Genomic DNA, 105,487 nt, shown 5'->3' on the forward strand with positions numbered 1-105,487 from the left:
ACCAGACTTGGCTTATATTTGGCTGTCACTTTCTCTCTTCCAACCAAACCGAGCCCTTCTCTCCAACCGCACCCTCTCTTTCTCTCTCAAGCACGTGGGGAAGACTTCAAGGTCAAGGCTTTTTGGCGTGATTCGCGGACAGTCCGAGCACATCCCCGGACTCTTATCAAGATTCTCCATCATGTCCTCTCGGTATTTCGATGAATCCCTAACTCTTGTTCTTGGATTTCTTCATTGGAAAGAGTTAGGGTTAGTTGCTCCGATCTACTTTTGGGCCATGGATTCTTGTAACTACTTAGGGCATCCTGTTCCTAGTGATGAAGAGATGGTGTAGTTAAAATTTGGTTGGTGGATTTGAATCAAAACTCAAATTGTGGATGGATCAAATTTTAGGGCGACTGTTGTGTTCCTGCGCTGAACAGATGAGTCGCGGATGGTCCGCGTTCAGTAGGCGGACGGTCCGCGAGTGTCAAATTTTTTCAGCAAGATTCTGAATTGACTTATATGATTATGGATTGGATCTCTTACTTTTGTAATTATTCTTATGATCAATTCTTGATCTCAGGCCACCCCGGAAAATTTTCAAAGCATTCACATCAAAAATCAAGAAAGCTGGGACATCAAAGAGGCAAAGAGACGGTGATAATTCCGATGACACGGACTATGATCCTAATCCTAGTGAGATGGATGCAGCATCCTCTGTGGGTGGTGTTGGTGATGAATCTTCAGAGGAAGAATTTGAGGAGTTTGAAGATGATGTCACTGTTCTGATGGGGCTAGATCTTCCTAGCCGACAGTGGACTGCTGAGAGCTATGCCAATGCTAGAGCAGTGAATCAGTTCGACATGCCTTGTGACACCAACATCCTCTTCTTCAAAACTAAGGTACAACAAGATGCTTACTTCAGTCATCTAGTTAAGAAGACTGTGTTCAAACATCAGACCATTGACCTAGGCTATATGAGATCACATCAAGTCATCGCTGATCTAGTGGATAGATTTGAGGAAATAGGGTTAGCAAATTTTCTGCAACATAGATGTGATTGGAATGAAACAGTCATACGTCAGTTCTATACTACCCTAGAGATTGATATGGTAGAGGCAACATTTAAGTGGTCAACTTGGAAGAGAACATATTTTGCTACATTTGCTCAGTTTGCTGCAGCTAACCAGTTGGACTATGATTTCATCACTAGTGAGCAAAGCATGAATGTTGTCCTAGAAAATCCTTTAGATGAGAATGACTACCCCATGTACTATGAGCCTGCACATCTTGGTATTGCCAGAAGCTTTGGGGGAACTCAGGGTCTGAGGCATCATCCTGCAGTGATCAATGAAATTGCAAGAGTCACCTTCATGCCTAAGAGTGGAAACAAAGACAAAATTAGAGGGCTCTATTGGAATGTGATATCTCATATCATAAATGGGAATAGAATTGATGTCATTGCTCTCATTATGGATCAGCTTGCAGATTTAAGGCTTAATATGGAGATGAACTTATACTTTGCTCCATACATCATGTCCATCATCAAGGCAAAGACATCCTTTAGAGGCATTTGTGAGTGCAAGCACACTCCATTTAGGCCATTCAAGAATGACCATGCTTTTCTTATGAGGCCGTTGACTCCTTTCCCTGGAGATGCTGAAGCACAGGGGCATGATGGTGCTGACGATAGTGATGATGATGCTCACATTGGAGCAGCTGCAGCTCAGCATGCCATGCCACCACCACACCCTCCAGTACAGCAGCAGTGGGCTCCTCTAGCTGGCTACTTTAATCCTTACTTTGCATCCATGCAGGAGAGTCTATCCTCTCAGATTGCCGGGTTGACTAGTCAGATGCAGAGTCAGATGGACCTTAACTTCTAGAACATGCAGCAGCAGATGTTCCAGCCCATGATGGCTCAGATGTAGTGGGTTCAGGAGAGTTTACACTCAGATATTGCAGCTCTTGACTCCCGCTTTGAGGATTTGCCTTCGTCTGAGCAGTTTGAGCAGCTCGAGCATAGGCAGCAGCACCTAGAGCAGCGCTTTGATACCTTCAGCACAGCCTTCACCGGGTTTTCTGACCACTTCTACTCAGTGTTCCCGGCTCCAGTGCCGCCTCCAGAGTTCTACCCGCACCAGCCGTTCTACCCACCACCACCTCCTCCACCGCCGATGGATTGATCTTTCTGGCAATTGATGCCAAAGGGGGAGAAGGAGCTTTGGAGTGCTTTGATCTAGGGGGAGCTCATGGATTTCTCATGGAACTCATTCGCTTTTCGCTTCCGCTTGCCACTCATATTTTATTTGTGTTGAACTCTATCGCATGGACTTATGCTTTATATCTTCTTGCGTGGATTTGGCTTGCAATTTGTGATGAACTATGTTGATTTGTGCTACTCCTATTTACTTGTTCATCTTGTGGTTGTGAGGCTATGATAATCAAGCTAAAATTCATATCATATATATCTTGTATCTTGTATGCCTCGATTTCACTTATAGGGGAAACTCCGTCAAAATGTTCATATATAGATATGTGTGCTCTTGGTATTCATTCAAATTTATATGCACATATCAAGGGGGAGTTCTCTCTACTCATCGAACTTGGTGAATTTATTCATACAATATTCTGAAATTTTCAAGAAAAATGAGTAAGTTCTTCCAAAGTTCAAGTCCAAGTCCACCTTATGCTTAGTGTATAAAGTTGACTTGAACACTTTTATCACTCCAAAACTTAATGTTGTCATCAATTACCAAAAAGGGGGAGATTGAAAGCATCTAGGCCCCTAATTTGAGTTTTGGTAATTAATGACAACGGTTTGTGGATTAACAATTCCTTTTGAGAAAATGAGTATAGGTTGATCCACGGATGAATGAGTGTTATTTGTGAATGTGTGGATTTTTGGAGATGATGAACAAATCTCGGGCTCAAGGCAAAGGTATAAAATAGGGTCTTTTGAATTTTACCGGTCACAAGGTGTTTAGTGGATGAAAAGTGACCGGATTTATTGGATAGATAGCCGTACTATCAAGAGGGGTCATGTACTCGTGCTTGACGGGTTTCTAGTGCCATTTTGCTCAAAATGTCTAGATGCATGCATGAGGGCTAACAACGCTTTGTCGGGTTTTGAAAAAGAACAAGTTAGAGAGCTAACTGCTCAAGCGCGGACGGTCCGCTACCGTTATAGAAGGTCTGGTGGAAATCTTATGTGGCTGGCGGACGGTCCGGCTTACATGGGCGGACGGTCCGCCACTCTAACTATCTTCGTTCCAGTAAGGGTGTTCTCTGGTCAGACTTGTGGTCTGGTCCGCGGACGGTCCGCCGCTGGGGCGCGGACAGTCCGCAGGCTTTTTGATAAATTGAACCAGAAACATTGCTGCCTCTGTTTGTTCTTCTAGGATGAACTGCGGACGGTCCGCCAGGGCTGTAACGGCTAGTTCTGACACGCATTTATTGCACTCTGTCTCTCTAGCTTATAGCGGCAGATGGTCCGATTTTTGAAACCGGACAGTCCGCAATCTCGCAGAAAAGACTGTAACGGCTAGTTTTTGATGGGATGTCTATATATACCCAATGCCCAGCCATTGGGTCTCTCTCTTGGCCATTTGGACTGCATTCTTGACACTCTAGAGCTAAGACATCCCTCTCTCTCACACACTTGCTAAGGATTTGCATTTTTGAGAGTGAGAGTGCTTCCTAGTGCATTGCATCAAGAGTTTGAGCTTTGTAGTACTAGGAAATCTTCAAGCAAGGATCATTGGCTTGTTACTCTTGGGAGTTGCCGCTCCATAGACGGCTTGGAGATGATGATTTTGTGGAGCTTCTTGAAGGAGATTGTTGAGAAGCCCCGATTTCGGTTGTGAGAGGTTTTGTGCTCACCTTGCCGGAGTGGTGAAGAGCAACTCTAGTGAAATCGAGGTGTGGAGCGGTTCCTTGGTTCAAGCCGGCTCAAGATCAAGAAGTTCTTAATAGAGGAGCGGTTGATTCTTGGAATCCACCTCAACGTGGATTAGAGGTGACCGGCAAGTCATCGACACCACGGGATAAATTTGTGTGTCAAGCTTGGTTATCTCTCTTGCTCGCTTTAATTGTTGTTTTATTTTGAGTAATTTACTTTACTAGAGCTTGAATTGTATCTTGTCACCCTAGGTTGCAAACCTCTCTAGAGATAGTAGTAGCATGACATAGGGCTTTCTTTTGTTACTAATTAAATTTCTCTAGTGTTGTTGGTTTTAGTTTTAAACCGCCTATTCACCCCCCTCTAGTCGGTGTTCTTGATCCTACAGCAGCGCCCTCGCGGGCGCCACTCCTGCAGTCGTTGGCAGCCCCTCCCTCCCTCGGCAGTGCCCCTCTCCTGCCCTTCCCGCCTGGCCATGCCCTCCCTAGGCAGCAAGTGAGTTCTTGATTTTTATTGAGAATGTGAAATAGTGCTATTTTGAGAATGTGAAATAGTGAATTATTATTTCTTGAATAGGCATATGGCAAGTCGTGGCTTTGGTCGTGGTAGATTGGGTCGTGCAAGTCTCGGTCATGGTAGGGAACATCAGGATTTCCCTTTGCCTGAGGCTTGCCCTCCTAGCGTCACTTTCAACAGAGTCAACAGGACTAGACCGACCCGATGTTCTCAAGCAACCGTACCAGCTCAATGAATAGTAAGAACCATATTTTTTTATCTTATTAAGAATTTTTTATCCTTATTAATGTTACATTACCTCTAATGTAGCGGATCGATGTGTTTACATGGCTTGCCGAGGTAGTAAATGCCTACGTGGTACACCTACTCGGGTGGAAACCATGGAACACCAATAGTTCAAGAAACTAACAATCTCTTTCGAGATACCAGCAAGAAGAGATCTAGGTACCATGATTCCAATAGTTGCTAGTGGTAAAGAATCACATATTCAGATGACTTATGAAAGAAGTGTCATGGAAGCTTGCCTTTTAGAGAACTTGAGAGGCATGGTTATCCAATTCCAGACTTGTTATGGTTCAAAATTAGAGCGCTTCGATAAAATGAACATATTATTGTTAGTTTGTATGAGAGATTTGCACAGGAAAATCAAAATGACATGGTAATTGAGTCCTTGTTAATTTGATTGTGCGGAGGAGTTCATAATATTTGCCTTCCATCTCCGTTGTAGGATATATTTGGTAACACTTTCACGACGATGAGTTTGAAGATTATTTTATGTGAAGCCATGGACAAGTTGGGCTATCATTAGTACGAGTCTGGAGCACCCCGTACTAGGGAAGGCCTGTACCAAACTTCTATTGAAGTTCGATCTACCTCGTTTCATGCTGCGGAACCAATGTTCACCATCTATGCCAAAGCACTTCCTCGTAGATGTAAAGCAAAGGAAAATACACTTATTTGTGCTTTGTTTTTTATTGACAAAAGCCTGGGGTACAAGATTAGCGATGTTCACTATGTTAAGTACCTTTTACTTGCTAATAATATGCATTAGATGATGTAATGTATCCATGCAATTGAACATTTGCACCTGGGATGTAATATGTATTGACTTATCAAATATTTCAATCGCATGCATTTTAAATATTTAGATGTTTTCCTTTCCAAGTTCATATGGCGATGTAGTGTGATGTGCTAGTATATGACAGATTCTGAAAATTTAAATTGAAATCAGTGAATTATTTGGCGGTAAGAGTATTTTCAGGGGTGGGTTATGCCCTAACCCGCCTCTGGAAACCCATTTCCATACAGGCTATAAGCTCACCCGCCCTTGAAAAACCGATTTCCAGGGGCGGGTCATGACCTCACCCACCTCTGAAAATGGATTTACAGGGGCGGGTTAGGGCATCACCCATCCTTAAAGATCGGTTTTCAGGGGTCTCTGCAAACAGCTATTTTTAGCTGTGACAAATACAGACAGGTACCGCACCGTCCTTAGAAATTTATTTTTATCCACCCCTAAAAATGTTTTCTGTAGTAGTGTGCAGATCAGCTTATGATGATGATGAGCCGTCGCCGCCGACGTAGCCGCCTGCTGGTGTGGTGGCGGCGAAGTAGCTGGATCTGGAGGGGAAGAAGAAGGGCTGCTGCTGGCTGGGGATAGTAAGGCTTGCGGAAGGCACGGCACACCACCCAGCAGCCTGCCGCTGCGGCTTCCTCCTGGTGGTGTTGCTGCAGCAGGCGGTACTCGTGCTTGATCCAGTGGGTCTTCCTTTCCGTTGGGTGCGCGGCCCTTGTAGAAGATGAGCGTCTTCCTCATGCCGATGATGAGCCTGCTGGACCTGGACAGCACCGGCTTGTCCCTGCCGGTGGCCTTTCAGAAGCCGGCCGCGGTGGCGCGGTTGCTCCTCGTCCCGCTGGGGTACTTGCGGTCCTTGTAGCTGAGGAAGTACCACTCCGCCGCCTGCTCGTCGTCGTGCTGCTGCTGCTGCTTGCACCTCTCTGCTGATAGATTTGATTGCATTGATTGATAGAAGTGGAGATTAATTATATGTTCCGATCGATCCTTCATCTCTTTATAGTTATACACATATAAACTAGCTACGACATGCATCCCTTGCAGATCCCATGGCTCTATTCTGTAGAGATCAACCTCCTGGATGATGTGGAGGTCGTCGCCGTAGGTCTTGTGATGACAACGATGATGATGAGATTGTTAGAATAGATAGTAGCGCATGAGTTGTAATAAAAAATACACCGAGTCCTACTAGAGATAGAAGTCCTAAAGATAGAATAAGATTAATTATGATCTGTAACTAATTAGGATTCAGTGATCCCTGTATCGTGAAGCCTCTATATAATGAAGCAAGGGCGGCTGCTGTTGTCCAGGCAGGCACGCATACTCATCCATACATTTTACATGGTATCAGAGCTACCATATAGTGTCTCCACTAGTCGGTCGTTTGCTCCTTTAGAGCTTATCTTTACAGATGTCTGGAGTCCGACACTAGATTCCTTTAGTCGAAAAAATTATTATGTTAGCTTTATTGATGATTACAGCAAGTTTACCTAGATTTATTTGTTGCGTCATAAATCTGAGGTTTCTAAATATTTTCTTGAGTTCCAACAACTCGTTGAACGCCAACTTAATCGAAAAATTCTTACTGTGCAGTCTGACTGGGGAGGTGAATATGAAAAACTTAATTCCTTTTTTCGCTCAATCGGCATCTCTCATCAAGTTTCATGTCCTCATACCCATCAACAAAATGGAGCTGCCGAACGCAAGCATCGTCACATTGTTGAGATGGGCCTCGCCCTACTTGCTCATGCTTCCATGACTCTCAAATATTGGGATGAAGCTTTTCTTACCGCCACCTATCTCATTAATCGCACTCTCACCAAGCTTCTTGCCTATGAAACTCCACTACAGAAACTTCTTGGCGCCACACCTGACTACTCCAGCTTCCGTGTCTTCGGTTGCGCCTGTTGGCCTAACCTTCGTCCCTACACTCAGCACAAACTTGAACTCCGATCCACACGTTGTGTTTTTCTGGGCTATAGTAACATGCATAAGGGGTTCAAGTGCCTTGATGTATTTAAGGGCAGAGTCTATATTTCGAGGGATGTCATTTTTGATGAAACCGTTTTCCCATTTGCTTCCCTTCATCCTAGTGCCGGCACCCGTTATACCTCAGACATCCTTCTTCTTCCTTCCACAGATTCAGGGGATACTAATTTTACTAATTCGACTAATGATCCTGCTATATTTGCTTTGCCTGCTGACCTTGTTGTGCAGCCGCAGCTCCCAGGGACCAGTTCTGCTACAGGACCACGCCAGGAACAGAACCATGCCAATGGTCCATCGTGTCCATCAGAACAGCTTCCCTGCATGCCGACAATGCCTCTGATTGGCGCGGCTCCATCTGTTTGCATGCCGACAATGCCTCTGATTGGCGCGGCTCCATCTAGTAAGAGCTCTCCTAACAATTCTAATGCCAAGCCACACAAGTCTAAGCACTAGTACTTCACAAACAAGGGGAGCTCCTACACAATTCTAATGGGCAATAGTACAAAGCCAAACCTAAGCTCACTAGATGCTCAAGAACAAGGATACACAATACAAACTCAAGAGCTCAACTTGCTTAGCTACTCAATCTAAGCAAGAGCAACTAATTAAACTACACAAGTTAACTAGTTACACTATGATCTCTACTTCTAGCTACACAAGCAAGAAGATGATTAGCAAGCTACACAAACTAACTAAACACTAGAGAGCAACTACACAAGCACAAGATATATATGAATGTAAATACAAAGCTTGTGATTTGGAGAATGCAAACCACCGAGAAGAGTAGACAAGATTGACACGGTGATTTTTATCCCGAGGTTCACTTGGTTGCCACCAAGCTAATCCCCGTTGAGACAAGCTTCAAGGTTGCCGCCGATCCTCTTGCTAGTGGTGACTCTTAAGTCACACTCTCCCACGTGGAGTGCTCACACCGAGCTCTAGTACATGATCCGGACGAACCACTTGTTGCTCTTCACGTCTCGCTCAACTAGAGTTGCTCTTCGCGGCTCCCGCGGGGTGAGCACAATACCCCTCACAATCTCTTCTCCGGAGCACCACACAATCTTCTTGCGGGCTTCAACGGAGCCTCTTCCCACCAAGCCGTTTAGGAGGTGGCAACCTCCAAGAGTAACAAGCACACCGGCTTGCAACACAATCACCTAGTGCCACTCGATGCAATCTCTCAAAGCAATCGCACTAGAATCGCTCTCTCACTCAATCGGATGATCACTATCAAGTTAGAGTGAGTAGAGGGCTCTCAAGCACTCTCACACATGGACACCAAGTCCCCAAGGTGCTCAGCACCCTCAAATGGCCGGCCACACCCTCTATTTATAGAGGGAGGCCCCAAACTAGCCGTTACACTCAAATCCCATGAAAATAGAGATTTCGCGGACTGTCCGCCTCACAGAAACCGGACCGTCCGCCATTCAAAACCAACGGCTAGAACTGCAATTATTATGTGTCAGAGTCGACCGTTAGAGCCCCGGGAGGACTGTCCGCGCCCCTGGGGCGGACTGTCCGCGGTTCAAAACTTCGAACCAACCGATTTGCAAACGTCTCTAACTAAATCTAGAAGTGACCGGCAGACTGTCCGCTCCCCATGGGCGGACTGTCCGCAGATCAAAAAGTGAGCACACACAGAAACCGTAGTGTTTCTGTCCTAGAATTTTCAGTAGGAGGCGGACCGTCCGTCCCCAAGGACCGGACGGTCCGCAGTTTATTTTGGACACCCAAGATAGAACTACCAAGATTCTGCGCCCGTTTCAGCTTTTAAGGGCGGACCGTCCGCCCCCATGGACCGGACGGTCCGCAGTTCATTTTGGACCACCAACAGAGCCAAAAACGGCTCTGTTAGAGCTCATCTGGGATAACGGCGGACCATCCGCCCCTCATGGGCGGACCGTCCGCAGGTCTATTTCCAGCAGAAATGTACCTCGGTAAAACGGCCATAACTCTTAGCTCCGATGTCCAAATTAGTTGATCTTGGATTCTATGGAAAGCTAATTCAGAGGGCTACACAAGCCAACTGAATACTTGGTCCAAAACACAATGGATCAAAGCAGTATTCCACTCCAAGAGACAACTTAATTTCCGAAGAAAACCGAAAAACCTTTCTTGCTTCCCAAAGTTGATCAACATCAACTCCAACTCTTTCTCCTTTGCAAATGTGCTAACAGCACCACGTGAACAACACCATGTGCATGTGTGTTAGCATTTCACAATCATTTTAAAAGGATTTTCACTTGATCTCACCACGCCACTCGATCCTAGCAACATCGCAATGTTAGATCTCTCAAGTGGCACTAGATGACCGATATGCAAACAAGTTTGCCCCTCTTGATAGTGCGGCCATCTATCCTAAATCCGGTCATGCACTTCTCTACACAACTTTTGACCGGTGAAATGAAATGCCCTACAAGTCATACCTTTGCCTTGCGCATTTCATTTCATTTTCCCAAATGTTGATGCCACACAAGCACCAAATTCCATCAAGCCTTTTGATCATCTTCATAAGTCAACACTTGGCTTGATCTTCCTTGAATGATATGATCCACTCCATATCATCACATGACCTCTTTGGTCCATCGATCTTGACCTTGCTCGCTCTTCACTGTTGCCTCGGTCCATCGGCGCCAAATCTTGCCCAAGCTTCACCGCCTCGCGGTCCCTCGCTTCAAAGCCTTGACTTGCCCTTCTCCATTGCAACCGGTCCATCAAGCCAAGCCTTGTCTTGATCTTCTCCATTTTGGTCACATAACTCCATGTTATGTCTCATATGCAATGACCTCCTCGATCACACTATATGAGCATAGCATCAACCCTTAGCCATTTCTCCTCCATGGCACATGTTGCTCATACTATTGTCTTTGTGTGGACTAATCTCCTGTGTATCTCAACATAAACACTTATTAGTCCACCTAAGTTGTCACTCAATTGCCAAAACCAAACAAGGGCCTTTCAGCTATGCAAGCTGAGTATGATGCATTAATGCGCAACAAGACTTGGCATCTGGTTCCTCCTCAAGCAGGTCGTAACCTAATTGACTGTAAGTGGGTTTATAAAGTGAAATATAAAGCAGATGGTTCCCTTGATCATCACAAAGCTCGGCTTGTTGCTAAAGGATTCAAGCAGCGTCTTGGCATTGACTATGATGACACGTTCAGTCCAGTTGTTAAGCCTGCTACTATTCGGTTGATTCTATCTCTTGCAGTGTCTCACGGATGGGTACTTCGCCAATTAGATGTGCAGAATGCGTTCCTTCATGGCATTCTAGAGGAGGAAATATACATGAAGCAACCACCTGGGTTTATTGATCCTGTGTTTCCATCATATCATTGCAAGTTGGACAAGGCTTTATATGGATTGAAACAAGCGCCTCGTGCGTGGTACTCTCGATTAAATGATAAATTGCAGTCTCTTGGTTTTCTTCCGTCCAAGGCAGATATATCATTATTCTATTTTTGCAAGGGCTCGGTAACAATATTTCTTCTTGTCTATGTCGATGACATTAAAGTGGCAGGGTCTTCTCAGTATGCTGTTGATGCTCTGCTTCGTGCTCTCAAAGATGACTTTGCACTGAAAGATATGGGTTCTCTGCACTATTTCTTGGGCATCGAGGTCAATTATGGTTCTGCTGGTATAATTCTTACACAGACAAAGTACACTAATGATCTCTTGCATCGTGCGGCTATGGTTTCGTGTAAACCAGTTCCGACGCCATTATCTGCCAGCAGGAAACTCTCGGCACATGAAGGTCAGCCCTTGTCACCTGAAGATGCTACCAAGTACAGGAGTCTTGTTGGTGCTTTACAATACCTCACACTTACCCGTCCAGATATTGCTTTCTCAGTCAACAAGGTTTGTCAATACCTTCATTCACCAACAACTGATCATTGGACTGCAGTCAAGCGTATACTTCGATTTCTTAAGCACACCATAGGCGTTGGCCTTCACATTCGGCGGTCTCCTTCTATCATGGTCAGTGCCTTCTCTGACGTCGATTGGGCGGGGTGTACTGAGGACCGGAAATCTACAGGTGGTTTTGCGGTTTTTCTTGGTCCTAACTTGATCTCGTGGTGTGCTAAGAAACAGAAAACAGTCTCTTGATCCAGTATCGAGGCTGAATACAAAGCAATGGCAGATGCTACTGCTGAGATCATGTGGGTGCAATCGGTATTAGCCGAGTTGAATATTTCATCTCCAAAAAGTGCAAGGCTTTGGTGTGACAATACGGGGGCCAAGTATCTAGCATCGAACCCTATCTTTCACGGGCGGATGAAACATGTTGAAATAGATTATCACTTTGTTCGAGACCGAGTTGTTAAGAAGCTGCTTGATTTCAGATTTATATCAATGGAAGATCAATTAGCTGATGGTTTCACTAAGGCGCTACCTCAAAGAAGATTCTTACAATTTCAACACAATCTCAACTTGATCAAGTTGTGATTGAGGGGGGATGTTAGAATAGATAGTAGCGCATGAGTTGTAATAAAAAATACACCGAGTCCTACTAGAGATAGAAGTCCTAAAGATAGAATAAGATCAATTACGATCTGTAACTAATTAGGACTCAGTGATCCCTGTATCGTGAAGCCTCTATATAATGAAGCAAGGGCGGCTGCTGTTGTCCAGGCAGGCACGCATACTCATCCATACATTTTACAGAGATGCCTCCTGCTGCTGGTGCTGCATCACCTTCCTGGCAAGGTAGTAGCCGACGAGCTCTTCCCCGTGGGGTGGAACGTGAAGCCTGGGGGAACACTACATTCCTGATGATGCGCCTCCATATATCGTCGTCAGGTTATTGCTCGCCGCTACCTGCTATAAGGCACCTACTAGCAGCAAGCAGGAAAGAAAGCTAATTAAGGGACGGCGAATGAATGAAAGCCAAACAAAAAAAAGACAGACTTATTATTATTTGTGATGATCTGAGGATGAACTGAAGCTGCTAAGCCAGCGAGCGAGCGAGCATGTTTTCCTTAACTTTGAGTGCACGCGCGCACTTGATCGAGGACATGCACCTAGCTAGGTAGCTGCTAGATGAAACATTCTGGTGGCATAGGTATGTTCGCAGCTGGTAGTCGATCACAGTACGTATATATGAGATATAGATGAGGTACTACTATACTAGCTAGCTAGCTCACTCATCTCATGCAATGCATCCAATGAACTGCATGCAGGGGCTCGCTCGATCAGTGGTTACACAGCTAGACAACTGATTTCTTACCGGATGTAAAATGGTCTTAGTACCCGTTGTGGCGTCCGGTACCGCCCGGCGGTACTAAATGACCGCCAGTTTACGTACCGGTTGCAACACCCGGGAGGCCTGCATACGTGCATCGTCGCAAGTCACAGGTCACGCGTAAATACGCGTGTACAATCGTGAGGATTCAAACCCACGACCTTTGACCTCGCATGTTGCTTCCTTACCATCCCACGTATGCGTATGCATCATATGTGACTAGATGGAAGATGCATTTTTTTTGAAATAACCTGTAGAGGACCATTTAATGCCGGGCTAAGACACCGGCCGGTACTTAAATATCACCATTTAGTACCGGGCTAAAACATCAGCCGGTACTAAAATGCGACATTTAGTACCGACCAGTATCTTGGCCTGGTACTAAAATGATTTTGGAGACTTTTAAATTTGAACCCGGTACTGAAATAGCTCCGTAGCAAATTTAGTACCTAGCTAAATGTTAACTGGTATTAACCCAAAGGACGATAGCCCATTTTTCTACTTGTGTTATCAGTTTAATTCATTCATTTTGTGGTACTAGCTAATTAATATACGACCACGTGTACGGGATGAACGAACAAACAATTAGCTAGCTAGCTAGCTGTGTTGTACGGTGTACCACCCACCTCGGATCCGGCCGGAAGAGATCTTCCACCGTACTCGCTCCGTCATATAAATATTGTTTGTTTAGCATTTAAATTTTATCCCGTAAAAAGTATTCTTTTTCAGATTATAGTAAAATCCATCTAACTAAAATAATATCAAATACTAAGAAATAATTATATAGAGAAGGATATGGGATCAATCAAATGCTTATGTAGATATTACCTTTCACGTTCTAATGCATTTGCATTTATTGAAGATCTAGGGAACTAAATAAACAGAGTGATCTTCAATCACAATTGCTATAGTTAGTTAGGGGTAACATGTAATTTTCCACTACTAGAAATATATCTAAAATTTTCTAAACCAACAATATTTGTGGGATAGAGGGAGTATATAAGTAATTATATTTTTAACGCTAAGTACATGCTTAGACCAGTAGCTAGCTAGCAGCAGCTTATTAGAGTAGTAGCTACTAGTATGAATAATGAATAATAATTCACCCTAGCCTCGGTCTTGATAGCAACTCCAGCAACCCCTCGGCAGAAGTCTACGTAACCCCTTAACTATTGGGCTCGAACTACATCATCCCCTGAATAAAAAACCAAATATTTAACACCCTTAACTTTGCGAAACAACTCACTTAACGCCCTTTGCTGAGTGGTTTTGTACACGTGGCCTGCTGAGCTAGATAGAAACGCTGAGATGGACCATGTGACACGTCGGACCTGCTTGTAAGTGAGATGTTCTTCTCTGCTCCCTTCTTCTTCCTCTTCTTCTCCGATCCCCTCCCCTCCCGGTCTCCCACCGGTCCTCTTCCGCTGCCGCAGATACGCACCTCCGCCGGCTCCACCCCCCCCCCCCCCCCCCCCCCCACCGGTCCTCTTACCCGACCTGAACACGGAGGATGACCTCGACCCCGCCGCCGCTGGACCTGGAGCACGAGCCCGCTGGCGTGGGTGTAGGGCCCACTCCGTCGCTGGCGTGGGTGTAGGGCCCACTCCGTCGCTGCGGTGGCGGCCCTCTTCATGTAAAATATAATTTACCTTATCGTTTCTTTATCCTTACCACAATCACTAAATTGAAATGGATATGTGATGCGTGAACTTTTGTTTCTCTATAATTCAGGGGAAAGATTGCTATTTCAAAAGACATGATGGTGCAAGAGATGATCCTGTCCAGCTATAAGAATATTTGTGTTAAACCTGTATGGCCTGGTGATTAGATTACAAATTATCCAAAAAGGTACCTCCAGCTACCTCCTTTGATCTGACCACATCTACTGACATGCTGCTATGACCTAGCTACATGACGGAAGAGAACTATTTAGTAAGAGTGACTTTGTAACTATTATCCACCTTGCTCTTTTCATATAGCTCAAATGAGCCAATTAGTATAACCAAGATCTTGTCTTGGTCTCTTGGTTGATTTCATCTTGATCCAGTGAACATGTAACTTCTCATTGCTGGAATGAAGCTACCAATTTTGTCACAGGTTTATGAAAATAGTTTTGGTCAGAAAATAAAATCTGAAACTAAGCAGTCATAGGATCAACAATATAATTCAAAAAAGGCATTTCCTATCTTATGTTTTTGGACATTTTCTAATTTTTTTATGTTATTGAAAATGTCATGAAGTTTTACCTGGTCAGAGTATGCTATCCTTAGTTGTTGCAGAATATTCTCATTCCGCTACCACTGCAGTCCACGCATTATTGTCGATTATAACAGAAAGGAACAGGCATTTCTGTTATGTTAATAGGCAATAGTCTGATGCAACCCAATCAGTTCCCTGAACATGGTAAGAATTCTTCACTAGCCTACAGTGCTTGATGCAACTCAACAGCTAAAATTGTCAATCTCAACGCCTAAATAATTATTTATTTCTTCTAAGGTACAAATCTAAGGAAATAGCTCATGTGCTCAAGAAAAGGAAATAGCCATGTGAAGATATCTTATATAGCTACAATAATGTTGCTAATATTCTATAAATCATGATCTGACCACGTCCTTTTATCTTTCCCTTCTTTTTGGAAATAAATTTTGCAAGTCACATGGATGTGTCATCTATTATATTATTATTGTTTTTTAGGACAACAGGAAATCATTGGTGGTGTTTCTGCGCTTTATCAGTTTGGAGATGAAAACTTAGAAATAACTCTAAACTAAAAGATTAGTGCTATTTGTAGGCAATATGTTCACCTTAATGGTTGAAATCACTCACAAGACCGTAGGCTTAATGTTGAGCGATGTCTCAAGTATAGGTGGTACCCTTTACTTTGTTTTCTTGAGGCATTTCTAGGCAATATCTGCAAACTTTACATCAGGTTGATGGAGATGATTAGTGCTATTTCTAGGCAATATATATGTTTACTTGAGGTATCTATTTAGAGATGATTGTCCATCATCTAACAGAATATAAATATGATGGACATCATCTTTCTATTCTGTTAAAATACGTTTCAAATTAATATCCATACACACCACTAAAACTTCCGCAATACAACATCTTTTTTCTACAGGCTCCTACCAGCAGTGCATGCCAATAGAAAAATCATTTTAGATGATGTTGCACAAGTGGTCGGATTATCTGTTACAAGAAATGGCCATCCAGATTCGAGAAAATGATTATGCAGGCAAGATTGAGATAGCTGGCATCCCAAATAAAGACACATCAATGTCCGAACCTAGCCAGTTTTATGGTGACTTTATGCAAACAGCAGAACAAGCATTCCCTTGTCCAGCTCCATGACGACATCAATTTGTATGGATGGGAACCAAAGCCAGGCAGCCCTAAGCAAGTATTATGCTCATAAATTATATATATATATATGTTTTTGTCTACCTTTTTGCAATTTTGCTGTATATTAACCTCCAATGTAATATATGTACAGTTATCAATACACCATTCCTATTAATCCACCTGTCGGTGTTTCGAACCGCCGACTAGTAACTCTTGTGATTGCGCGTCTGGCCCGGATGGTGAGCAAGAAAAACATCAGGGTTATACTGGTTCGGGCTGAATGTCCCTACGTCCAGTTCGAGCCGCTTGTGCTTTTGCACTAGGTTTGCAGTAGGGGTTACAAAGAAGCGCGAGAGGGATAGAGCTCCTAAGTCTCTGGTGGGGTGTGCGTGTGCGAGTGTGAGTCCCAATGTTCCATCCCCCTGCGGGGGGTCTTCCTTTCCTTTTATAAATCAAAGGGAAGGGAGTTGTTAGAGAGAGAGAGAGAGATCGCGGGGATCGTGTTGCTTCTCCCCTTCGTGTGGGCCCCAATGTCCCTGTAGATGACGATGGAGGTGCTCCCATACCGTGCCCTGGTGCGACGTGCGCCGTCCGTCCCGACGGGACGGGCGGCGCGAGTCCGTCTTGCGGCAGGACGGGCGACGCGCGCCCTGCCGAGATGGGCGGCGCGAGTCCCCGACGCATTTTACGGCTTGACCCCCTAGCCCGACGGATGTCCGGGGCGTGCCGTAGTTGCCTGTCTTCTCCGGGGTCAAGTCTCTGGGATCCATGCGAATATGTCTCGGTTAGCTCGCAGGAAACTGACGAGCGCAAGTTCCTATTTGTCACCCAAGCCCGCGCCGATGATGGCTGTCTTGGATGAGTCGCCTTCGTGGAGCTGGATCGACTTGAGAGCCACATCGCCTGTCGACTTGACGCCTGATTGGCTCGCCTTCTTCGTCGGGATGTCCAGCTCAGCTTGAGGAAGTTGCTGTGCGGCCGCGAGTACTTCTCCGGAAGCATCTGGCACGCGGGAAGTCGATGCATACTGGATGGCCTCTTGGTTGCAATCATAGGACTTCTTCAAGTCACCTCGGAGCGTGAGCACGCCGATGCGTCCTGGCATCTTGAGAAGTAAGTAGACGTAATGCGGCACCGCCATGAACTTAGCGAGCGCCGGCCTCCCCAGTATAGCGTGGTAGGAAGATTCAAAGTTGGCCACGTCGAACTTGATGAACTCAGTTCGGTAATTCTCCCTCGTCCCGAAAGTGACTGGGAGAACGACCGTTCCAAGCGGGTGCGCGGCATTGCCAGGGACAATACCGTAGAAAAGAGCCTTGCTCGGAGCAAGCATGTTGGTCAGGTCCAGACCCATCTTCTTCAGCGTACTGGCGAAGATAAGATTAAGTCCGCTCCCGCCATCGATGAGAACCCGAGTGAGCTTAACTTCTGCGACCACGGGATCCAGCACTAGTGGAAACTTCCCAGGCTCGGAAAAGCTGGTCCACTGGTCAGTATGGGAAAATGATATGGGGACCTCCGACCATCGGAGTGGTCGTGGTACCGCCGGCCCGATGGATAGAATTTCCCGTAGCAGCAACTTCTGTTCTCGCTTGGAACAAAAATCTTCATCACCACCAAAGATAACATTGATGGTCTTGGAGGCATTCTGGAACTTGGCTGTCTCAGATTTATCTTCTTGGTCCTCGTCTTCGGGCTCTTTGCCCGTCGACTTGTTCTTCTTGCCGTTTCCAGGGGAGCCAAAGGTGCGCTTGAGCTGAAAGCAGTCGATCACTGCGTGTTTGGAGTTGACGCACCATGGGCACTTCTTCTGCAGGAGTTTTTCAAACTGCTCCTGCGTGGTCGACTTCTTGCCCCGCGGAGGACGTTCCACAGCCGCGATGAGATCGTCTGGCTTGCATTTTCGGGAAGAACCCGAAAAGTCCCGCTGGCCTTTGTCAGCTCTGTTGTCGTTGTTGCGCTTCTGGTTGAGGTCGGTGCGTCTTGGAAACCTCTCGCGCATCTTTTCTTCTTGTTCGGACCAGTCGTGCATCATGTCACGTAGTCCTGCAACCGTCTTCGGCCTGTTACGCCCAAAATCACGATATATACCTGGGTCCGTTAGGCTGTTGTAGAAGCAGTCGATGATGTCCTCCTCCGTGATGTTGGCGATGGTGGTCCGCACGTCGAAGAAACGGCGGGTGTAGGACCGGAGGAGTTCGTTACGCTCCTGCTTGAACTGGGCGAGGTCGTGTCGGGTTCCTGCACGGGTTATCGCCCCCTGGAAGTTGTCGATGAAAACCTTCTTGAGGCCCTTGTCAGATCCGGGGCCACCGGGTTGGGCACGTTATATAGTCTAAGAGATTAAACCCGTCTTATCTCTTATTCATTTTGCTTATCTCTTGTTTATCCCGCTTAAATAGGAGATAGAGTTAACCAACACGGAGAGGATCTACTCGAGATATGTTCTGGTGTGATCCCTCGACGGGAGTTGGTTAGCATCTTTGTAACTCTGACCTCTCGGATATATAAGGGAGGTCAGAGACCCCCCTCAAAACAGAAGATCATTAGGTCATTCTGCACCAAAAGGAATACGAAGCACCATACAGGACGTAGGGTGTTACGCTCTGTGCGGCCCGAACCTGTCTAAAAGCCTTGTGTTCCTTGCACCTTCGAGTTCCTGATCTCGGCGTCTCCTCACCCAAAACTTACCACCTTGGGTATATCCCTCGGTGGGCAGCCGGTTAAACACCGACAGCTGGCGCGCCAGGTAGGGGAGCGCGTCGAAGATCCGCCGGCGAACTCGATGGCATCTTTCTAGTTCACCAGGTGGTGGATTGCTACCTTCACGCATGTGCACCGACGAATCGATTCATCGAGTTCGAGATCGGATCCTTCAGCGAACGGCTACATCGATCTTGACTACTCGGCTCGACTTCACCTTGCGCTGCAGCGTCGAGGCACCGCGGCCGTCGACCTCGATGACCCGGCTCAACTTCGGCTTGTGCCGCAATGTCCGCGCGCGGCAGCAACGTGTTCGACTACTTCGACTTCGCGAGGACGATCGGCAGCTCGCCGACGACTACATCAACTACTCGTCTCGACTTGAAAACTAGTCGGAATCGACTCCAACTAGTCGAGCTTCATCAACAAACCGTCGCAGCTTCGTCAACGAGCTCCACGGCTTCGTCAATATTCGTCCACGAATCAAGCTAAGTGATTTATACCTTTTTCGACTTGTTCTTCACAGGATCGGCTACCTTTTCGGGTACGCCTCTCGATGGGCATGAAATCCTCGGGGGCTACGCCCTGATCGACTACTCCTGGGATGCTAGACCTACAGCCACAGCTTTGGTGCACCGAGTACTGGAAGCTCTGCCACAGACTTGATGCACCGAGTGCTGGCGGTTTTGCCACGGCCTTATGACACTGACTACGGAGGCTACGCCACAAGGTTGTGTTCTGAGTGCTGGAGGCTTCATGGTACTACGCCCTATGGAAGTATAGATCTTTGCGTGTTGCCACACATGCCCTCGCCGACTACTTATGCGTGTATGTCTCTCGATGGGTACAAAACCCTCCAGAGCTACACATCGCCGACTACTTTATGCGCACTGCGCATCCTCTTTGTCGCATGACGACTTCTTTGTCTTCTCTTAACGGTTGCTAAAGTACTCGGGTAGCACACGCCTTAATCCGTGAAACCTCGACTCTTCTGTAAGCCTATGCTCCTACACGTGCATGCGGCGGAGCTCCCTACGCTATGGTCTATGGCCATCAGGGATCAGGTGATTAAACGTAACAGGCTAACTGCCCGGGGAAATTACATGGCCTAGCAAGAGCAAGACGCGAAATTTTTACACCGAATAAATTTTAGTGTCTTCACATTATTACTGAGTACTACTCGGTATCTTCACATTATGCTACATAATGTGTGCATTGTCTTTTTTCAGATCAAGCTTCGGCAATAACCCTCCAGGAAACACGGCGTGCCATCACAGTTCTGCTAGTTCCCAGGCTTGGGGGCTGGGTGATGCGCACTACTCGACGTGGCTCCTTTGGCTCTCCTGACTCGTCAGCTCGGGGGCTGGACGCCGTAAAACTACTCGAAGATGACTCATATGCAGACTGAGAGTGCAGAAGAAACCTTAAGTCACCGCGCGGTTAAATAAACCAGCGGGAGGCTTAATTTCACTATGCAGAAGACGAAGAGTTTTTCTTGGGATTTCAGAGTAACACCCATACCACGATTTTTGGATCCTTATCTCCAATTTTGAGGGATTTGGATTCAAGGCTCGGGGGCTGCGGGATACGTGGCATCGACTACTTATTTTTCAAATCTTTTGAAGGATAAGTAGGATCACAGACAAATGGGACCCTCAGCCTGATTCTTCGATTCAACCTAAGCCTCGGGGGCTACTCCATATGGAGTGCGATTTTTAAATCGCACGCCATAACAGAAATTCGGGGCATGAGCACCTCATAGCTTCGATGCAGCCAAACAAGTATTCGAAGAAGGACTTCAAGACGAAGCTTCAGAAGAAGTTGAAGACTGCTTCGAAAGTACTCGATAAGCCTGCAGTATTCAGCTACGAAGAGCTCGGAGGCTTGTCAGACCCGGGGCCACCGGGCTAGGCACGTTATATAGTCTAAGAGATTAAGCCCGTCTTATCTCTTATTCATTTTGCTTATCTCTTGTTTATCCCGCTTAAATAGGAGATAGAGTTAACCAACACGGAGAGAATCTACTCGAGATATGTTCCGGTGTGATCCCTCGACGGGAGTTGGTTAGCATCTTTGTAACTCTGACCTCTCGGATATATAAGGGAGGTCAGGGACCCCCCTCAAAACAGAAGATCATTAGGTCATTCTGCACCAAAAGGAATACGAAGCACCATACAGGACGTAGGGTGTTACGCTCTGTGCGGCCCGAACCTATCTAAAAGCCTTGTGTTCCTTGCACCTTCGAGTTCCTGATCTCGACGTCTCCTCACCCAAAACTTACCACCTTGGGTATATCCCTCGGTGGGCAGCCGGTTAAACACCGACAGCCCTCCCAGGAGTCGATGGAGTCGTTGGGGAGGCTTTCCAGCCAGGTCAGCGGTGCAGGCTCCAAAGCCATCGGAAATTAGACGACTTTGGTAGTGTCGGAGCCACCGGCCACCTCAATGGCAGTGGAGTAACAACGGAGCCATTGTTGGGGGCCTGCTTACCGTCATACTTGGTGATGCCGATCGGCTTGAAACCCTCCGGGTACTTGTAGCTGTTGAATCTCGTAGTGAACGCAGGAAAACGATCGCTGCAGTCAGCATCGTCCCGCTCAGCTACCTCGCGTTCCCGTCGCCTCGAGTCGATGACGGACCAGACGTTGTGCCCGTCATTGATCTTCTGGCGAAGGTCCGGTTGTTGACGTGGGCGGTTGGGCTGCCTCAGGTTGTTCGCCGGAGGTGGCTGCCGCCTCCCTCCGGTGACCTGACTCCCACCCGCACCATCGTTGTTATTGCTGCGTTGGGGTCGCGGGCAATCGCCTGTTGGTCGGCTTGGGGCCTGGCTCCGGCTGTCTCCGACGCGCTCATCCCCGACGAGTGATGCCGGGGCCTGCTGGTCCAGCTGGATCCATGCCCGTTGGGCGTAGCGGAGTGCTTGTAGAACGTTGGGATCATTACTTCGCTCGAGTAGCGCTGTTACCCGAGCGATGTTGGCCACAGGAGTCCTGAAGCCTCGTTCATCTGCGGCGGCGAATTCAACGTCGAGTTCGCACTGTGCAGAACGTATGCGCTCGTTGGGCCGCCTTCTATGAACCGCATGAGCTCTGTTCCTGGCACGCCGCGTGTCGCGCTTGGCGTCGTTCTCGTCAACAGCATCGGCAGTGTCTTCGTCTTCTGATATCCTGTCAAGTGCGCCGATGGGGATGAGGGCATCATCGTCCCCCTCCTCCGCCATCAGCACCTGGCGGGTTGCGAGTTCTTCAGAGGAGGCTTCGACTAGTTGAGTCGAGCCCTCGGTGATGGTAGCCAACGCCCTGCCCTCCTGAAAAGGCAAAGGTTCAAGGTGGGCTACCAAGCGGTCTTCATGTCCGAGTAGATCGAACAGATCCATCCCCTTCCAATGAACGATTCGCCCTTCGGAGGTGGTGGTGATCATCAGCCCACAAGTGGCCAGGTGATCCTCAGCCCCCCGACATGCGGTGGCATCGGAACCCCTAGCCTGGAGCAGAGAGTCCAAGTCCTTCTCCAATGCGGAGAAAGGAACAGTAGTGACAGACTCTGCCTCGGTTTCCCTGGTAGAATCAAAAAACGGCAACTCGTCGAGATTATCGACAAAGTCATCGAGCCTTGCGGCGAGTGTTTTTAGCTTAATGATGTCATCGACGATGTGCCAACGGAATCCGGCTACGCCGTTGGCAACGCAGACCCATGAGCCAAAAACAAAAGTTGTGCCCTTAGGGAGCACGGGACTGGGGAACTTGAAAAGAGCCATCGAGTTCTCCAGCGAATCTCTGATGCGCCCCCCTACCTGGCGCGCCAGCTGTCGGGTTTTATCCGGTTGCCCACCGAGGGGTATACCCAAGGTGGTAGGTTTTGGGTTGGGATGCGCCGAGATCAGGAACTCGAAGGTGCAGACAACACAAGATTTAGACAGGTTCAGGCCGCAATATGCATAATGCCCTACGTCCTGTATGATGGTTTGTATTGCCTTGATGTTGATCTGGTGATCTTGGTTTTGAGGGGGTCCCTGCCTGCCCTTATATATCCAGGGGGACAGGGTTACATGAATCCTAGCCTGATACTAGCTTAGGAATCGTACTCAAGTACAACTCGAGTAGTTTCCTTCTATATCGACTAGTTTTACTCCGCATGCGGGTAGAATACAACATAAATAAGGTACAGGACACGTCCTATCCCCTAGCCCAATACGGACTCCTTGATGTACACAGCCCCGTGGCCCCGGGTCTGACACCTTACGCCAGAGGTATGTCCCCCGACGTGGTCCATCGCTTCGTGAGGTCCCCAGGGGCCCCACGGCCTATGGCGGACATGCTCGACCCCTTTCCCTTAGGGTTCGGCAAGGCGGACGCGGCCGACCCATCATCATTGGGGTCGGGTGAGGCAGATGCGCCCGATCCCTGACCCTTGGGGTCAGACGAGGTGGTTGTGTCCTCCTCTAGTGCTTCGTGTTAGGCTGTCGATGCCCCTTCTCCTCGTGGGCTGTTTCGTGGTCGTTTGAAGGCCCAGGTAGCCCAAGCCCAATACTCTGAGGGAGCTAATCCGTGATCAACCTCTTTAAGGAGCATTCTTCGGCTCCTGACGCCATCTCGTATGCAACTGCGAGTTCGGTCTCCTCGCGAGTCCGACCCCCGAGCCCCCGCGTGTTAGCGGGAGACCAGTCGAGCGGTCATCTTGTCTTATGTCCATCTCCCTTCAAGCATCCTTGTCGTTAGGACAGAAAGGCTGAGCCATGCCTATCAGTTGAAACGCGATGCTCGGTGAGTTGTTAATGGGTTAATCCGAGTAGGGCCCGGCTCCCATTCGAGGGGATCCGGCTTGAGTTAGCTGGTGACCGACTCCAAATTCATGACGGCCAATCCATATAGTTATCAGGTCCATTCGACCGGTCCCAACGGCTCGTTGCCTTTCTTTGAAGAAAAACCACGGATCATGTCCTAGTCAAGACTCAGACACGGGTCAGAATGCCCGTGACGCTTGCGCGCTCGGGTGCTGGCTGCTAGCAGGCCCATCTATCCTCGTCCCTTACCTCGGTGGTGCCCTGGGTGGTTGTGAACCGGTTCGTGGGCCAACCTTTGAACTCTAGAACTTTAATGAGACGTCGGGGTATTTTTAGCCCGTATCCCTTCTTGCCTTTGTGGGCCTTTGGCCCCTTTATTGCCGGGCGCGTTCTCCAAGGAGTCAGGCCCGGGTGCGGAGTGCGCACTCCCTCCAATAGGACAGGGTGAAACGACGCGGCGAATGCGGTCATTATGGCGGTCGTGGGGGTCGAGGCATTGGTTCGCCTTCCGCTTCCCCCACCTATAATTGGGGCTCTAGGCCCCTCCGCCGCCTCCACGCTCCTTCATCTTCTTGCCTTCTTCGTCTCCTCACGCCATCTCGACAAGCCGCCCCTCCCCTACGCCCCTTTTCCTACAAGAGCTCCTGACCCCAATCCGCCACCTAGCAAAGGCGTCATGGTACCACTTGGAGGTGAGCCGGTCATGCCTGGATGGCCTCATCAAGCGTGGGCTTCTTTGCCCGTGAAGTGCTGCGGAGGAGTGGCTCTTACCCGGCCGCGAGGAGCTACCGGCACCGCGTGACGGCTATGTCGTTTCCTTCGCGTACTTCCATGAGCGCAGATTCAGGATTAAAGATGGCAATGGGTAAATCCACATGGATATCAACTTTGTAAACCTGTAACCGCGTGCTAAAATCCATGCCCGCAACTGCGCCCGCAACCCGCCACTGTTGAGAAACGCGCCCGTACCCGCTGCCAGCAGATATCCGCATGCCTGCGGATACCCGTAACCGCGTGCAGCAGCAGGACGAAGAGCACCTAGGCTAGGCATGGGCGCGAGCGTCACGCGCGCGTCGGCCGTGTGGGGACCTGGTGCTGGCGATGCCGGCGCGGGGACCTTGGCGTGGCCAACGCGGCTATGCGGGGCCCTGGGCACAGGCGCCGCCGGCGCGGGGACCTTGGCGCAGCCGACGCGGCCGCGAGGAGGCAAGGGCACGGGCGGCGCGGAGGCTAGGGCAGCGGCTGGTGCGGGTGCTGCGGCGCATGGCCTGGGTGCGTAGTCGGCAGGCGAGGAGGGGGAGCGGCGGCCGGCGGGGGTGCGGGTGGGTGGTGCAACGCCGGCGCCGCACAGGGGCCCGAGGAGGAGGGCCGACCGGCGGAGAAGGGTGCTGGCGGCTGGGTACGGTGGCGGCTAGGATGGGGAGAGAAATGAGGTGAAACCCTAGAAACATTTTATATACATGGTATTCGGGGCCACATGTCAGCGGGTTCGCGGAGTTGCGGGTTCGGATATCATTTTATCAAACCCATTACAAGATATCTGTTGGGTTTAGAGTTGTACCTGCGCCCATGCCCGCGGGCACAATCTCAGACATGTATTCACGCCCACCGGGCTTGGTATCCGCGGGTACGCGGATATTTTGTACCCGTTGCCATCTTTATTCAGGATGCCCCCTCATCCCTTCTTCCGCGGGCTTCTCCACCACTACAAGATAGCGCTGCAGCACCTCAACCCCAACGGGATCCAGCAAATCGCGGCCTCATCGTGCTGTGCGAGGGATTCCTGGGGATCGAGCCTCATTTCAAGCTCTGGAGGTATTTCTTCGCCGTCTCCCTGGTCAACATAAGGGATGGATCGATGGCACCGATAGGATGCGCTGGGATCCATCTCTGCATGCCTTGGGCCTAGGAGTACATGGCCATCACCACCACGAAGTCCAACAAGGGGTGGCACTCGCGGTGGTTCTACGTCAAGAACATCGACGCTGCCCCTCTCCCACTCTTCACCGGCCTTATGATCGCGGAGGCTCCGTCGGAGTAGTCGTGGGGGGCGGAGGATAAGGAGAAGAAGAGGCTCGCCCCACTCCTGAGCGCCATCGGCGTCATCGGGGCCTACCACTCGAGGCAGGTGGCGCCGCTGATGGCACGTGCACTCCCGCTATTCGGGATGGCGGCGGGAGTGCAGCTGGAGGGCACGACACTTGCCCAAGGCAAGCTTCGGAATTCGGAGATCCAGCAACGCATCCGAGAGGCACTGGAGGAGACCGACACGACCTTCCTGGTCGAGGGTCACCTGCCGATGCGGCCCTACACTGGCTTCGTCAACCTGGTAAGTATCTCCCGACACCCTAGTTATGTCTTGCTCCATTCGTTGACTCTTACCTTTGATTTCACATGTCGGCGCATGCAGGGTCGTTTCAGCCCTTTTCGCAATTCCCACGTGCTGCTGAAGGAAGATGATGCCGCACGAGCGGCGAACCGGGCAGCCGATGAGGCGTAGTAGCAGAAAAAAGATGCGGAGAAAGCCAAGAAGGAAGCGCGGGAGCGGGCGAAGTTGCAGTACGGGGAGCGCCAGCAGGGGTCGGACGAGGAGGCGATGGAGGATGATGACAACGATGACGATGCTGACGAGGAGCAGGACGAGTGGGACAACATCCGCTAGGACGAGCTGGCGTGCGACGATGATGCAGGGACATCCCTTCAGCCATCGGCGTCACCTCCGGAACCCTCCGGCCTCACATCTACCATGACGCAGCAGGGGGAGGCCACGCGCACGGAGGTGTTGGAGTTGAAGCGTGACACCCGTCCGCGCAGGCGCCCTTCAGCTCCCTGACTTCCGCAATGCAGCAGGAGGAGATTGCGCGCGAGGCAACGAAGTTGGGTCGTGACGCCCCGCCGGAGGTTCCCGCGCAGGTGGAGGATCCCAAGTGGCAGCACGCTGAGGAGGCGGAGCTAGGGTCGGAGGCCCGATCAGGAAACACCCCCGTATGGTGGCGCCCCAGAAAGTCAATGGTCTCACTGCTCCTTCATGGCCGGCAATCCTCTGCCAATGGCGTACAAACCGCCCTCAGGCCTTTGCTCCAGCACCGGAGGCCAGGCAGGTACCCTGGTGGTGGCGCCGCAGAAGGTTCTCGCGCTGCGGTGAGCGCCTCCGAGCGTGGTCGGCGCTCCGTCGAGGGCGAGAGTGGGGGGCACCGAGGGAGATGTGGCGCCTGCGAACCTAGGGCCGTAGCCGGTGGCTGAGGATCTATCTTGGGAGGATGCGCCCATGGGAGGATGAAGTCACTGGCGTTGCTCGTCACGGATGGGTCGGGGGCGAGCGCGCCCGACTCACTCCCAGAGGTTGAGACGCAGGCGGTGTCGCCGCCCTGCGAGGCTGATGTGGCCCCCGCTGAACAGGCATATGATGAAGTGGCGCTGGTGGAGCTGTTGGCGTGTGAGGTTGCGGTGGTTACCTAGGAGGAGGCCTCGGCCGGTGGTGGTCAGATAGCCGGGGTTGTCTTCGCGGACGTGGTATCGGAGGAGGTGCCCTCTCCCTTAGAGCTGACAGGAGCGGCTGACACTAGCGTTGGCGGGAGAGCATCGTCGTCCTTGGCATAGACGGGCGGGGATCTGCTCGCGCGGGAAGGCACCCAGGAGGTGTGGGACCTAGCTGCGGCGATCCTCGCCCTTGGTGATGAGGTGGAGGACGCGGAGTGGCAGGGCGTCTTAGGAGCACGTTGCACGATGTCGCTATCCCGAGCTGCCAGGTATGACACATCAACGCCCTTGACCCTCGCCCCCTTTCCAGGCATTTCTGATGTTTTTTTCTTTTTTGCAGTTCATCATGAATCGCAGCCGGGACCGATGTGCCGAGGAGGCGTGGCGGTGCATGGAGCTGGTAGCGCAGCTTACTGCGGCCCGCTAGGAAGCGGTCGATGCTCGGGCAAAGGCGTCTGCAGATGCCGAGGCATTGGAGCGGCTAAGCGGGGAGCGGAGTCAGTTAGCCGGCACCGTGGAAGAGCTCCGCGGCGAGCTTGAGTCGGTCGACCAAGAGCGCGCCGCCTTCGTGCGCCTGTCTGAGGAGTGGGAGGAGCAGGTGCGGACCGCTCAAGGGAATCTTGCAAGTAAGATCCTTCTCCTGTTCCCCTCGGATAGCTAGTTTGTTGGTCGCGGCGTGTTTAATTAACCTTCTTTTTCTTCCTTGGTAGGCGTTCAGCAACAAGTGGTACTTCTTTAGCAAGAGTGCACCGAGGAAAAGAAGCAAAAGCTTCAAGCCGAGGCAACGACGGCGATCTAGATGTAGAAGTTGCTGCTGGGCGGGCAGAGATCGCACACCTGAATGGCAAAACGAGCAAGCTCCGAGACAAAGTGAATGAAAAGACTTCGCTTGCCTTAACCGTCCTTTCGAAGTTCCTGGCAGGCCTTTTGACGTTGTTGGCGTGTGTTTGAGTAGTGCTCGATGAAAAGCTTGGCGAGGAGGTGGTGGCGCGCCGACGCCTGGAGAAGAAGCTTAGCGAGGCGAACGCCACGCTCCACAAGGAGTCCAGTGAGCACAACACCCTGCGGACCGCCGTCGGGCTGGTCTTGAATGACTTCGAGGTGCCTTCAGAGCCGGGGACGAGTTCGCTAGCGGTCCAGGTGGCCAATGTCACGGATCGGGCGCGCGGGATGGCGAAGCGGGCCCTACACCTCGGCGTACAGCGGTCGTTCGCGATCGCACGTTCTCATTACAAGAATATCGACCTACAGGCGATGAGCCAAGGCTTCACGCCCGGCTACGACGACACCGAGCTGGTCCAGATTGAGGAAGAGGTGGCCCCCTCGCGGAGGTTCTGGATGCAAGCATGGAAGAAGATATCGTGCTTAAGTAGTTAGGTAGTTAGTTTAACTCTAGCTGTAGACTGAATTTTGCCCGACAAGGCCTTTGGCGAGAAAGTTTTAAAGATGTCTGACTGTTTCTAATCTTGGAGAAATGGGAAAAGAGGTGCGAATGAGAGGACTCTGATCACGCTAGTGAGCGAAGGCACCATAGCCGCTGGGCGTGGATTTCCCGAAATCCGACCAACTTTATTCAAAGCGCGCTCCTTCACCACCTGCATTTTCTTTTTTATCTCAATCGTAGGAACTGGCTGGGCGTAAGGGATTTTGAGCGGGCGTGACCCTCTGCAACCTCTCTAAGGCTATCTCCAGCGATATCCTCTAAATCTCATCCCCTATCCTTTTCCTCCACATCAACTTCATTCTCTATACCAAACTTAACTCCAACGACATCCTCTATTTCCATCTTCTATACCCCACAATCTCAATTTTTTTTCTTTTTTTCCAACCGCCCGCCCCCCCTCCTCCTCCTCCGCCCGCGCCCCTCCGCCGCCCGCCCCCCCCCCCTCCGCCCGCCCCTCTGCCTCCGCCCGCCCTCCTCCTCCTCAGCCCCCCCTCCTCCTCCTCCACCCGCCCCTCTGCCTCCGCCCGCCTCTCCTCCGCCCGCGCCCCTCCGCCGCCCGCCCCCCTCCTCCTCCGCCCGCCCCTCCTCCTCCTCCTCCTCCGCCCGCCCTCCTCCTTCGCCGCCCGCCCTCCTCCGCCGCTCCTCCTCCGCCCCTCCTCCGCCGCCCGCCCCTCCTCCTCCTCCGCCCGCCCCCCCCCTTCCTCCTCCGCCCACCCCCCCTCCTCCTCCTCCGCCCGCGCCCCTCCGCCGCCCGCCCCCCCTCCTCCTCCGCCCGCCCCTCCTCCTCCTCCTCCGCCCGCCCGCCCTCCTCCGCCGCCCGCCCTCCTCCGCCCCTCCTCCGCCGCTCCTCCGCGCCCGCCGCCGCCCCTCCGCGCCCCGCTGCCGCCGCTCCCGCGCCTCGCGCGCCCCACCGCGCCCTCCCGTGCCCCGCCTCCCGCGCCTCGCGCGCCCCACCGCGCCCTCCCGTGCCCTGCCTCCCGCGCCTCGCGCGCCCCACCGCGCCCTCCCGCGCCCCGTGCCCCGTGCCCCGCCTCCCGCGCCCCGTCGCCCCTCCGCCCCGCCTCCCGCGCCGGCCCTCCTCCGCCCGCCGCCCGCGCCCCTCCTCCCTCCTCCCGCCTCCCGCGCCGGCAGTTTCCTCCCGCGCGCGCGGAAGGGGCGACAGGGATGGAGGACGCCGGTCCCCCCCTTCCTCTGTGCGGGACGCGTCGGCCCTCCTCCATTTTCCCGCACGGGATAGCGGATACCGGTGGAGCTTTACGGGTGCTACAGTATCCGCTATTTTAGAGAAGCGATCCAGCTTTACGGGTGCTACAGTATCCGCTATTTTAGAGAAGCGATCCATGGATCGCTTCTCTAAAATAGCGGATACTGTAGCACCCGTAAAGCTCCACCGGTATCCGCTATCCCGTGCAGGAAAATGGCGGAGGGCCGGCGCGTCCCGCACAGAGGAAGGGGGGACCGGCGTCCTCCATCCCTGTCGCCCCTTCCGCGCGCGCGGGAGGAAACTGCCGGCGCGGGAGGCGGGAGGAGGGAGGAGGGCGCGGGCGGCGGGCGGAGGAGGGCCGGCGCGGGAGGCGGAGGAGGGCCGGCGCGGGAGGCGGGGCGGAGGGCGGCGGGGCGCGGGAGGCGGGGCACGGGGCACGGGGCGCGGGAGGCGGAGGAGGGCCGGCGCGGGAGGCGGGGCGGAGGGCGGAGGGGCGGCGGGGCGCAGGAGGCGGGGCACGGGGCACGGGGCGCGGGAGGGCGCGGTGGGGCGCGCGAGGCGCGGGAGGCGGGGCACGGGAGGGCGCGGTGGGGCGCGCGAGGCGCGGGAGCGGCGGCAGCGGGGCGCGGAGGTGCGGCGGCGGGCGCGGAGGAGCGGCGGAGGAGGGGCACGGGCGGCGGAGGAGGGCGGGCGGCGGAGGAGGAGGGGCGGCGGGCTCGGAGGAGGGGCGCGGGCGGCGGAGGAGGGGCGGGCGGGCGGAGGAGGAGGAGGAGGGGCGGGCGGCGGAGGGGCGCGGGCGGAGGAGGAGGAGGAGGGGCGGGCGGAGGCAGAGGGGCGGGCGGAGGAGGAGGAGGGGGGGCGGGCGGAGGAGGAGGAGGGGCGGGCGGAGGCAGAGGGGCGGGCGGAGGAGGAGGGGCGGAGGAGGGGCGGAGGAGGAGCGGCGGAGGAGGGCGGGCGGCGGAGGAGGAGGGGCGGGCGGAGGAGGAGGAGGAGGGGCGGGCGGAGGAGGAGGAGGAGGGGGGCGGGCGGCGGAGGAGGAGGGGGGGCGGGCGGAGGAGGAGGATGGGCGGGCGGTGGCAGAGGGGCGGAGGAGGAGGAGGAGGGGCGGGCGGAGGAGGAGGAGGAGGAGGAGGGGCGGGCGGCGGAGGGGCGCGGGCGGAGGAGGCGGAGGAGGGGCGGGCGGAGGCAGAGGGGCGGGCGGAGGAGGAGGAGGGGGCGGGCGGAGGCAGAGGGGCGGGCGGAGGAGGAGGGGGGCGGGCGGCGGAGGGGCGCGGGCGGAGGAGGAGGAGGAGGAGGGGCGTGCGGAGGCAGAGGGGCGGGCGGAGGAGGAGGAGCGGGCGGTTGGAAAAAAAGAAAAAAAAATTGAGATTGTAGGGTATAGAAGATGGAAATAGAGGATGTCGTTGGAGTTAAGTTTGGTATAGAGAATGAAGTTGATGTGGAGGAAAAGGATAGGGGATGAGATTTAGAGGATATCGCTGGAGATAGCCTAAGAAGTGCTGTTTGGGGGTGCCCCGACACCACCTATGTACCTTTTTATATTAGTTTTCATTACTTTGCACCTCGCATGCAAATACGCACAACCGGCTCTGCTCAACCACATTTGATCAATGCAAATTCATTTGTAGTGCCAAATAGAGTCACAAAATATTAGTAGTTCTCATCTCTTCTTTTCGGTACGTATATTAATATAACTATCAACTCCTAATATGTGTTAATATCACTGTCACCTCATAATATGTGACCATGTTTGATAGATTTCTGATATCACATGTAGATCTTTAGCTAATATCACTTAGTATGTGCATTTGTGTATGTTATGTACTACCCTTTCATGTAATGTGTATATATCTTTTTACCACATACTACTCTTCTTACTTATGCTCTACTTTTTGCACTCCGCATATATAAATAAATAAATATATATCCCTCTTCTTGTATTTCTATCTCTATGTACATTAATATATATGTACTATCTTTGCTTATATGCACTGCTATTCTCTCTACCTAAATTTTAAAAAAAATGCAAACAAAAATATATTGCCAAACGGAATCAAAAGAAAATTTTACTCGCTGTCTCTTTCTAGACCAACCAAGGAGAGTCATCTCGTCCCGATTATTTTATTTTATTTGAAGGAAGCCAGGCAGGCAGGAGGCAGCCACCAACCAAGCAAGAGCAAAGGACCCAAAATATCCATCCAGTCCGTCCAGGTCGTCAGGTCGGCCATGGCCATGGACCCCGCCGACCGCATCCTGGCTGATCCCCTCCTCCTCCCCCTCTCCCTCCCAGCGGCGGCCAAGCAGGTTCTCGCCGGCGTCACCGACTACCGCGGCCGACCCGTGACCCGCGGGACCTCGGGGGGATGGCGATCCGCGCTCTTCGTAGTGGGTATGTATGTTTGTTTGTTTGTTTGTTTGTTCATCGCATCCCCTTCCAGCAGCCATTCCAATCCAATCGACTCGACTCCAAGCAGCCGTGGAGATCGCCGGCAGCTTCGCCTACTTCGGCATCTCCGCCAACCTCATCACCTACCTGACGGGGCCCCTGGGCCAGTCCAACGCCTCCGCCGCCGCCGCCGTCAACGCCTGGTCGGGGACGGCAAGCCTCATGCCCCTGCTCGGCGCATTCCTCGCAGACGCATACCTGGGACGGTACAGATCAATCATCCTCGCATGCTCACTCTACGTCCTGGTACGCATGTATATGCTCAGACCAAAATTGCAATGCAATGCTATCATACCATCAGTTGCTTGCTTGCTTCTGATCGTTCGTTTTTATATTTGTTTAATAATTGATGAGTAATTGACTGAACTGAACTGCCATGCCTGCCTGCCTGCAGGGGTATGGCATGCTGACTCTGTCCTCCACGGTGCCTGCGCTGCGCCCCTCGCACTTGCGGCCCAGCAGCAGCCAACCACCTCAGCTGCAGCTGCAGGTGGCCTTCTTCTACGTCTCCCTCTACCTCATCGCCCTCGCCCAGGGCGCCGACAAGCCCTGCGGCCTCGCCTTCGCCGCCGACCAGTTCGACGCCAACCACCCCGTCGAGCGCGCCTCCCGGGCATCCCTCTTCAACTGGTGGTTCTTCTGCATGGCCATCGGCATCTCCGTCGCCGTCTCCGTGGTCGGATACATCCAGGACTACGTTGGATGGGGCGTCGGCTTCGGAGTCCCCTGCGCCATCGTGCTCGGCGCTTTCACCGTCTTCCTGCTGGGCACCCCCACCTACCGCCTCTACCAACACAACAGCAAGCCCCAGCAGCAGCAGCAAGACAAGGCCAAGGCCAAGGCGGCGGCCAGCAGCGCGCTCCGCCGGCTTCTCCCCATCTGGGCCACCAGCCTCGCCTACGGCGTCGTGTACGCGCAGATCATGACCCTCTTCAACAAGCAGGGCCGCACCCTGGACCGCCGCATCGGATTCGGAGCCAACTGGCAGCTCCCGCCCGCCGCGCTGCAGACGCTCGGCCCCGCCAGCATCCTGCTCTTCGTCCCCGTCTACGACCGCGCCATCGTGCCGGCGCTCCGCTGGGCCACCGGCAACCCCTCCGGCCTCACCATGCTGCAGCGCGTCGGCGCCGGCATGGCCACGTCCCTGGCCGCGGTGTCCGTCGCCGCGCTCGTGGAGGCGCGCCGCCTCGCCACGGCGCGGGAGCACGGCCTCGTGGACCAGCCGGGGGCCACCGTGCCCATGACCTGGGCATGGCTCGTGCCGCAGTACGCCATGATGGGGGTGGCCGACGTGCTCGCCGTCGTCGGACTGCAGGAGCTCTTCTACGACCAGATGCCCGACGGACTACGCAGCCTGGGGCTGGCGCTCTACCTCAGCGTCATGGGCATCGGGGGATTCATCAGCAGCCTGCTCATCTCCACCATCGACGGCATCACATCCAGGGGCGGCGGGGACAGCTGGTTCGACGACAACCTCAACCGCGCGCACCTCGACTACTTCTACTGGCTGCTCGCGGGGCTCAGCGCCCTGGAGCTCGCGCTCTACCTAGGATTCGCAAGATCCTACGTCTACAACCACGAACACCGGTCCTTCAACACCTAGCTACTATTAGCTGCTAGTGTCTGTCGTGTCGTGTCGTGTCCTGCAGCCCTGGAACCATTCATCGATCATCCATCAACTACTACACCGTCTCTGTGTATTACTACTGCTTACTAGTACTATTCGATGGTTCCAGGGCTGCAGGACAGCTCTGCACACGTACTCCCTCCGTCAAAAGTCAAAAAAACAAGTCATCCTGTCACGTGGAGTTAGCATGATCTGGTTGGAAAATGCTTGGATAGAATTACTAACAAATTATTCCATCCGGAGGGTCAGATCCACAGGTGTCATCTCATCCAGATCGCTCCATGAGAACAGAACACGTATACTCACAATACTTACAAGCCAAGATAATTAGAGAGGATATGCAAAATGTGACATCTTTGCTGAGAGGACGGTAAGAAAATACAACAATAATTTTATGCATATTTGCTCGTACACAATGAACATGGGCGTTAAATTAAACATATATATTTCGCGATTTTTTAGTTTTCGTTTTTGTTTTCCGAGAAACAATTTTAACTAAATATATATTAAGTTTTTTTTTAAAAATAAATATATGTTTAAATCTAGTTTTTTTAATAAATTTGTCGAGGACGGAGGGAGTAACAGTTTGGCGGCTACTCTTTGGCCAAAGACGGCCGGGACCGACGGATAGCCATCCTGCCCCAGTCCAGGTCGAGCGTCGACAGCCGACGACTCCCTTCCCTTCCCTTCCCGATCCCTCTCCCCGGTCTGCGTTGCTCCCTCGGCCCCTCCTCCCTCCCGCCCGCCCGCCCGCCCACCCGCCGCCGCCTCTGTTCCGCCCATCCACCGCACCTAGGCAGCCCCTCGTCACATGGAAGCCGACGTCCCCATTGCCACGGCTACCCCCAGGTTCGCATCACTCCCCAATTCCACTTCTTCCCCCCTCGCCACCGTCAGCTGCCTGGTCAAATTCTGTCAAAGATTCGGGCTTTCCTCGTCAATTTCGTGCTCTAAGACTGGTTGCGAATGTCTACCATGGTTCTGTCGTGGGTCATGATTGGATACTGCTTCCTAGTGCCAGTGCTCGGTGCTTGTCGAGATTAGATGCGCTGCGCATCTGGAGCCTCGGATTCGAGATGCCTCGCTAGCTTTTAAGTCGTGGCCGTATTTGTTTAGCTCAATCTCCCTCCCTATGTGAGTGTGACACTCCTTTAGTACTCAATCGAAACCATCCAGCTTTATCTTCCAGAGTCGGAGTGTCATCGTCTAGTATTGTGGTGCTTACGAGCAAGATTGCTGGGGTTCATGGCGTACCATGTCTCCCATACCACTTGCCTCTTTTCGTCAAAATTCAATTTCCCAGGGATGGCCATCTACTGGATTTGTTCTTGTCTTGTTTCATAACCATAGGCTGGGGATGGGGAAGCTTCTCTCGTGGACCCTGCTTTTTCGAAGATTGGCTATTGCATTGCCCATTGTGGAAAGTGAGATGTATAGGATACTATTTTTTTGTTCGTTCCACTATATTGGAAACATTGAATCTTTCCAGCTTCTGTGCAGTATTCCTTGTTTTGGTGTAATGTTAGGAATAAAGCTCCAAAAGAATCTCAACAATCACTGATGTGGGCGACTCCAGGTACCGAGCGGGTGTTAGCCGTTAGCTGCACCTGGAGACACTGACTTGGAGTTCTCGAAGTATTGAGCTACCTCTCTGTTTTATCGCTTCTGTGCTCGTAATTCATAAAAAAGAGCTGTCTTTTCCCCTAGGGCTTTGGAGATTGCCAAGATGAAGAGTAGATTTATCATTCTTTGTGTGATGGCCTGTCTAATGGCTCAGCTAGGAGCTGCCAATGTCGTGCTAATGGGGAATAATCTGACCTTGTCGTTTGACGACATCGAGGCAAGCTTTGGTAAGTCCCGCATGCCTTAATTAAAATCATTTAACTTTGCCAGATTACCAACTGCTAGCGTTGGATGCCACATTCCTTTTCATGACTTGCCTCTAGGCTCAATTTAGGTGTTATTTTTGGCCTTCTTTGTTATGCCTGCTGATTTATTATTGTGACTGTTTTATATCGGTTCTCTGAGTAATATGACGTGTTGGTCTCATTCTTGTCATTGTGTGTGCATTTTTTTCCCTCTTAGCCTTTCTCACTCCTTTTCACCTTGATTAAGTCTCTATTGTATCGTATTTCCCTGAAGGATTTAAAAATGCCATTTCAATTGGCTTGCAGCTCCAGGGGTGAAAGCATCAGGAGTTAATGGCATAGTTTATACTGCTGAACCTTTAAATGCCTGCGGCCCGTTGACAATCAAAGCAGTTGAGGGCCCCCCGTCTCCCTTCGCCTTGATTATAAGAGGTGGATGCACATTTGATGAGAAAGTAAAAAATGCACAGGATGCTGGATTCAAAGCTGCAATCGTATATGACAATGAAAATAGTGGGGTTCTGGTTTCAAGTAATTTACCTTCTCACCCACACTCGGTCCTTCTCCAGTTTCTTAATGCCATTTGTGTAGCTGCATAATGCTCTTTATTTATAGCCTTGCAAACACGAGTAGATGTCTTTGTTAGCACCTCTCTATGTTTACCTGCAGATAGATATGCACTAAGCTAGTAGAGGCAAGACTTATGCACAAGCAAATTCTCTCAGCTCTGCTCTCTAAAAACGAGTCGAACAATGATGTTTATGCTGATCATACTCAAATAAATGCAACAACAATTAGCTGCATAAATGGATGCAATTTCATTCCACTAATTTTGTATTGGCAATTGATCGTATATTACCTTCTCTATCTAACTAGAAATGTTACAGTGGCTGGAAGCTCAAGTGGTATTCATATATATGCTGTGTTCGTATCAAAGGCCTCTGGAGAGGTGTTGAAGAAGTTTTCAGGCCATGCTGATGTAGAGGTGTGGATACTACCTACATTCGAGAACTCAGCCTGGTCGATCATGGCAATCTCATTCATATCGCTACTTGCCATGTCTGCCGTATTAGCTACATGTTTCTTTGTGAGAAGGCATCGAATAAGGACGGACCACCCTAGAAATCCGGAAGCTCGAGAATTCCATGGAATGAGCAGTCAGTTAGTTAAGGCAATGCCAAGTCTTATTTTCACAAAAGTGCAAGAAGATAACTGCACATCATCAATGTGTGCCATTTGCTTGGAAGACTACAATGTTGGAGAGAAGCTTAGAGTGCTGCCTTGCCGTCACAGTATGTTTGTCTGACCTTTTAACACCCTGCTTCTTTTGTTATATTATGCTACCATAATAGCCTGACTGCTTGAGACTGCCACATCCAATAGATCTGGTATACTATACTTTTCAGTCTTCGGATTTGGGACCAAAAGAACACCCCCCCAAAAAAAACTTTTGCACCAAGATTTGTATGAGACCCAGCAAGAACCAGACAACCAAAGCGGAAAGTCAAATAAAATAAAAATAGGAGCAAAAATCATGTCGTGTAATAACCATCCCTGTAATCTGTATTGCCTAAATCATTGAAACACTCTACTTTTTTAATTGATTTGACTATCTATTGATAAATGTCAGGCACATCTTGGCCAAAAAAAGATTCAAATATAATAGCCACTACCTCTTAATACTTAAGCACACAGAATTTTGCCAATTTTATTGACAGAGAATACCACAAATCTAGTGTTACTGATAGTGTGTGTGTGTGTTTTGGGGGGTGTGGGTTCTACTGTTGGACAGAGTGAAGCATACCTTTGTATAAAATAAAAGCAGGTTTTGCAAGGAATGGGATGTCTAAAGTAGGGATAATAATAATTTTGTCTATTGCCTTGCAGAGTTCCATGCATCTTGTGTGGACTTGTGGTTGACTTCGTGGAGAACATTCTGTCCTGTATGCAAGCGAGATGCAAGCAGTGGAGTATCAGAACTTCCTGCCACAGAGACTACCCCATTACTTTCTTCTGCTGTTCGGTTACCTTCCCAGCCATCTTCATCCCGGTTGAGTGTGGGAGCATCCCCTCCGAGACCAATAAGCCGGCATCCTTCATCTCATTCGGTTTCTCGTGCTTACTCTGTTTCTAGTACCCCCCAGTCTCCCAACCCCTTCAGATCTTACACAAACTCTCCTGGCATCAGTACAAGCAGAAGCAACGCAGACCTTGCGAATATGTCATCTCCCCACCCTCGAATCTCATATTTGTCGTCGACACACTCCCTTGTTGGCAGCCACTTGTCTCCACCAATCAATATAAGTTATTCATCACCCCATGTATCCCGGTTTGGCCACGGATCACCCAGTGTAAATTTCTGTTCATCCTATATGTCCAATTCTGGATATGGATCTTCAAGCTACTACTATCTTGGAGCCTCCAGCCAGCATGGATCATACCTAAGACGATGCGGAGAATCAGGGCCAAGCCTGTCTACTATGGTCCCTCAATCACCACAGCAGTCCCAGTTGGGGCATGGTGAGTCCTCGGAGGCAAATGTGGCGACAGGCGCATCCTCAGCTCAGTCTTTGCGGCAATCCTACCTGAGACACTCTGGTGATTCAGATGCCAGTTTGTCTGACATGACGTCAGCTCAGTCGTTGCCGGGATGCTGAGGGACCCAGATGTGTAAAAAATTATGGCGCGATTTGTGCATACATTGAGGCATGTAACATAGGTGAGAGAAACATGCATAGAATATTTGTTGTTGTTTTTTTTTTGCTTTGGAGTAGCCAGTTTTCTTGTGCTTGTGTGCATATTACAGGTGACAGGAAGAATATTTATTTGTATGTAACCTGGTAGGGTGAAACAATTTGTTTGTTTGAATGTGTCTGTCACTTGTATTGACTGGAGGCTTTGGCAGGCTGGCAGTTTTTTTTATAAGGACAGGCGTGCAGTTGATGGCCAATTGCCAATGCATGAAAAAAGAAGGCTGGGTCATCGATGATCATGTTATTGAGCACGCCTGTTTTGGGATTTTGGGCTTTTGGCAAAAGGGAGCCTGCTTTAGCTACTCAAGCTTGGCTATACATTTTTGGTTTTTGGAGGAAAAGAAAAGTAACGAGTAGTAGGATAGATAGGGTATAGGGCAAAGAAAGCCCGGAGGCTATATATCGCCTATGCTATAAATTTTGGAGCCATCGTCTGAAGAAGCGGTTGAGCTATTTTGTAACTGTATTTGGCCCATAACGTTGCATGCAGCCTTAATCTCCCTTTTGTGCAGCGTGCAAATTCTCTTTTCTCATACGGCTAACAGACTATTTTCTAAGCGAGTGCATCTGCATGCGAATTGCTTGACCAGCGGTATGTACGAAGACACATGCATGCAGGAAGCTGTCATTATCTTCTCTTTATTTAATTATTTATTCATTTCCTTTCTATTTTATTTTTGTTTTTATTTCTAATACTCCAGTAGATATTTTTTAATGAGGCACATGCATGCAATCTTCTCTTTATTTTTCATTCCTATATTCATTTTATTTTTATTTCTAGTGCTCCGGTAAATATTTCTTCACTAGTATATAATATTTCTTTCTTTTCTTCTTGTTTATTTTTATTTTATTTTTTATTTTCTTTCTTCTATAGACTAAGTGTGTGAGTGTTTTAGAGGTTCTAATGTTTGATGTATTTTTCTTTTTTGATTTTTCCCTTGTTCCTTATCTAATATTTTTCCTTTATTCTTTATTTTTTTTATTTCACTCTTTTTATCTATTCTTTTGCTACCTATCTTCTTTTATATTTTTTAATTTATATTCTTCTCTTACTCCTCATTATTGTATTTATTTATTTACTTTTTTCTATAGACTATATCTGTTCTGTGTCCATAACTGTGTCCATAACGTAATAGTTCGAGGTGTATAATTTATTTCTTCATTTTGCAGATAAACTGTTCAGCCATATTAACTTATTTGTTCGCGTTATTCATTTTCACTATTTATCCTATACAATCAAATGTTCGTAATATTTAACATTTTGTTTGTGGTACATTATTATTTGTTTGTTATGTTTGATTTTTTGTTTGAAAAATAATGTTTTATCCGTGTTGTTAAAATATTTATTCCCAGTATCCAAAATTAATTACTTAGTATTAAAGAAAATATTTTTAAAAAATATCGTGCAAGCATAAGCAAGTGCGGTCTTATTTTGAAGATCTTGTCATAAGAAAGATAATGGTGCAATCTAAATTTAATCTGGATGCTCGTTTTAGTATTTATAGCTTTTTTTAGTTTTAAGTCTGCATGCATATGGGTGAGGTCATCATTATTGTTTTCTTTTGCATGCATGCATGCATGCATACAATCTCTCTCCTCTGGCAACATAAATGCACACACCCACATAAATAATGTACGCACATGTACATGTGAAAACAATCAAATCTAATTACGGCCTAAATATTATCCGCAATGGACATTCCCACGGAAAATATAATTCCATCCGCTTCACGGAACCATCACCTCAAGCGATATATAACTGCATCCGAAAGAAAAGCTTGCAGCCATGCTAGTTGTTCCTCCGTTGCATTGCAGGTTGCAGGAGAGGAAAAGGCGAAAAGCTGGTTAGTGATGAAGCGGGCTCTCATCCTTCGTCCATCATCCTCTTGCTGCTTTTTCCAACCTTTCCCTGCGCGCCGACCACCAGACAAGGCCTCGATTCACTGCAAGTTCAAACCATAGTGCATGTTTTCTCTGCTGTCAGCACAAAACGAACGAACTTGATCATCAGATTATTGTTGTTATCAGTATTTTAAAAGAAAGACTTTCTTATAAAAAAAAATAAGTGCCGCAGAAGATCAGCTACCTACCTTATCAGACTTTTATATTATTTGGTGCATCATGGCATATCAATGCTTCAGTGTCCGTCTGTCATTAAACTACCACCAGTGTAATTTCCATTTCCCCTCAGACAGAGCAGAGACAGGCTCTTTTCAGACTTGCATTCAGAGGCCTGGCCGGCCGCGTGGCCTGACGGATGGATCTCATGTCACCTGCTTTCCCGCTACTGCACCCTGCATCACCAAGTTGCCAGGACTGTACATACTCGCTGACTGACCGGACTGACTCTGAATGGCTGCCATGCTCACAAGATCGATCGGGATCGGGCGTAGTAAATGAATGAATTTGCATCTACCTCATAATAGTAAGTATACTTTGCCTAAAAAAACGTAAGTAGATTTACTTGTATGATGGTGATACGTATATACCGTACAATTTCCTCAGAGTTGTAGCATGCATGCGATGTGTCGTCTAATTATACCGTGGAGCCACCATACCATCACATAAGAAGCGATTTTTTTTTAAAAAAAAGAGAAAACAAAACAACAAGAAGAAGAGTTGTTGGCCCCCTGAGCTGGCAATAATGATCTGGTTACACACATCAATCATAAGCCTTAAACTACCATACGCATACGCCCATAATCACACTTCTTTTATTTTTCTTAAGAAAACAAAGTTAGATGCCACCGTTTGTTTTTTTTTAAAAACAGCGCCATGAGACAACTCAAAGATCCCTTCTATCTTCTTATGTGCTATCTCTGCTTTTATTTGAGTGAGGTAAACTATCTGTTCTTATCGTGTGAACCATAGTTATGAGCCATGGAAATCATACAGTGCTCCTTAAAACCTTAGAATGTAGTCTAGCGTTAAAAATTGATGCTACTTCTTTGGTCCAATAACGGAACTTGTCCCTACCGCCTTGAGGATCTCGATGTATACTTGTATTGTATCAATACTGTGCTGATTTGGAGTCTACAAACTTCACCACATTTCTATGTTAAAGGTAAGCAATATTCAGCTGCAGAGCAATGACATGATGAGCAAGAGGTAGAGGAAAGGCGTAGCTAGGAATGTTTCTATTTTTTTAAAAAAAGGTGATAAAGAAACAACCAGGACTAATGACATGATCGTGGAAAAATACTTATTTTCTGACATTGAAAGGATTACTACGATAAAAACGAATTAAAAGATCATAAAGTGAAATTAGATTTTACCTCATTGAAATTAGATTTTACCTCATTCTCATTTATTTTGAAGAGTATAATACGCTCGTGTACCACTAAAATGTTACACCCGGTCAATACTCATGTAGTGTAGGGGTAAACTTCACGGGTCAACAACTACCAACTCAAAAAATAGTGGCAGGGTACGGGGCCTATCGTACCTGTGGTTGGTTTGGACCCTCTCCTACCGGGGTACTTGGTTGCTAACTCAGTGGGTCATAGTCGATCCAGCTTACGATACATCTTAAAAGTTTGGCGATTTTCTTGGCTGGTTTGGTTTTATCAGTGCAATGTCGTGGGGGCGGTTTTTCCCCGTCGGTCGAGTTTTTTCTTTCAAAGCATCACATTTGTATGGAATAATAATAATAATAGTAATAATATATAATGGTAATTATAATGATTATGGAACGTGGCATAGAAAAGGTTGCCGTAAATGAAAATGGCTGTTATCTCAATTTTTGCATAAAACTCCTAGGGCCTTGTTGAAGAAGCAGGACAGGATTGCAAAAATGCTACTGAATGTATGTATCAACGAAAAATTGAATTGAATATATAGCCATAATAAAACCCTCTGCTTCTCATTTCACTACTACTCTAGTTTGGATTTGGATTCCGACTTTCTGAGCTCCGCCGATTCCTTCTTCCGCCTCCTCCCCCTCCGTCTCCTCCCCAGCCGCCGCCGCCGCCGCCGCATCGCCCACCCCCACTCCGCCCCGCCCCCGGTGATCTTCGATGGCGGCGCCGGCGCTATGGCAGCCGCAGGAGCAGGGGCTCCGCGAGATCTGCACCCTCCTCGAGGCGCACATCTCCCCAAACTCCGACCAAGCCCGCATCTGGCAGCAGCTCCAGCACTACAGCCAGTTCCCCGACTTCAACAACTACCTCGTCTTCCTCCTCGCCCGCGGAGAGGTGCGCCCTTCCTTCCCGCGCCCCCCGCCCCCCCACCCCCCCCCCCGCGTCCCCTGTCACCTTCTCCCCAGTCGCTCGCTAGCTTCTTCTGATCGCTGTGGTGTAAGCAAAGCCTAGGTTTTTCTCCGATGCTACTGAGAGTTCGAGCTTGTTGCTTGACTCTATAAATTTCAGGGTCGCGCCTGGAGTTTAGCGCTTGGATCGCATGTGCCTAGTTCTAATACAGAATTGATATTGATATCCCGATGTTTCAGTACCGGATGTTAGGTCGCTATTTGTGCACGCACAAAGGTGGGGAAGAGAGAGAGAGAGAGAGAGAAAGAGAGAGAGAGAGAGAGAGAGAGAAAGAGAGTTGGCAATCAAGTTAAAGGTTCAGTGTCCATACGAGGCTGCCTACTAACGTCGCAGTTTATTTTCCTTTGTGGCAATTTGAGCTGTCGTGTAGTGTTGTCAGAGAATCAAGTAGGGCTTAAACGATGCAAATATGCCCTGGTATTTGCCTGGGAGGTAATAAAAAGTAGAGCTGAGAGCTTGTTTCCACGTCAATCTGGTAACTAACAAGCCCAATATGCCTTTTATCTTTTATATCTGTACTGCTTGCTACGATAACAACTTCTCAAATTCACACACACAAAAATGGTATGGATAGTTTAGTAGAATAAAGGCGTCTAGTACCAAAAACTAACAGCCAGAAACACTTGAACAGTCATGAGTGCACATAAAAAAATTGCTCAGATGGCTATTTATTCTGAGTTTTTGATGTTTTATAGTTTCGAGCGGTTCTTGAGTTCTACTATTTGTTAATTTTTACTGGTGATGCTCCCATTATGTCTGAAATAACTGCATAGAGGTGGGTGACAGCTTGCTCCCACTATCTAAAACATTTTCCTTGGCGCTCTGGTTAGGGATAAGATCATAGGAATATAGTTTTATGCCTTCAGGGGTTGGATGAAGTGGACGTGTTATGCAATTGGCCACAATAGAAACCATATGGTAGTGGCAATATGATCTATCTTTGAAACAGTGATGGAAAACACATCCAAGGTGATTGATACTTACTTTCCGTTTCTGGCTACGATTTGTGCTTTGCAATCGCTGAAATCTAATTCAATGTTTGACGGCAAATATAAGAAATAGTGATAAACATTGAATTGTGTCACTGGATCATGGTGTCCATTTGATCATGGATTCAATGTGGGAGGGATGTTGTGTGCTTCACTTGTGTTCTCCACCCCCCCCCCCCCCCCCCCCCCCCCCCGGCTTATTTGTCTTCAGAAACCTTTTCTTTCTTTGTGCTGGAACATGGACATAGCCATGCAAAAGTAGTTCATAAATTGTCAAACTTAGTTATGGAGTAAAATTTTCTCATGATATGACTATGATGGTAGGTCAAGCTTGTGTTTTCTTTGGCATAGTTGACATCTGGTTAAACTGTTTGTACCAGGGGAAATCCATTGAAGTTAGACAGGCTGCTGGTCTTCTACTGAAAAATAATCTGCGAGCGACTTTCAGTTCCATGCCACTTCCATCCCAGCAGTATATTAAATCTGAGTTGTTACCATGTATCGGGGCAACCAATAGGGCAATTAGATCCACAGTTGGAACAGTGATCAGCGTACTTTTCCAAATTGTTCGAGTTGCTGGGTGGGTTGAGTTGTTTCAGGCCCTGCACAAGTGTTTGGACAGTAATGACTTGGATCATATGGAAGGTGCTATGGATGCTATATACAAGGTAATTTGCACTCCTGTCATACTAGAGGTTTGATGCAGTAAAGAAGCATGCTGTAGTGGATCTTACAGTTTGTATGCTCAGAATCTTGCTTTCTGATGACAGATCTGTGAGGATGTACCCGAAGAGCTTGACATTGATGTTCCTGGTTTGCCTGAACGGCCGATCAATGTATTCATGCCAAGGATACTGCAGGTCAATACTCAACATCCAGAAAAAACCAAATACTTACACAATTTTTCACTTCTGCTCTGTAAATGTCTTTGTACACCAGTTGCCAATGATTCAGCTAAGCATGCATCTGGGGACTGTGGTGGCTTACAAATGCTTGAACAGTCTGGTTTAAAATGTTTATGTGGTTTCATGCTGACACATACAGTTTTTTGTTTCTTTTCAGTTTTTTCAATCACCACATGCAAGTCTTAGAAAACTAGCATTGGGCTGCATCAACCAGTACATTGTGGTGATGCCATCGGTAGGTGTCCTGCCCCATCTTCACCTTATCTTTCTCAATTCTCTTGACTGAATGTTTGGAACTTTGGATTCACACAGGCACTCTACATGTCCATGGATCAGTATGTTCAGGGATTATTCAACCTTGCAAAGGACCCTTCAGCAGATGTCCGGAAACTGGTATTCACCACAGACAATTACTTATCATTATGCCAGCTTACTTGTGAGAGAATTGAGCACATTATGGCGCGTCCCTGTTTTGCTAGAGAGTTAGATTGAAATGCATACAAAATGTTATTATTGCATAATTGAAGTAGGATTTGTTTTCTAGGCTCTTAGCTGATTTGTCCGCAAGATTCATGATTGTCCAGTTGCACATCTCATCATGAACCCTCCCTGTTTCTTTTGGGTAGGTTTGTTCAGCCTGGGTTCAGCTCATTGAAGTGCGGCCATCAATTCTGGAGGTACATTAAGTGTCTGCTGCCTATTAGATTTATTTTCTTCTTTCACCTAATAAATCTTAGCCCATGAAGTGTTATACTGGATCTGACATTGGATATGAAACTGCAGCCACATCAAAAAAATGTTACTGAATTGATCCTACAAGCCAATAAAGATTCAGATGATGAGGTTGCTCTGGAGGCTTGTGAATTCTGGTACGTTTTCTGTGACTGAGTATACTTATGGCTGCAAAAAGAATGCACCTAGGATTCGGCATTGACTATCTGAATCTGAGTTGTATTACTGTGATGGTCTTGCCACTTATCACAATTTAATCTATTGTTATTTCTAACTCTTGAAGTTCACTAATTTTTCTGCTCATTTTGTTAGTGACATGTTCAAATTCAAAACTAAGTCTGAGTAACTAATTTTTGTGGTTAAGAATTAGAAGCCTTTTGATATTTCCTAAATTCTCTACTAATGTTCTAACTGTTAAACCTTTCAGGTCTGCATACTGTGATGTCAGCATGCCTCCTGAAGGTTTACGGGAATTCTTGCCACGATTAATCCCGGTATATGTCTTTCTCATAGTTCAGATTAGTGCAGCTGTACCTTGGAGCTGGATATAATTTCTTACACTTAACATGTTTTCCCCTAGACATTGTTGTCGAACATGGTTTATGCTGATGATGATGAGTCACTTGCTGATGCTGAGGTGTGGTAATTTTTTAACATCTTTCATGTTTGATCAGAGTGGGTCATCAGTGACAATTGCTTATTCTGATAAATACCATATATATTTCCTTTTCAGGAAGATGAATCCTTTCCAGATAGGGACCAGGTTTGTTATAATCTTTCTGAGCAATTTTTCGTAACTGATAATGGCCTAAACCTACTTCCTGCATTTGAAAGTGCTTGCTTCCTGATTCCTAGTTTTTTAAAGACAAGGTAGAAGCCGAGGGGATATGGATGGCTCCATTTGTGGCCATTCATCATAGTGGTTAGACCTGTTCCAGCAGAAATGAGTGATCCAATTCGAGCTTTAGCTCATTTCACGAGTGGCAATGAGATCTATTTTTTGGGTGGGAGGTGGAGTGGTGCATTGGCATTGCACTGACCATTCTCCTGCATTTTACCTAATAGGAAAGCTCAATCTTGCAGTCGTGTACTGCTGAGTTTGTCAGTAGTTGCAAAGTTCTTCATCCTGCATATAGCATACTGGGGATTTGTCAGTAGTTGGAAAATTTTGGAAGTCAATTATCTATAGCATTATAAAGAATAATGCTAGCCTCTTGTAATATGCCAGTGCTGAAAATATGGGTTGACTGAGTTGAGCCTTTAATCTTTCGACATTTATGTGCTTTATGTTCCTGCTGTAATGAGATGTAGACAATGTGTAACAGGATTTGAAGCCCCGCTTCCATGCCTCTCGATTGCATGGATCAGAAACTGGAGAAGATGATGTGAGTTTAGAATTTTCTCTTGTGAAGCCATTTGATTTTGATGGCTATTGCCATCCTTGACCACCTCATTGATTCAAATTTTGAAAAAAAAGTACTGGTGATTTGAACAGGACGATGATGATGCTGTAAATGTCTGGAACTTAAGGAAGTGTAGTGCTGCTGGATTGGATGTCCTCTCTAACGTGTTTGGCGACAGCATCCTTCCAACTTTAATGCCTTTGATTGAGGTAACTTGGACTCCATGTAGTTTAGTAATGGTGATTTTGTTAAAACAACTACTCAAATGGCCTGAACACCTTTTGCATGGCTTGTGGAAAAGCATGGGGTTTATGATTTCATTTTTAACCCTACTGTTCAGACTTTGTCTTTACTTGAATAGCAATGTGAAAACCCTCCATTGCCACTGAAAATTTAGTTAACTAGCATGGCAGGAATGCCCCAAAAGCCACTCCTGAAAGTTTTCTGCTGATAGAAATGCAAATTTTTGGTTAAATCCACACCAATTTCTGTAATTTGCAGCAAAATTTGGCTCGAACAGATGATGATTCTTGGAAAGAAAGGGAAACCGCTGTTTTATCTCTTGGTGCTATAGCAGAAGGGTGCATTGCTGGTTTATATCCCTACCTTCCTCAGGTAATTTTAATTAGTAATGGATAATTGTGGCTATGTTCATATGTGCTACAAGATTATTAGCCAAATCCTTTTTTTCTTTTATGCTACAAATGAGTAAATATCTCATTGTGGTAGCTAACTGTATGTTAAATCCTCTTGTATAATCATGCCATTTCTTATATTTTGTTTCATAAGGCAGTTATATAGACTAAATGCTTGAATATGCTATGAGCCCTTGAGAACATAGCTGTAGAATTACTACAATATGCGGCAATTTTAAAATTCTTGCAGGAGCATGTTATAGTTGCAATCTTAGTGTTCAAAGGATAAATCTGAACTCAAAATATCCATTAGTATTTTTTCTTGTCTTGCTTGCTATATATGTTGTACATTGTATAAGATGTCTTGATTAAAATGCAGATTGTTGCCTTCCTGATCCCACTTCTTGATGATAAATTTCCTCTTATACGGAGTATTACATGTTGGACCCTTTCTCGGTACAGCAAATTCATTGTTCAGGTAACAGGGCACTTTCCTCCCTGATGTTATTCTTATTCCTGCCATCCTAGGGTTTCACCAGAAGCTCATTCTGTTCAAATCATGTTTTAGGAATGCGGAGTTGGCATTTATGCATCATCTTTCAGAAAGGGTCATTTTTGCATTTTAATTTATGCACTTTTGGTTTTATTGAACTGCTCTTTTCTCTGACGCAGAGCCTTGATCATCCAAATGGACGTGAACAATTCGATAAGATTCTCATGGGATTGCTCAGAAGGATATTGGATACTAACAAAAGAGTCCAAGAAGCTGCTTGTTCGGCATTTGCAACTCTTGAAGAGGTTATTCGCATATATTAGAATGCTTTCTATTTTCAGGAAGTTGCATAAAAATTAATATTGTGCTTGCAAGTAACTTTGCAGCACCTCATGTGTACATATTGGTTTTCTGTTTTCAGGAAGCTGCAGAAGAATTAGTGCCACACTTGGAAGTGATTTTGCAGCACCTCATGTGTGCCTATGGAAAATACCAGGTTATTCAAAATTTAAATAATCTTATTATGTGAATGCACTGGATGTTACTGTTCAATCACTGCTATGACTGCTCTCATATTCTCATTTCTAGCTTTATGTGTTACTTCTGAGCAGAGACGAAATCTCCGGATACTCTATGATGCCCTTGGTACTCTTGCTGATGCAGTTGGAGCAGAACTAAATCAGGTGTTCTTCTCTAGTTTCTTATATCATCAAGAATTAATTCGGTTCTTTCACACTTCTTACCGCAATGTTCCCTTGTGAAGATACTAATTCTTCTAAGATGCTATGCAGGCGAAATATCTAGATATATTTATGCCGCCTTTAATCACAAAGTGGCAGCAACTCCAAAATTCTGACAAAGATCTATTTCCGCTCCTTGAATGCTTTACATCTATTGCACAGGTACTGTTATTTTAATATGTGCAAATCATCTATGTAATGGTGTTATAATTTTCTTTCTGACTATCTTGGTTATCAAGTTAGCACTTAAACAAATCATCCTGATGAAAATTTGATAGTCTTTCTAGCGTTCTTGAAGATTTAATTCGAACATAACAATTTGGAATAGGAGCTGCTTTTAGTTGCCTATCTTGGTGCCAAACTAGAAGAATGTGAATAATTAGAGCACTACCTGGTGCCTGCAGTGTTGGATTTCTTCCTGTGCTGTTCCTAAGATGCTCATATATAATATTGAGACTTCAGTTCCTTATACTTAATCTTTTCAGGCATTAGGACCAGGGTTTGCTCAGTTTGCAGAACCAGTGTTTCAAAGGTGCATCAATCTTATCCAATCCCAACAGTTGGCAAAGGTCTGTCCAATCTTTTCTTCTGGGAGATCCTATTTAACATATTTGAGTCATGCTCTGTGATTTGTTCATCTCAACCCAAGTGTTCAACTTTGCGAAGTTTATTGTCCCATTTATTTGTTTGTTGCAAGACCAGAACAATAATGGTTTCTTTTTCCTTTTCATTTCAACCACAGTTTTACTGTACAACCATACTCACCAAATGATCTACTTGCTGTGAATATCAAATTTCTATGTAAACTAGACCATGTAGTAGCTAGCTAGAAGGTTGGTTAACACTGACCGCTCAATTTACCTCTTTGGGTCCTCCTACCAGGGGGTAGTTGCAGTGGTCACCAACCCAAGGTTGTGGTTGGCCCAGATTTTGGTGCGGACTATAGGGTGAGGCCTGGTTTTGGGGTTCTCCAGGCTGGTGTCTGTGTCTTGTCTGCCTATAGAGACCTGTGGGGGCGGTCTTTGTCCCACCGACCGATTTTTTTTATATCATGTTAAAGAAATTATCTTGTCCCACCGACCTTTTTTTTATATCATGTTAAAGAAATTATCTAATCATGCAAAACAGTGCTCTACCTGTTTCACAGAATTGTGAAACCAATTATAATGTGTCATGGTTTGTGGAAGGAATTAAATGTGCACTTAGTAGTTACGTGTCCTATATACTGTGTTGATATATTTTGGTAACTCATAAGCACAGAAATTGTTTTCCCTATTGTAACGTGCTGTCTGAGTACCCTGGATCTACGTCACCTGAAAGGACAATCAATATGATAAGCTACAAGATCTGATTACATATATAAGCTCATCAAAATTTCTGTTTCTTTATGGATCTTCTTTCTGTGTGCAGATTGATCCTACGGCAGCTGGCGCATTGTATGATAGAGAATTCATTGTCTGCTCATTGGACCTACTGTCAGGACTTGCAGAAGGTCTTGGTGCTGGTATTGAAAGTCTTGTAAGTTCTTCTCTTTGGATATGATCTCTTGTTTTCTTCCAACTACACATTTTAGACACAAACACACCACTTTCATGGCCACATGCTTGCGTTCTAGCACATGGCTATACTATATTAGAGGCCTAGCCATGGAATCGACCGCATGTGCATGTGCTATTCTGACCTGGGACCTGGGTCTGGAGGAATGTTGAGCTCTTAAACCTAAGTGGCCTGGATCCTAAAAAACTGAGTTTACGCTCATTTCTCTCAATGGGAGGAAGGTGCACTCAGCACTGAAGCTCACTAGGGCCAGCGTATTGTCTGCACACAGTACTGCTCAGGTATAGTGCCGCATGTTCCTGCTGACACCTGGCCCAGGGTGGCTATGTTACATTAGAGATTAGGTCAGTTTCGATTGAGTTGTTTTTTATTTTCTTAATTTAAGAGATAAATTTCTTAAAGGTTAAGGCACCCCGTCTATGTAAGGATGGGCCATGGGCTTGTATATGTTCTCATTAAGCAAGAAATGGATAAGTTTCTAGAATGTCCTTGGCCTTGTGGCGCAGCGGACTGGCACGGTCGTGCTACTTGGATCATGGACAGATAAAGTGTGCCCATGACACTATCGCATTTTTTAAGGATAATTGTTCTGATTATTGCTTGTCCTCTGTGTGCTGATTAGATACTTAAGAGTTAGTACAAAATCAGCAGCAATTTGATATACATGTCATCTTTATTTTGTTGTAGGTTGCACAGAGCAATTTGAGAGATCTACTTTTGCAATGCTGCATGGATGAGGCAGCAGATGTTCGACAAAGTGCTCTTGCCCTTCTTGGAGATCTTTCTAGGGTTGACTGCAAATCACCATAGCTCATATATCCAGATAATTTTTCACCTTATTAAATATTGAACCCTCTCTGTTGTACTAGGTTTGCCCAATACATTTGCATCCACGCCTTCAAGAATTCCTTACTGTTGCAGCAAAGCAACTGGTAAGCATATCCTGGTGTCTATTTGTTGTTGTTATCATTATCTTGATGCCGCACACACAACGTTGCTGCAGAGCCCTCAATCCGTGAAGGATGCTGTATCAGTCGCTAACAATGCTTGCTGGGCTATTGGAGAATTAGCAATCAAGGTTTGTGCGTACTTTTATACCTTTTGGCTTAACCCAGCTGCACCAAATTCTTTTCCAAAACACAAAATACTTTTTTTTTTGTTTTACTGCTGCTAAAGTTCAAACCGTTTGGCATGGGTTTCCTCTTGGTACATGTCTCTTATAAGTTGATGTGCACTGGCTCACCACAGAGGTCATTTCCTTGTGTGCTCATTTCATTGGTATTTGTGAAATTTCGTACACATATGTGACTGATTTTTTGTTTCCAGATTGGCAAAGAAATCGAACCTGTGGTGATCAGTGTTGTTTCTTGCTTGGTTCCCATTCTAAAGTCCCCAGAGGTAAATGATTTTAAGGCCCCTTATGTCATATTTTCGTGTTAGAATTCAGCTAAATGGCTAGATTTTCCCACCTTCACATTGACAGGGTTTGAACAAGTCACTTATTGAAAATAGCGCAATCACTCTTGGGAGGCTTAGCTGGGTCTGTCCAGACATCATGGCCCCTCATATGGACCATTTCATGCAAGCGTGGTGCAGTGCATTGTGCATGTAAGTACCCGTTTTCTGGAGTTTCTGTGTTACAACCAAAGAGTTAAGAAGGAAGGATGTGATGATGTGGTTTTCAAGTGTCTAGCTATGCTTTTTGTTGCATGATGTATGAAACTTGTTTCTTTGGTCTAATCCAGGATCAGAGACGATTTTGAGAAAGAGGACGCATTTCATGGCCTGTGTGCAATGGTACATCCACGCCTCCTGATTGTTGTTGCGTTCTTCCTATCTGGGTGATCTTCTGAAATACTCTTTGGTTTCCCATACCAGGTGGCAGCAAACCCTTCGGGAGCTGTGGGTTCACTAGCTTACATCTGCCAGGCCTGTGCAAGTTGGACTGTGAGTTGAGATTCTTATTAGATCCCTTTTTTTTCCACCTGTAGCCCTGTTGGATTCAACGTGTGCTGATTTGATGTGTGTGCAGGAGATAAAAAGTGAAGGTCTCCACAGCGAGGTGTGCCAGATTCTGAATGGCTACAAGCAGGTAAAGCTGGCCTCTTTGCCATCCTCCGCAGTCGCAAGTATGCGACGATGAGATAAATAAACTGACAGTGGGAATTGGTTTTGGTGTAGCTGCTTGGGAACAGTGGGTGGGAGCAGTGCATGGCCACCCTAGAACCAGCAGTTGTGCAGAGATTAGCTCGGTACGGAGTATAAGAGATGGCGGCAATTGAGTTCTTGTGATTTATTCACCGCATTCCAGCATTATCCCAGCATTATTGCGGAGATAAAGGAGTGGGAAGAGCCATGAGACTGGTTTGGGCAAGCCTGTCTGTCTGTGGGGTCGTCGAGTGTGTGAGAGGATGCATTTTACATGTATTGGCATCTTGTGCGTGATTGGTTAGTTGGTTGGGACTCCATTGTACACTGGTTATTAGTCTACTAGTTGGTGCACAGCGCAGCATTTCCAGAGAGGAGCGAGCGAGATGGACGGAAATAGTAGTGGTAAAAGAATATTTACCTACCACGACAGGATGCTGAGATTTGTATTGGTTGGTTGGTCGAGTCAGTGACTTGGTTTTGTTTTGTCATTCCACTGGCAAAAGCGTGTAATTGTCTTATTCTTCCTTTTTGGTCGGTGTAGTATTGTGTTTTTGGTCTTGTTGACAGGAAGGATTGTATAATCCATTCATTTGCTCCATAATAAATGATTCATCAGGTCTCTTTATCTCCTGCAACTGTTTATATTTCTTTTTACCATGATACGCTGGCCTTGTTTTCGTATCATCATGAATCAAATCGTGCTAAGAAAACATGCATTATGTTGCGTGATCTAGTTAGCATATATTTAAGGGTAAATTATATTCGTGGTTTCTAAATTGTACTAGTGGTTTGTTTTGACTTTTTAAGAGTAATTACCATATATTTAGATATATGTTATAGTTTTATCATATATTAGAGAAAGTAAAATTGACTCATAATTTGAAATATGAGGGAGGAGGTTGCCTTGTGGATATGATAATAATTATTACCCCTCTATTCTCTGTTCTAAATTATATGTAATTTTTATTTTGTAGACATATAATTTTAATTATGAATCTAGACATACAGTATATCTATGTATAGTAAAAAATTATATATTTAGAAAATTCAAAATCCTCAGGAGCATATATAAAAATGGAAATTAGTAGTTTCTAGGGGTTTACATTAAGTATAATAGTTGGACACGGAGAAACAGGCGGAGTTGGGCACGGAAAGGGGTTGGCCTTGGGCCTGTTCCTGACCCCCTTTATTTTGGTATTTTTTTTAGGCGGGTGTGTGTGTGTGGGGGGGGGGGGGGAGTGTTTTAGGAGGCAAAGGTGAAGTTTGCTCGCGCATCGACCACCCGAGCTAGAGTTTCATACACTCAGAGAACAGTGCGGCGACGATTCCAATCAATCGGTGATGGTCGACGTGGTTGAATCGAATCGATCGGCTGCTGCGGGAGAGAAGAGGGAGGCGGAAACCAAGGTGGCAGAGGTGGACTTTGAAGAAGAAGAGGGGGCGACTCCTTGTAAGCCGCCCAAGCAAGCAGTTTTAGGGAGACCTGAATCAGTCTATATTCCCACTACTTCGGTAACTTCGAAGACACGAGTGAGTAGTTTTTATTCTCCCCGATCCGATCCATGGAAGGGACCTGTATCTGATTTGGTACCTCGATCTATATCCATCTATCCTGGCACTGTTTCTTCAGCTTAGCAACAAATATGAATGTTTGGCTGCATCTCTTGCCTCCTTTGAATTTGGCATTGATGAGATATGTTTCAAGTTTGTGAAGAGGTTCCAGTCGTAACCATTATATGTGCTATGTGCTAGGATCAGAACTTGATAGATCAAAAGTGATAATTGAGATACCATTTTTAATTATTGTCCCTGCTGAGCTCCTTCTTAACTCAGTAGAGTATAAATTTACTTGCATCTTAACTTAATTTCAAATCTACTTGCAGCAAAGATCCCTAACATGCGTTTCACGTACAAGAAGCCTGATTTGTATCAGTCTTCTACGCCAACCACTACACTGCAGATATTTTCAATCAAAGTTGCAAGGATAAGGGGGAATTTACAGTGGCCGCTCCATGTGTTTGGCAAGGTTGCTGTACGCGATGTAGTTGATCACAATCGCAATATGATCTTAACCAAGAGGTTTGTATCATTTCTTACCAGTCATTCACTGCCTTGATTGTTGCTTCTTGCTTTGCTCCCTGACGAAGAAATCATAGTTTCCACCAACTTCCCTGTCTGCCCTAAGTGTTGTCATTACTCATTACCAAGCCAGCATGCTTAGAGTTCATCACCATGCTACCGTTCCTCTGCACTAAACTATCTTACTTGATCCTTTAATTCCGCCAGGAACCAGCTTTTGATATGAAGAGGAAAGCAAGTTATACATCGTGATCAGTTTTTAGTTCTTCTTTAGAATTTACACACTGTGCTTCAACTATACCAATTTGCGAAACCCTAAGATTTGGTCAAATGTCTGGGTTTGATAATAAGAGAAGCAAATAACTATTTACTAATCAAGCCGGCACTCTTATTAGATTGAACTAATTACTTTCTCGACACATTTGGAGTTCCATAACATATGGAGCACATTCATGTTGTGTTACCTAATAGGGAGGCCTCTAGCTAGGAAGTTTTCCTTCAAACTTGTACATGCTCTCTGGCTTACTCCCCTCCCTCCAATCTGTTGGAAACGAATATGATATGTCTGAGTTAAAATTTAATTGTGGCTGACATATATTCTGAGTTCTCTTGAAAATGTTTCAACCTTGTTCACTAGGCAAAAAAAACCCCTCATGAATGGGTACATGCATGATTTATGCACAGATGTGCTGTTTTTTGTTTGTCAATAATGCATCATCGTCAAACTAATAAATTTATGGCGTCTTTTCTGTTGTGCACTTCGTGTGTGTTTGCAATATTGATTTTGTAATGTTGTGTATTGTTTGTTATGCTGGTAACCTCATGATTCAAGTTTACTTAGGGTGTGTTCGTTTTCTAGGGTCTAAAGTTTAGAGGGTCACATCAAAGAGAATCTTGTCATTTAGAAGTATTAAATAAAGTCTAATTATAAAACTAATTGCAGAAGCCCAGTGCTAATTCGCGAGACGAATCTAATGAGGTATATTAGTCCATGATTAGCGGATGATTACTGTAGCATCACTGTGGCAAATTATGGATTAATTAGGCTCATTAAATTTGTCTCGTGAATTAGCACCCATCTGTGCAAAAAGTTTTATAATTAGACTTTATTTAATACTTCTAAATGACAAGATTCTCTTTGATGTGATGGGTCTAAAATTTAGAGGGCAGGAAACGAACACGCCCGTCCGTTCGTTTCCAGCCTCTAAAGTCCAAAACCTCTAAACTTTAGAGGCTGGGATCCGAACGGCCCTCTAAAACCGCTCTGATAGGACATTTAGAGGTCCAGAAATTTTATAGGCCACGACCCCTCTAACAGCCTCTAATCCCCGCCGCCGCGCCTGTCGCCCGCGGCCCCTCCCCGCCGCCGCCCCTTCCCGCCGCGGCGCCTCCCCCGCCGCCGCCCCTGCTCCTCCCCCCCCCCCCCCCGACGCGGCCCCTCCCCCGCCGCGGCGCCTCCCCCGCCACCGCCGCCCGCGAGCTCCTCCCTCCCCCCGCCGCCGCCGCCCGCGAGCTCCTCCCCCGCCTGCGCCCGCGGCCCCTCCCCCGCCGCCCCGCAGCCGCCCCTGCTCCCCCCCCCCCCCGCCGCGGCGCCTCCCCCGCCGCCGCCGCCCGCGTGCTCCTCCCCCGCACCGCCGCCGCCGCCGCCCCCTCTCTCCCCCCACGCCCCCGCGCCGCCGCCCCTGCTCCTCCCCCGCGCGCCGCCGCCCCGCCCCCTGCTCCTCCCCACAAGCCGCGCCGCCGCCCCTGCTCCCGCCCGCGTGCTCCTCCCCCCGCGTGCGCGCGTTAGGCGCTCCGGCCGTGCCGTGGTTTTAGAGGCCGTAACGAACACCCCTCTAATATACCTCTAAAATGTTTATACCTCTAATTTATGAATGTATATTTTAGACCCCTCTGATGCGAAACGAACACACCCTAGTATGTATTTGATGGTGCTGCATATAGGTTCCGTATTTGAAGCTGACAGGTCCTACGCGTGCTGTTGTATTGGTGGATCCTGTGACCTTTGAGGTTGATCGGCATTACCCAAGCTGAGGATGAGTGTTTGAGCTTTCTAGCAGTACGTCACATCAACTTTACATCACTTCAGTCAGAACTCATTAAAAATGATTACGCAAGCAAGCTTAGTACGTTGGGCTTTGAAATTGGCCATATCGTTCATTCGGTGGAGGCAACTATATTCGTGCGAGTCAAGACGGGGTCATGGCCAGATGGTTTCCGTGCCCAATTTGCTGCCTGCACAGCCAGCATAGGTGAGGCAGAAGTCATCCTAGTTGATTCTGGGGATGATAGAGTCCATGTTGCTCGTGATGGCAGTATCAGGCTTTCGCGATGTGTCACGTCGGTCGAGATTAATGGAAAGTTGGAGGTTTGTGTGAAGGCAGGCCGAGGTGAAGAAATTGTCGTGGGCAAGAAGAAGGTATTCAAGCTTAAGAAGGATGGTGCAAGCCATGGCATTCTTGGTGTTGGCTTCTGCACATTGGATATTACTGTTGCTTGGTCAATTGTTTGAGTAAACATGTGAAGTTGCTAATGTATATATTACCCCCTCCGTTACAAAATTATAGGTTGTTTTCGCCTTTTAAAATACATAGTTTTTACTATGTATCTAGACATAGCGTATATCTAGATGTATCTCAAAATCGCCAAAACGTTGTATAATTTGGAATGGAGGTAGTACTTCTACTTTATCGTTTAGATTTATTTTACTTTTTATCATGTATATATTGCCATGCTGAATTTACACACACATATAACCTTGTGTTGCCAGCAGCTGAATAATGTGTTATCTCCTGTCTGGCAATATGAACTCTGTTCACTTTTTATTTTTTTTGTTAAAAGAAAAGTCTGTTTCAGAGGATGGTTCTTTTTCATCTGAGGATGAACCGAGCGCTTGCTTAGCAGATTTGAGAATGGGCTATGGAAGAAATGAATTGCGTGGTGACGATTAGCAGGGCCTCGCTAGGGGTCACTCCGGACGCCAGAGCTCTCGCGAGTCAAGCTGCCAGAGAAATATATCGTTTGACCGATATATCAAGGCATGGATAATGACACTACGGCAGTGACAGGCCAGCGACGCCTATCATTCGGTCGAGAACCAACCAACGCTCCGGATTGCTGCTGGCCCACCTCTGCTTCTTCTTTCCCCTCCCCGGACTCTCCTTCCTCCTCCATCCACTGCATTCAACCCAAGTCCCGCTCCGAGTTCCAAGCACAAGCTGCAAAGGCGACTCTATCACCATAGCTACCTCATGGCGCTTGCCATGCCGCTGATCACCTCCCCTGAGCTATTACTCCTGCGGTGGCAACAAGACAAGACGGCCACTACTTGCCGGCCACCAAGCTCGGCGGCGTCCTCGACGCCCACACGAACAGGCCATGAGTTATGCACCCAACCATCTCACCCAGCAGCGTGCTCTTGGCCATGGGCAGATTGATTGACATCAGAAGCTCCAAGGAACTTGGCCATGGTCAGTACTGGAACAATCGAACAACACACCTGCTGTTTTTATCTGCCGTGATTTACTTTTGGAGTTTTGGTGCTGTGGATAGATGAGGAAGCCTGGAGCCAAATCGCCGTGGCATAGAGGAGGAAGAAGAGTCTTGAGAGGGCAAGGAAGAAGGGGTAGGCCAGCAATCAATCTGGAGCATTGGTTCATTCTTGGACGGCAGATGTTGGTGCTACCACTTAAGTTGCAGTAGCAATCTATTAATCTACTTGGTGTATCCAATCATGCATATATACTCCCTGAACAAACGTTTACCAGCCACAGCCTCCTCCAAACTACTGTAGAAGATAGTAGAGGTCTGCAGATAAGCGAGTAACAATGCCTGCTAGGGTTAGTCTAACTCTAGCTAGCTGCTCCCTCCATTCTAAATTATAGTTCGTTTTGGTAAATCTAGATATATAATTTTAGCTGTACATCTAGATAAACATTATATCTTAATACGTAGCAAAAGATTTGCCAAAACGACGTACCATTTGGAAAGAAGGGAGTATATAATGAGAGGTATGTAATACGTGCCCTCCCTCTGATTTCCTAACAACCAAGATAAGCAAGTTGTGCTGCCCAAATCGTACGTGCACAGGCAAAATTAAGTTCACATGGCCTGAATCGAGCTCACGGTTGCAACACCAAGTTCCCCCAAATCTGCATGCTAGCCCTAAGATGGAGCCCCCTTTCCACGAAGATCGATCATGCTAGTTCCATGATCGCAATCAAGTTCACACAGGAGAAAGGAGAATCGTGCGGGAGAAAGGAAGAGGACGAACAGTGCTCTTTTACACGGAGACGTTGCATCACATTTTGACGGCATCTGTGCTGCGAGCTTACGACCGCTAAAGTTGCAGTCGTTACTACGACTGCACCTGATCCCGGTCCCGGAGCCCCAATAAATAAATCAACCTAAACCAGGCCGAGGCTAGGCCTGTCTGGTTCCCTGGGGGCCGGCCTTTTTAGCCTTTGCAACTTGACCCGAGCGGCCTATCTGGTTCTTCCCTAGGGCCTCTGCCTTTTTAGCCTATGCAACTCGACCCGAGCGGGTTCTTTCTGCAAAATTGGCATGCATTGAAATATGTGGACGCAAGAAAAACGAGGGATATTTAATTTGCTCCAACTTAGTCCTCCAACTTTGCTCCAAGGGTCAAGTTGGTCCCTCAACTTTTAGATTGACTAATCCAGTCCCACAACTTTTATTTTTAGGTTAAATTTGTCCTTATGCTGATGTGGCTCTCCCTACTAATATGAGACCGATGTGAAAAATAATTTTTACCCTTAGCTCTTTCTCCTACTCAATTTCCACTGTTGTATCGTTGTAATTAATCAATAATAGGGCACAACAGATCCACTGTCTCCTGGTTTGTTGTCTCTCATAAGTGCCCTTCATATTTAATTTAGGGGGTGTTTGGTTCTCTGGGGCTTCTTTTAAGCTCTATCACATCAAATGTTTCAATGCCAAATAGAAAGACTAAATATAAGCTAATTATAAAACTAACTGTATAAGCCTAGAGCTTATTCATGAGACGAATCTATTCAGTCTAATTAATTCATGATTAGCACATGTTTACTGTAGCATCACATGATCTAATCACGAACTAATTAAGTTTATTAGATTCGTCTCGCGAATAAGCGTAGGGGTTATGGAATTTATTTTATCATTAATCTATATTTAATACTTCTAATTAGCATCAAATATTCGATGTGACGGGCCAGAGGAACCAAATATCCCTTAATCTAGATCACATAAGAACAGCATAACATTTGATCAACTTTCCGCACCACTGCTCAACATGCAAATTGTGAAGAAGAGGAAATAATCAAGGGTAAAAAGGATTTTTTGCATTAGTCTCACGGTATTATGGAGCATCAAATTAGTATAAGGATGAACTTGATCAAAATAAAAATTGAGGGACTAAATTAGTCTTTTTAAAAGTTAAGGGATGAATTTAACCTTAGTTAAGGAACCAGGACAAGTTAAGTTAAGGAACCAAAACGTGTATTTTACCTTAAAAATGCTAGTTTTAGAATTATTCATACATTTTTACCATTGGAGATAGAGTACTTCTTACGTGCCAATTTTACATACGTGGCATGACAACTTGAATGTCCAGCGTGTCCGGATGATATGAAATGACCCTTTTGCCCCCCAACCAGTCTACTAGTCCCTGCTACCTCCATTTCCTATGACAGCTGGGGTCCACCCGTCATCCCTAACCTCCCTCCATCCCAACTCCATCTCTCATCCGAGCTCTCATCCATCCCTCGAGCACCACCGCGTCCCCACGCGGGCCCCTGCTCTGGCAGAGCCGCACCCAAGCTGAGCAGCCGGGCAGAGAGAGAGGGAACGCCATGCTTCCCTCATCCCCTCCTCCTCGATCCCCTGCTTTGCCCCAATGCCACTCCTCCAGTTATGGCGAGGTGAGGGGTGGACATGCATGGCGAGGTGGAGGCTGCCCACGACCAGGCTGCTCCCGACGAGCTGAGGGGCGACTATGGCGAGGTGGAGGCTGCCCACGACCACGAGCACGGCCACAGGAAGCGGCGGGTGCTGCGAATCTGGGGGCGGCAGCGGTGAGCAACGTCCTGGTGGTCCGAGTCTCTCGCACACGCCGCACGATCCACATGCATAGCCGCTAACTGTTGCATGTCGTGACTCCACGATCCGCATGAGACGCGCGACCCTATGCTGATGGCTGATGGCTGATGCAGCTAACAACCTGAAGACTAACTCCACTAACAGATGCATGCGGCCTACGCGTTAGCCAAACTAACAGACTAAGGGTATGTTTGATGTTGGGGTTTTAGAAAACTATAGTCTTATAATTTAGAAAAAAGAGGTTTGGAGTGAAGTTTCTTAAACTCCGGCGATTTTGACAATACTACCATTTTTAAAACCACAATCCAAACGCCCACTTTTATAAACCAAAATATTTTGTAAAACTGTAGTATTTATTTGACTACTTTGTATCCAAACAGGATCTACTTCTCTGACCACAACGTGAACTTAACACGCTTCCGGCCACAAGCTAATGCAAACACGTCTAATACATGACGTGATTAGAACAAATCTATCCTATATGCAAGACTCAAAACTAATTCAAGTCATGATTATTTCCAACAGACGACGCCCAAGACCACCGCCACCTCATCAACGGCGTCCGCCACGTGCTCCGCAACGTCCCCTGCCGCGCTCGCCCCGGCGAGCTGCTCGCCATCGTCGGCCCCAGCGGCGCCGGCAAGTCCACCCTTCTCGAGATCCTCGCCGGCCGCCTCTCCCCCTCCCCGCCAGCGGCGACCTCCGCCGCGTCTCCGGCTACTTCACCGCTGCGAAGCCCTCCTCGACGACCTCACCCTGCGCCGCGTCGCCGCCACAAGGATCAAGGACCTCTCCGGCGGAGAGCGGAGGCGCGTCTCCATCGGCGTAGAGGGCGTCCACGACCCTGCGGTGCTCATCCTCGACGAGCCCACCTCAGGCCTCGACAGCGCCTCCGCGCTCCAGATCGTCGGCGCGCTCCGCGCCATGGCCGAGACGCGAGGCCGCACCGTGCTGCTCAGCATCCACCAGCCGGGCGCGCGCATCGTCAAGATGTTCGACTCCGTCCTCCTCCTGGCCGCCGGCTCCGTCCTCCACCACGGCACCGTCGATCAGCTACGCTCCCTGCTCGCCGACGCGGGCCTCCGCCTGCCCCCGCACGTCGACGCCGTCGAGTTCTCCATCGACTCGGTCGACGCGCTCCGCGCTCACCACCGCCTCATCAGCGCCGACGGTCTGCAGCAGGCGCCGCCTCCCCAGCCCGCGCCGGCGTCCTCCCGGTGCACGCTGCAGCAGCTGTTCCAGCTGCACAGCAAGCAGGTGGCCGACGAGGACACTCCCACCATGGCTGTCCCCACGGCCACGGGCGGCAGCAGCCGGTACGCCAATTCGCGGGCGCGCGAGGTGGCGGTGCTGACGCAGCGCTTCTTCAAGAACGTGGCGCGGACGCGGCAGCTCTTCGCGTGCCGCACCGCACCATGTGCATGCTGGTGGCTGGGCTAGCGCTGGGCTCCATCTTCTACGACCTCGGCGAGGACAAGGTGGCGGAGCGCGTGGGCCTCTTCGCCTTCCTGCTCACCTTCCTGCTGTCGTCCACGACGGAGGCGCTGCCCATCTTCCTGCAGGAGCGCGAGATCCTGGCGAAGGATACGTCGTCTGGGGCGTACCGCGTGTCGTCGTACGCGGTGGCGAACGTGGTGGTGTTCCTGCCCTTCCAGCTGGCGCTGGCCGTGGTGTTCGCGGCGCCGGTGTACTGGCTGGCGGGGCTGCGGCGCACGGCGGCGGCGTTCGGCTACTTCCTGCTGGTGGTGTGGCTGATCCTGTACACGGCGAACTCGGTGGTGGTGTGCTTCGCGGCGGCGGCGCCGGACTTCGTGGTGGGGAACGCGGCGATCCAGGGGGTGATGGGGTCCTTCTTCCTCTTCTCGGGCTACTTCATCGCAAGGTCGGCGATGCCGGTGATGTCGCAGCGCTTCTTCAAGAACGCAGCAGCTCTTCGCTTGCTGGACGGTGTGCACGCTGGTGGCGGTGCTGGCGCTGGGCTTCATCTTCTTCGACCTTGGTCGGCGAGGACGTGTTGGAGCGCGTGAGGTGCAGCCTCGCGCTAGCACCGCTGGCTCGGCGTCGTCGACGGCGCAGTCTGTGAGTAGCACTCCTCAAGAAAGCTAAACAGCTATGCTCAATGTAATAACACCGACAAATTGAAAAGTTTTCTCCATAATCTTTCTTGAATGCAAGTTCTTACAAAAAAAACAAAAAAAAAACAGGAGAGGTTAAGAAGCAGAAGCAGACGTCTCTACTCAGAATTAAACTAAAACACAAATAGATGCACATTCATCCTCCTCTGCCTCTTCCCCTTCCTCCTCCTCTGCCTCCTCCCCTTCCTCCTCCTGCTGCTTGCTGCAGTCCCGGTCCCCTTCCTCCTGGTGCTGCTGCTTGCTCCAGTGCCGGCCCCCTTCCTCCACCTCTGCCTCCTCCCCTTCCTCCTCCTGCTGCTCCTTGCTCCAGTCCCGGTCCCCTTCCTCCTCTGCCTCCTCCCCTTCCTCCTCCTCGCCCCATTCCTCCTGGTGCAGCTGGCTCTACAAATTAGGTTCAGTCAAGTTGGTCCTTGCACCTCGCTCCTTAGAGCGCCTCTCCAAATGATCTGGTTTGATGATTTCATACACGTCAAGCTTGCACAACAGAAGCTCCCCAGCTGGCCCAATCAAATCATCCAGGGTCATGGTTGGGAAGTCGTGGGCCAAGAACTCGGGCTTCTGTGGTAGGGCACTGTCCAGTGTCATCGTTCTCCGCTTCCTCATCCTCAGCACGTGCTCGGACAATTTCCCCCATGAGTGGAGCAGAATCCATAGCCTACTAGGAAGAGGGGTTACGTAGTCGGGCCCCTGAAGGGCGGCGTGGTCAGCATTGTAAAGGGATCTCAATCTTAGGGCCTCACAGAAAATTAAGATAATGCTGCTGACCGCCAGCTCCAGCTCGTGTTTCAAAGCCTCAGTCAGTCCTCTCACCTCTCTTGTTGTCACGTTGTTTTCGGTTGTCTGGTGGATATAGACTGGATCTTCAAATCCTGCCAACGTGTAGAAGATGTCCTCCATAGCATCGGGACCTGGGAGATTACTGAATTTGACACAGGTAAGTCAGTCTACTACAATAAAGAACGCTGCGGGCAAAGATCAAGTTGTCTTACCTTATGCTCGGGTGAGCTGATCCAATTCCCATCTTAACCGCATTCATGAAGCTTGGAACCTGTTTGACTATATCGTTAAATATGAAGCAGTTACCCCAATCCTCTTGTAGGGACCCGTCAGGCAACACAGTCACCACTGCGCGACGAAAGCCGGCGAAGTACAGATCAGTATCACGGAAGAAAAGCAACACCTTGCGCGTGATATTGCAATATGCAGCACGATGCCGTGATGGCTGATGCAGGATGAACCGGTCGCAGGAATAGTGAACGGGTTTGCAAGGGGGAGAACTGGTATAAGCCGATCACCGAGCAGCACCGGGGCCATGGCCCTGGCACGACGAAGCCGCGCCTCCTGGGAGGTGGCCAAATCAGCAGCAGCGTTGCTGACATTGAAATCTAGCCTAGGGACGTCCTGCACAATGAGACACCATGTGTAGAAAAATTAGCAGCATTTAGAAGACAATGATCAGCTTTTTTTTTTTTGGCTGAGTCTCATAATGAGCAGCAGCGTGTCTGCCTTAATGCAAACAAAACAAGTTCCGCAACCGAGGGTCTGCCTTGGTGCAAACATCTTATGACACTGCCGCCATCTTGGTACAAATAAGTTTGTGGCTGCTTACCTCCAAGCGGGTCCGCCTTGGTGCAAACAAGTTAAGCAACTGAGGGTACGGTAGTGCTAGCCTCCATGCCACAGCAGCAAGCAGCGCCTCGCACCTGTACCAAAATTAGATGACATATTAGCAAGCTTTTTTAGAATCATTTCATAATCATGAATGTAGGACTGTTGATAGCAATAAAATGCAGCTAGCAGCCTAGGAAAGATGATGATGAATGAAACCCAGCCCACATCGTCGATCGATGATGAATGCAAACATGCCCTGAAAGCAGAAAGCTGCACAATGGTTGGGTTCATTTCACCAATCAAACCAAATGTCAAAGTAGCGGCAGCACCAAAAATCGGCAATATTTCCAATGAAGAAGATGCAAGCACACAGCCCTCGCTGGGGTTGTCTTTTAAAGGAAAGGGTGATCCTTTACCATTTGTTATCCCAGAGAAGACTGCTATTCAAATTCCCCCCATTCCCCAGCGCCAGCAATCCGCTACATCAGATCGTACATCATCACTTGCCAATGTTGTACAGCGATCATACCCCCATTTTGGTGATTCCAAATCCTAGCTACTCCAAGCCAAAGAGGAATTAAGTTCAAATTTCAGAACTGGTGGCTGAGCGAAAAAGACTTTCATGAAGTGGCAATCCAAGCATGGACAGAAGCTGATGGTAAGCCATTTCATCAACGCACTAAGGATTTAACTACCTCTCTCAAAAAATGGGTGAAAAAGAAAAAACCCTTGAACCAGCAACTTAGTGAAATAGAACATCAGCTCTCTTTTGTGCAGCAATCCCCTCCCCACATCATAGATCATACAAAAGAAGAAATTTTAATTCGGGAGCACAATGTTCTATATTGGATTTACAGTTTTGCCAGTTTAGCTATATGTTCTTGCATTTTTTTCAAACTGTGATCTTGTTTTCTAACCAGTTTATAACAAAATAAAAATCACAGTCATTGTAAGTCACTAAGATTTAGTTTTGTTTAAGCATTCACCTTGGTTCTGTAGTGGGATCACTGATCCTTTTGTATGATAAGAGTTGTAGGAGAGTGATATTCTGTATGTTTCTGTTTTTCGTAAGAAAAACATTGACTAAGTGCATGTTCCCTGTACTGATAAAAGTTTTCCAAGTATTCTTTTTCTTTTCATTTTTTTTCAAAAGGAAGGCTGGGCTGCCGGCGTGAGAGGGGGGCGCAAGGAGCCACTCGAGCTCAACCCCTCTATAAGTATTCCAAGTATTATAATCTAAATTCTGCACTCCTCTTGAATGCATGGATATAGGTGGGCAGCTGGGCATATATATAGTGGATGGACATATGCTACAAGTGGTGAAGGTTCAACTAAAAAATTAGACACTGTTATTAGATCAAGTAGGATATGCATGATCTGGTCAATCGTAGTTGCAAATTGTTGAAAGATCCTTGCCATTTACTGGATGTTTAAACATATCCTTACCATTCAACTGACAAAAACACCTTTTTTATGGCAGCAACCATGAGGGATGACCTAACTAGAGTTTAGTACCTTATCCCTGGGATTGTTCTACCAAAAATAGAAGGTTGCACTGCGTTGTACATTATTTGGACTATGTAACAAAGTTTTGGAATGAAATATTTCATTAATCTTATTTACCAGGAGCTAGCCATGCTAAGTCTATTGGGAAAGTAAGGCAACTTATCAAATTTCAGGAAAACGTGTACTTTTACAAGTTGAGTTATAACAATTGCCTGGCTGGCTACCTCCAAGACGGCGCGACAGGTTTTCTAGTCTGTACTCTGTCTGTGATCTAAATAGAAATTTTAACGTTTGAAAAAAAATAGTGCATCATCACACTACCGGGCCGGCCGGTGCGTGCAGTAGGAGGAATGGATGGGCCATGGGCCGTTACCTGACGCGACGAGATCCGACGCAGTAGGAGGAGCTTCGGGCGCCGGGGCGACATTCTTGCACAGCTGCGGCCAAAGGCGACTCCTTTGCGGCCGGGAGAGGGGACGTCGGATCTGCAGAGGAACAAGGTGCATTTGAAAACCGTGATGACGCAGATAAGCAGTACAGCAGAAACGACTCCTGGAGAGGGAGAGGTACCTAGGAAGAATCTGCGATAGAGACTGAGCCCCGGGGCGGAGACTTCACGGCAGCCGGACCTGGGTGAGCTCCTCCTCCTCCTCCATCTGCGCAAAGAGTAGACGTTGCTCATGAAACCCGCGCAAGATGAGGTAAAGACTTCATTTTTTGTACCTGCGGCCAGTCGGGTGATCACCGGCGGACAGAATTTGATGGCGCGCGGTGTAGACAAGGATGGGACCTCCGGAAGTTGGAGCAACGTAGCTGCTCCGGTGGTGCCTGGAAGGGGAAAGAATCCCTGTCTCCTCTCCGGCTGCGAATGATGGACAAGCAAGAGGGTTTTGAAGTGGCTTTTTGCTAAAAGAAGGGGAGAGGGGATGCGTCCTTCGGGTTCAGAGGGTTTTGGACTTTTGTCTTGTTGTTGGAGAGAAAAAGTAGGAAGCGGAGAACGTGGCTCGGATGTACTACGGAAGTGAGATGCTGGGGAGGTTGGTGGCCTTGGCGGCCACGCCCCAGGGGTGGCCGTTTTGCTCCGGAGGAGTGGGGAGAGCCGGAGAGGGGATGACAGAGAAGGGAGGGGGTGAAAGGGTGCCAACGGAACCTTTAAATTAACTCTGAATATCAATGATCCTTGGAGCTCGGGTTCTTAATAATGGTGCAAGGTTCTGATGGGAAAGGAAGCTTTACAGATTATTGGACCATTTGACTGGGGTGTGTTTGTTTCTTGGGCCTAAAGTTTAGAGGGGTCACATCAAAAAGAATCTTGTCATTTAGAAGTATTAAATAAAGTCTAATTACAAAACTAATTGCAGAACCCCAGGGCTAATTCGCGAGACGAATCTAATGAGGTATATTAGTCCATGATTAGCGGATGATTACCGTAGCATCATTGTAGCAAATTATGGACTAATTAGGCTCATTAAATTTGTCTCGCGAATTAGCACCCATCTGTGCAAAAAAATTTGTAATTAGACTTTATTTAATACTTATAAATGAAAAGATTCTCTTTGATGTGATGGGTCTAAAATTTAGAGGGTAGGAAACGAACACACCCTGGTACATATGAGCATATGACTTCCTTTTAACTGCCATTTACGGAGGCCATTGATGTCAATTCTCAAATTTAGAGATGCGAACACTGCCGTTTTAGAATGTCCTTGTCATTGTTGTTAAACTGTGTAAGCTAGGAATAGTGTCCATTCCTTCTCATTGGTTTTTCACCTTGAACACAAGATCAACATTCCAGATTTAGTGGATGGTTAGAGGGACCATGACAAGCACAACATATCAATTTGTGGTATTTTAATTTCAACTAAAGAACATGGAAACTACAGTTTAAGGGCTTGATATGTCATTGTTCAAGGTATAGTTGGAATTGGTTGGATTGTAAATTTTAGATTTGATTGCTTACTGTTGCTTAGGTGAAAATTGTCATGGGAAGTTGTAGATTGATTTTAGTACAGAGGCAAATGCTGGTTAGCTATGATATGTATCAACAATGTTCATTATTCAGAAATACAATTCTAGCTAACTTTCCGTGTGTTCCTTTGTTTGTCTCTGTGCTGAATGTTCAAATCCTCTTTAAGATAGTTTGAGAAAAAATTTCTATTTGACACTGGCGAAGTTGAGAATTTCATTTTTGATGCTGAAAATTTTCCTATTTGACACTTCAACTTTCACTCACTATTTGATACTTCCGTCCACTTTGTCAGTTAACTCATATGAACAGTAACGTGTGGACTCTCTCCTCTCTTTTTTAAGACTAAAACGACTATAAAATCACTTCAGAAAATCATGAAATTATTTATAGGGATATAACAAATGGAGAGAAACTCATTTTGCATAAAAACACATGTGTAGCATTTAAGGTCTTAAAATTAAACTTCACCAAAATAGGCTAGGGTACAAAAAAGAATTATGAAAAAATATCTAATATTCCTATAGTGGGATAAAAGAATTTATGAAATTACTTTACATTTTTTTAGGGAATCAGCAGGGAGCCCCCTACCTATTTTTTATATATAACATAAAAAAGGCGGAAATGTACAAATAAATTACAAAAAAGTTTTGAACTTCTTTAACAAAAACAAATTTAAAGTTGTTTAAAAAAATTGAGATAGATAGCTTCAAGATTTTCTAAGTAATTTATAACTATTGGCTTCTGCACATTGGATAATACTGGTCAACTGTTTCGGTGAACAGGTGAAGTCGCTAATGTATGCATCTGTTGTTAAAAGGAGAAAAGTCTATTTCAGTTTCAGAGGATGGTTCTTTCATGTGAGGATGAACCCTCCGAGGGCGCTCGCTCGCTTGCTTAGCTGATGTGACATTTGAGAGAATGGGAGAGAAGGGGCGATAGAACGTGCTCCTCTGGGGCCCCACCGGTCAGAGAGAGGGAGGAGGGTGTCAGCCAAAGAAGCAGGCAGATAAAAGCCTGCCTGCCTTATCCCTCTCCACCTCCCTCTCCCCCTCCCCCTTCCTCCCCTCCCGGCGATTGAGAAAGGAGCTAGTAGAATGCTGCTGAGCTCCCCCTTGGTGTCCCCGGCGCTGCGGGTCTCACCGCAGCTGCAGCAGCCGGGGAATGGCTGTCGCCTCCGGATCGAGGCGGCGAAGCAGCTGACGGGGCGGGTGGTGACGACCAAGGCGGACAAGACGGTGGGCGTGGAGGTGGTGCGCCTGGCGCCGCACCCCAAGTACAAGCGCCGGGAGCGCATCAAGAAGAAGTACCAGGCGCACGACCCCGACAACCAGTTCAAGGTCGGCGACGTCGTCGAGCTCCGCAGCTCCCGCCCCATCTCCAAGACCAAGCACTTCATCGCCGTCCCGCTACCGCCCCGCGACACCCGCCGCAAGTCGCAGCTCCTCCCGCCGCTCCAGGCGCAGCAGGCCGACGGCGACGACGACCAGCAGCAGCCGCAACCGCCCTCCACGGGCCTTTAATGTACCCATTCCATTCCCTGTATGTTTATTTCCTCCTGTGATGCCCTGCCTGCGGAACCAACCACCCTAGAAGTTGTGTAATTTGGCTGCGGAACTTATTGTTATTATTATTGCATATGCATATGTTTGCGTACGCCTTCCCGTTTCCTTTAATCTCGCCACCACCATCATCGTACAGTGCTTGTGTTTGATCGATTTTTATTCCTCTTACAGCGGCAGCATAACGTCAAAGAAACTTGTTTATTTATTTTTGTTCTTGTTCTGTCAGTCAGTCAACAAGATGATTGGCTACCGTGATGCCTCATAAACATTTTAGAGAGATGGTAGATGCAACAGAAGAAAATTGATCCATGCATCTCAAAGCTCAATCATCCCTTGTGGTGTATGTGATTCCAACACAGCAAGCAATTTTCCCACCGGAACCTGACTTTCTATTTTGAATCTGGATCAATTCCATCTTACACAAGTATAGTAGCACACAGTAAAGCCTGAATCTAGCTGCTGCTGCTGCTGAATCACCACCACCCACACGGCGGCCTGTTCCTGTGCCACCTGAAGCACCATCACTCCAGTAGTCCTGTTCCTGGTACAGAGTGGAGACAGGCAGGTCAACTCTCTTCCGGAATAAATAATTAAAAGGTAGAATTGATGCTAATTGCTAAGCCAAGCCAAAGCCAGGTACAGATATTCCTATTTGAGCACGCAGGCCAAACATCCAAGGTCGCAAGGTGCAGTCTTAGCAAATTACAAAGAACGTTAAAACTTCGTGATTTCAGGTCCATTCTGAACAATCATCCTGTAGCAGCAAGGATTGCAGCATCAATTTATCAACTTAACGCCCATGACTATGAACTGCCTACAAGTGCAATGCCATTCAGGACTCTTGTGGCCTCAAACTAATAAATATCAAACAATAGACTCCCACACCACAATACTCACAAGAGAAGGCAGGGGAAGAGGGGATACGATAAAACCTTGAGTAACATATGTAGTGGTGAGGGGGCTTACTTTATATCATCCCATCAGTCCCTGGATCATGATGGAATTGCGTCAGTGTTTACTTTCTCTGTAGTTAACCCATTTAAATTGCCGTGCACAGAGTCCAATCTGGCAGGTTGGCCCATGCTGTACCCACTTTCGCGTGCCTCCAACAGCTTGGATGGTTTGCTGCATGCTACCATCGATATCCCTCGAATCAACAGATCTACCGTGTTCCGGCGGTACCCTTGTGATGTCTACCATGTTTGAGAATCAGAGTGGCCACATCCAATCACCATATCTCAGGACAGGGCTTCCGCTTTACCATCTTCTATGCAATTCAATCCAAAATCTTTGATGTGTGTGGCTCATTTGATCCATTTCCCAACAGTCTGATGAAAACTTACTGAGAAAAAGGATCTGTAGTTAGCTTGTTATCTTACATTATACAATAAAATTACTGGTATTTAGATCAATGTTAAGAATGCTTGGACAAAATAAAGTTGAGAACATCATAAATAAAACCTCTACAGATTTGAGCTGGTGAGTTTCTATTATCATGCTGTCAATCTGGCATTTGACAGGCTAGTGTGTCAATTGGTTTGAGCTTCATCACTTTGAACTTTGTAATAATGATGTGTTACCTTAAGATGGTACATATACCATTTCAAAAAATGTTTGACTTGTTCCTTGGTTAATGAGTGGCCGTCAGATGGCTCCCAGGAGACATTGAATTATATAACTTTATTATTTTTACAAAAAAGGAAAAGAAAAGGCGAACAGCTTAGCTATGGTCATATTGTTGAATGATGTTTTGATAACCTAGGTCACATGTAACAAACGAACTGATTTAAGGTATAGCCCTGATGCAGAGTAAAAGGGTTTCATATAATTGAGGTGGTACATACATATGTAGTGCAAAGCCATTCATTAGATGTTGTCATGCTTAGAGCTGGGAAGATTCTAAGAATATTATGGAGGTAGCGCTTGATGTGATCTAACAGCCATTATGACTCAAGTCCACACAAAACCAGTGCTTAAAAGTTAAACCCAAGGAAATAAGTAGCAAGGAAAAAGAGTTTGATTGCAATCCACACATACTACCAAAGCTTAAGAGAAAAGAAAACACCGCAGACAAACTCCTACAAGTACCAAAAGTGCCAACTATGTTGCAACACAATATTGTCAAAGATTTGCAAATACCTTGACAGAGATGCTGGTATACACCATTAAGCTGAGCTGTGATCTGGAAAGGTACAATTGGCCAACACAAAGCGGCCAGTATCTATGGAGCGCATGTGCCCAGATATTTAGTACGTAAGAATATCACACTTCCCCAACAGCTAACTGCAGAACATAATACAGGAATAAGTTATCCTTACAATATACAAATCTTTAGCTAAACTTGAGGAGATACAAGAACAGAAGGTGTCCAGCTTAAAAAGTAGTAAGATTTGACCCATAGATAGGTAAAACTACAGATGGGCTTTATGCGTGTCCAAACCTCACAGACATTACCAGTAAAGAAGTACAACTGAAAGGGCAAAGCTCACAAATGTATACAGATAAACCGGACCATAATATCTGATACGAAACATTTGCCCTTTCTTTTAAGTGAGATAAAAAAACATAAAGTCTCATAGAGTTGATGGATCAAACCTTAGTAGACTGAAACCATGCTGCTGAACCACAATCATGTTTCAGTGTTCTGAATGGATCACCCACTGAAACCTCAGCTTTAAACTCTTTCCCGGACAAGTCAATGTCATGGAGTTCAAAATGCTCTCTTGATTTCCCATTAGGCAATCCATAATCTTCATGTAAATCCTTTTCCTCACCTGTGTAGTTTCAAAATATTGAGTACTATAGACACACAAACAAATGGAAGGAGTAAATGATACAAAATTGTCCAAATTCATAAACCAGAAGGAACAAATGTGGCTGGAAAGCAGGCAGATAATCGACCTGGTTTTGTAGTCATAATAAATCCATCCAATCTCTTTGTTAGTAAGGATGTTCCAGGAAACAACATTAAATTTACATTATGGAGCTGTTTCCTTTCAGCATCTTCAATAGGTTTGAAGCCAAATCCTGACACCCATGTGCTAACCAACTCTGGGATGGCAGAAAGGACCAACATCTTAACATTAAATGATCTCAGCATCTGCATTAGAGGAAAGGGAGGAAATCACATGGTTATATGTAGACAAAAGTTATTACCAATAACATAAAAAATAAATTGACTCGGTAAGAAACTTCTCGACTTTACTATAATATGTATCATGGTACACGGTCATGAAAATATCTTGTATCATTATCATTACAGTTGTACAATTTTGTCTGTTTTCCTATTCCACTGTACCTTTTCAATGATGTTCATTAGTATACGGCACATCCCTTGGCGTCGATAGTCTACAGAAGTAGCAACGAAAGGAAGCTCAGCAGCTTTAGTTCCATGAACTCTGCATGAGAAAGAAATAAAGACTACTTTAGTATATTCTCAACGAAAAAGGAAGAAACAAACTGCCATTCTATATTACTGCTGTTTATGGTTATTCCCCATCATATTACTTTCATAAGCTGAAAATAAGCAATTTATAAGTTATAAAAGACTATCAAACTGATAAAGCCACAAAAACAGTTAATGACATTCAAGTGGGTAAAGATAACAAGCATAAATCCAGTAAAAGAATACTTCAGATTGAAAAGTATGTCCAATGTCTAACAAAGACCTGATTACAAACTGATAAAAAAAGACATTAGTTATAGCATGTGTGCTTGGTGCCTGACACGTATTTGAAACAGACTAATTCTCTCCTTGATACAAAGATGTGCAGCTCTCCTGTGTATGCAAGAAAAAAGAAGTCCTGATTAACAAAAAAAAAATACCTGATAGAAGCCACACATAAAATTTCATCACCTTTCTCCAGGATTACCGTATAGAATCCTTGATAATCCACACGAGCAAAGTTTGATCTGATAAGAAGGGTTAAATACTTCAATGTCAGTGCCCTTCGAAATTGCTCAGTAAAATCATCTACAGAGATTCAGATTTTCTCTGTAATATCGAAAATCAACCCCATATCAATTTATGTACATTTGAGAAGAAAAATCCTATTAACTAGCTAAGCATTCAGCTGATTAACTGAAAACCCCAAATATTATCTTACGTACTTTAGCATGCCAACAATTTTGTCAGTTCAATGTTCCAGTAAAACATGAAGAGATCAATCCCCATAGTATCAGCATTCATGCTAACTATATATGTACACATCGTTAAGGCATGATGTCCTACTTCATACTTCTGCATATCGCTCAAGAAAGGGAACCTATAAACTGGAAAAGAAAATGTAATGAAATGTTGGGTGAAATAAAACTACAAGGATAAGGAAACTTACCCCTTGTTGTATAAGACATGAGGTATCATGTCCACGCCAGTTCTAGGATCCACCATACGAATGAAACATTCCTCCAATAGAGTAAGAGCCACTGCCAATTTCGTATTACATTCTGCCAAATAGGCAATCCTCTGAACAGAATGAAGCTTCTGCCCATCACTGTTGCATCTCAATATGGACCATGAAAGCTCATTGTCAAGAATATTATCTGTTCCGACATGACTGCGTAATCCTATGAATATCTGTTAACAGCAAGGACAAAAAAAACACATTAATAGGAAAGAGAATGAAGAGTATGAAGCAAAAATATTTGGACCAGGACCCAGAGTATGTTACGTGTGCAAACAGTGGTGGTAAATAATATGAATACGTATAGTGTTCCACGGGGTGCTGATTACTTCTATACAAGATCGACATAAAAATTGACATCCGACTTTGAGGATTGGGAAAATAAGCGATCCAAGAGGCTAACAAAAATTTAATCTGGGTCGGTTTGATTCTTGTGAATCAGACAACAATGCACGAGTGCCGGTCAGTCCTTGGTGCTAATACAACATCCTAAGCATGCAAACATGAACGCGATATTATCACGCAAATAATAATAACGTCATATCAGTAACAAGTATATGGACCAAGCCAATGCAATCCAAACCGCAAGTTTTATAGAAATATGATCAAGGCTTGGGCATGGCGTGATCGCATGACAATCGCGGCAATGCGTCAAGCATGTGGAGTGCAGGTGACGCCGTCCCTGGCAGATAGGGTGTGTTGCCGTATAGGCATCCAATGCCTATTGCCAAGTGGGCTACATGAGCCAGACAAGCAGCAGGGCTAAAGCCCAAATACAACACATAACAAAACACATGAATACATTATGTCCATGACAGAAAAAAAAAAGAGGGTCACAGAACTATATTGACTAAAGCATCTCACAATTTTTTAACATCATCTCGACAAAGAAAGTCGAATAAACATTACCTCTTTACAATATTTTCCACAAAACCATGTGTCAGATATTTGACCCTCAAAAGGTACCTTCTCTTGTTCAATGCAAGTGTCATGGTCTGCCAATGAAAACAAAAGTATGTCAAATTGAAGTTACCAATAAGCATTGGAAGAATTTATCTGCAATGCGCAATGAAGAGCTGAAGATTGACTAAGTAAGTTAAATAAGGTATGAAATCACTCGATGGCTTTTCTTCTTGGGCGGTTGGGCCTTGTGAGGGGTTTCCGCTTTAGCTCAGAGCAGCTAGAAGCTTAGTTACAATTCAATAGAGCGCAACTACAAGGTCTCTTATTTGAAGCATAAGCTCTTTTATAATGAGAGATTGGAGCCTCTCTGAAGCAGCCTCTTTGAGAGCTGAAACATAAACTTCTGGAAGGATCTAGGTATTTACCAACTGGGGCCTAATTTAGTCAACGCCATCTAATGAAAATTGTTTCATAAACACAATAATGATTATTGATGTTAGGCAGCAAATTTAAACATAAAAACTATCCAACCAACTCTCAGCTACTGCAGCATTAAGCACTATATAAGGCAATAGCACTGCAGAGGAAATGATGTTAATGACAAGACAAAAGTGAGGGTGATGAAGTTTTACATGCATCTCCACATTGTAAACATTTGAAAATAGCCGAGAATGTCGAAACCTCCTTCTCAGTAACTGGCCTCCCACAAATCTGGCAGGTGCAATTGTGGCAGTACCAACTACCTTCTGGAAGCTCCTGCATTTGTAAAGGAAGAAGCAAAAATAAGGAGTCATCACATACAGATTTTCTGGAACAACATATTGCAACATTAAGGGACACCTAAATGAAATATATCTTTAATCAATGTACACATAATGGCACCATGGGAAGCTAAATACCTTAGAAGACAAGCAAGCTTGATGATATGTTGATGGGCAATTGTCACAGCAAAGTAATTCACCACCATCTCCACAGAAACCACATGTATCATCATTTTCATCTATTGCCTCAACTTTTCTACCACATGCATTGTTTCTCCTGCTCATAAATTCAGCAGACCAAGCCTCAACCTGGCACAAAGTGTATGACTTGCCAGACTCTAGAAAGAGGCCTAACGAGGACTTTGGGTTGCTACAACCAGCATGAGCCATGAAGTCTGATACAGATAAGGTTTTTTTGCAACAATTGCAAACAATGCCTTCCCAGGTAACCAGACCATCCTTTACAACTTTATTCCTCTTAGGATCCCGGTACTGTATCACATCCTTTACAGTCAGAAAGCCAGTGGCAATCAACCAGCAGATGACAGTTTTCCTGGCCAAACATACTCTCTTCCCACCCAATAGGTTTGAGCCAGCCTTTCCAGTTTTAAAAAGTAGTTTGTTACATTTCTTGTGGCTCTTAAGCTTCTTGAACTTCTTTGCACCTGCAAAGCCTGCAGCAAATTTATGGCAGGAGACAAGATCCTTGTTTTTCACAATAGCTGCGATCAAAAGGTCCTCATCGTTGATCCTCAATTCACGAGGTCTTTTCTTCATGTACTTCTCCCAAATTTTAGGTTTCATTCTAGCAGTGGCTGTCTTGCTGGTTTGTGAGTCACGAGTTGGATCAGTTTTCAGAACAGTAGCACTGCATTCATGGGATAATTGGACAGGAACAGTATTGCCTGTTGGACCATCCTGTGGATCCTCAGAAAATTGTCCAGGGGGTGAGATTATCTTTTCATGGTCCTTGTCATCAGGGCAGGATGCTGTGGCATCTGACTGTGACTCCCTTACAGTAGAGTGGGTATCTGAGAATGTATTGCAATCACTAAGTTCCTCAGTCCTTACACTCTGCATCGTGTTCAGTTGCTTGCTCTCTGAAGACAGGAACATGTCACAATTATTGCTTTGGTCATCTTTATCTAGCTTTTCTGATTTAGACTCAGCTTTCATATGAAGTGTGTCAACGCCTGAACACATACCATGTTCCACAGAGGCACTGATGATTACTACACCGGGCATGCCCATGGTTGCTACATTACTCCCATGGTCAAACACATTTTCCATAGTAGGTTGCATTACGCTTTGAGAACACAACCCATCCAGTCCAGCTGCGTCAGTATCAAACATCCTTTTAGATTTCTTCTTTGCCTTGTTTACAGAGCTATTAACAGCCTTTGCTTGAGCACAGGTTTGCCTTCCATCATCACCTGTGTAAATGTGATGTTTTGTTTGGTCACTTGCATCGTAATTCAGACTCCCGTTGCAGCAGAGCTTTGGATTCATATCCCTATTGTTGCTGTCTTCCACGTCATGACAGCTCTGTAAAGACTGGTGCCCGTTGTAGCTCTCAGTTGCAAGTGTGCTGCAATCAGAGTCTGTGATCAGTGGAGTAGACTGAATCATTCGGCTTGCCAACAAATCACTGGCTTTGTGCATGGTCTTACTTCCTGATGACATATCTGTGCTGCCATCAAGTACAAAGGTTGAACTGTTGACAGCTCTAAGAGTTTTGTGTTGCTGCAGAGCAGTGATTTTCCTACTGATGAAGACAACAGCTACAAAAGGGTCCAAAATCTGCCAGCGCTGAAGAAGCGTGAGTGCATTTTGCTGTTTTGCAAGCATCCTATCAACATAGGCCATTGCATCCGTGAGGTCCTTCCAAAATGCATCAACATCCGACCACTCCTTTGGATACCTTCCCCTTTCTGAATCTGCGGAAGCTTCATATAACTTGTTGCCACAAAACTTCCAAGCCTGAGTTAGCGAGGTATGAACCGCTTCCCTGTTTGGAGCTGTGAAATAGGATGCCATCTTAGCCCTGTCATTCCTTTTCCGTGGCTTAATGGTCCACCCAGCATCCTTGAAAAGGCGATGCGCGTGTGCTTCCAGCTGATCAGGAATATCCCTGCCGAAAGACTTCTTGGAAACAGCAGCTGCGGAGCCAGAGTGTCCGCTGCTGCATCCACGAGCATCAATTTCATCCAGGGAACTAATATTCGCATCAGGCGTTCCGTTCCGGCAAATGGCCTCAAGTTCAGCGAACTGAGCAGGGCTGAACCAAAATTGGGACTGCTGAGGTAGTGTTGGAGTACCATGAGCTTCTTCTCTATAGAATGGATGTTGTTGTGCTCCCCCTCTGTCAGATAATTCCTTTATACCTGTACATAGGGGATAGGTAGTGTCATCCACCTGCCCTTGATCGTAGGTGAAGCACGCGTCGGTAGGGTATTGCTGCTGACCCTGGAGCCACTGATGCAAGAAGGGATCAGAAAGAAGAGTAGTGGCACTTTGGAACTCGGAAATCTCAGCTAGTGCTTCCATGTAGGAAGGCATGGGGTCATCAACCGCGCTAGTGCTGCTGCTGCCAGCCAAACCGACGAGTGCATTGCACGTTCCTGCTGCAGGTCCAACATCTTGAGGTGTCCCTTGCGCGTGCACATCCAAAATGTTGGTGGCAGCATCTGCACCGAAGAAGTGGTGCTGGTCATCGTAGAGCCCGGCCAGATGAGTTGCGCACTTAGCTGCCCCGGGCTGCCAGTGAGCCGTGAAACCCTGCATTAAGGCGGCATCCAAGTCGTCCCCATGTGGCTGGGCGTGGTCCTGAAGCTGGAGATTTGGGTGAGGGTGAGGCATTTGGAGCTGTGGATCATGAGGAGGGTGGTGGGTGTGGATGAATCCAAGGTCCGTCTCGGCGGGCAGATGGATGGTGGTGGCAGCCCCGCAGAAGACCTCCTTGAAGACCTGAAGCTCCATGAGGGATCTGTCGAAGGCGCCAGGGTCCTCCATTCCCATGATGTCCTCGCCGAAGATGAAGCGCATGGCGTCGTCCTCCTTGAATCCCAGCATGTCGTCGGCGCTGCCTCCCCCGGCTGCCATGGCACTAGGTCGGGAGCCTGCAAATTGAAATGAAATGCGTGAGGAGTCCGGGAGGGGGAGCAGCGTTGGGAGGGAGGAATGTGAGATCCAGGGGCAAGTGGTGGTGGAAGTACCTGAGATTCGGGTTGGATCGAGGTGGCGGCAGCTGAATTCCGCGCGGGATCGAGAGAATTGGGGAATCGAGATCCGAGGCGGCTGCCTGCTGGGCGGGGCGGGGCGGGGCGGGCCGTGCGAGCTCTCTAGGGTTCGGGAGGCACCCGGCCGGCGAGGAGAAGGGACCGGAGGGCGGGGTGCTTGGGCTGAGCGCGGAGGAGGGGAAGCAACGGCGGCAGTGGAGTGGAGTGGCCAGCCGCGAGCTCTCCTCTGCTCCCTCGGCCTCTCTCTCTCTCTCTCTCTGGGGTGGGGGTAGGGGGCGTAGGGCGGGGGAGACGACGAATGGAAGGGAAGGGAAGGGAAGGGAATTGCCCCCGTGACGAGTCTTCGATCTGGCCTGCTGGCTGTTTGAACATTTTGGCTCCAAAATCTAAAAGAATTTTGGATTCTTCTCTTTGCGCAAGTACTAGTACTTGTAGCGCTAGCAGGATCGGATGGCTGGCCCTCTTCTTTCTTGGACCTTTGGTTCCCCACTTTGTACCATCTGGTCGTCCACTTGATTGATGAGCCAGAAAAGAAGAAAGCGGTGGCGAAGGAGAAGATTGGATCTGCGCATCTTTCTTCTTTATATTAAGATAGAAATTTAGATTGCATGAGCTTAGCATCTCTCTTGATGTGTGCTAGCAGTTGCTGGATCATAAACTAAACGAGATTATGGCTACGGCAGCCCAAGTGTGGGCTGGTCGTGTTAGATTGGGCCCGTTGCTACTGTAGTCGTCGGGCGGATTTTAGTTTAGTGGGCCGGGATAAGGAGATATCTGTCGTCCCGACAACTGGTGCCAAGTCCAAAAGAAGGATTTTTTTTTTATCAAAAGAGAAGAAGCAAAAAATACAAACAAATGTTAGTACTCGTAGTGCTCATAGGTACTGTGATAGACGGAGATCGTTTAGCTAAGGTGTTGCACCCTCTTGCTTGTCAGGGTGCGTTTGGCATAGGTATTGTGATCGGAAGATGAAGAGAAGAGAGATGGTTTGTTTCTTCCTCCTCCACCGGCCATGCCGGCCTTACTACTGGTCCAAGAGTACTGCACGACGGCAGGCCCACTGGCCCACTCCACTCCAGCAAGACAGATCGATGCTGCTGCTACTGACAACTGACTGGAGGAGCCCTGTATCAGCCTACCAGGTAGTACCATACATTCTTTTTTTCTTGAAACACCAGGTAGTACATTCAGCTAAACATGGAGCTGAGTTTTGCCTGCCATCTTCATTTAGCTAGCTAAACATTGTCGGTCAACGAGCTTCTGAAAAGAAAGACTAGGGAGTACTAATATAATTAACAATAATTCGTAAGTGAGCAGCAGGTAGGGGTAGCAGACATCATTCTTTTTCAAAAATTAAGGACGTCCACATCGTGGATTAAATGGTGATAGTTGACAGCCCAGCTAGCATATTGATCAGCCGCGCTCCGCTCTGTACATCGCTAGCTAGCCTGCCTTTCAATTCGTTATGTTGTTGTTGTTGTTGTACCACATGGATGCATGGTTTCACTAGCGAGAGGCTAATCAGAGCTAATTAATGGGCTCTAACCAGCAATTGGCTACCGATCATCTTTGTAATACATGCTAGAGCATACGTAATTATTGGGATGAGATATCGATGGATTGGGAATTATTATCAGCAGTATGTATGCTAGTAGGAGAGGAGTAGGATGATGAGGCGGCTGGTGGGTGGGTACTAGCTAGTAGCATGATTATTGTGGCTGGTACATATGGTAGCTAGTATCAAATTAAATTAGTTTTTGTTTTAAGATAGATGAATGGAACCATGCGTGCGTGCAGCCATGCACTACTTTGCCCTGCCTCAATAATTCCGCATGGACTGAACTGGGAAAACATGATTGCATTGGATTGGATTGCATGGGGCTCCTTCCTGATCCCTAGCGGTCTAGCCACCTACCCCCTCCGTCTAATTCTAATTCTAGTTATTTTCAGGCAGATTAGCGGTGGCATGAAAAAACTCAAATACCCTCATTTATTTGCCGCATACGGTTAGTTTTAGCATACAAATCACGTCTGAGCACTTAATTAGGCAGGTTGTTGAGATCCAATCTCTAGAATTGCACTCTTTGTCGGATGCAGGATTGCACATTTTCAATCTCTAGTAGCCTTTTATTTGACCGAGAAGGTAGTAGATACCTTTTTCTCTTATTTTTCTTAAAAAAAGGGAAAAAGAAAAGGCTGCATGTCCTTGGTGGGAAAAATATTTGAGACATTCTCTTCTTTATTAAAGACCATAATAATAGAGAAATGCGGGGCAGAAGTATAAATAGTAAGTAGTATGGTATTGAAGGTGGCGCCGACGGAGCAGCTGCAGTGCCTCGTGCCTGTGGTATAGCTAGCTCGCACCAGCAACAGCAAGGATAGGATCGATCGGACGGAGCACCGACCGACTGGTGGGCCCTCCTCTTCCTCTCCTTTTATATTGATTTGTTTATTTCCACCCGCCACACCGCCCAGACCAACCAACCAACTTCAATTGAAATTCCGTGCCAGCGAAGGAAGGATCGGAACAGCAACTCCTCCTCCGGCCTGCTAGAGTCGTGCGTGCAGTGGACTCCGATCCATCTTCCCTTCCTCGCCTCCCACCCGCAAACGCCGCCGATCCTGCTCCACCATGACGCCGTCGCCGTAGCCTCCTCTAACCGCCCGCCCCTCGCTCCACCCACCGCCCGCACCAATTAACAGACAGCTCGCTCAAGAAGATAGATAATGATGAAGCTCGCCGTCGAGATCTCCGACGCCGCCGACCTCGCCCCCAAGGACGGCGCCGCCTCCTGCAACCCCTACGTCGAGGTCGACTTCGACGACCAGCGCCAGCGCACCGCCACCAAGCCCGCCGACCGCAACCCCTACTGGAACCAGACCCTCGTCTTCGACGTCCGCGACCCCGCCAGGTTCCACTCCCTCGCCATCGATGTCTCCGTACTCCACGACCGCCGCCTCCAAGACCACAACGCCCTCCGACCGCACACCTTCCTCGGCCGCGTCCGCATAAACGCCGCCTCCGTAGCCTCGCAATCCCCGCAGGAGGCAGTCCTCCAGAGGTACCCGCTCGAGAAGCGGGGGCTCTTCTCGCGCGTCTCAGGAGACATCGCGCTCAGGATCTACCTCCTCAATCCCAACAATGACGCTGCTGCTGCTGCTGCTGCTGCTTCCATGGACGGCGCACCCAACCACCACCACCACCAGCAGCAGCAGCAGCAGGAGCCCGTCATCGACCCCGAAAGGATCGTCAGGTCCGCCGCCTTCGCACCACCACATGAACAGCAGCAGCAGCCTGCGCCAGATCATCAAGCCCAGCACGGACGGAAGAGCCACGACCTCGACGACCCGGAGCCGCGACCGCGCATCTTCCGCTCCGTGCCTGCAGCAGCAGGAGGAGGCGATGACCAACACCACCAGCAGCAGCCGCGCCGCGCCACGCTCCACGCCGTCGCCGCGCCGCCCCCGCCGCCCGGCCAGACGGTCGTCATGCCGCGCCCCGCCGCCCCGGCCGCCGCCGCCCCCCCGCCCGGCGCCGCCTACGGCCTGGTCGAGACCAAGCCGCCGCTGCCGGCCAAGATGGGCCCGCGCGCCGCCGCCGCCGCCGCCGCCAAGATCGCCTCCACCTACGACATGGTGGAGCCCATGTCGTACCTGTACGTGAGCGTCATCAAGGCGCGCGACCTCCCGACCATGGACGTGACCGGCGCGCTCGACCCCTTCGTGGAGGTCAAGCTCGGCAACTTCAAGGGCGTGACCAAGCACCTGGAGAAGAACCCCAACCCGGTGTGGCGGCAGACCTTCGCCTTCTCCAGCGAGCACCTGCAGTCCAACCAGCTGGAGGTGGTGGTGAAGGACAAGGACATGATCAAGGACGACTTCGTGGGCCGCGTGCTCTTCGACATGACCGACATCCCGGCGCGCTTGCCGCCCGACAGCCCGCTGGCGCCCCAGTGGTACCGGCTCGCCGACCGGTCCGGCGAGAAGCTGCGGCACGGGGAGATCATGCTGGCCGTGTGGAAGGGCACGCAGGCGGACGAGGCGTTCCCGGAGGCATGGCACTCGGACGCGCACTCGCTGCCCCTGGAGGGCCTGGCCAGCACGCGCTCCAAGGTGTACTACTCGCCCAAGCTGGCCTACCTCAAGGTGGTGGCGATCGCGGCGCAGGACGTGGTCCCCGCGGAGAAGGGGCGGGCGCTGGCGCCGACCATCGCCAAGATCCAGCTGGGCGGGCAGGTCCGGCGGACGCGGCCGGGGCAGCCGCAGGGGTCGGCGAACCCGGTGTGGAACGAGGAGTTCATGTTCGTGGCGGGGGAGCCGTTCGACGAGCCGCTGGTGGTGACGGTGGAGGAGCGGGTGGCGGCGGGGCGGGACGAGGCGGTGGGGCGCGTGATCGTGCCGGTGGCGGCGCCGTACGTGCCCCGGAACGACCTGGCCAAGTCGGTGGACTCCAAGTGGTTCAACCTGTCGCGGGCGCTGACGGCGGACGAGGCGGCCGCGGGGAAGGCCGGCAAGGATCGGCACTTCTCGAGCAAGATCCACCTGCGGCTGAGCCTGGAGACGGCGTACCACGTGCTGGACGAGTCGACGCACTACGCGAGCGACCTGCAGCCGTCGGCCAAGAAGCTGCGCAAGGGCTCCATCGGCATCCTGGAGCTGGGCATCCTGAGCGCGCGCAACCTGGTGCCCAGCAAGGCCAAGGAGGGCCGGCTGGCGGACCCCTACTGCGTGGCCAAGTACGGCGCCAAGTGGGTGCGCACGCGCACGGCGCTCAACACGCTGGCGCCGCGGTGGAACGAGCAGTACACCTGGGAGGTGTTCGACCCGTGCACGGTGCTCACGGTGGCCGTCTTCGACAACAACGGCCTGCTGCCTGGTGGTGAGGGGAATAAGGCCGCCGACCAGCGGGTCGGCAAGGTGCGCGTGCGGCTGTCGACGCTGGAGATCGACCGCGTCTACACCCACTTCTACCCGCTCATGGCGCTCTCCCCGTCGGGGCTGAAGAAGACCGGCGAGCTCCACCTGGCGGTGCGCTTCACCTGCACGGCGTGGGCCAACATGCTGGGCATGTACGGGCGGCCGCTGCTGCCCAAGATGCACTACACCCACCCCATCTCCGTGCTGCAGCTGGACTACCTGCGGTTCCAGGCGATGCAGATGGTGGCGGCGCGGCTGGGGCGCGCGGAGCCGCCGCTGCGGCGCGAGGTGGTGGAGTACATGCTGGACGTGGACTCCCACATGTTCAGCCTGCGGCGGAGCAAGGCCAACTTCTACCGCGTGACCTCGCTCTTCTCCGGCGCGGTGGCGGTGGCCAAGTGGATGGACGGCATCTGCAAGTGGAAGAACCCGCTGACGACGGTGCTGGTGCACGTGCTGTTCCTCATCCTGGTGTGCTACCCGGAGCTGATCCTGCCCACCGTGTTCCTCTACCTGTTCATGATCGGCGTGTGGAACTACCGGCGGCGGCCGCGGAAGCCGCCGCACATGGACACGGTGCTGTCGCACGCGGAGCTGGCGCACCCGGACGAGCTGGACGAGGAGTTCGACAGCTTCCCGACGAGCAAGCCGGGGGACGTGGTGCGGATGCGCTACGACCGGCTGCGCAGCGTGGCGGGGCGCGTGCAGACGGTGGTGGGGGACCTGGCGACGCAGGGGGAGCGGGCGCAGTCGCTGCTGAGCTGGCGGGACCCGAGGGCGACGGCCATCTTCATCATGCTCTCGCTGCTGGCGGCGGTGGTGCTGTACGTGACGCCGTTCCAGGTGGTGGCCGTCGTGGCGGGGCTCTACCTGCTGCGCCACCCGCGATTCCGGAGCAAGCAGCCGTCGGTGCCATTCAACTTCTACAAGAGGCTGCCGGCAAAGACAGACATGCTGCTGTAACCACCATTCCGTTCAGGCATTATATTCAGACATTCAGTATGTAGTAAAATAAAATAAAATAAAATAACCACGATCAGAGCAGACAGCACAAGACTGCAGCAAAGCAACAAGTACACAGCAGCAGGAAGCCCTTTAAAATAATTTATGGTGTCCGTCCTTTGCATTCTTAAAATAGTTGTGTCAGATCATGGAAGCTTCGACACTAGCAGCAGATGAAAGCAATCATGGAAGAGACGAGAAGACAAGAGCATGCCACGAGCTAGCAGAGCACTAGGGGCCGTGCCTGACTGGTAGGTAGGTTGTTGATGCGTACCTTCTTCTTTTCCCTCTCTCCGATTCCGATCCTATCTATGATACGGTGTCCCTCCCAATGATGCATGATGCATGATGGGATGATGAGAGATCCATGGAAGAATAAAGTTTCCTTTTTCTTTTGGGCAGACATGGAAGAATAAAGTTGTGCACGCACGGAACGAAGGTGCACTCACTGCTGACTGTATATTCTTCTATTCCTTGTTTCTTAGTCTTTTGGCCCATCCGTCTTTGGGTGGTGCTGGGTGTGGTATGTGCCATGTGATGTGTGCAACATACTGACTACTGACTACTAACTACTACTGCTACTCTAAAGCTGCCTGGCCTGGCCCTGCTGGTGCTTCTTTCTTTCTTTCCCTATCTAGCGTACGTATATTCCTGGAATAAGTAGCTTCCTTTATGGAGTATACTAGCTAGTATGTATGTTGGGATCGGGATCGGGATTGGGATTGGGATGCGATGCCGTAGTCTTTTCTTTTCGGGTGGCTGCCGGATGCGATTCGATCTCAATTGAAAGAAGAGGGTGAGATTTAAGGCCTGTTTGGTATCCTGCCTAAGGTGCCACAGTTTGCCTAACTTTTCTGCCTAAGGTTAGTTCTTCAATTTGGACGACTAAGGTTAGGCAAGTTGTGGCGCCTTAGGCAGGATACCAAACAGGCCTTTAAAGACCAACGCCGAAGTTAAGGTGAAAAAAAATCAGCCTGAAAAAATAGAGGATGTGATTTGAGGCTGCTCTTAGCAAAGCATGCATGCGGCCGGACCGCGGAGATGGATCGATCGAGCGCTCACCATCGTCAGCTGATTGGATTGTCGAAAGAAATGACAGACAGGCCAACCAAGCAACGATAGATGGATACACCTATTATATGATGAACATGAGCTAGATGCATGCCTTGTCACTGATCGGTGGTCGGTTTGTCACGATGGATGATCATGATGCATCATGTCATGTCGTCTATGCACTGCACGACATGCCTCTGCTGTCTGCTACCTCCCTCGCTCGCTCCCATCCACAGACGACGGACAGAGACGTGGCAACAAACGACAGCAAGGAAAAGGAGGGATCGGAGGAGGGGGCGGGCCTAACATAGACGACACCCATCGACACACACACACAACACAATTAGTTAGATCCATGCATCAGCCCAGTAGCTAGCAGCTTGCTAGTGTTACTCTGCGGCCGGCCCACTGGTTGGTTGCATGCTGTGGCTGGACTGCACTGGACTGGACTTCCAAGCAAGCAAGCCCAACAGTAGTCTTGTCTTAATCAGCCCACAATTTGTTGATCTACCGTACTCACTATTCAAAAAATAAAAAAAATAAATTATCATAAAAATTATAGTACAAATTAACAAGAAGATAAAATGATCATATTTGCTCCTATTTATTACCCATATTTAGCACTAATTGATTTTTGCATGCACATGCACTTTCTAAATAGTGTAAGATGATTTGTTTTTTGGATAAATTTTGAATCTAGAATGATTTATTTTTTTAAGGACGGAGGGAGTATATTATATTTTTTTGCGTAATCTTGTATGCATGCATTATTGATTGGTTGCTGTATAGTTTCGTCTTGGATGATCGAGTAGCTAGCTAGAGAACAAATTTCGAGGCCACGTCCACAATCGATAAGAATAGAATAGCCGCTAGCTGCTAGCTTAGTTTGGTGGCAAATAATTACATGCATCGATGTACTATCTCATCACAATACCTGATCGACCTACACATATATGTATCGTATTGTCTATTATCTGTCATCCTACAAATTAATATATATATATAATATGCCGTAGCTACGAAAATCATATAAATATATTGATTAGTATATATATATATTATACACCATATGTATTTATAATAACATAGTACATAGTACGTATCGAGCGCGGATTTCAGTCTTTTTTCTATTTTACTAGCTAAGCACTAATTTCAAATGGTTTCAGACTCTTAACTCAACATACGGTCACCCAGATTTGGTTGACGGACTAAGAAATTATTATTTAATTTAGTAATAGTATATATATTTTATTATATATTTTGTCCTGTTGTTCTTCTTCACACACGGCAGGCATGCAGACGACTCAATCGACGTGTCTAGCTAAGCTAGATGGAGAGAAGACACGATGGATGATTAATTGGTACGTCGCTTTCTTGGACTTCATGCCTCTCGATCCATCCATCCACCGCCAACGAGTCGACGAGCGATATACATAGTAAGAGTTTACACTTTTCAACTACCGTAAAAGTTTGATTTTCAACTTTAAATTATAAAATCGGATAAGAGAGACCATCCAACTGTCGAAATCGGATAATAGTTGTCAATTATTCGGATTCAATTTTTTTATATTCATAGTATTTGGTTGTTTGTAGTTATGCCTATTATTTTTTGAATAAATAATATTTAAATAGAGCAATCATAGATAGGTTATATTTTTAGAAAAATTTTGGTACTAGTTTCGTATTTTTCTAATTTAAGATGAATTAGTTTTGATTTTTTAGATCTAATTATATTTTTTATTTTTTTAAAAAATATAAAACCACCTTTGAAACCACCCTAAAGGCCTCTCTTATCTGGTTATAATTATGTGATTTTATAGTTAAAGGTTGAAAATTAGATTTTTACAATATTTAAGGATATAAACCAGATTTTTCCACGTATAATAATCATTCTTGGCCACTTAATAATGATGCTACTATATGCATCATTGTGAAAAGTTAACTACTAGCTAGCACACCTGAATTCAATGAATGAAGGGGATGGATAGCTAGCTAGCTAGCTAGGCATCCATCTATCATTATGTTCTAAACAAAAGTAAAAAAAATGATCTCTCGTATACATCAATTTCGTTGCCCGCACCGCAGTTAATTACAGGAAAGGTATTAGCTAATGATGGTTGATGTGTTCGTTCGTGATTGTTGTTGTTCCAGGTGGCGCCTGCTGCAGCATGCTAGTCTCTGTATAGACTAGCTCATCCGTCCATTATATATATTATTAGTAGATACCTCGACCACAACAATATATAATAATGCAAAAATGAAGATAGTAATAATAATTAATTATGATCATCATTATCTTCTGGCCTGGCCTGCAGGTATTCTGCTGGTACGGTGTCGTGTATGTCGCCATGCATGTGGTGTTGCCACCTCAGCCAAGGCAATAATTCATCGATCGATCGATCCCGGCCCCTTGACCTTGAGCTGCCTCGATCTGCTGCATGCCCTGATCCGGTATGATCCACGTGGCCTTTTGCTTATCGCTAGCTAGCTGAATATACACGCAATATATATTGGATTATATAAATATATATATGTGATATGATTATTATTCCGGGAATGGAATGGATGGTGGAAAAAGCAATCAAGAAATGAATTAATCATCAAATAAATTCTTGGCAGAGAGCCGCTCATCAGCTCTCCAGTCTCCTAATAACCTCTCCTCTCCTCTCCTCTTGCAAGAGATCAGATCACAAGTCCTCCCAGCCAGGGCCAGGCCAGCAGATAGGAGTAGTGGGCTCCACCTCCGATCCTATTTCATTTCATTTCATCCACCTCCGCCTCCTTCCTTCTGCTGCCTGCTTTGTTAGCTTTCATTCGATCCTCCTCTAGACTCATCTCCATCATCAGCCTGCTTCGTTCTTTCTAACCTTGGTTTTGCATGCATGCATCGGGATTTCTAGCTTCTTCATGCGCGAGTTTCTTCTGGCTTTCGGTCCTTGGATGCAGCAACATCATATGTATCGCCATCATCACAGTTGTTGATCGAGCTCCATTATATTATTTGCCATGATCCTGCTGCACGCAAGGTATTCGATCTGCTGTCTGCTCATTATCCGATACCATCGTACAGCACAGTTCTCTTAATTAAGCCATGCATTATTGCATCCACTTACTACATACAGGGACGACGCCCTCCTTGGTGCTAATCGTCCAAACCATCTGCTGCTGCATTCTCATCCATCTCGGGATGACACCCTGCTTATTACCAGTGGTGAATCTGAATTATCGGATGACGCCAGCATCTGGATACCGCCTGAGGCAGCCGACGACAAGGAACATGATGGGGCGACGACGACGACTCACCACCATCATGCTGCGTCGGATACTACGTCTGACGACACTACAGCAGAAGAAGACGAGGATGAGGATTCTGATGACGACGATTCTGATGATGATGGTGGTGGCAGTTTCAGCTGGTGCCAGCAGCAGCATCCCACCAGCAGCAGCTACAGGGAGGAGCGGCAGAAAGCCATGCTCAGAGCCATGAACGGCCAGCTGAAGATGCTCGCCGCTCGCTTTCTAGAGTCGGCTGGCATCCCTGCTGCTTTCCACCAATTGCAAGCAGGCGCAGACGACGCCTGCTGCTGGCTTGACATCGTCACCTCCCTGTCCTGGGAAGCCGCCCTTCTTATCAGGCCTGATGCCACTGCCGGCAACGAGATGGACCCTTCCTCTTACGTCAAGGTGAAGTGCCTAGCATCTGGTACGCGGCGCCAATGGTACGGTTGGTTAAACACATCCATCCCACCATTCCCACACTAGCTAGTGCTAATCAGTTCAGTGCATGCTAATACTGACCATGATGATGATGATAAGTAACAGTCGTCTGTTCTTCCCCTGCATTATATTCATCCAGTGAGGTCATCAGGGGCTTAGTCTTCAAGAAGAATGCCGCCCATAAGCACATGCCCACCAGGTGTCACAATCCCAGGCTGCTGCTTCTTAGAGGAGTCCTCGGTGATTCGGATGTTGGCTTCTCATCATTCAGTTCCATAGAGCAGGTCGGAACCTATTGCCATTTGGGTTATATGCTACCTTACACATCCGTGCGTGGACATATTATATATACAGAGAGATATATTACTATCGATCGATTCGTCGATCCCTTTAATTAACATACTATCTACCTTCTTTCTCTGATTAATTAATCATTATCAGGAAAAAGACCATCTGGAGAAGTCTGTCTGTAAAATGATGCAGATTTGCAGGCCAAATGTTGTCATGGTCGAGAAAACAGTTTCACGCGACATACAGGAGCTTCTCCTCGAGGAAGGCGTCACTCTGGTGCTTGATATGAAGCTCAACCGGCTGCAAAGGATCGCTCGCTGTTCTGGCTCTCCCATACTCTCCTTCTCAGAGGTTCTAAGCAAGCCAAAGTTGAAGCAGTGCGACTACTTCCATATCGAAAAAGTTACCGAGGAGCACAACCATACCGTTGAAACTGGAAAGAGGCAATCTAAAACATTAATGTACCTGGAAGGCTTTCGCAAGCCATTGGGATGCACAGTAAGTACTTTATACCTCATTCTCATTGCCTCCGATTGACACTGCACTCTGGTGTTGTATTCTACTAAGGCTCACCTTACCTTTCTTTATCTCCTTATGAATGACGATCACAACAGAACCTCTGCTTCGACAGCAGGCAGCAATATGTATTTGCTTTGATTTGCTTGTTTTCCTTTTAGAAGCACTTCCATGCATGATTCCGGCCTAGCTTATATTAATTGATACATATTAATTGATGAACCTCCATGCTACAATGAAATTGATATTAAGTGTTAAAAGGATGATCTAGAGATGTTCTTCCCTTCTTTGGGCAGACAACATCAAATTTTAATTTGGCGCACAGATAGAAAGGTACCACTTCTAAGTTCTATTCATGTTCAACTGTATATGCATACCACTTTCTGTGCAGTGATATATCATCATTAGATTAACAGCTTACTGCTAAGAATGATCTGTATGGCATTCTTAGACGATGATGAATCGATTATCTACAAATGGGGCGATGATTCATTTCCTCTTTTTTATTTTTTTGAAAGAAACAGTTATTCCTTTTGTCTGCACTCTGCAGATATTGCTACGGGGAGCGAATAGTGAGGAACTGAAGAAAGTCAAGCAAGTCATGCAGTACACAGTGTTTGCAGCGTACCACCTTGTTCTTGAGACATCCTTCTTCGAAGATCAGAGGGTAATATTGAATAATAAAAATGCTTCCAAAGAAGAAACTTCTATCAGTAGTAACTCGGAATCATCAGTAATACGTCACGGAATCCCTGCTCCCTCTATTGGCTCTCACCCTGTCGGTCCTAAAGATAATGATGCTTCAGCAAGTAAACTGTATCCCTTAACTTCTAGTGAATCAGTAGAAGAACCCACTAAAGGGAAGACAGTTGCCGTTTCTTCAACAAAAATCGAAGATCTAAATTCACTTGAGAAGGGATTCCCTAATGAGCTCCCCGAGGGTCCAGCCATCTATTATGATTCTAATCAGGCACTTCCTTCTGAAAGACTAGTATCGTCAGTCCCAGGATCGCCAAGAAGATCCATTGATATATTACGTTATCAGAATATTTATTTACCAGTCACTTCTTCTCAAGAGGCAACTGATCATCAGAAAGAAGACATGCTTCAAGACATGGCAAGTAATGGTGTACATATTAGCCCGAATGTCAGCGTACAAGTTGGTTCTGGTGAGAATGTGGATCACTTGAGCAATCCCCAGAATCAAGCATCCACTGAAAGCAATCAACAAATGGCATTGGATGATCTTTCGGTTAGTGAGCAGCCATCAACTCCATTGGAAAATGGGGAACAACAAAGCACCAGCTACGTTAGCGGAGACAAGACCTCAGATATAGACGAAGTGGATGATGTCTTGGAGTCGCAGAGCATACTTATTTTGTTGTCCAGCCAATGTATCACGAAGCAAGTTATCTGCGAGCAGAGCCATCTATCCCGTATAAAGTACTATGGAGATTTTGATGTCTCCTTAGGACGATATTTGCAAGACATTTTGCAGAATCAGGTAACACTAACACCATTATCATTCAAGTTATGTTTACTGGTCTACTTCTGGGCTTCTGGCAGCTGCATAGATTCGATACCTACAAGCAAACAACTTCTTCGTTCCATTCTTTTCGCCAACACGATTGGTAGAATATGCGCATGATCAATGATTTGTGTATTTTTAGCAGAATCTCAGCTGTTCCTCATGTGGAGAACCTCCAGAGGCTCACATGTACTCGTACACTCACCGCAATGGGAATCTGACTGTTCTTGTGAAGCGTTTGCCTAAATACTGTTTACCTGGTGAATCAGAAGGAAAAATTTGGATGTGGACTAGATGTCTAAGATGTGAGCATGAAAGTGGGATCTCTAGATCATCACGAAGGGTGCTAATGTCAGCTGAAGCACACTATCTTTCGTTTGGGAAGTTCCTTGAACTCAGTTTTTCCAGCCATTCCACTGCTAGAAGGTTATCAATATGTGGACATTCGCTGAATAAGGATTGCCTGCGCTTTTTTGGGTAAGCTCAAGAACCTTATGACATCAATTGCAGATGATTTCAGAAGCTACCTTTTCTTCCTCCGTATATTGTACTGAGGTTCCCCCCCTCGTTTGGGATCTGTTAACTTCAGGTTGGGCTCCAAAGTTGCAATGTTCCAGTATTCATCAGTCGAAATTTACACTGCCTCCAAACCACAGCCTACTCTTGAGTTTCACAACCCCAATGCTCATGAATGGTACGGGCAAGAGGTAAGAAATGTATGTATCATTCTCACTTGTTCGTTTTGTCCCATGCTTATTTTGCGAACAAGTCTTACTAGAGCCTAATACCTCCGTTGCATTCTTTAAGGTTCTTGCTAGAGGAGTCATGCTTTTCTCTGAAGTCACAGGGTTACTACAGAACCTGAAGGATCAGTTTTCTGAGGTGGTAATCTATTGTGGCTCCTTGCTTCCTATTGAAGAGTTCTCCCAACTTGAAGATATGTTGATTAAAGAGAAGTCCGAGTTCATGGTAAACTTTCCTATCCTTTTTTTTTCTGGTAGCCCTTACATCAGTTGCTCTGGATTTCTGGTAATCGGCATTTTGCTGTTTGTCTTTATCATGGTGCAGTGTACTCTAGCACAGGCAGTTGATCGAAGTGGGGCACCAAGCTCTGTGCATGAGATCCTTAGTGTAAATTGGCTCTACCAGGATCTTCTGCTTGAACTATATGTGTGGGATCGCCGGCTGCATCAACTTGTAGAGTGCATATCTGCTGAAAGAGAAAGAATGGGAATTAGCGTCAAGGGAACTTCTGAATTTACAGGTGACCAGACTGCAGTAGTTGCTGAAGCAGATGGTGTTACTGAATGTGCAAGCAACAAAGTGTCCTTCGAGAATGGATGTATCGAGACAGACAAGTTCAGTGAATCAGGGACTGGCACAACCTTGCTTGATGAAAATGCATGGGATAAGCATTATGAAGAGCAACTTTGCACAAAAGTGCCTAGTCCAAAGCAAGAGCCCTTGAGGATTCCGCAGCAGTCCGGACTTCCCCCATGGGATGACAGGGAAAAATGGGTTTGGAACCCATTGCATGAGTCCAGATTGGCTTACAGGCAGGAACTTGAGGTTGGATGTCTGGAAAGGTTCGAACTTGTTAACCACTATTGTCCATCTCATCTATCCCCCTTGCACAGACATAATCAATCTGGTGAGGAGGTGGGTTCTCCACGGTTCACAGTAGGTCCATGTGGCAGCGTCTTGTGTGTATCAGAGGATGAGATATCCAGCATAATATCCCGTGCTCTTGCCATATCTGAGGAACGTCGTTACTTACTGGATGCTATCACTGAGAGTGCACCAGCAGACAGCAGGGTTGGAGAGCTTACTAAAACAATGGAGAAGTCTTACAGCTCAGTATCTGAAAGTTCCTCTGCTTCTTCGTCCTGGTCATCGACCTGGTCGTCTTCCGGATCTTCAGATTCTGAGGCAAGCATTTCATCTGATGACCTCTCCAGCTACGATAGCTCGCTTCTATCATCCTCTCAACATCCGGAAATATCTGTCAACGGGAGAGTAGCTCTCAAAGGGAAATATTCAGTAATCTGTGTACACTCTAACCAGTTCTACAATCTTCGAAAGAAATGCTGTCCATCGGAGCTTGCGTACATTACATCCTTGAGCCGTTGCAAGAAGTGGGATGCTCAAGGCGGGAAAAGCAAGGCTTTCTTTGCAAAAACAGTGGATGACAGGTTCATCATAAAGCAAATAAAGAGGACAGAGTTTGAGTCCTTCATAAAATTTGCCCCTGATTACTTCAAGCATGTTTACCATTCTCTGGACACTGGGAGCCAAACTTGTCTTGCTAAAATCCTAGGAATCTACCAGGCATGAGAACTTCACATGGTTATTTCAGGATTTCCTTTTTTTTTTTACCGTATCTGTGGTTGTCTTGCTACGTTTAAACAGTGAGTATCCTGTCTTGTTTCAGGTCAAGCAAATAAGACATGGCAAGGAGATTAAGATGGACCTGATGGTGATGGAAAATATCCTGTTTGGGCACAATGTGTCCCGGACATATGACCTGAAAGGCGCCGTCTTTTCGCGACATGTCTCTGACTCGAATGACCATGACACTGTGTACTTGGATCAAAATTTTGTGGATGACATGCGCATTTCTCCAATCTACATTGGAGGAAGAACAAAGCATCTCTTGCAACGGGCGATCTGGAATGATACAGCTTTTCTCACTGTATGTAATGACTTTGATTTGAACCACAATGTCTGCTATATATAGGTAGTAGTAAACATGTGCTGACAGAAGAGTTGCGGTTGCAGTCGATCAATGTTATGGACTACTCTCTACTGGTGGGAGTGGACAAGCAGAAGCATGAGCTCGTGTTTGGCATCATCGACTACCTGAGGCAGTATACATGGGACAAGCAGCTGGAGACATGGGTGAAAACGTCTCTGGTGGTGCCCAAGAACGAATCGCCAACGGTGATTTCCCCCAGGGAGTACAAGAAGAGGTTCAGGAAATTCATGAGCAGGTATTTCCTGACAGTTCCAGATGACTGGAGCACGGAGAATCGCCCGGTGTCCTGCAAATCCTGTGCTCACGCCGGCAGCGCCAACTTGCCGGGAGTGGTCGACGAGAAACCTCCTCAGCATCCAAATCCAATCGTGGCGTGTGCGTAGTTCTCTTTGGCTCCCAGGGTTTTTGATGAGAGACTTCTTTTTTCTGGCTTATTGTTACACATTCAGCTGCCAAGTTGTCCAAAGTATGCAGCTTTATTCAAGGCAAATTGTTGGAGCCACAATGTGCCGAGGTCCACAACCACAATACATGTAATTTCCCAGTTAAAACATGATTTATATCAATCCCACATGACTGACCTCACAGTGCATATCTATCTGTAAGCCATGCTAACGACGTTACCGGACCTGGCAATGGGCAATGTCAGCTTTGGAAAATGCTGCAGGATCTAGCATTCTAACAGGCAGCCATGCTACTGAGAACACAGCAAATCGAGCAGAGCCTCAAGACAACGAGCAGGGAACAGCTTTCGACCAAAGCAGATGACAAATTCTAGGCCACAGCAAATCAGCCTTCCTAATAACGAATTCAGGTTTTGATACTGGAGACTAATATACCACAGCAAATGAGACGAGAAAATGATGCTATAAGAAGTGCCCAATTACACGAGTCTCTGACCAGCCGCCCACCCATATATACTCTTGTGAGCCCTAACTTATGCAACCTTGAGCCCAGCAACTTTGCTATAACCATTGTCAGTCTTCTATGGGCATACAATCTTTCTGTAATGTACCTCTTCCGCTGCAGAATCGCCAACTTGCTAAACCTTTTCTTGCTTGTCATCCACAAGGGGAAGCATCTCCATCTGATTTCTCGGCAAGTTCCCTGGGGCCGCAGCCTGCTGTTGAGATATTAGATGCCTCACGTAGCCATAGAAAGTGCAGCCAACCAGAGTGATTCCACATCCAATTGCATTCATTGCAGAGATCGGGTTCCGGAAGATCAACCATGACACTAATACTGCCACCGCGACCTACAAAAGCATGCTCCTTCAGCGAGCGGATGGAGCAGGGAGAACAACATAGGGCAGAATATAGTCGTGTCTTACTTTAAGGTTTCCAGCAACATTGAAAGTCACTGCTGTAGTTGAATGGATCACGTAGAAGATGGAGAAGTTAAGGCAAAACGCAAGCACCCCTGAACCTAGGATGATGATCAGCGCAGGAACAATTGAATCATGTGTGTAGAACCAGTTGATCACGCCACCTCCTTCCAGCAACATTGCTGGTAGAGCCAGTATCATGGTGGCAAAGGGTGCCATATAGTACACTGTGTTAATGCTGCAGAAAACATAACAAACCATCTTAGCACTTTTAATTTCCATTCAGTAGGGCAAAAAGGGATTCTCTTGAAAAATCAACAAAGATAAGATGGTTTCGACACCATGCTAGGCAGATCACACCGATTGCTAAATAAGCAACAGACAAGTGTGTACCTGTCAAATTTGTATCCATGAAGTAGGGACTCTGCCAAGATGGTTTTTGTAGATGTAGCCAGGCAGCCAACCATGGCAGCGCAGAAACCAAAAATGTTGAAGCTGAGCTCTGTTACCGAAGTTAGGAGTATTCCCCCAACTATAGGGACCAGGGAAGCCCATATGCGCCATTCAAAATGCTTACTCCAAACTAGCCACTGCAGAATAACTGCATGACATGAAACAGGCCTATGAGAAGATGATACCATAGTCCAACGCACAATAACAAGCAGAAAATGGAACAGAGAATGAGGGCAGGAAACGGCACATAATGAAGGTACCTGTGGTTGCAGGTGTGAAAGATTTGATCGTCTGCATGAAGGAGACTGGAATGTAGCGCAGGCTCACATTTCCCAGCACAATGTTTATGCAGAAAACAAATGACATTGGAAATATCCTTTTCCAGCGGTCCTTCGGTTCAACTTCAATCAGTGGTTTGGCCTTAAGCACATGGATCGCAACATATGCGCCAATTGAAGAGCATATGAAGTGGACGCAGGACACAGTGAGAGGAAACTTGAAATCCAGTTTCTGCAGGAAAAAAAGCACCTTGTGTTACCAAGGACCCAGATTTTCACCAGAGTGTGCTCCTAGCACGCAAACATACCAAAAATTGCTGAATGCAGATCAGCAGCGAGTTTCAGTCAGAGCAAAGAGATAAAACAACATTATTATGTGACTAACCTGATGCACGCTATAACTAGGAGGCGAGGTCTTTCTTCTCTATTACAAGTATGAAGCGACACTAGATTCATGGAACAACAACACGCAAGCATGGCTCCATGGAATCGAGGTTCAGCATAAATATCCGTGATTTGCAACAGGGAGAGAGTTCCCTCCAAGCCCCAACTCCATTCGGTAGGAATGTTGTTTCACAGGCTCCTAGCCTAGTCTCCCACCCAATCTAATCTAGAAGGCGAGTGTACTTTGGGGGCATTTGGCATCCAAATCCGAGGCAGAGCATGGATGGATTGGAGAAGAATGTGGGGGTAGAGTGGTAGGAACAGAGGAGACCTGGAAGATCCACTTGTTCATGATGATGACGGTGACGTTGAAGCCCCACCACTGGAGGATGGCGAGCACAGCGCGCAGGGTGCCCAGGCCGGCTGCCGCCTTGCCGCCGTCCTCCATCTCCTTCTTCTTCTGTTCTTGCGGATGAGGAAGACGGGAGGGCGGAGATGTATGGGAGCAGGCTCGTCGTCGGCGGCGGCGTCGAACCCAGGCACCTCACCTCATCGTCGTGGTGGGGAGGAGGAATTGGTGGAATGGAAGTGGGTGGGGAAGGGAGCAGCAAGGCAGGCTCATACTAGTCTAGACTCTTCTACTGTGGGAGAGAGAGAGAGAGAGTGGATTTGGACTGCAATTCCTTGGAAATCGGAACGGTCAACGGAAAGAAAAGTGCTTTCTTTTTGTAATTTGGGATTTTCACATGATTGAGGCGCATGGACTGTTTGGCCAGATTGCCTAACTACCTGTATTCAGTATTCAGGGTGTGTTCGTTTCGTAGCGTGTAAAGTTTAGATCCGCCACATAGAGAATTTTATCATTTAGAAGTATTAAATAAAGTCTAATTACAAAACTAATTGCAGAACCCCAGGGCTAATTCGCGAGACGAATCTAATGAGGTATATTAGTCCATGATTAGCGGATGATTACTGTAGCATCACTGTGGCAAATTATGGATTAATTAGGCTGATTAAATTTGTCTCGCGAATTAGCACCCATCTGTGCAAAAAGTTTTGTAATTAAACTTTATTTAATACTTCTAAATGACAAGATTCTCTTTGATGTGACGGGTCTAAACTTTAGAGGGTAGGAAACGAACGCACACTGCAGTTGTTGGATTCCTGCAGATGCCCTAGATATTAGAGCATTTTCAGCGTATTCTTTTGAAGATTGAAGGCAATCCAATTCCTATTACCAATTTTCTTTTCATAATCATAAAAAATATACCTTCCTCTCACCTAAATGAAGGAGATTCATCCCTTTATCCTATCCTTTGCTGATTGTGTTTTGGCAGACCGCTACAGCTTGGTAATGTAAAAAGTAGTTATTGGTAATGGAGTGTGAGCTTTTTTTTGAGAAATATGAGTAATCTACTCATCTGTTGGATACTCTTACCCCTCCGTCCGCACAACTTCCTTTGCACAAAGATCAATAAAAGTATTTAGCGTGGAGCCTAGAACTACTTGATAGAGAGAGAAAATTTCAGTAATAATCGCATGCGCTACAACGCTAGAGTGGTAGGAACTTAAAATACCGAAAAGATGTTTGCTTGCATGTACTCAATGCTCATGCATTTTAACAGGAGTCAAGAAGAAGGCGTCTTGTATTTTAGAACTTGACCAAAAAAAATGGTTACACCTTATGCAGTGGAATGGAGGGAATATCTAAGAGGTAGCTGACAGATGTTAACCAACCACCACACCTTAACTAAAATGGAGTGGGATTTCGCGTGGGCTTGAGAATTATGGGCTCCAAGTGTCAGCGACTCAACGTACATTACCCAATCTGCATCCGGCCAAAATATGGCTAGGGTTGTGATTAGTTGTAATCGCTAACCAAACAAGCCCTACAGTAGCCATCCATCCATCATTGGGTTTTGGGTGATACACTGTCAAATAGAGAGCAGAGGACATAAGCATGGCAACTGAAAGCGTATGTAAAACATTCAGTGAGCACCCACCCACAAGGAGTCCAGGATTTAACCACCCCGTTGGCAGAGCTGTCCTCCGCGGCTAAACCCAAGACAAGATAGTGCAACGACCAACTTACTACAGCACTTGAGCAACCGAGTCTGACTGACCAAGAAGATCGTAACAGCAATTTCACACGCGTTTCAAATACAACTCCGCAACGACATCCCTCCCATTGAAAATTACTAAACAAATGCGCCACACCTTGCTTGCCTATATCTCCTCTTCTTCGAATGGGTCTCTCTCCGGGTAGTTGCCGACCTGGGAAAATAGAATTAAAAAAAAACTGTTATCGAACATTTTAACTTCTGGGACCAAAATTTCCATACACCACTTAATTTTATCACCCTTAATAAGCAACACGTGCTTGAACAGCTGAAATCTCAATTCGATTATCACAGGAAGGAACATGCACACAATTCAAAGAAAAATTCTCAAGACCTTATCGCACAACACAGCCTCATGTCACACGATCTGCTACTGCAAACAGGCTGCGTTAATCCTCACGTTCCAAAAGCTTATTTCAGAAACACCAGGCACCTCTAAATTTCGGAAATCAGTTAGGCATCTAGCAAGCAAAATACCTTTACTTTCTCTGGCCTCACAATTGCCCCGTGACCTTGAGGGCACTCAAAGAAGCGAATGCCTTTCACCCTGCAGCATCCAACAAGCAAAAGAAAGGCATAGCATGTTATTCATTACAAAATCATGGCATAAGACATAAATTGCAACTGGCATCACAAATAATAATGGGCTATCACACAGTCAATACAAAGTTTATTTTATTTTAATGGTTTAGCAATGAACATACATGCCATCATGCTTTCCAAGTGGCTCATCATATTGCACTCCAACCCAGAATCCACGTCCAAGAGCTTCAGCTCTGCCAACAAATTTTACAGTGCCCCTCTTGGCACCTGGCTCAACTTCACATCTATCTCCCACCTGTGACACAATTGTTAGATCACTTGCTGCAGTTGGCAATCATTAAGACTACCAGTTTCAAATCTATCCTAAGGATGGGTGCTAAACCATCAGCAGTAAAAAAATAAATAAAAATAAATCTGAACATGGCATTGGAGCATTTGAGAGTCTAGTGCAACTAGATCGAATGCATATGACTATGTAAAGAACCAAATTAACTGACCTTGATTTTGGAGCACAATTCCTCCATGTGCTTTTCGGATTGCTGAAGAAATAGAGCAAGTGAGCTGAAAAGTAGAAGAAAACAGTCCAAAACTTGAGTAGCTTACTTCTTTATCCTCTGATGTAGAGTTCTTCGGGGCCATCTTTTCTTTAAATTTTCGAAAGTTAGCTGGCACAAAAATTATAACATCAGTGTTGATAAACAAGATCATGCAAACAGAGTTTGTTGAGGGAGCAAGGAATTTGCGTGTGGGAAGTTACTGTGGAGCTTGTCGTATGCTTCATCGGACATTTTGTACTTGTCAACAAGGGAGGTGTCTTCCAACCAGCCACCAGAGGTGAGTGAGGAAGGATCGAGATCGAGGACATGGATCCGGTAGCCGTTGTAGGGGCCGTAGGCTGCGAGGGGCGCGGCGTCGTCATCGAGGTCGGCGATCTTGGCGCCGGTGTCGTCGCGGAGCTGGAGGCGCATGGAGGCGACGGCGGTGCCGGTCTTGCGCCAGAGCTTGTCCTTGAGCGCCTCGACGGTGGTCTGCGATCCGACGCATTTTTTAGCAGAAGAAATGTCGGAGGTAGAGATGACGAGATCCATCGGGAAGGGGAATGAATACCTGTTGCGAGACGCGGATGTCTGCGGCGAAGGTGGAGAGATTGGAGTGGGTGACGAGCAGGAGGACGCTGTCGTCCACCGGAAGCTGCAGCTTGGACGACGCCATGGCTGTCCTGAACGAAGTCCTCCAGCGAGGGGGCGAGGCCGGCCGCCGGCGTTGTGTGTGTGTGTGTGACTGCTGACCAGCCGCCGCCGCCGCCGCCTCCGCCGCCGTTCGTTCAGGAGGGGATGGGGTACTGGGTTGGGGCCGTGGGCTGGCTGGGCTGTCAAATTTGGGCCGTGGGCTGGCTCTGCCCGTCTCTGGCTGGGCTGTCAAATTTGGACCATGGGCTGGCTCTGCCGGGAGCTCCTATATATCCTATATAACTTGTGGAAGCTGATTAAGCAACATGCCTTCAAAGCCCATTAGACCCAAATTAGAGGTGTAAATTCAATATTTCAAGAGATTAGATTCAATATTTTCGAAAAATAGATCAACATTCAAAAATAGCAGATTCAACATTTTTCAAATATACAAATCAACATTTCGAAGGAAATACTACCATCAACATTTTTCACAACCTATTTCAACATTTTTCAGAAAAGGATTAAACATTTTTTAAGATCCAAATCGACATTTTCTAAGACTAGTTAACATTTTCTCCAGCGACGGTGGTGACGCGCGGCAGACGCAGTGCCCGTGGCGGGGCAGGGGGCAGCCGCGGGCTGCAGCTTGAGCGGTGGAGCGGCGGCTGCCTGGGCGTAGGAACAGGAGGCGGCAGCGGACGTTAGGGGAGAAAAGAGAGAAGGTAGCAGGGGCATGAAATCGGACGAATAGAAACATGCGCACAGATCTCAAACAGTGGTAGCCAAGTAGTAAAAAAAACTTCCGGAAGCCATATAGATTTATCTGCTCTGCCCGTCTCTAGCTGGGCTGTCAAATTTGGGCTATGGGCTGACTCTGCCTGTCTCTAGCTGGGCTGACAATTTTGAGCCGGTCCGAGCCCACCATAGGGGCCGCCTAGCACACCGTCAGCTTCTTCCCTATCAGTCACGGGCGCGATTAGACATCACTTCAGCTTCAGGTGGAACCATCACTGAAGGGGCGGATGTCGTTTTGGGCCGCACATTAGGCCTGGGCCTGCAGGAGAGAATATATGCACGAAGAATTAGACGCTGATATCACTCATATACATACAAATTCAAAATTAAAAAAATTATAACTATTAAATTGAGCATCAAAATTAAATTTAGATTATACTATTATCTTTCAAAACAAGACTACACTCCTATATTTGCACGATATTTTCTAAAATTATTTTTTAATAATAAATAATTAGTTTTGGCTGTGTAACGTAGGATAGAAATAATGAAATGTCTATAATGCCCCTATCTTTTTTATTTTTATTTTTCTATATTCTTCCTATTTTTTCTCCTCTGTTTATTTCACCTTCCCTTTTCCACCTATCCGGAGCTTCCCGTCTAGCCATCTTCTTCTCCTCACATCTACCTCGCGCCGCCTCCCCACGCCGCCGGCCGCCTCGGGCCCGCTCCCCAGCGCTGCCGCCCGCAAATCTCCTCCCCGCGGCCGCCGGCCACCTCCTCCCCAGACCTGCAGGCCGCGCCCTGTGACCGCCGCCGGCCGGCCACCTCCTCCCCACGGGCCATGCCGCGGCGGGCCCCACCCAGAGGTTGGGCTGGCAAAGGGTATGGAGAAGCCGCGGGAGCTACGATTTCTGGCTCCGTCTCGCCCAATCCACTTCTGCGAACGGAATTTCAGAGGCTCCATAATTAAAGCTGTTGAAAAAAATACTTTTTGAAAAGGCTCGCTGAGAAGCCGGTTTTGGAGCCCCTGGAAAATCCCTGGCAAAAGAGGCTGTAGTTTTACCTACCTAGCGAGAATGTTAGTGTGACGATCGAGCTATCCATCCACCCTATCCCTCAGTCTTCTCCACCACTTCCAACGAAGCCTGCTATCCTCCTCGGGAGGGAGGGAACAAGCGAGATGGCGGCTGCCACTCCCGTGCCCCCAGGCTTGTGCAAGCAGCAGCTAGTGCTTGTCCACGCCACCAAGCCTCCCTTTCCCCTTCTCGCGCGCCGCGCCGTCTCCGTCCGCGCCGCCCCGCCCCGCCAGCGCCAGCACCAGCAACGCCCCCCTCCTAGGAGCAAGCGGGTCGATCCTCCTCCCAGGCCCGCCCGCCGTCCGCCGAGGGCCCCTCTGGACTACGACGACGACGACGACGAGGAGGAGGAGGAGGAGGAGGAGGGGAGGTTCGCTGGGGGCACCCGGGCCGCCTCCATGCCCAAGCCGCCGGCCGGCTTCGTGCTTGACGACAAGGGCAGGTGCATCGCCGCAGCATCCAAGCGCATCGTCACCATCGTACGCCGTCTTCTTCCTCTGTTTTTTTTTGTTGCTCTGAGGAGCTTGCTGCTTTCAATCATCACAAATGGAACGAAATAAAGAGGCATTGCCATTGCAGATCGACGACGCCAACAACCGCCCATTGGAGTGCATAATCAGGAGAGTCTTCCGGAGCTCGCAGGACCACGACTGCATGCTTCTCTGCCCAGTTGACATGTAATAAACCTCAACGCCACACTTCTTTTTGTGCTGCTGTTTATTGCTACTGATGGATACACCTCCAGGCCTGTGCAGGTCCTCAAGAGCACAAATTTCAGTGGCTGGATAGCTGTATGTCTTCAGCCTCTCTCCGCCTCATATATATCTTTTCACATGATTCCCGATATATGGAATAAACTTTTCTTCCTTTCCTACACGTTTCTTCCCCTCTTCTACTTGTGTAGGTTGACGACCACCAGCTCAAGCAAATCATTCCTTCTGTTGCCTATGCCCTTGCAAGAGTGCATATGCACTTTGTCGAAAGCGGGTAAGGGCTCGGGAATGCAAAAGAATGTTCCTGTACTTGTGCTTGCTGCTGTTACTAAATATCTCCGTATAAGAATCTTGTTCTCCGTTTCAGATTCTGTTATACAGCAAGGGGTGGTTTCTGCTTTCCTGAAGAAGCCATTCAAGAGTTTCATGGTAACCAAAGCTACAGGCATGCATCTTTTTTGGGGCAACTCACCTTGTCATCTTGTCAAAATCATTAAAAGAATTTAAAAAACTGTATTTGCAGATGAAAGAAAGGTTTTGACAATATCTTGCCAATGCCAAATGTTTGTAGACTGTATCTCAACAGTGTCTGAAACTATTTGCTTACCCTTACGAACTACTATCTGCAACGTCCTCTTTGGTATCTCATTTAAAAATTTCAGATTCCAGTGATGGCGGTGAGGGGGTACCTTTCGAAGGTGTAGAGATTTGCTGCTTCAATTTGGTGAGCAAATTGCTCGGATGTAATATGAGAATCCGGTTTTGGTCAACTAGATGCATATTCGATGTGATTTAGTTAGCTTTTGCTAGAATAATTTCCATATGCAGCATGATAGACTGCTGCTGCTATCGTGAGTCTTCACAGTTGACATATAGATATAGAATCCCAAATAAGTAATTCATAAAGATTCAATCTTGGGTCTTCATTGGCATGCTTGTGATTGCTGACACTTTGTATTTGCAGGATGGTGCTCACTATATGATTTATACACCAGTTGATCCTCTTCTGTTTGTCGCAGTCAAGGTTAGTTGGCTGCTGTTCAACTTGTTGTGGTAAAATTCAGTTTGTACATGATATCTGAGAATGTTATCACATGTTTGTGCAGGATAAGGATGGTGTGCTACACATCGCTGAAGATGTAAGCCAGTGCTACAATCAGCATTTTCCTTTTATCACTGCAATCTGTATGTAGAGCAGAGGATTTAGCTGTGCTTGTTTTCTCAGGATTTGATGGGTGACCCTGCAGTTGTCGACGCCATAGACGAAGAGACAGAATTTACAGCTCTAGTGGTACAGTGACTGGTCCATACTTTATGAATGTAGTTCGTCCAGTGTTTGGAGCTAAGACATGATGGACAAGATCTCCTGAACCATGCTATCTTACTCTGTGTCCTGCAGGAGGAGGAAGAGGCCCTTCTTGAAACTGTACTTGGTGAAAGGTGATGAATGGTAGGGAGGGGGTTCCTACTTGAATCGGAAGAGGAGACCCATGCTCCACTCCACCAAGCAGTAGAATGACGAAGCACTAGTTGGTCCTGAAGAAGGGGATGCAATTGCAGCTGCAAAAGTGTGTGCTGCTTGGATTGGATTATGTGTGCAGCAAAGCGCATTTGAGCTGCCTACCCTAGGATGGATGAAGATGTAATGTTAATCGTTTCGTCGTCTGTGTCAACTAGTGTAGTATAGAAGCTGAAGGAGCTGCAAGGAGGCTTTTGTTTTGTTTTCTAATCAAATGAATAGGACGACCAAAGCTATTGCTGCTCTGCTGATGATTTGAATTAACCTAATAAAAATGATCCAATCTGATGGATAGAGGAATTGAAACGTCCCAACTGTTGCTAGATTTGTGGACTGCAGCACCCTAAGGCCGAAGCAGGTCATCGCAACTGCACCAGCACCGGTGAAGTCATGCACACTCCATCCATGAGGATTCTACTTCTAGGAGCAGACGAGTCATGCTTCTTCGAAAGTTCAGTTCAGATGCAGCTTGAAAAAAAAAAGGTTCAGTTCAGGTGATGATGAATCAGCATACATATATACCACTCAGACGGCATCAAGCTTGCTCAGAGATCATTTTCAAGGATCCATAGGAACAATGCCTGTAATTATCTGGAGCGATGAGATCCATCTTTGATGCCTATAACTCAAGCCTGTTAAATATTTGGATCGGATACCGCATTGATTAGACTAGGGGATGCTCTGTTTAATTAACTTAATCGAGTAACAGAAGGGAAAAGAGAGAGACAGGAGAGGGCACGGGTATACCTTCGTGCCCTAGGGCGGCAGCTGATGCAGATGAGCCCGCCATGGCGATGTAGTGCGGGAGCTTGGGGTGGTCCGGCCGTAGACGTTCACGCTCGCGGTGGCCGAAGGTGTGGCCGCGTCCGTGGGCTCGGAGTCGAGGCAGGG

The 105,487-nt window shown here is 47.5% G+C and overlaps 11 protein-coding genes, 1 long non-coding RNA gene and 2 pseudogenes across 23 annotated transcripts; 10 read left to right on the forward strand and 4 right to left on the reverse strand.

Annotated features, from left to right (window-relative positions):
• Positions 1-5,949: 5,949 nt before the first annotated feature.
• LOC112900922 lies at positions 5,950-12,253 on the reverse strand (annotated as a pseudogene).
• Positions 12,254-14,209: 1,956 nt separating this feature from the next.
• LOC112901232 lies at positions 14,210-16,180 on the forward strand. The gene is made up of 3 exons (XR_003230264.1): positions 14,210-14,341; positions 14,440-15,111; positions 15,833-16,180. It is a non-coding gene; the product is annotated as an uncharacterized LOC112901232 (long non-coding RNA).
• Positions 16,181-31,816: 15,636 nt separating this feature from the next.
• LOC112898944 (protein NRT1/ PTR FAMILY 5.10-like) lies at positions 31,817-33,967 on the forward strand. 2 transcript variants are annotated; one of them, XM_025967265.1, is made up of 3 exons: positions 31,817-32,055; positions 32,141-32,358; positions 32,507-33,967. In XM_025967265.1, the coding sequence occupies exons 1-3, from the start codon at positions 31,893-31,895 to the stop codon at positions 33,713-33,715; spliced, it is 1,590 nt and encodes a 529-aa protein (XP_025823050.1). In that variant the 5' UTR covers positions 31,817-31,892; the 3' UTR covers positions 33,716-33,967. The 2 variants fall into 2 exon arrangements, with proteins under 2 accessions (XP_025823050.1, XP_025823051.1); XM_025967266.1 differs by having other exon boundaries at positions 31,889-32,055; positions 32,141-32,318.
• A 441-nt stretch (positions 33,968-34,408) lies between these two features.
• On the forward strand, positions 34,409-38,532 carry LOC112898945 (receptor homology region, transmembrane domain- and RING domain-containing protein 1-like). Of its 4 annotated transcripts, XM_025967270.1 has the most exons (6): positions 34,474-34,588; positions 35,240-35,315; positions 35,447-35,589; positions 35,914-36,138; positions 36,495-36,899; positions 37,495-38,532. In XM_025967270.1, the coding sequence occupies exons 3-6, from the start codon at positions 35,466-35,468 to the stop codon at positions 38,262-38,264; spliced, it is 1,524 nt and encodes a 507-aa protein (XP_025823055.1). In that variant the 5' UTR covers positions 34,474-34,588; positions 35,240-35,315; positions 35,447-35,465; the 3' UTR covers positions 38,265-38,532. The 4 variants fall into 4 exon arrangements, with proteins under 4 accessions (XP_025823052.1, XP_025823053.1, XP_025823054.1 ...); XM_025967267.1 differs by lacking the exon at positions 35,240-35,315 and having other exon boundaries at positions 34,409-34,588; XM_025967268.1 differs by having other exon boundaries at positions 34,468-35,374.
• Positions 38,533-42,244: 3,712 nt separating this feature from the next.
• Positions 42,245-52,863, forward strand: LOC112899573 (transportin-1). The gene is made up of 29 exons (XM_025968091.1): positions 42,245-42,553; positions 43,998-44,285; positions 44,388-44,477; positions 44,680-44,757; positions 44,835-44,915; positions 45,149-45,199; positions 45,306-45,391; positions 45,682-45,748; positions 45,835-45,891; positions 45,988-46,017; positions 46,580-46,639; positions 46,750-46,866; positions 47,159-47,272; positions 47,672-47,770; positions 47,965-48,090; positions 48,207-48,281; positions 48,397-48,468; positions 48,577-48,687; positions 49,011-49,094; positions 49,936-50,043; positions 50,770-50,871; positions 50,952-51,014; positions 51,086-51,160; positions 51,409-51,480; positions 51,566-51,690; positions 51,828-51,879; positions 51,961-52,029; positions 52,115-52,174; positions 52,264-52,863. Exons 1-29 carry the CDS (start codon positions 42,377-42,379, stop codon positions 52,345-52,347), a joined length of 2,673 nt encoding a protein of 890 aa, XP_025823876.1. The 5' UTR covers positions 42,245-42,376; the 3' UTR covers positions 52,348-52,863.
• Positions 52,864-53,574: 711 nt separating this feature from the next.
• On the forward strand, positions 53,575-56,912 carry LOC112900923. The gene is made up of 3 exons (XM_025969694.1): positions 53,575-53,745; positions 53,864-53,958; positions 56,323-56,912. Exons 1-3 carry the CDS (start codon positions 53,575-53,577, stop codon positions 56,822-56,824), a joined length of 768 nt encoding a protein of 255 aa, XP_025825479.1. The 3' UTR covers positions 56,825-56,912.
• A 3,392-nt stretch (positions 56,913-60,304) lies between these two features.
• On the forward strand, positions 60,305-62,435 carry LOC112900924 (annotated as a pseudogene).
• A 6,218-nt stretch (positions 62,436-68,653) lies between these two features.
• Positions 68,654-69,259, forward strand: LOC112899395 (30S ribosomal protein S17, chloroplastic). Its single transcript, XM_025967847.1, has one exon. It carries the CDS (start codon positions 68,724-68,726, stop codon positions 69,147-69,149), a length of 426 nt encoding a protein of 141 aa, XP_025823632.1. The 5' UTR covers positions 68,654-68,723; the 3' UTR covers positions 69,150-69,259.
• Positions 69,260-69,479: 220 nt separating this feature from the next.
• On the reverse strand, positions 69,480-78,912 carry LOC112899394 (increased DNA methylation 1-like). The gene is made up of 12 exons (XM_025967846.1): positions 78,474-78,912; positions 75,397-78,377; positions 75,130-75,253; positions 74,504-74,589; positions 73,526-73,767; positions 73,017-73,103; positions 72,490-72,589; positions 72,093-72,291; positions 71,787-71,965; positions 71,331-71,474; positions 70,158-70,533; positions 69,480-69,732 (listed from the first exon to the last, which is right to left on the reverse strand). The coding sequence occupies exons 2-10, from the start codon at positions 78,358-78,360 to the stop codon at positions 71,454-71,456; spliced, it is 4,002 nt and encodes a 1,333-aa protein (XP_025823631.1). The 5' UTR covers positions 78,361-78,377; positions 78,474-78,912; the 3' UTR covers positions 69,480-69,732; positions 70,158-70,533; positions 71,331-71,453.
• Positions 78,913-80,854: 1,942 nt separating this feature from the next.
• On the forward strand, positions 80,855-84,817 carry LOC112899451 (FT-interacting protein 1-like). The gene has a single exon (XM_025967932.1). It carries the CDS (start codon positions 81,225-81,227, stop codon positions 84,375-84,377), a length of 3,153 nt encoding a protein of 1,050 aa, XP_025823717.1. The 5' UTR covers positions 80,855-81,224; the 3' UTR covers positions 84,378-84,817.
• Positions 84,818-88,163: 3,346 nt separating this feature from the next.
• Positions 88,164-94,842, forward strand: LOC112899349 (1-phosphatidylinositol-3-phosphate 5-kinase FAB1A-like). Of its 3 annotated transcripts, none has more exons than XM_025967777.1 (11): positions 88,164-88,495; positions 88,592-89,188; positions 89,326-89,470; positions 89,628-89,975; positions 90,544-91,497; positions 91,667-91,998; positions 92,111-92,237; positions 92,329-92,490; positions 92,590-93,849; positions 93,953-94,213; positions 94,300-94,842. In XM_025967777.1, exons 1-11 carry the CDS (start codon positions 88,476-88,478, stop codon positions 94,657-94,659), a joined length of 4,566 nt encoding a protein of 1,521 aa, XP_025823562.1. In that variant the 5' UTR covers positions 88,164-88,475; the 3' UTR covers positions 94,660-94,842. The 3 variants fall into 3 exon arrangements, with proteins under 3 accessions (XP_025823562.1, XP_025823563.1, XP_025823565.1); XM_025967778.1 differs by having other exon boundaries at positions 92,111-92,228; XM_025967780.1 differs by lacking the exon at positions 88,164-88,495 and having other exon boundaries at positions 89,080-89,193.
• A 199-nt stretch (positions 94,843-95,041) lies between these two features.
• LOC112899351 (UDP-galactose transporter 1-like) lies at positions 95,042-97,370 on the reverse strand. The gene is made up of 5 exons (XM_025967786.1): positions 97,047-97,370; positions 96,314-96,563; positions 95,994-96,201; positions 95,607-95,838; positions 95,042-95,531 (listed from the first exon to the last, which is right to left on the reverse strand). The coding sequence occupies exons 1-5, from the start codon at positions 97,161-97,163 to the stop codon at positions 95,319-95,321; spliced, it is 1,020 nt and encodes a 339-aa protein (XP_025823571.1). The 5' UTR covers positions 97,164-97,370; the 3' UTR covers positions 95,042-95,318.
• A 1,284-nt stretch (positions 97,371-98,654) lies between these two features.
• LOC112899355 (tubulin-folding cofactor B) lies at positions 98,655-100,700 on the reverse strand. Its single transcript, XM_025967793.1, has 7 exons — positions 100,486-100,700; positions 100,136-100,406; positions 99,982-100,043; positions 99,876-99,917; positions 99,540-99,673; positions 99,313-99,382; positions 98,655-98,989 (listed from the first exon to the last, which is right to left on the reverse strand). Exons 1-7 carry the CDS (start codon positions 100,588-100,590, stop codon positions 98,942-98,944), a joined length of 732 nt encoding a protein of 243 aa, XP_025823578.1. The 5' UTR covers positions 100,591-100,700; the 3' UTR covers positions 98,655-98,941.
• A 1,588-nt stretch (positions 100,701-102,288) lies between these two features.
• LOC112899352 lies at positions 102,289-104,902 on the forward strand. 6 transcript variants are annotated; one of them, XM_025967790.1, is made up of 11 exons: positions 102,289-102,843; positions 102,944-103,041; positions 103,110-103,155; positions 103,269-103,351; positions 103,445-103,506; positions 103,601-103,640; positions 103,747-103,775; positions 104,097-104,101; positions 104,184-104,216; positions 104,303-104,368; positions 104,477-104,902. In XM_025967790.1, exons 1-11 carry the CDS (start codon positions 102,469-102,471, stop codon positions 104,519-104,521), a joined length of 882 nt encoding a protein of 293 aa, XP_025823575.1. In that variant the 5' UTR covers positions 102,289-102,468; the 3' UTR covers positions 104,522-104,902. The 6 variants fall into 6 exon arrangements, with proteins under 6 accessions (XP_025823575.1, XP_025823576.1, XP_025823577.1 ...); XM_025967787.1 differs by having other exon boundaries at positions 102,300-102,843; positions 103,747-103,801; positions 104,042-104,101; XM_025967791.1 differs by lacking the exon at positions 103,601-103,640 and having other exon boundaries at positions 102,292-102,843; positions 103,445-103,522.
• Positions 104,903-105,487: the final 585 nt, after the last annotated feature.

This window comes from Panicum hallii, chromosome 7 (genome assembly GCF_002211085.1).
Source record: "Panicum hallii strain FIL2 chromosome 7, PHallii_v3.1, whole genome shotgun sequence".
NCBI classification, from domain to species: Eukaryota; Viridiplantae; Streptophyta; class Magnoliopsida; order Poales; family Poaceae; genus Panicum; species Panicum hallii.

What these genes read in the sequence shown, in the direction of transcription:
- LOC112898944 (XM_025967265.1), top strand. Translation starts at nt 31,893, where the DNA reads ATGGCCATGGACCCCGCCGACCGCATCCTGGCTGATCCCCTCCTCCTC. An exon ending in ATCCGCGCTCTTCGTAGTGG is followed by an intron (nt 32,056 to 32,140) that starts GTATGTATGTTT and finishes GACTCCAAGCAG; the next exon opens with CCGTGGAGATCGCCGGCAGC. An exon ending in CATGCTCACTCTACGTCCTG is followed by an intron (nt 32,359 to 32,506) that starts GTACGCATGTAT and finishes GCCTGCCTGCAG; the next exon opens with GGGTATGGCATGCTGACTCT.
- LOC112898945 (XM_025967267.1), top strand. Translation starts at nt 34,551, where the DNA reads ATGGAAGCCGACGTCCCCATTGCCACGGCTACCCCCAG. An exon ending in ATTGCCACGGCTACCCCCAG is followed by an intron (nt 34,589 to 35,446) that starts GTTCGCATCACT and finishes CTTTTCCCCTAG; the next exon opens with GGCTTTGGAGATTGCCAAGA. An exon ending in CGACATCGAGGCAAGCTTTG is followed by an intron (nt 35,590 to 35,913) that starts GTAAGTCCCGCA and finishes ATTGGCTTGCAG; the next exon opens with CTCCAGGGGTGAAAGCATCA.
- LOC112899573 (XM_025968091.1), top strand. Translation starts at nt 42,377, where the DNA reads ATGGCGGCGCCGGCGCTATGGCAGCCGCAGGAGCAGGGGCTCCGCGAG. An exon ending in CAGCAGATGTCCGGAAACTG is followed by an intron (nt 44,916 to 45,148) that starts GTATTCACCACA and finishes TCTTTTGGGTAG; the next exon opens with GTTTGTTCAGCCTGGGTTCA. An exon ending in TGCGGCCATCAATTCTGGAG is followed by an intron (nt 45,200 to 45,305) that starts GTACATTAAGTG and finishes ATGAAACTGCAG; the next exon opens with CCACATCAAAAAAATGTTAC.
- LOC112900923 (XM_025969694.1), top strand. Translation starts at nt 53,575, where the DNA reads ATGGTCGACGTGGTTGAATCGAATCGATCGGCTGCTGCGGGAGAGAAG. An exon ending in TCTATATTCCCACTACTTCG is followed by an intron (nt 53,746 to 53,863) that starts GTAACTTCGAAG and finishes CTGTTTCTTCAG; the next exon opens with CTTAGCAACAAATATGAATG. An exon ending in TTTGTGAAGAGGTTCCAGTC is followed by an intron (nt 53,959 to 56,322) that starts GTAACCATTATA and finishes GTGACCTTTGAG; the next exon opens with GTTGATCGGCATTACCCAAG.
- LOC112899395 (XM_025967847.1), top strand. Translation starts at nt 68,724, where the DNA reads ATGCTGCTGAGCTCCCCCTTGGTGTCCCCGGCGCTGCGGGTCTCACCG.
- LOC112899394 (XM_025967846.1), bottom strand. Translation starts at nt 78,360, where the DNA reads ATGGCAGCCGGGGGAGGCAGCGCCGACGACATGCTGGGATTCAAGGAG. An exon ending in CATGTCTTATACAACAAGGG is followed by an intron (nt 73,104 to 73,525) that starts GTAAGTTTCCTT and finishes CCTTCTTATCAG; the next exon opens with ATCAAACTTTGCTCGTGTGG. An exon ending in TAATGAACATCATTGAAAAG is followed by an intron (nt 72,292 to 72,489) that starts GTACAGTGGAAT and finishes CCTCTAATGCAG; the next exon opens with ATGCTGAGATCATTTAATGT.
- LOC112899451 (XM_025967932.1), top strand. Translation starts at nt 81,225, where the DNA reads ATGATGAAGCTCGCCGTCGAGATCTCCGACGCCGCCGACCTCGCCCCC.
- LOC112899349 (XM_025967777.1), top strand. Translation starts at nt 88,476, where the DNA reads ATGATCCTGCTGCACGCAAG. An exon ending in ATGATCCTGCTGCACGCAAG is followed by an intron (nt 88,496 to 88,591) that starts GTATTCGATCTG and finishes TACTACATACAG; the next exon opens with GGACGACGCCCTCCTTGGTG. An exon ending in GATTGCCTGCGCTTTTTTGG is followed by an intron (nt 91,999 to 92,110) that starts GTAAGCTCAAGA and finishes TGTTAACTTCAG; the next exon opens with GTTGGGCTCCAAAGTTGCAA.
- LOC112899351 (XM_025967786.1), bottom strand. Translation starts at nt 97,163, where the DNA reads ATGGAGGACGGCGGCAAGGCGGCAGCCGGCCTGGGCACCCTGCGCGCT. An exon ending in TGAACAAGTGGATCTTCCAG is followed by an intron (nt 96,564 to 97,046) that starts GTCTCCTCTGTT and finishes TTTTTCCTGCAG; the next exon opens with AAACTGGATTTCAAGTTTCC. An exon ending in ATGTTGCTGGAAACCTTAAA is followed by an intron (nt 95,532 to 95,606) that starts GTAAGACACGAC and finishes ATGCTTTTGTAG; the next exon opens with GTCGCGGTGGCAGTATTAGT.
- LOC112899355 (XM_025967793.1), bottom strand. Translation starts at nt 100,590, where the DNA reads ATGGCGTCGTCCAAGCTGCAGCTTCCGGTGGACGACAGCGTCCTCCTG. An exon ending in CTACATCAGAGGATAAAGAA is followed by an intron (nt 99,918 to 99,981) that starts GTAAGCTACTCA and finishes CTATTTCTTCAG; the next exon opens with CAATCCGAAAAGCACATGGA. An exon ending in TGAGGCCAGAGAAAGTAAAG is followed by an intron (nt 98,990 to 99,312) that starts GTATTTTGCTTG and finishes CTATTTTCCCAG; the next exon opens with GTCGGCAACTACCCGGAGAG.
- LOC112899352 (XM_025967787.1), top strand. Translation starts at nt 102,469, where the DNA reads ATGGCGGCTGCCACTCCCGTGCCCCCAGGCTTGTGCAAGCAGCAGCTA. An exon ending in ATGCACTTTGTCGAAAGCGG is followed by an intron (nt 103,352 to 103,444) that starts GTAAGGGCTCGG and finishes TCTCCGTTTCAG; the next exon opens with ATTCTGTTATACAGCAAGGG. An exon ending in AGCCATTCAAGAGTTTCATG is followed by an intron (nt 103,507 to 103,600) that starts GTAACCAAAGCT and finishes CTGTATTTGCAG; the next exon opens with ATGAAAGAAAGGTTTTGACA.